Source organism: Ictidomys tridecemlineatus, chromosome 10 (genome assembly GCF_052094955.1).
Source record: "Ictidomys tridecemlineatus isolate mIctTri1 chromosome 10, mIctTri1.hap1, whole genome shotgun sequence".
Lineage (NCBI taxonomy): Eukaryota > Metazoa > Chordata > Mammalia > Rodentia > Sciuridae > Ictidomys > Ictidomys tridecemlineatus.
The window spans coordinates 133,449,441-133,575,305 of record NC_135486.1 but is presented as its reverse complement, the minus strand read 5'-3'; the positions used below and the strand labels follow the sequence as shown (position 1 = coordinate 133,575,305).

At 40.9% G+C, this 125,865-nt stretch overlaps 3 protein-coding genes and 2 long non-coding RNA genes across 16 annotated transcripts; 4 read left to right on the top strand and 1 right to left on the bottom strand.

Moving 5' to 3' along the window:
- The first annotated feature begins 9,034 nt into the window (after positions 1–9,034).
- Rrn3 (RNA polymerase I transcription factor RRN3) lies at positions 9,035–42,533 on the top strand. Of its 2 annotated transcripts, none has more exons than XM_078024323.1 (18): positions 9,035–9,212; positions 10,703–10,757; positions 12,376–12,432; positions 17,529–17,618; positions 17,710–17,839; positions 18,718–18,777; positions 19,240–19,303; positions 20,215–20,284; positions 24,203–24,301; positions 26,807–26,899; positions 27,822–27,963; positions 29,197–29,327; positions 30,891–31,021; positions 32,331–32,515; positions 35,372–35,480; positions 38,113–38,265; positions 39,304–39,391; positions 40,757–42,533. In XM_078024323.1, exons 1-18 carry the CDS (start codon positions 9,136–9,138, stop codon positions 40,937–40,939), a joined length of 1,917 nt encoding a protein of 638 aa, XP_077880449.1. In that variant the 5' UTR covers positions 9,035–9,135; the 3' UTR covers positions 40,940–42,533. The 2 variants fall into 2 exon arrangements, with proteins under 2 accessions (XP_077880449.1, XP_005323746.1); XM_005323689.5 differs by having other exon boundaries at positions 10,652–10,757.
- A 2,845-nt stretch (positions 42,534–45,378) lies between these two features.
- On the top strand, positions 45,379–61,476 carry Ntan1 (N-terminal asparagine amidase). 3 transcript variants are annotated; one of them, XM_078024325.1, is made up of 10 exons: positions 45,379–45,546; positions 53,187–53,289; positions 53,366–53,431; positions 53,737–53,845; positions 55,845–55,918; positions 57,165–57,218; positions 57,679–57,732; positions 58,589–58,686; positions 60,663–60,776; positions 61,112–61,476. In XM_078024325.1, the coding sequence occupies exons 1-10, from the start codon at positions 45,466–45,468 to the stop codon at positions 61,193–61,195; spliced, it is 837 nt and encodes a 278-aa protein (XP_077880451.1). In that variant the 5' UTR covers positions 45,379–45,465; the 3' UTR covers positions 61,196–61,476. The 3 variants fall into 3 exon arrangements, with proteins under 3 accessions (XP_077880451.1, XP_077880450.1, XP_077880452.1); XM_078024324.1 differs by having other exon boundaries at positions 45,382–45,546; positions 61,132–61,476; XM_078024326.1 differs by lacking the exons at positions 53,187–53,289; positions 53,366–53,431 and having other exon boundaries at positions 45,384–45,546; positions 61,132–61,476.
- On the bottom strand, positions 60,504–115,794 carry Pdxdc1 (pyridoxal dependent decarboxylase domain containing 1). Of its 9 annotated transcripts, none has more exons than XM_021725415.3 (24): positions 115,697–115,794; positions 98,366–98,439; positions 97,785–97,853; positions 95,278–95,358; positions 92,901–93,047; positions 91,750–91,939; positions 88,497–88,565; positions 87,511–87,589; positions 82,304–82,388; positions 81,374–81,422; positions 81,112–81,213; positions 79,902–80,027; positions 76,524–76,574; positions 73,160–73,223; positions 71,379–71,467; positions 70,319–70,424; positions 67,814–67,985; positions 67,073–67,191; positions 66,659–66,780; positions 65,740–65,832; positions 65,558–65,654; positions 64,552–64,656; positions 63,818–64,050; positions 60,504–60,830 (listed from the first exon to the last, which is right to left on the bottom strand). In XM_021725415.3, the coding sequence occupies exons 2-24, from the start codon at positions 98,413–98,415 to the stop codon at positions 60,771–60,773; spliced, it is 2,358 nt and encodes a 785-aa protein (XP_021581090.1). In that variant the 5' UTR covers positions 98,416–98,439; positions 115,697–115,794; the 3' UTR covers positions 60,504–60,770. The 9 variants fall into 9 exon arrangements, with proteins under 9 accessions (XP_021581090.1, XP_040134242.1, XP_021581089.1 ...); XM_040278308.2 differs by having other exon boundaries at positions 97,785–97,850; XM_021725414.3 differs by lacking the exon at positions 115,697–115,794 and adding an exon at positions 115,262–115,465.
- LOC120887591 (uncharacterized) lies at positions 67,187–93,746 on the top strand. The gene is made up of 3 exons (XR_005730906.2): positions 67,187–67,693; positions 82,622–82,698; positions 91,469–93,746. It is a non-coding gene; the product is annotated as an uncharacterized LOC120887591 (long non-coding RNA).
- Positions 115,496–118,878, top strand: LOC144367549 (uncharacterized). Its single transcript, XR_013427046.1, has 2 exons — positions 115,496–116,057; positions 116,410–118,878. It is a non-coding gene; the product is annotated as an uncharacterized LOC144367549 (long non-coding RNA).
- The last annotated feature ends 6,987 nt before the right edge of the window (positions 118,879–125,865 follow it).

Genomic DNA, 125,865 nt, shown 5'->3' with positions numbered 1-125,865 from the left:
ATAGCAACCTTACAAAAGGATGAAATTAGTGAGGTCCTCTTTAGTCTTTTGTCTCTTCTGTCATGATTGGGTGGATGGTGGGGGGGATAGACACGCATTCATCCCCTGGAATGCAGCAAGAAGGTGCCATCCTGGAAACAGCTGCTGGACCCTTGCCAGACACCAAACCTGCTAGTGCCTTGATCTGGGACGTCCCAGCCTCCAAACTGTAGGAAATATATTTCTATTGTTTATAAGTTATCCAGTCTCAGCGTGAAGGGACTAAGATAGTGTCTATTTCTCTTATCTGCCTCATAGATCAGTTTCCACATGACTGCAACTATATCAAGTATCCCAGTATATCTCATATTTACAGGAAAATAAATGTGCAAATACCACTGTGATTTCATAACAGTCCATTTTGTCCTCTATACCACAATATTCTCCATGGTTTGTACCTTATGTGCTCTAATCCACAAATAGCTCTAAAATAGCTCAAGAAATAAATTATCCCCATTTTATAGATAAGGATACTAAAATTCTGAGAACATAAAGCAGTTGCCCAAAGTAACAGAATAAATGACAAAGCAAAATTTATTTTGGTTTGAAATGAGGTCTTGCCATGTTGCCCAGTCTGGTCTCAACTCCTGGACCAAGGGATCCTCCTGCCTCGGATTCTGAGTAGCAGAGACTACGGGCATGCCAGAGCTGGGCGATGAATCCTGCTCCAAGTGACTCTTGAGTTCTAAAGGGTGAAATTCCATCAGTAAAACCAATGGGACAACTTGACCTTCCCCCCTTTTGTATAAAGAGTTAGACTTCATAGCATCAAATAAACATGGAAGGCTAACATTTTAGTCATCTGAACAAAAAAAGAAAACTCCATTTTGACAAGTATGAAATATCATACCAAACATCAGAAATCACATCATCAGAATAAGGAAGAAAAAATAAACATATAAAAAGAAATTAGAGAGCTAGGGTTGTGGCTCAGTGGTAGAGCGCTTGCCTCACAAGTGTGAATTCCTGGGTTCGTTTCCCAGCACCACATAAATAAATAAATTAAATAAAGGTATCGTGTCCATCTACAACTAAAAAAATGTTTAAAGAAAATTATAGTAATAAAAAGAAATTAGAAGCAAGGCATGGTGGCACACGCATGGAATCCCAGTGTCTTGGTAGAATGAGGCAGGAGGATTTCAAGTTTGAGGCCAGCCTCAGCAACTTACTCCTAAGCAATCTAGTGAGACCCTGTCTCAAAATAAAAAAAGTGCTGGGATGTAGCTCAGTGGTAAAGCACCCCTGTGTTTAATCCCCAGTACCTAAACCAAAAAATAAACCATAAAAAAATAAATTACATCATAGTGTAATTACAGAATTAACATAGCATGACTAAGACCCGGATCCTATGTCTACCAACACAGTGTGAATTTCCTATCATTTGAAGGTCTCCTGTAACTGAGCTTTCAGGACTAAAAGGACACAGACGCCATTACTTAAAGTGATACAGTACTGGGCTGGGGTTATAGCTCAGTGGTAGAGCACTTGCCTAGATGTGTGAGGCACTGGGTTTGATCCTCAGCACCACATATAAATAAGTAAAAATAAAGGTTCATTGACAACTAAAACATATTTTTAAAAAGTGATGCAGTACTTTTGGAAAAGTAGAAATGGACAATATTTAAGTGCAATATTCTGAAAGATTACAGGTTCTTGTTTCTGAGTTGAGCTAGAAAAATTGAACTGCTAGTAAAATCTGTGATGCTAAGTCAAAGCATACTGCTCTAGGACATGTGCTCTTTCTACCGTGACATTCTTGCTCATACTGTGCTTTACTATTATACAGTGTGTATTTAACATTATTTTAATAAATAGGGAAATGGATCGTAAAACTAACTATGGTTTTCTTTTTCCTTTATCACAAAAGTAAATTTTAAATTTCCTGTTTCTGTATCAACTTATACCATGGTTAATTGCTATTAATAAATACTGTAATATTTCCTCTAAAACTTAACAGCATTCACCTTAGATTTATGTGCCTTTGGACATGCTGGTACACCCCTGTAAACCCACCTACTAGGGAGCCTGAGGCAGGATGATCACAAATTGGAGGAAAGCCTAGGAAATTTAGTGATACTCTGCCTCAAAATTAAAAAATTAAAAAGGCTGAGAATGGGGCTGGGTTTGTGGCTCTGTGGTAGAGTGCTTGCCTAGCTCGTGTGAGGCACTAGGTTTGATCCTCAGCACCACATAAAAATACATAAAAAAGGGCTGGGGATGTGTCTCAAGCTGTATCGAGCCCGTCTGGCATGGTGCAGCCCGGGTTCGATCCTCAGCACCACATGCAAAGAAAGATGTTGTGTCTGCCGAAAACTAAGAAATAAAATATTAAAAAAAAAATACATAGAAAAAAAAAAAGCTGAGGATGTAGCTCAGTGGTAGAGCACTTCCTTACCCTTGTGTATGGATGTGGGTTCAATCACCAGCATTGAAAGAAAAATACAAAAAGATTTCTGTACCTTTGTGTCTCCCTTTCCCAAAAGACTAACAGAGAGTGATTCTAATGTACAGAAGGAAAGGAAATCAGTGTTTATATTACAAGAGGATTTCCAGGTTAATCTCAGGATTGTAATTTTACCTATTTTCTCTCAGCTACCACTATTCCTGCAAAAGACCGTTACCTTTGCCCCGCACTGTAAGACTATAAGACTAAAGGCCGTAGTATGACATTTTCTACTCTTGCTTTCAAAGCACTGCCCCCTCCCAGCTCCCTATGCCCCTGTCCCTTCTTGGTTCTCAGATCTCAGTTATTATTTTCTCAGAGAAGTCTTCCATGGCCTTTTTTTTTTTTTTTTGTACTGAGGATTTAATACAGGGATGCTTAACCACTGAGCTACACCCCAACCCCTTTTGTTTTTTATTTTGAGACAAGGTATCCCTAAATTGCTGAGGCTGGCCTTGAACTTGTGATCCTCCTGCATCAGCCTCCTGAGCTTCCTGGATTACCATGCCCAGTTTTTATGACCTTCTCAAAGAAGTAAATTCTGTCCACATAGTACCATGTTATCTCCTTAAAATGACTTATTTTGTACATTATGTTTGATCAATGTTTCAGTCATTAGATGGAAAGCTTCATGAAGACAAGGACCATTTTTTATTTGTGATATACCCCCAATGTCTAGTTCAGAGTCTGGTAATTAGATATTTAGTAAATATTTATGGAATGGATGACTATAGATGTGACAGGAGAGTTTGGAATAAACAAAGGACAGGAGAGTTTGAAGTAAACATGTTTTGATGAAGAAAGGTGCCTAAGCTAGAAAAATGTGTGAAATAGATAAGGATATAAGGTAAACATATTTTGATGTATTTTAGCACAAACAAAGGTGAGAGTCTAGATAAGCAAGATGTAAGCAAGATGTGATGCAATAGAGACACAATCTGTTAAGATAGGATAAGAAATAGAAAATATGAAATAAACATGTTTTTGGTTTGAAGTGTTGTAAACAACTATAGTATTTAAAGGCCAGGAAGGCTGAGCTCTTTGGCCGGTTCAGACCCGCTATGTCGGTGGGTCAACATCGAGCGAACTGAGTCCCGCCAGCCTCTGTTCCTGTGCCTCGTGTGATGTGGCGAACCTGGAGTGAATAAACCGAGCATTCGAAAAGACATCTCGTGTGGGGCGGCTTCTTTCTTCAAGACACGGATCGTCGGCCGGGAGAGGTTACCTGGGGCAGGGCCGATCTTGACTTCAGGACCACCCGGGAGCGATCGAGGGACCTCGCCGCAGTCTCCTACTCGTGTCAAGATGTTAATTACTATTAGACTGAAAGCCTGTAGACAAGATGAAGCTGAGGTTAGGCAGCCCCTGCCAACCAAAGACCATTTAGCAAGACAGATAAAGCTGCTTTCTGAAATTATGCCAATAAAATAATAGAAAATACATGATTGAGCCACAAGTTCATTCAGATACAGTTGCCTTTTAAGGAAGGTTTTTTTTTTTTTTTAGAGAGAGAGAGAGAGAGGAGAGAGAGGAGAGAGAGAATTTTTTTAATATTTATTTTTCAGTTTTCGGTGGACACAACATCTTTATTTATTTTTTTAAAATTTTTATGTGGTGCTGAGGATCGAACCCAGTGCCCCATGCATGCCAGGTGAGCACTCTACTGCCCAGCCACAACCCCAGCCCAGGAATTTTTTTAAAAAAATATTTATTTAGTTAGTTGTAGATGGACACAAAACCTTTATTTTATTTTTATGTGGTGCTGAGGATCGAACCTAGTGCCTCACATGTGCTAGGCGAGTGCTGTACCACTGGGTCACAACTCCAGTCCCTAAGGAATTTTTTGTGGTCAGGAAGACCATCCTTTTAGTAAATAGCTGAAAAACATTTCAAATTGAAATTAAACAGCATCCATCTTTTGTATAGTTTTACTATGGTTTTCCAGCAGAATGAAATGGTAAATGAATAACTGACTGTTCAGTTTGGCTTGAGGATGCCTCTGTACTTGAGTGCTTATGTAAGAAACTAAAACCTAACTGGTCCGTAAGCTAACTGAAAGCCTATCTTAGGAGTAAACTTTTGTAACATAGCTGAATCTGAGCCAATGGCAGCAGCCAAGCTTCAGTCAATCACAGATGGATGCTGATCAGACTATGTTCAAATAAGGCAAATGACCCGGAACTGCAAGCAATCCAGCTGTCTCTGGACATTATTTCTGGTTTTTGTCCATAAAAGGTGCCGGACCACACTGTAGGCTGGAGCTCTCTAAACCTGTTCTGGTTCTGAGGTCTACTCGATCAATGAATTGTTCTTTGCTCAATTAAACTCTTTTAAGTTCAATTTGTTTAAAGTTTTTTCTTTTAGTATTGTCTATGTACCCTAAGGATATTAAAGCAAAAATGGAAATTTTATGACTATTGCATTTTATATATTTTGTTTTACTTTCTTGTTCTCTTTCTTTCTTTTTTTTTTTGGTACCCAGGACTGAACTCAGGGGCCCTTCACCACTGAGCCACATCCCCACCCACAGGGTCTAGCTAAATTGCTTGCTGAGGCTGGCTTTGAACTTGCAATCCTCCTGTCTCAGGCTCTGCCACTGGGATTACAGTGCCAATTTTTTTCAAATATGTTTGTTTATACACATGGTTTTTGCCTGGAACAATTTTGCCCCTCAGGGGACATTTGACAATGTCTAGAGACTTTTTTCCTTGTCACAAGAGGGAGGAAGGGAGTGCTACCATATTCTAGAGGCCAGGGAGTGTGCTAAAAAGCTAGAATTCACAGGACAGCCCCCCTCCCCTTACAACAGAATTATTTGGCCCAAACTATCCATAGTGCCAACATTGAGAAGTGAAACCGCTTTATACTTCTCTGTAATGTGGAGGAAGGCTCTAAATTAATGTGTTGTTTTTATTGTCAGTACTAGGGATTAAATCCCAGCCTTGCAAATGCTAGGCAAGCAATCAATCACTGAGCTACATTTCCAGCCTTTTTTATTTTTTATTTTGTATCAAGGTCTCATTAAGTTGTGCAGTCCGGCCTTAAACTTGAGATCCTCATACCTCACCCTCCAGAGTAATTGGGAATACAAGTGTGTGCCATCACACCTAGCATTTTAGCCAGTGTTAACTGGATTATAGGAGGGCATTACACTAAAATTTGGTTCATGGAAAATTCTCTTTTGATGCTTTATGATTTTCTTGTATCCTTAGAACAATTCTCTTCTGCTTAAGCTAGTTAGTTTCTGTTGCTTGTAAGCCAAAGGCTTTAAATAAAAGAATTACTTTAGGGATTGTTGTAAAATTAATGTTTCAGAGCCAGGCATGATGGCGCTTGCCTATGATCCCCAGGAAGCAGGAGGCTGAGGCAGAAGGATCTAAAGTTTTAGGACAGCCTTGGCAACTTAGTAAGATTTGTCTTTAAAAAAAAAAAAAAAAGGTTGTGGGTGTAACTCAGTGGTAGAGCATCCCACATTATTCAGCCTCCAGTACTTGAGAGGGGGGGAAAAAAATCTTTAGCCCTCGGCTAGCTCAGGTTTCATAGGTGAAGGTTCGGCAACGTGAGAAATCCAAAGGGAGTTTGAGTTAAAGAGATGGACTTTAATTACCTTTATACCAGCTCCAGGATGGCTTCTCGTACCCCCAGTCCCAAGCTACCTATTAGAGTATCGAGGTATACTGAAGAGGTGAGAGAGAGAGAGAGAGAGAGAGAGAGAGAGAGAGAGAGAGAGAGAGAGAGAGAGAGAACATGCCAGGGAGTGGACTTTTATTGGGGAACAAAAAAATTCTGGGGAAAATCTCATCCAATGAAGATTAAGGGGGGCAGTGTCTCAAGCTCAGGTGAGACGATTAGGTCTTCAGGGGTTGTGGTCAGACAGGCTTCCACATGGACAAGCCCTTGGACCCCAGAAGGGTGGGGAAAGCTCTGGTCACAAAGATGTGCCTAAGCGCCTCTTGCCCAGCCAGGGAGGTAACTTGAATCACGTGGGAGGATGGTCTCCCACAAAAAATCCTTTCTTTTGTGAAAGACTGCTTTTTTAGAATGGTTTAATGGGTCTTCTAGGTACATGAAAGTAAGGCAAAATTTCATTCTGCAATGAAGAAGATCAGAACAATGACCAATGACTGTGGTGCACAGTGATGTAAAAAGACAGCTATACTATGGACAAGGCAGGTAGGATCTTAATGCTTGTGTGCTTTTTTGTTGTGTTGATTTTGGAGGGCAAGGTCTTTATTTTCTTTGATTAAGACTGACATCAAAGGAAGATGAGATTCTGGGGAAGGAAAAACTGGAAAAAGGAGGTTTTTATCTCAGCAAATTAGCTGGACCATGGATCAGGTTGATTGAATAGGATCCCTAAAGAAGGGATAAGTCTATAGAACTCTAATAGTAAATTATGCAATTTAGTTTTTTTTTTTAACTTTTTTGGTGGACACAATATCTTTATTTTATTTTAAAGAGAGAGAGAGGAAATTTTAATATTTATTTTTTAGTTTTTGGCGGACACAACATCTTTGTTTGTATGTGGTGCTGAGGATCGAACCCGGGCCGCACGCTTGCCAGGCGAGCGCGCTACCGCTTGAGCCACATCCCCAGCCCCGCAATTTAGTTTTTTTAAACACATTTTAAAAATATTTTAGTTGTAGTTAGACTTTTTATTTTTATTTTTATGTGGTGCTGAGGATCAAACCCAGTGTCTTGCACGTGCTAGATGAGTGTTCTACCGCCAAGCCACAACCAAGCCCTGCAATTTAGTTTTTTTTTTTTTTTTTAAAGACAGAGTGAGAGAGGAGAGAGAGAGAGAGAGAGAGAATTTTTAATATTTATTTATTTTAGTTCTCGGCGGACACAACATCCTTGTTGGTATGTGGTGCTGAGGATGGAACCCTGGCCGCACGCATGCCAGGAGAGCGCACTACTGCCTGAGCCACATCCCCAGCCCCCTGCAATTTAGTTTTAAGTGTGTCCCTCCCATTCTGTACCCCTGCCTCCCTGGATCAAATCCAGGGCCTGTGCTACCACTAATCTAACTCCTCAATCCTATTTTAATTTTCCCCAATGTTATGTTCAGGGATATATATATATATATATATACACACATATACACACATACACACACACAAACACACACACATAGCAGCCTAGTCTTATCTGTGTTTGGAAGAATAAGCATGTATGATGAAGCTTAAGGAGAGGATATTTCTGGGAGTGTACAGCCACTATGGAAAACTTTTTTTTGTATACTCAAGTAATGGAATGCATTATGACAAAATAAACCACAACTACATGCAACAGGGATGTGAATTTTAGAAGTATACTATTGAAAACATGTAGCAGCATGATATAGCATGGAAATAATTTTTAAAAATTTAAAGATAAGCAAAAATGAATAGTACATGGGTGGCTGGGTGTGTAGCTCAGGGGTAGAGACTGTGCATGCTCTAGGTCCTAGGTTCAATCCCCATCATCAAAACCAACAAAACAAAAACCATTGTTTAGGAATATATGGGGTATTAACATAAAAAAAACAAAATGATTTTAAAAAATCAGGATAGTGATTACCTTTGAGAGAAAAGCATGGAGAAAATTATATTTAGGAGAAGTTTCAATAGTGCAGATTAATCGATTCTTACATTGAATGGCACATTCACAGGTGTTCTTTTTAAAATAACATTCTTTTTCACACGTTCAACTTTTAAAACGAAATAATGGAATGAATTGCATGAGAGTTTAGTTCCACTTCTACTGACATGAATCGTGCCCATGAACTGTATTTATTTCGCTTTTGTTTTGGGGGTGGAGTGGAAGAGATTTTGGGAAAACAGCTCTCTTGAAGTGCCCTTGTGAGCTAAAGGGCAGTTATTGTCTCTGTTCTTGGGACAGAGACAATATTTTCTAATATTCTCCTGGAACTCCAAAGCATTGTCAACTGGAGACAGCAGAAAGTTAGTGATTTCACACTGCTGAAAACAGAACTAACTGGGCTTTATATTTAACAAGTTGCTGTAGCTGGTTTTATGCATTGATAGTTCTACACAGTTTCCCAAAGTCCTTCTTTCCCCCTCTTAGGTCCTGCGGGGAAGGGCAGTCCGCAGGCCTCGGCCTCTGCGGTTCCCTTTGCGTGGAAAAGCCTCTCCGGGCTCGGTGGGTCTGGATGACTGCGTTCCTCCTCTGGGCGCCCATAGGGACTCGCGGTAGGGTTCCAATCCCCTTCCTCTGCGGGGTCTGGGTTAATTACAGGGCCGCAGTTTCTTCTGTTTAATTGACGGAGGTTCTGACTCCGCAAAATTAATACTCAGGGGAGCTCAGCCACGGCTTAGCGCCCCTTTGGATGTCTCGGCACTTTTTCTGGGGTCCTCAGATCCCTGCAGAGGCGGCCCTCCGGGTTTCCTTTCTGCCCTGAGCTAAGAGGCCGGGAACACGCCCACAACGCTGGGGCAGAGAAAGTCCTCCGAGGAGAAGGAGGGGCCTCGGGCGGGGCGGCGGCGCTCTAGCTCGGCGGCAACACTATGCTTTCCCCACATAGGGGCTCTGATTGGTCGAAAGCCGCCGCTCGCCAGAGCGACTTCCGGGACGGAGGCTCAGCGGAGGAGAGGTGCCTGGAAAGAGCACGATTTCCGGGCGAAGCGCAGCAGTCGCGCAAGTTGCTGGTGATGGCGGCCCAGCTACTTCACACGCGGTTGCCGGGGGAGGGAGCCGCTTCAGCCTCAGCGGTCACGACACGGACTGGGTAAGATTCGGGCCGCTTGCGCCTGTGACTGTGGGACCAAAGCTCGGCACCTGGGTTGGGGGAGCAGATCCGAAAGGATCTGGGAAGAGGCTAATGGAGCGGGGTGGGAGCAGGGATATAGGATCATTTCAGGTCCGCGAAAAGTGAGCGCATTCCCGCCTCGTGGGTAATGGAGATGGGAGGGACAAACGAGTCCATTCTCTAGCCCGGTATCCCTCATTCATTCCTCTGGGCTCCCTCAGTGGGTCCCAGGCCTAGACACTGCCTTTGCTTCTGACCTCTTCCCTCAAGCGTTTTCTAGGTGATGGGTTTTCAGCTGAATGCTGTCACTGATGACAGATCCTAAAAATTGATTTGAAATGTTTCAACACACCTATGTATGTTAACATTTTTATTTTGCTAGACTTTATAAAAGTCCTTAACCCCTGTAAAACACCTGGGGTTTAACTTCAGAGTGAGTAGAATGCTGTGCCCCCCCCCCCGCTCTGTTTAAATAAGCAAACCTTGTAAAACATGTATCCTAATATTCATATTTATGTAATTATTTGTAGCACTGGTATTGAACCCAGGCGTGCTCTACTATTGAACTAAAACTTCAGCCCTTCTTATTTTTTGAGACAAGGTCTTGCTAAATTGCCCAGGCTGGGCGACAACTTGCCATCTTCCTTGGGTCCGCCTAGAGTATGGGATTACAACTGTGCACCACTGGCACCCTCTCACCATCATTTATTGAGTGCAGACTTAAACTGTGCTGACACTGGAAACAATGGATATCCAGAGACTAAAGTTCTTGCTCTCAATAGTGTTTACAGTGTGCCAGTGGGACAGTAAATAGGCCAGTAAATAAATGAGTGAGATGATTTCAGATGGTGATCAATGTTGTGAAGAAGTACAACGGGAATGGGAGGTATAAGGGAGAGGTAGGGTACATTAGAGTTCTGATGGGGAAGGCCTCCAGCATTTGAACTGCAGCTTGAATGACAAGTGTTTCTGATGTAGTGAATAGCAAGTGAAATGGAACCAGCTTGACAGGTTGGAAGAACAGAAAAGACGCTATGCCTACAGTAAAACAAGTGGTTGAAGATGAGGTCAGAGAGGTAGGCAGGGGCCAGATTGATATTTGATCTTGTAGGATTATTGTAGGAATTTGGATTCTTATTCCAAGTGCAGCAGGAAGACCATTTTCACTGAGTGAAGAATGGTTTTTTTGGGGAATAAAAGTGGAGATCATTTAAGAAACCTTAGCATAGTCTTGCAAGAAAAGGTTGTTGGCTCAGTAAATGATGGCTATTATTATTATTTTTTTAACAGTGCTGGGTATCTAACTCAGGGACTCATGTATGCTGGGCTACTGTTAAGTTGCATCTCTAGCTGTGCCTATTATAATTTTTATTTTTCTGTGTTATGAATTTAGTAGTTTGGTAATCTTGATTCTACAGGATTTCAGATATGCTTGCATTAGAGAATGATTTCTTCAATTCTCCTCCAAGAAAAACTGTTCGGTTTGGTGGAACGGTTTCAGAAGTGTTGCTGAAATACAAAAAGGTAAGAGGAGATGACATGTGAGGTTTGATTTTGTTGGTCACAAATAAAGCAATAGCTTTAAAACTAAAGACCAATGTAAGGATGGGGATGTAGCTCAGTATTAGAGCAAATGCTTAGCATGAACAATGCCCTGGGTTCAATCTCCAGTGCCAATAAAGGAAAAACCCTCTAGACATTTAAAAATGAATTTTAGGTACCAATATTGCAATCAAATATTTAATAATATGTATGATGCTTCTCAAAATTAGAGTAATAAAATCTTTGCTGAGGTTTTAAAGTTTCAAATGCTGTACTAGTATTTCTTGCAAACATTTGTAAAGGTTAGAACATTTTATTTCTTAAGAAATTAATTACCTCATCAATGCTATACTAGTATTTCTTGCAAACATTTATAAGTGTTAGAACATTTTATTTCTTAAGAAATTAATTACCTGGGCTGGGGATGTGGCTCAAGCAGTAGTGCGCTGGCCTAGCGAGTGTGCGGCCCGGGTTCGATCCTCAGCACCACATACAAATGAAGATGTTGTGTCCACCGAGAACTAAGAAAAAATAAATAAATGTTAAAATTCTCTCTCTCTCTCTGTCCCCCTCTCTTTCTCACTCTCTCTTTAAAAAAAGAAAAAAAAAAAAGAAATTAATTACCTAAGCACTATTTTGGAACAATAAACCAAATAGATAGTTTTGTTTTTGTGTTAACTTTTCTTTACCAGAATTATTTTTTAAATTAATTGTGTTTTTTTTTTTAAATATCATTTTTATTGTTGTTTATTTTTTACGTGGTGATGGGGATTGATCTCATCATCTCATGCGTGCTAGGCAGGTGCTTTACCAATGAGCTATCTCCCTAGCCCCTTTACCAGTATTAGAGTTTTAACCCAGGGCCTCGTGAATGCTGGGCAAGTGCTCTATCACTACGCTACATCCCCAGCCATTTCATTTTTTATTTTGAGACAGGGTCTAACTACATTGTCCTGGCTACCATCTTTCTATCCTCCTGCCTCAGTGTTATAAACAGTTGGTGTTTTTATGTTAGTTTACAGGTTATTCTACAAGGTCTCCACAGTAGAAACAAAACATAAATGACTGTAAATTTATATATAATATCCATACATTTGAATGTTTACTGTCTTAGTTCCCTTTGTGTTAGATCAGTGTAGTGCTTCTCCCCCCTTTATTTTGAGAATTCTCAAGAATATCAACCGTAATATTCAAATGTCAGTACAAAGTGTAGCTAAATAGGAATGGCTTCTGAATTGCTTGTCATTTGCTTTTTTCTGATCCCCCTTTCCCACTAACATGAGATTTTCCAAAAACAATTTTTTAAAATATTTTTGGTTGTAGATGGACATAATACCTTTATTTTGTTTATTTAGTTTTTTTCACATGGTGCTGGGGATTGAACTGAGTGCCTCACACTTGCTAGGCAAGTACTCTTCCACTGAGCCACAACCCCAGCCCCGAGTTTTCAAATTTTTGAAGTCGTGATTTTATAGTAACAAGGGATGTGAAAGTTATAAGGTCTATTTTTTTGCAGTCCATCTCATGTTAAGGTATAGGTAAAAGTTCTATTTTACAAGAAACCATGAGTATAATGAATTTTTTTCCCTTTCTCCTTTAGGGTGAAACAAATGACTTTGAGTTGTTGAAGAACCAGCTGTCAGATCCAAACATAAAGGTAACTTTTCTTTGGCCAATAGCAAAGTCATTGCCACTTTGACAGGCATTAATTTGTACTTTTGGTACTATTCTGTCCTCAAAACTTCTCTATAATCCCATCTTACTTTAACCCAGTAGTTCTCAACTAGGCTTGACAGTTTGACCACCCAAAGGACAATTTAGCAAAGATTGGAGACATTTGTGGTTGTCATAATTGGGAGAGAAGGGTGTTGTTGGCATCTAGCTGGTGGATGACAGATATACTGAAAAATCAGGATAATAATAGAGGTTTTTTTCAACATGGAGGTTTTAAAAGAGTATTCAATGAGTTAATATACAAGAAACACGTACAACAGCCTCAGACCCAAAGTACGGAATTTATAATATAATTGTTAGCTGTTGTTTGGTTCCTGTTGACAACCTGTGCTTCCTCGTTTCTCATTTACATTTCAATCCACTATTATCACTGGTGTAATTACCCTGACAGAGGTTACCAATGATTTCTTAACTGTGCTAATTTAAAGCCTCACACTAATTCTTCATAGAGTTGGCACTGTTGGGTGTCCACTTCTCAACAACTGACCTTCAGTACCTGTGTAGCTCCTCTATTCTGATCACTTAGCTCAATTCACTCTTTTTTTCATATATATATATGTGTGTGTGTGTGTGTGTGTATGTGTGTATATAGTTTGTAGTTGTAGTTGGACACAATACCTTTATTTATTATTTTTATGAGGATCAAATCCAGGCGAGTGCTATACCTCTGAGCCACAAACTCAGCCCTCAGGTCACTCTTTTGACAGCTTGTTAACTTTGGTGTTGATTGAATTTCCAAACTCCCTCCCTTTTCTCACTGCACACTCTTCCTGTTTGGTTGCCTTATGCCTCATGGCTTTGGAATCGGTGTCCTGGTAGCTCCCCAAAATTTGTTTCTGTAGCTCATAATGCTCTTTCAGGCTCCAGACTTGTTTCTTAACTATATGTTGCATATATTTACTCAGAATTGTTATAGGTACTCCAAATTAGCAAGTTAAACTCATCTCCCTCCCAAACCTGCTCTTCTGTAGCCACCCTCCCTCCCCACCCCCAGTACTGCAGGCAGGGGTGCTTACTGATGAACTTCATCACCCCAAAGCTATTTTATTTTTTCTTTTTCCTTGCCAGGGACCAAACTAAGGGCGTTATGCATGTTAGGCAAGTGCTCTGCTACTGAGCTAAATATTCAACTCCTCTTAATGCTTTTTTACATTTTGAGATAGGGTCTTGCTGGCCATGAATGTGTGGTCTTCCTGTCTCAGCTTCTGGATTCACTGAAGTTATAGGTGTCACCACCAAACTAACTGTTTTTTTTTTTTTTAAAAAAAAAACAGGGATTACATCTAAGGGTGCATCCTCAGCCCTTTATAAGTTTCTTATTTTGAGGCAGGGTCTTACTAAATGGCTTAGGGCCTTACTGAATTGCTGAGGCTGGCTTTGAACTTGGAATCCTCCTGCCTCAGCCTTTGGAGCTGCTGGGATTACAGGTGTATATCACCACACCGACTTTTTTAAAAAAATATTTTAGTTGTACATGGACACAATACCATCCATCCATCCATCCATTCATTCATTCATTCATTCATTCAGTGGTGCTGAGGATTCAACACATGGCCTCGAACGTGCTAAGTGAAAGCTCTAATGCCAAGCCATAATCCCAGCCCACCACGCTGACTGACTCTTAATGCTTTACTGTTTATTGCTTACCCAGTTCTTGAACTAGGAACTGTGGAGTCTTTCTGAACTTTCTCACCCCTCATATCAATAAAAAAAAAAAAATCAGATCTTCTATTTTGTTGGTATTCTTTCACCTGGATTTTTCCTGTTACCTTTTATAAGAATTTTTTTTTAAAATATTTATTTTTTAGTTCTCGGCGGACACAACATCTTTGTTGGTATGTGGTGCTGAGGATCGAACCCGTGCCGCACGCATGCCAGGCGAGCGCACTACCACTTGAGCCACATCCCCAGCCCCTTTCCTGTTACCTTTTAGTGGTCTCTAGGTCCTATTTCCTGTGTATCCCTCTTCCCCCTAGATTTATCCTTAGTAGTGAAGCCTGATTCTTCTCTCCAGAGCACATGTTTACGTTGTCATTCCCCTTTCTAAAGAACTTCAAGGCTATGGAAGAATAAAGGGCCAACTTCTTGGCACAGCCTCCAACATTTTTCTGTGTGCAGTTTCACGAGAAGCTTTATTCCCTGAGGTTGCTGCTTTAATTTTTGTACCTTTTCATGTGACTTTTCTGGAAGAGCTCCTCTCTATCTGCTTCATTTGAGCAGGCTCTGGCTTGCCTCACTTACTAGCTGTGTGATCAAGGGCAAGTTACTGCTCTTTGCTTCAGTGTCCTCATCCATAAAATGGGAATCAGAAGTAGTCCCTATTTCATGAGGTTGTTGTAATGAGTTAATTAAAGTCTTAGAACACTGCCTTGTACACAGTAAGTGCAGTATTAGTGTTTACTGTTGTTATCAACACCATTATTGTGATCTACAAAACTATTCACTCTGTCAGACAGACTCAGTTGAATTGTTGGCTTCCTGACTGGAGCTTTTTCTGATTCTCGGTTTATCTTTTGGCTTGCTCACCATGTTCTTTAGCCATACTGAAACACTTCAGTTTTTTGAAAACATGCTTTTCCCTTTGTAAGGAATATTACCCTCAAAAAGTGTTACCATTTAAAGACAACTGAAGCCTCACTTTCTCTTTTCAAACATACAGAGGGTCAACTTGTGTGTGTGTGTGTGTGTGTGTGTGTGTGTATTTTCCACTGTGCTTTATATCAGCAGATTCTTGATATACCCCTTGTGTGTCTGCTACTTCAGCAGAGTGTTCCAAGTTGTTTGCTTCTAAAGGTTTACTGTGAAAGCACTAAAGTCTGAATGATTTATTTTTTATTTTTTATTTTTACTTTTAATTTTTTTTTGCAGTGCCAGGGATTGAACTCAGGATCTCATGCATTCTAGGCAAGTGCTCTACCATTGAGCTATATCTCTAGTCCTTGTACCTTATTCCCCTCTAGTACTGAGGATTTCACTCAGGGGTACTTTACCATTCAGTTACACCTCCAAGCATTTTAACTTTTGACCCAAGTTCTCACTAAGTTGCCCAGGCTGGTCTCAGATTTGGAATCCTCCTTTCTCATCCTCCAGAGTTGCTGGGATTCAGGTGTGCGTCACGATGCCTAATCTTTGCACTTTTTTTGGTGGAAAGGAGTAGGATAGATATTTATGTATTTATTTATTTACCTTTTCATTGCTGGGTTGCAGTTGCTGTATATATGCTAGGCAAGTGCTCTACCACTGAGAGGTAGCCCCTCTGTTCAGTATTTGTGTTTATTTTTTTTGTGGTACTGTATGTTGAATTTATTCATCTTTGCACACATCCTGGCTTGTCTTCTCTATGTCTCTGGTCTCAGTGAGCTGCCATTAGTGTTATTCACAGTAGTTGTGTTATATTATAAAAATTATCACAATGTGAGTTGTGATTTACTTAATTTTCCTGCCAAGTTATTTGAGGAAATGAGGAAATTTTCTCATTTTGAGAAAATGCTCAAATGCTTGGTATCACATGTTCATAGCATAGAAAGCACTAAGTAATTGGATGAAAGTGGGGGGAAAGTGGCAGTACTTTTGATTGATGGAGAAAGGTACCATGGAAGTGTGGGCTGAGCTAGATTTGACCTCAGCAGGCAAGTTTGACCTGGTTTTTTATCGACTTCATGGTTGGGTAAGTTGCTTATCAATCTCTGTTAATCTCAGATTCCTCTACTGTAATATGGGACTAAATAATCATCTTGCTGAGTTTTTAGAATTAGAAAAAGATATATTTACAATGTCAAGCACCACGTCTGTTTCTCATTAGATGGTACTCCTATTTCTTCTATTGAGTCTTAATAAGTATTAATTATTTTCTTTAACAAATTGGGGCTTTACCTTATAATTTTTCCCTCTGCATGTTATATATGTATAAATATAAATAATGTCTTTCGGGAGCTGGGAGTGTGGCTCGATGGAAAACTGCATGCTTAATATGCACAAGTGTTCCAGCCGCAGCAGCAGCACCACCAACAAAAATAGTCCTATTTTCTATAATCTGATCATTTAGCTGTTAAACATGGGTGGGTGTTCTTTTTTTTTTTTTCCCTTGTTGCTAAAAATTATTTTGAACAGTAATTTTATTACCTGAAAAATGTTTTATTGGCAAAGTGGAATGGAACCTTTATTTGTACAAACACGTTCCAATGCATTTTTAAAGCCAGCCTAATGGATTTAGAAAAAGTTATTTGATGATGACTGTAGTAAATGAGCTCATCCCTACTATCCACATACTTTACAGTCAGCTTAGATAGAGGAATAGAGGTAGATATTGGTCCTTTGTGGTCTTCTAGCATTTAAATCTGATAAAATTCCACAATTTAAAAATGTCCCAGATGTCAGCATTTGAAGTGCTTTCACTGGTAAAGGGCAAACAATGTTCAAGGTGAAGTATTAAATTTAGTTCTCCTGTATTTTAGAGTTACTCTACTACCTTTTCTTTTTTTAAATATTTTTTTTAGTTGTTGATAGACCTTTATTTATTTATATGTGTTGCTGAGAATTAAACCCAGTGCCTCACACATGCCAGGCAAGTGTGCTACTGCTGAGACTGAGCCCCAGCCCTCTAATACCTTTTTTTAGAACAGTAAGGTTTATTGTGATTTTTTAAAATCTGTTTTGATATACAAATTTTGGCTTAATTGCAAATTTGTGACCTTTTTTCACCTAGTTTAAATATTATTTTTTTATATTTTACTATACTGGAATTAAATCCAATTCCTGTGCATACTAGGGCCTGAGCTACACCCCCAGCCTTTTAAAATTTGAGATAGGATCTCACTGAGTTGCCCATGCTAGCCTTGAACTTGCAATCCTCCTGTCTCAGCCTTCTGAGTCGATGGCAGTACAGGCATGCACCACCGTGCTCAGCTCTTCAGTCACTAATTGAAATGTTATCAACAACTGACCAATACAAAGTAGATACATTTTCTGTTACTTAGAAGATTTGTGATTTTGAAAATACTTTTCTTTGTTTCATTAAAGGATGACCAGATTATTAACTGGCTGCTGGAATTCCGCTCCTCTATCATGTATTTGACAAAAGACTTTGAGCAGCTTATCAACATTCTTTTGGTAAGTTTACCATTTATTTTATTTATTGATTCACTACTTTGAAAATAGTGAGTACCAGTGAACTGTTTTCATTATCTTCACCCAACACCAGAGATTGCCTTGGTTGAATAGAAGTCAGACGGTGGTGGAGGAGTATTTGGCTTTTCTTGGTCACCTTGTTTCAGCACAGACAGTCTTCCTCAGACCATGTCTCAGCATGATTGCTTCTCATTTTGTACCCCGTAAGTGGTTACTCTTTTCTTCTCTCTCCCTTCTTCCCTTCTTTCTTTCCTCTCTTTTTCTGTTTTGGCCCACAGTTCTGGCCCAAGGTCAAGGGGTTACATCTGCTGATGGCTGCCTTGCTGACAGTTCTGAGGTAGTATAGGATATCACCTGTAGGCAGTAAGCAGGCAGTGTGTGCACACGTTTGTGTGTGTGTGTGGGTTAAAAAAATAAAAACCCTGTTAATAAAAATATTTTATTCTCCTTTCATACTGACATTTTTTCACCATGGAAGATTCCAGGGTGTAAGTTAGCATTCTGATCATTTGTTCCCTGTGGAGGCATCTGGATTCACGTTGAGCTATGATTTTGTTGAATTGAAATTTGCTTTAGTGAATCACTGACAGTCTTAGAACTCGATTAGGAATTTGTAGCTGTTTAAAAATGATCCAGGGCTGGGGTTGTGGCTCAGCGGTAGAGTGCTCGCCTAGTACACTCGAGGCCTTGGGTTCGATCCTCAATACCACATAAAAATAAATAAATAAGGGTATTAAAAAATGATTAAGCTGGGTGAGGTGGCACATGCCTGTAAACCGAATGATTTTGGAGGCTGAGGCAGGAGGATCATAAGTTTGAGGCCAAACTAGGCAACTTAATGAGACCCTGTCTCAAGATAAAAAAGGTCTGGGGATATAGGTTATTGGTAGAGTGCTCCTGGGTTCAATTTCCAGTACTGCAAAAACAAAACAAAACTGTCAAGTTGCTTTACTTATTTTTTTTTTCCTTTTGGTTGTAAGTATAATCATTGTACTTAGTTTGGACTATAGAGAAACAGCTTTTTTTTGTTATAGCTGATTATTGTCTAAGTCTATGACATATTTTTTTTTTCTTTTAAAAGCCCGAGTGATCATTAAGGAAGGTGACATAGATGTTTCAGATTCTGATGATGAAGATGATAGTAAGTATAAAAAAAGGATTAAAGCAAAAAATGCCTTCTTAGAGAATATACCCTCAGTCATAGAATATGCTTGCACCTGTTCTATTAAGTAGATGGCAACAAATGATAACCTTTGGTAGAATCTTTTTGATACATTTAATACATTTAGCATTACTATGTAATTGGTTGGCATAAATTTATTGGGGATACAGTCTACTTAATCTTCATTGATAGTGAGTTGTAGAGAAAAATCTTGAAACAATTTATCTCATAAGATCTTCAGTTTGGGGGCTGGGTTGTAGCTCAGTGGTTGAGCGCTTACCTCGCAGGCATGAGGCACTGGGTTCGATCCTCAGTACCACATAAAAATAAATAAATAAATAATTTTTAAAAAAGATCTTCAGTTTTGCTTAGCAAGTGCTTTCATCTTCCTAGTTTTAAGTATTGGGTTGATGTTCATGCTCTTGACTTTTCTCCTTTTAGATCTTCCTGCAAATTTTGACACATGTCACAGAGCCTTGCAAATAATAGCAAGATATGTCCCATCGTGAGTATGTTTTTCAATAGTAGTGTTTAATACTTAAGAAATTATGGTTAGACCAGAGACGTAGTTCAATAACAGGGTGCTTGCCTAGCATGTGCAAGGCCCTTGGGCCAATCCGCAGTGCTGTAAAGAGAAAGAAAATTATAATCAATTAGTAGGAAATTACAAAATGCAAATTAGCACCAAAACTCAAGTGGTATGGTGTGGTTTTGCATTTTGTTGATGAAATCACATTTTTGCAAAAAATGATTTTTCTGTTTTCTATTCATTATCTAATTATTTTAAAAACTTCTATGCAGATTCTCCCCCAATTTTTGTATAGTGGTTGGAATTTTGCTTTTATCTTCAACAGATGTGCTATCCAAATATTTTCAATGAGAAACCTCTGTATTTGTGTCATGCCATTATGAATAAAAATTGCAGTTCTAAGAAAAGCTTTGCAGGTTTGTGGGTTTCTTTTGGAGGGGTGGACTTCTAGTTTCCTCTGTAGGTTTATTGTTTAACTTATATGCAAGTTGATGATTTATTTTCCCTTTTTGAAAAGTGTGTGTGTATATATATTATATATATACATATATATATATAAAATAGGTAGACATAGATATATGTGTATAAATATATAAAAATATCGTGGAATATTTTGGTTTTTAAACTGAAGCTCTGTTAAAACTTATAGAGGAAAAGCTTTCCCTTTGATTTGCTATCGATGTTAAAGTTAGTAAAGCTTATTTTTCCCCAAGTTAATTTAGATTTTCTCTGAAACTGTGCATTCATTTTAACTTTGAATTGTTTGAGGTATAGGGGTTCTTTTTTCCCTTGTGATCTATCTATATTTGCTCTTAGAGGAAAAATGTTCCTTTCTAGAAAATTTAGTTAACATGGATTGATTGAATTTTTTTTTTTTTTTTTAATAGGACACCATGGTTTCTTATGCCAATACTGGTGGAAAAATTTCCATTTGTTAGAAAATCAGAGAGAACATTGGTAAGAGATTTTTTTCATGGCAGAAATAATGGAAAGATTGTTTTATGTGGTGTTGTGTCTTTTTCTTAAAAATTGCTTTCTAAAGTTAATTCCTTTTCTCTTTTTTTTGGGGGGGGGGAGGGTACCAGGGATTGAACCCAACGCTGCTTAACCACTGAATCACATCCCCAGCCCTTTTTATATTTTATTTAGAGACAGGGTCTTGCTGAGTTGCTGATGCTGGCTTTGGAGTAAGAATTTCATTCAGATTTTTTTCTTAGCAAGTGTCTACTGAGGATTTCTCTTAAATGGTCAGAGTCCATTTGAGAAATATCTTTAGAGGCTTAATGTTTATATAGACAAGAATTACTAGAAGATAACAGTTTATATGTTACTAATTGTAAGCATGCCTAATTTGAATATGAAAGCAGAGCCTTGTGTAAATAAATTATGTGTAAGTAGATGGGCATGGTGGTGCCCATTTGTAATCACAGTGACTTAGGAGGCTAAGGTAAGAGGATCACAAGTTTAAGGCCAGCCTCAGCAATTTAATGAAGCCCTAAGCAACTTAGGGAGACCCTGTCTTTCTCTCTCTCTTTCTTTTTTTGGTACTGGGAATTGAACTCAGGGGCAATTAACCACTGAGCCACATTCCCCAGCCCTTTTTATATATTTATTTAGAGACAGGGTCTTGCTGAGTTGCTTAGGGCCTCACTAAATTGCTGATGCTGGCTTAGAAGGTGATCCTCCTGTCCCAGCCTCTTAAGCTGCTGAGATTACAGGTGTGCGCCACCGTGCTTGGCTGAGACCCTGTCTCAAAAAAAAAAAAGGGGTGGGGATGTGGCTCAGTGGTAAAGCATTTCTGAATTTGATTCCCAGTAACCCCCCCCCCTGCCCAAAATTTCTGCCTAAGTATTTGTGCAACTTTCTTTTTTCCTCCTGCAGTGCTGAGGATGGGACTGAGGGTCTTGCACATGCTAGGCGAGTGCCTTACTGTTGAGCTCTATTCCCACCCAGCCCTGTTCAATATTTGTATATTGGTGTAGGTTTTGATAAATGACAGTGGTTACCTTTTAAGTGTAGAGTTTTCCCTAAGTATTAACATGTTAAATAAGTAGTTAATAACTTTTGTTAATATTTGTGATAGTGTGCTTCAAGTGAAACATTGTAAACTACCATATTGTTTATGAAAATAGATGCAAAAATTCTCAAAAAATACTAGCAGACTGATTTTAGCAACTTAAGACAATTTATGTACCATAAGCAAATGAGGCTGATTTAATAAATTAACATACACTGTATCAGTAGAATAAAGAATAGAGGGGCTGGGATGGTGGATCAGCGCAGAGTGCTCGTCTAGCACATTCGAGGCCCTGGGTTCGATCATTAGCACCACATAAAAAATAAATAAAATAAAGGTATTGTTTCCAACTACTGCCAAAAAATGTTAAAAAAATAAAAATAAAACAATGGAAATCAGATGGTCCCCTCAGCAGATGCAGAAAAAGTATTTGACAAACACTCTCACCCTTTCAGGTCAAAAGCAGAAGGGAATTTTCTTAATCTGATAAAGGTCATCTATGAAAAACCCACAGATTATCATCAGACTCAATGGTGCGAGACCAGTTTTCCCTAACATGAGGAACAGAACAAGGATATCTGCTTTTGTTTCTGTTTCACAGTGGTGTCTCATTATGTTACCCAGACACAAGCCATCCTGCTACCTCAACTTCCTGAGAAGCTGTGACTATATACATGTACACCACGGGGTACCTATTTTTGCCACCTATCTAACCAGGGCATTTAGGCAAGAAAAGAATTGCAAAGAATCCAGAAGGAAAGCACAGGCTCAGCCTGTACATAGACAAGAATTACTGGAAGATAGCCACTTGGAAGACTGAGGCAGGAGGATCACAGGTTTGAGGCCAGCCTATACAACTTAGTTAAACCCACTCTTAAAATACAAAAAGGGATGGGTGTGTGGGCTGGGGCTGTAACTCTGTGGCAGAGCACTTGTCTAGCATGTGTGAGGCACTGGGTTAGATCCTTAGCACCACATTAAAAGAAAAAAAAAAGAAAATAAAGACATGTTGTGTATCTACAACTACAAAAAGATAATAATTAAAAAAAGGGATGGATGTGTAGCTCAGTGATAGGCCACCTCTATGTTCAATCCCCAGAACTGCCCCTCCCCCAAAAAAGGAAGGCCAAAAAGGGAAGAAATAAAACTTAAATATAACCTTTTTGTGGATTTTAAGGAATCCATTAAAAAAAACCTACTAGAGCTAATGTATTTGGATATTCGTAGGCAAAAGAATGAAATGTATGGATATCAGCATATAAAAAAATCTGAAGATGGATAAGAGCCCTAAAAATAACAAAACTGTTTGAAAGTTGGGTGGGTGGTGCAGGCCTCTAATCCCAGCTACTCTGGAATCTGAGTGAGGTAGGAGGATCCCTAGTTCGAGGTCAGCTTTAGCAACCCAGGGAGACCCTATCAAAATAAAGAGGCCTGGGGAGGTAGCTCAGTGGTAGAGCATCCCTGAGTTCAGTCCCTAGTTTTATAAAAAAACAAACATAAACAAAAGCAAGAAAACCAAAACCTAGTCAGAAAGGTCTTAGAAGAAAACATGTGTAAGTTTTCATGGCATTGAATCAGGCAACAGTTTCTGGATGTGATGTCTGAAGCATGAGCAACAAAGAAAAAATTCATCAATTAGACTTCCGAATTAATGGTTTGCTTCACAGGATGCTTTCACGAAAATAAGAAAACACTCCAGATAATGGGAGAAAATATTTGCAAATCAGGTATCTGATAAAGGATTTTTATCTATTAAAAAAAAAAAAAAAAAAGCAAACAAAACCCAAGTTACAACACAGTGAAAAGAAGCTCAGCGTCATTACCCATCAGGGAAATGTAGATCAGCACTGCTTCACGCCTGCTAGCATGGCCATGATAAGACCACCACAGAAATAAGCAACGGTAAGGATAGGTAGAACCTGGAACTCGTCCATTGCTAGAAAACTGAAATGGTGCAGTCCTGTGGAAAACAGTCTTGGTAATTTCTTCAGAAGGTTAAATATAGAATTACTATATGGCTTCATTGTTTCCACTGTGTACCCAAGATAAATGAAAATAAGTCTACCAAAAGTAAACTTATATGTGAATGTTCATAGCAACATTATATTCACAACAGCCTAAAAGTAGAAACAATTTTAATGTTTACAGATTCACAAAACATATTAGATCTGTTCAACAAAATATTCAGCAAATAAATACAGGCTATAATATGAGTGAACCTTAAAAACATTACAGATGACCACATGAATCCACTTATATGAAATATCTAGAATACACAAATTAATAGAAAGTAGCTGCTTAAGGATGGACTGCTAGGACATGGGGTTTCTGTTTAGGGTGATGTTTCAAAATTGAACATGGTGATGATCACACAGCTCTGAGTATATTAAAACTGTTTTACACTCTATTTTTCGCAGTATAGTGGGGTGTGAACTCAGGGTGCTTTACCACTGAGCTACATCCCCAGCCCTTTTTATTTTTTAGTTTGAGACAAGGTCTCACTAAATTGCTCAGTCTGACCTTGAACTTGTAATCTTCCTGTCTCAAACTCCTAAGTAGCTGGGTTCACAGGTGTGTGCCACCACACCTGGCCTGCTGTGTACAATAAATGTATAAATTACATGAGATGCATTATAAAAAGGATAGTTTTTTTAAAACACTGTAAAAGTATGTAAATTATAGATTCAGTTTACTTGGAATAATTGGAGTGATTAAATTATGCTGAATGTAATATAGAAACAGTAAAATTTTTGTATTATTAGATAATTTTGTGTTTAAACATATAAAGATATAATTTATGTTTTGCTTATATAATAAACATTCTGTTGAAATGTGTATTTTTTGTTTTATCCTTTTAGGAGTGTTATGTTCATAACTTACTAAGGATAAGTGTGTATTTTCCAACCTTGAGACATGAAATTCTGGAGCTTATTATTGAAAAGCTGCTTAAGTTGGATGTAAGTGTTGAATAATCTACTTTTTCTTGATTTTCTTATATTGGATATATTTTGTTTGTTGGCAGCAGTGGAAAAGAATCTACAAATTTCACCATCCTTTGCTGCATTGCTCTTAACATATGTGAACTCTGTGCTGGGAGTTCTGGACAGTGATGGAGGAAAGGCATTTACACAGTCACTCAAAGGGAAAAGTACATAGGAAGAAGCACACATGTTAGGAACTAGAGTACCTGATACGGAGGGGTGGCACCCAGCAGGGCCTTCCGAGGAAGCAATGTTGAAATGGGGTTCTATATACCTTTTTTTTCATTTGAAGTTTTTTTAAAAGAGGCAAATTGCAATGCTAAACAAGTAAAAGTACTGTGAGGAGACCTGTAATAAGAGGCAGAAAATGTGAACGGGAGAGGTGGATTCTAGTGGTATTGTGGAGGAAAGGTGAACTGGTCCTTGAGACCGAGTTGGAAGTGGGAAAGCAGAGGGTATGGGAAGGAAATCCTTCAGAGGACAGAATCTTGGTGTTACCATTAGTAACAGAAAGAAACATCACGAGGAGGAAGTTGGAGGATCTATGTTCCCTTTTGGACAGGTGGAGCTGAGTGTAGGGGTGCTGGTGGACCCCCTGTGGGTGATGCAGTTAGGACCAGGAGAGGAAGGCCATAGAAGGGGGGAATGGATACCTGGGGTATCTGGAAGAAGGAAGGGTCCAGTTGGCACCATGATAATGCTGACCTTTGAAGAAGACTGAACAAAGCAAGTGCTTGATTTGTGATAACAGGAGGTCTTTGCTGCCTTCTGGAGGGCCTCATCACTGAAGAGCGAGGACCGTTCCAGGAGAAAGTGGGTGGGCGGAAGCAAGGCAGTGAGAAACCTCTGTGAGTGGGGGGAAGACAGCTGCCTTGGTGAGACAGAACAAAGTGAGGCTTCAGTGGTATAGAAGAGAAGACAGACAGATCCAGCCATCTGTAGTCACCTGATCCTTGACAAAGTTGCCAAATACAGGGGGCTGGGGATGTGGCTCAAGCGGTAGCGTGCTCGCCTGGCATGCGTGCGGCCCGGGTTCGATCCTCAGCACCACATACCAACAAAGATGTTGTGTCCGCCGAGAACTAAAAAATAAATGTTGGAAATTCTCTCTCTCTCTCTCTCTCTCTCTCTCTCTCTCCTCTCTCCTCTCACTCTCTCTTTAAAAAAAAAAAAAGAAAAGTCGGGGGTTAGATCTCATGAAAATCAAAGGGAGATCAGTAGAGGAAAGGGACTAAAGGGTACAAGGATGAGAGGGAGGGGAGAAATGTTGGGAAGTGATGTTAGTCAAATTGTGTTGTTAACACTGCATGTGTGTATATTTAACAGCAAATCCATCATTATGTATAACTGTATTGTACCAATAGAAATAGTAGAAAAACAAAACCAAAGTAAGGTCTTGCAAGAGCTGGCAGTTGTGTGTGCTGGCAGCATTTCCCTGGGGTTACTTCACTGTTCAGGTGCATTTGGAATCTGTTGTCTTTTTTTTTTTTTAATTTTTTTAATATTTATTTTTTAGTTTTTGGCAGACACAACATCTTTGTTTGTATTTGGTGCTGAGGATGGAACCCGGGCCGCACGCATGCCAGGCGAGCGCGCTACCGCTTGAGCCACATCCCCAGCCCCAATCTGTTGTCTTTTTCTAGTGTATTCTGAAGGAACATTACGAAGATTGTCTATAGGTATCAGGCACAGATCATTGAAAAAGCATGATTTGGGTAGTATGCTGAACAGGATGTGTGAGGTATGAAGAATAATCATTCACTTGAGCTTGCAGCTTATCCTTTTTTGCTCAGGTGATTCACGACATGGTTCTGAAAGGAATATGTGTGTCCAGAGCATAGAAAGAGATGCGTATGTTGATTTTGTTGAGGCTGATAGAGTGCATGTGTCACATTGCAGTTCATGTTGATTTCATTCAAGTATGTAGTGAAAGAAGCTTGGATTATAATATTTAGTATTGGCATAATATTAGAGTATGACACTTAAATTCCTTCACAGTCCAGATCAGTTCATGGATCTATACCATAATTGTGGGTTTTTAAAAAATATTTTCAGTTGTAGCTGGACACAATACTTTTATTTTATTTATTTATTTTTATGTGGTGCTGAGGATCGAACCCAGGGCCTCGCATATGCTAGGCAAGCATTCTACCACTGAGCCACAACCCCAGCTCCATTATTATGTTTTAACAATTTATTGGGCTGGGCATGTGGCTCAAGTGGTAGCGCGCTCGCCTGGCATGCATGCGGCCCTGGTTCGATCCTCAGCACCACATACCAACAAAGATGTTGTGTCCGCTGAGAACTAAAAAATAAATATTAAAAGAAAAATTCTCTCTCTCTCTCTCTCTCTCCCCACCCCTAAAAAAAAAAACCAATTTATCATACAGATACTTCTAAAGTATATGTAGCAGAGGAACTTCCAGCCCTCAGATGTATTTTGAATGCTTTCATTTATTGTCTTTTGTTGTTATAATGTAGGTGAATGCATCCCGGCAGGATATCGAAGATGCTGAGGAAATAGCTGCTCAAACTGGTGGTGCCACAGATTCCACAGAAGGATTGTTTAATATGGTCAGCATTTCTGTTAATGAGAACTGACATGGGAAGTTCACTGTTTCAGAATGTGGGAAGAGACAGCTAGTAGTGTCTCACTTTTTCAAGGGTTTAGTTTAAAACAGTTAACATAATTTAGCAAAACTGAAACAGTTCCTTCATTGAGTAGTTTGTTACCACATGTTTACTGCCTGGGGTAATTGGTTTGTTTCCAAGGATTTGAATTTGGATTTGATGAAATAGGTTTCACATCCATCCATTAAAATTTTTTTCATTGTGTTATTGTGAACCACTCACTGTGAGGGAGTGATAAATAGAAGAGCAGGAATCTGGGGTGGTGTTGAGGTGGGTTCAGGTCCTCTTGGGAAGTGTCAGGAGCAGGACAGGGTGAGGATGGGGCTCCGTGAGGCCAGGCTCTCCCGGGAAGTGTCCGCAGCTCATCCTGCCAATTGATCTGAAGTAGGAATTGCTCCTGGAGTTTGGTCCCAGCTTGACACCAGATCTGACCCTTTCTGACCGCCTATCAGTCAGTCAATTATTGGTCCTCAGACATGGTCTTGGGCTACTTTTCTGCTGAAGAAGGGAAACAGCTGTTAGTTTGGTAGACAACACGTCTACCAGCATGAGGTGGATACCCTGATTTGGGAAATCGGACCCAGATATTAGCACCAGAAGTATGAGTTGGGGGAGTCAGATGTTTGCATGGCCAGTTCTTTGTGGTTGTTCCTGAGGCCTTGGGTTCCATCCCAACACCTAAATAAATAAGTGGGATATAATCAGCAGCTGCTGCTCTGGATCTGGTCTTTCTGTTTTTTGACTTGCATCCCTGACTGAGAGCCCATGCCTGGGAAGGTGTCTGCATTTTCTCTCACAGGAAATAGTCGCTGTGAAGGTTTTCTAAGTAAAACCTTAATTTTTTAATTCAATTTTTACTTCTAAGGATGAAGATGAAGAAACTCAACCTCAGACCAAGGCTGATCATCCAGAGCAGCTTGACCAGATGGTCCATCCTATAGCTGAACGCTTGGACATCCTGCTGTCCTTGCTGTTGTCCTACATCAAGGATGTCTGCTATGTGGACGGTAACCACTGTGATAATTTCCATAGCTAATGTACCTGGCTCTGTGCTGGTGTTTTCCATACATTTTTTGTAGAAATAAGAAAAATCTCTCAGGCTATCAGATAGGAAGGTTTTAGAGAGATCAGCTTACTTGCTGATGAATATAACATAGGGCTGCAGCTTGCCTAGCATATATGAGGCGCTGGTTCAATTGTCAGCACTACATATAAGTAAATAAAATAATGGTCTATTTGCAACTAAAAATATTTATAAAAAAAGTTACATTTGGGCTGAGGTTGTGGCTCAGCGGTAGAGTGCTTGCCTAGCATGTGTGAGGTGCTGTGTTCAATCCTTAGCACCACATAAAAATAAATAAAATAAATGTATTGTGTCCAATTACAACTAAAAAAATATTTAAACAAAAAACTTATCTTTGGAACCTGTGATCTTTTTACTAATGTATTAAAAGATGATATATGGAATTTGGTCAGTTTTAGTCAGAGGTCAGTCAGCACTCAAGTTGCTCAAGATGTGTGAGAATGGTGTAGTAGCTATCACAGTGTGGTGCTTACATTACATTCTGAGTTTAGAGGGTCTTTGCTTGGTACCATTATGCCAGGTTTTGCGACTGTACTGAACAAATCATCTTGCTGCTTGCCCTCGTGAAACAGCCTGGAGATTTTGCTAATAAAGAACAATTTTTGTCCCTATGTTTTGCTAACATTTAAGAATAAGCTTACTTAACTGTGCGTAATCAGACTTGAATCTAATTAACTCTGCTACTAGTTTATTGCTGTTACTTTTTGGTACTGGGTATTGAATTCACGAACACTCGACCACTGAGCCACATCTCCATCCCTATTTTGTATTTTATTTAGAGATAGGGTCTTACTGAGTTGCTTAGGGCCTTGCTTTTGCTGAGGCTAGTTTGAACTTGCGATACTCCTGCCTCAGCCTCCAGGACTGCTGGGATTACAGCTTTGCTCCACCATGCCTGGATACAATGCTATATTTCTTATTGGTATCTTTTTAAAAAAATATTTATTTATTTTTTAATTGTAGTTGGACTCAGTACCTTTATTTTTTATTAATTTTTATGTGGTACTGAGAATTGAACCCAGGGCCTCACATGCCAGGCGAATGCTCTATTGCTGAGCCACAACCCGCCTCCGTTCCCTTTTAATTTGACAAATGAAACTGGTAGCTTGAAAATAATTTTTATTCATGAAACTGAAATGCCAAATTTTCTTTGCAGGTAAGATTGATAACAACAAAACAAAGGATTTATATCGCGATCTTGTAACTATCTTTGACAAACTCCTCCTGCCTACTCATGCTTCCTGCCATGTACAGTTTTTCATGTTTTACCTCTGTAGCTTCAAATTGGTGAGTGAAAAAAGTCACTAACATTATTTTATTCTTGCCCACAGTTTTTCCCTTTAAAATTGCGTACAGAAAGACCATGAGGGATTTCTTTTCCTTGAGTGCAGTTTACTAGTACTTTTAAATAAAATTGCATTCCCCTTTCAGTATCTGGAAAGAAAAGGGAATTGGCTGCTGTCATCCTGAAGCTGTCATCCTTAGCTTGATCACTAGGTGGTGCCCTTCCCTTTAGTTCGTTCCATTTTATTAAAATCTCATATGGGATATTGAATAACTATTTCCTTTATTCCCTCTTATGATTGAGTCCTACCTATCTAGATCCAGCCAATTTTGTTTATGTGTGGGCGGAGGGGTGCTTGGGATTGACTCCAGGGGTGCTGTAATACTGCTCTCATAGCTACATGTATTGCTCATATAGCTACATAATATGCTCTAATAGCTGTATCTCCAGATTTTTTATATTTTTTTATTTTGAGACAGGGTCTTATTAAGTTGCCTAGACTAGTCTTGCACTTTTGATTCTCCTGCCTCAGCCTCCCCAGTTGCTGGGATTATAGGCATACACTACCACACCTGGTTCCAATCAGCCAACCAGCTTTTTAATCCAGAATTTTTTTGGCTTATTCGGAGGACAAAGGAAATGCAGGAGACTCTTGTAGCTGCTTACAAGAGTGTAAAATATGTAAAAACGTTAAAAACAGTCTGTCCAAATCCGCCCAAATCCGAGTGTTGCTAACTTTAGAAAAGAGCTATTTGCTATTTGGGAGAAGTTGGAGGTTGTGCTCTTTGTTAAGAAGCTTAGTCAGTCTTTTTGTTGTTGTTGTTGTTTATTTTATGTGGTGTTGAGGGTTGAACTCAGTGCCTCACACATGCAAGGCAAGCACTGTGCCACTGAGCTACAGTCCCAGCACTAGTCAGTCTTTTTTTCCAAAATTAGCATGATTAATCAAACACCAGCTGTACTTGAATCCTTACTTCTGTGTATGATTAAGTCAGTGTGGGCAGAGAGACAGGAAGGGTACTTTGCACGCTCAGGAGGAATTTCCATGGGGAATCCCAGGGAGTGTGGATTATCACTGGTTTCCAGGTCTGGCTGAGCATCTTAGATTCACTTGAAGAGTTTTCACAATGTGCAGATTCCAAAGCCCTGTCTCAAACCTACTGCATGTATACACACAGAATAGATTCCTTTTTCTTTCTTACTCGAGAGGTTGTTTGGCCTGGCCTTAATTACCTGGGTTCAAGTGATTTTCCTGCCTCTGCCTTCCAGGTAGCTGGGTTGATAGGCATGGTGCAACCAGCACATCAGACACTTCAGTGTTGATTTTGATGCTTAGCTAAGTGAGGGATCCATTGGATCAATAACACCAGGGTGCTCTTTAAGCTGTGTTAAATAGCATTAGCTTAAAACTTAGGAACCATGATCATTGTATTTATTATTTAGCAGTACAACTGAGATACCAGAACTTTCTTTCCACATTGGTGAAGTAAAAATCTGAGGATTCTGATAACCAAAGTATATTAAGCATTTAAAAAAGATAAGGTCAACACCTTTTCTTTTTATAGGGATTTGCAGAAGCATTTTTGGAACATCTTTGGAAAAAATTGCAGGATCCAAATAATCCTGCCATCATCAGGCAAGCTGCTGGAAATTATATTGGGAGCTTTTTGGCAAGAGCTAAATTTATTCCTCTTATGTAAGTAACCTAATTTTCCATGTGCTTTTTAATACCATGTTTTAAAAAAGATTATAGCATCGTCTTGAGTAAAAAAAAAGTCTTTTTTGGGGGGGGGTCTATATTTAAAATGAATAAAATCTGTTTTCCCCATTCTGTTCAAGTTGTTTATGTTTTCAAAAGGCAAATTTCAGAGTAAAGTGCCTCCTGTTTTAGATGGCAACCCCATATTGCAAGGCTTTTGTTACGGTTTTGTGTGTGGTTGCATTGGAATGCGGAAATCCATTTGTCTTCATGGGTAGCATAGTGCCATATACTATTTTCACTCTTGTAGGTTTGTCTTTTTTTTTTTTTTTTTTTAAGTACCGGGGAGTGAACCTAGGGGCACTGAGCCACATCCCCGACCCTTTCATTTTTTGTAAGACAGGGTGTTACTAAGTTGCTTAGGGCCCCAGTCAGCTGCTGAGGCTGGCTTTGAACTTGAGATCCTCCTACCTTAGCCTCCTGAGCTGCTAGAATTATAGCAGTGCGCCACGACACCGGTTTTTTGTTATTTTTCATTTGCACTTCAACTCAGATTGTATCTGTTGAAGCTGAAGAAGAACCCTTTAGAAAGGCAGTAGGAAGCGCTGGGAATGTAACTGAGCATGTGCTGAGCCTGTGAGACTCCCTGGGTTCAATCCCCAGCACCAAAAATAAAAGGCAGTTGGGTGGGGCGGGGAGGAAAGGTTATACAAATACCTAACTAGGAGGCCAGTTTCTTCAAATAATCCATGAAAACATCCTTAGGCAAGGATGCTGCTAAAAATCTTTCCCCAACAAATTAAGAGCAATCTGGCTTAAATTGTTGATCTTAGGACTTAATCAGAATCCCATGGGCACCAGATTGTCTTCCTCTTATGAGATGTTGGTGCTTGAGCCAATTCTTTGGCTATATCACCCCAGGGCCTGAGAGCACACCTAGAAGCCCTTCTTAGTTAAGTAGGAGAAACTCTCTTCCATCCCTTCAGACGTGTTTAGGGCCCTGTTTCTCCTGGAAGGCAGCTGCTGCTCTGCCTTGTGATTGGAGCGTTACCTTCCCACCCGTCCTTTATCGTCTGCTTCTCTCTGCACATGGGTGGTCTGTTTCCCCTGGTCCTGGGGATAGAACTGGGTTTTTTTTCATGCCAGGCAAGTGCTCTACCACTGACCTACATCCCTGACCTGTGGGAGATAATGTACAGGAGTTTGTGATGTTTCCATGGTTTGTGATGAATGGCTGTTGTGTGGTTTTTGTCAGTCTAGTTTTCTTCTGAAATAAGTAAAGTTGACTTGAACTTTTCTTCTCCAGTACTGTAAAGTCGTGCCTGGACCTTTTGGTTAACTGGCTGCACATATACCTAAATAACCAGGATTCAGGAACAAAGGCCTTTTGTGACGTTGCTCTCCATGGACCATTTTATTCAGCCTGCCAAGCTGTATTCTACACTTTTGTTTTTAGACACAAGCAGCTTTTAAGTGGAAACCTGAAGGAAGGTCAGTGATGTGGGATCCATGGTCTCAGACTGGATTTTCTTAGAAAACCAAATTTTGATTACTTAATTACTTAATCCCTCTTTAGGAAAACGATACTTTGCTTTTTGGAGATGTTGGTAAAAACTATGGGTTAGGAAAACTGCATGTGCACTCACATTGTTACAAATAATTTCAAGTTGCTCAAAGGACCCTAGAATCCCTTCAGTCTCCTTTTTTCTGTTAATGGACTTGAGGTTGAGACTCCTGCCTCGAAGACAGTGAAATGGGAAGTCATCTTCAGAATTGAGGCTGCTTGGGATGGGCCACTGCCCTGCACAAAACTTCTGACACCCCCTTTCCTTGTCCTTATAACAACCCAGTAAAGGGTGTGGCTTGCGAGTATGCATCATTGGCAGTAAATCAGTTTAGGCTGTTTTGTTTATTTTCATGAAAAAGTTAAATAGTTTTATAGCTATTTTCTTTAAACCAGGGCTTCTCAGTCTTGGCATAATCCTTCATTGCGGGGGTTGTCCTGTGCACTGTGTAGCAGCACCCCTTACCTCCACCTGCTGGGGTCAGTAGCAACTCCCTGCACATCCCCAGGATGACAGTTAAAACTACCTCTGGGCACTGCGCATGTCCTCTGGGCATAGTCTCCTTGGGTGGGAATCACCACTCGGCTGAAACTTGAATGTTGTTGTGTTTGTCATATGTCTACTTAGACCCTGCCTGTTTTTAAAAGGATGTAGGGGTTAAAATTAGTTGTGAACTAGTAGAAAGTTAGGGTTTATTACAAGGTAATCAAAATTTGGTTTTCTTTGTATAAATTTTTTTTTGTATAATTTGTATAATTTTTTTTCTTTGGCAGGAATCTTGATTTGAGAGGAAATATTTCTTAAAAGCCATGATGTTATATTTATGTAATTTTTTTTTTTTTTTGGTACTGTAGATTGAACTCAGGCACTTGACTGAGCCACATCCCCAGTCGTATTTTGTATTTTATTTGGAGACAGGGTCTCACCCAGTTGCTTAGTGCCTCACTGTTGCAAAGGCTGGCTTTGAACTCTTGATCCTGGTGCCTCAGCCCCCAAGCTGCTGGGATTACAGGCATGCACCACCATGCTTGGCTTGTAATTTTTTTTTTTTTTAACCAAAATATATGTTGAAAAAATTCTGTTAAGGACCGAGGCAAGATGATTACAAAATAAATAGTATTTACATATATTTTCTTAGGAGTTGATTATGGTTCAGATTTGGAATGTCCCACAAAGGCTCATGTGTTGAAGGCAGCAATGTTCTGATGTGGGGCTTTTAGGAAATGACTGGATCACAAGGGCTCTAATCTTGTCACTGGATTAAGTTGCCTCAGCAATTTAGACTCTCTCAAAGTAAAAAATAATAAGGACTGCAGTTATAGCTCAGTGATAAAGCACCCCAGATTCAATAGGGGTTTATTACAAGGTACTCAAAATTTGGTTTTCTTTGTATAAATAAATGCCAGGAATCTTGATTTGAGAGGGTGGGAACAAACCAAAACAGAACAAAAAATTGGGCATGGTTGTAAATGTCTGTAATCCCAGTTACTCAAGATGCTGAGACAGGAGGCTCACAGGTTTGAGGTTAGTCTGGACAACTTGGTGAGATGCCATCTCAAAGTATGAAAGAGACTGAGCTCAGTGGTAGTGCCTCTGGGTTCAATTCCTGGTACCATCAAAAGGTGAGGGGAGGCTCTTAGTCAGCTTTTCAGCTGAGAAAATACCTGAGAAAAACAAGGAAAGATTTATTTTAGGTCCTGGTTTCAGAGGTTTCAGTTCAAGGTTGGCTGGTTCCATTGCTTGGGGTTGAGGAGGTGGAACATCATGGTGGAAGGCATGGTGGAAGAAAGCAGCTTACTTCATGGAAGCCGAGGAGCAGAGAAACTGGGGACAATACATACCCTTCCAGGGCATGCCCCCAGTGACCTACTTCCACCAATTAGGCCCTACCATTCAAAGTTTCTACCACTTCCCAGTAGTCTGTACAGATTATGAATTCATCAGTGGATTAATCCAGTGACGAGATTAGAGCCCTTGTGATCCAGTCATTTCCTAAAACCCCCACATCAGAACATTGCTGCCTTCAACACATGAGCCTTTGTGGGACATTCCAGATCTGAACCATAATTAACTCCTAAGAAAATATATGTAAACACTAGTTTGTCTGCTTGCTTCTTAAATGCTACATGTGGAGTCTGAATTTTACTAAGCAGAAAGGTTTTTTGTTTTTCTTGAGATGAGGGTCTTGCTACGTGGTACTCCCACCTCTGCCTCCTGAGTAGCCGGGACTACAGGCATGTGCCACCACCTGTAATTATACTAATTCCAAGTAAAAAAAAATACCAACAACTAATGCATACTGAAAATGTTGTTCACCTTCACTGATAATTTAAGACACGCAATTGAAAATGAGGTTGCTGTTTTGTTTTGTTGCCCAACATGATTATAACTGCAGTCAGATCCCGAGGTCTTTTCCCTCCCTATGAACTCAGCACATGCTGAGCTTACAAATATAGGAAGTCCAGATTGCCCTGTTATCTCAGCCCACTAGGAGCAGGTGCTTAAAACTGCTGTTCAGAAAAGCGGCCTCAGGCACGAATGGATGCTATCAACCTGGTGTGTTCTTCTGAGCCACACATTGTGAGGCTGTCTACCTTTATTTCTGCAAATAACTTAACTTGTTGAGATTGTTTTTTCTTGAGTGCTGCAGATTGAACCCAGGGCCTTGTTCATGTGAAGAACATGCTCTACCACTGAGCATGTGTGATGATTTGAGCTGTTAAAGTTAGTTCAGTTTTTCTGTCATATTTGTATCTTAAATTTCTTTTTTTTTAAATCAAAGGTTTGAGGTACCTTCAAAGTCTCAATTTTGAACGTATAGTAATGAGTCAGCTAAACCCTCTGAAGATTTGCCTGCCATCAGTGGTTAACTTTTTTGCAGCCATCACAAAGTAAGTTAATTACACTCTCTTTTATGAAATTATTTAACAATAAATGTATGAGATTGACACAAGGTGTGAGAACCAAATTTATGTTCATATTAGTATTGTAAATTCTATTATATTTCTCAGAATTAGAAATAATAAAACATTCCAAAAACAACAACCCAGCTCTTGCAGGAAATATTGCATTGTAGCTATTGTTTTTCTATTTTGGTGCCATTGGTAGTTGCTACTACTTTTTATTCAGAGATAAACTCCACAGAAACATAGGCTTTTTTATTTTGTACTGGGGATTGCACTCAGGGGCACTCAGCCACTGAGCCCCATCCTCAGCCCTATTTTGTATTTTATTTAGAGACAGGGTCTCACTGAGTTGCTTAGCACCTCACTGTTGCTGAGGCTGGCTTTGAACTCGTGATCTTCTGCCTCAGCCTCCTGAGCCGCTGGGATCACAGGTGTGCGCCACTGCACCTAGCAGCATAGGCATTTTGAAGTAATTAATGAAACCAGTAAGCAGAGAGGTACAAACCAAAGATGTGTAGTAGAGTGACAGCTGGAATAGTAATAAAAATAAACTGAACACAAGGTAAGTGTCCAGAGAAAGGAGGCGACTGTGTGAGAAAAGCACCTGCTGTCTCAGGCCTAGTCACTCTGGCATCTCTGACTGTGTGCCAGACAGAGGTCCACGCACTTCACATAGGACTCATTTAGTCCTCCCATAACGCCCTGTGACTGTCTCACCAGCCCCCGTTTGTAACTGGAGAGATGGGGGCATGGGGTAAATTCCTTGCCTGAAGTCACGTATCTAGGTTGTGGAGCTGGGATGTCAGTGCAAGCTGTGGGGCTCAGTGGCAGAGTGCTTACCTAATGTGTGTAAAGCCCTGACTTCATTCCCAGGACCAAAAAGAAAGAAGAAAATAATATGTAGGAAGCCTGTCTCCTCTGTCCACTTACTAAGTGACTCTGCTTCTGGGAGGAAGTGATTCAGCCTTTTGGCATCTACTGGGGGTATTCAGGCAGGGTGGAAGCTGGAAGTCTTCAACAGTGAGGACTCTTCTCTTGTCATTCCTCAGCCTCGTTCAAGGTCTCTTCTCTCTCCTGAGATGGCAAACTGGTAGTGGGACTGGAATGTGGCTGGTGGCAGAGTGCTCCATCCCCAGCACCACGCACACACACAAACATAGTGAAGGTTTAGAAAAGGAATAAAAAAACCCAATTAGTAATAGCATTGAAAGGTTTCTGCACATTGCCGAAGGCAGGAAGCAGCTGGAAGGGTGTGGACTGAGGAAGTAAAGCAGAGGCAGCAGTCTCTGGAATGTTCTTGACGTGGGGGCAGAGGGCTGCAGCTGATGGTGCAGCTGGTCAGAAGCTCTGGGTTTGGGGTTGGCACATGCAGCAAGGGTCAGGGGCAAGTGAATAAGAGCCTGAGAGCAGGGGTTGAAATACAGGCCGTGTCTGGGAGTCTGCACTGGTCCACAGCTGTCAGAGATTTGAGCTGCTGTTCTGGTGATTGCTTTTTTATCAAGTTTTTGTAGAGATTTGTTAGTTTTTCAGTATTGGGAATGACATAGGAACATTGTTGCATGTGTGTCCTGGTGTATGTGCTCATAGTCCTTGTCACACACCCCAAAATGTGGTGGCTGGGTCCAGGAGGGACAGAAGTCACCAAGTAGGGAGTGGAAGGTTATCCGTGGATGACGGAATAGAAATAGGAGTGTGCTGCTTAAAGTCGCTGTGGCGCCTGGAACCTGGGGTTATCTGAGTGAGCGCTGCGGGCTGCAAGGTAGGAGTAGAGTGGCCACAGTGAGCTAAGCCCGCCTTGGAGGAATGGCACGGATGCTAAGTCACTTAGAGATAACTTCCAGAAAAACTGACAGCGTATGGGCTTGTTGTTTTTCTGTTACCAGGTGGTTCTGTCTGTCCTCACTGTGCCTGTGCCCCTCTTAGCAGTTTCTGAGACCATGATTCAATCCCATGGCCATCCTTCTTTCAGTCAAGCCAGCTCTGTCTCTCCATTGCCAACTACTATTCCTCAATGTACTGGAATCCCTCTTCAACAACCCCCTGATTTTTTTTGCCTTTTGGTACTAGGGATTGAACCTAGGGACACTTGACCTGTGAGCTATGCCCAGTACTTTTTATTTTAAAATTTGAGGTAGAATGTCACTTTGTTGCCATAGGTCTACCTGAATTGCTCAGACCAGCCTTGAACTTAGTGATCCTCCTGCCTCAGCCTCCCATCTGACTGGGTATTACAGATGTGCACCCCTTCACCCACAAATTTTCTTAGTTCTGTGCTACCAGGCCCAGCTTCAGTTCTTTCAAAATATAAAGGCATTTATCTAATGTAACTAATTATTTAAACTAATTATATGAACTGTTTGCTTGCCAAACCTAGTACTACCTGTTAATCTAAGCCCAACTAATCATTCTAAGTGATGTTTACTATAGTCTCTTCCTTAGCATATGTGTCAATAATAGGCCCGAGAGCTGTATTCTAAAAGTATTATTATTATTATTTTTTTTTTATTATACTTGTTCTGTTCTGCATCTTGCTCTGGTCATTTTAATGGTCACACTCGTCACGTCCATGCAAGAGTAATTCTAGCATGTCAGTGGTCTCTGGTTTTGTTGTTCACAGTAAATACCAGCTAGTTTTCTGCTACACTATCATTGAGAGGAATAATCGCCAGATGCTACCAATTATTAGAAGCACAGCTGGAGGGGACTCAGTGCAGACCTGCACAAACCCACTCGATACCTTCTTCCCCTTCGATCCTTGTGTGCTTAAGAGGTAAGTTCTCTCAAACAGAGACACTGGCAGTGGTGAATTTAAATGTTAGAGATGTTTGCTTTTCCCAAGGGTGGGATTTAGGGTTGCTTTGTCATTAGATGGCCCGATTTGGGTGCTAGGCTTCAGGGTCGCTTTACACATGTTCCACAGGCCCAAAGTAGAGAATGCCTGGAGTGTTGGAGGGTTTCACAGGCTCACCAGTGTCTGTAGCTCTTCATCTTGGTAGGGGCCCAGATGTAGACAGAGTCCAGGGGCTTTTTGTTTGTATTTTTTTTTTTAAATTGGTTAAGGGACTGGGGATCCCTTCCTGGATGAGATGCCAGGAAGGGAGGGGCTGCCTTTTCCTGGTTCATCTCTTCTGCTGACTGCTTCCTTCCTCCAGAGACCACAGCTCATACTGCTGCTCAGGACAGAAGCCAAGTGGTGTGTCTAGATGGGCTGTTCTGGAAATCCCAGTCAGCCTTCGCTTTGTGTTTGGATAAGGAAGCAAGACTTTTGCTTATTAAATAGTCCCAACTAGCAGCATAACCATCTGGAATTGTTTGGGCCCCCAAGTCTTGGTTGACTGCAATCAGATTAGTTGGTTTTCCTACTTGGTTTTCAGGTTACTATAGGAATCTAAAAAAGAATTTCAGAGTATTATAGTTTTGTTTTTATTTAGAGTTACTAAAACATAATTTTCTAGGACTGGGGTTGTGGCTCAAGTGCCAGAGTGCTCACCTAGCATGTGTGAGGCACTGGGTTCGATCCTCAGCACCATGTAAAAGTAAAATCAAGATATTATATCCACCTAAAACTAAAAAGTAGGTAATTATTAAAAAAAAAAATTGTCCATATGGTTTAGAAACAATTTCTCTTGAAATATAAAAGAAATAAGAGGTATAAAATTCCGTATGTATGGATGAAGTTTAATGTTATTTGAGCTATAATCTTTACTTCTTGGTTTTGGGGACTAGATCTTGTGAGAAAATGGCTGCATATCTTTTGACTTTTGCTAAAGTATTTAACTGGCCTTTGGTGTGTGATCCTTATTAACAGATCAAAGAAATTCATTGATCCTATTTATCAGATATGGGAAGACATTAGTGCTGAGGAGCTGCAGGAGCTTAAGAAACCCATTAGAAAGGTGAGTGTATGATACAGCACTCTTTCTGGGAATTTCCTTTGTGGTTATGGTCATAGTCACATGGTAAACAGCAGTTTACACTTTACAAACATTACATTTGTTTTCATTCTGCCTTTATAAAAGTTCCAGGCCCAGGTTATGGTTTTCTGTAAAGAGAGTTGGTTTCTTGACCAGATACTTCCGTACACTAACTTTGAGAAGTAGTTAATGAAAATTAGCTGAACTGATTTAAATCTTTACCACTCACTTAGCTATTACCAGTGAGTAAGAATTTGCAATTGCCGTGTTTTGAAATGATGCCAGAGGTTTATATTAATTGTGTGGACCTTGGTGAATGTGGGCTGACTGTGCTAATCTGGAGCACGTTCTCCAGTAACCATTAGGGGGAGCTGGTCAATTAATGCCAGACAAGAACATAGGTATTTAACAAGTAAAAAAATGACGTCACTGTCTTTGCAGCACATTTATTTCCATTAAAGACTGCTTTAATGTACCTCTCTCCCTTTGTAAAATTAATTATTTATTTTTGTCATGCTGGGGATTGAATCCAGGGCCTGCTGCGAGTTGGGCAGGCACTTGACCACTGAGCTATAACCCATTTTTAGCCCATTTTCTTTTTTTATGAGTAATCGTTGGAAAGCTTATTTTATTTATTTTTTCTTTATAGTTTGCAGTTGGGGGGTGGATCATTCATTCACATCGTGTTAGCTGCGTGGTGACACTGAGCAAGAATGTCATGTCCTATTCCCCTGTCCTCATTGAGTGTAAAAATGTTTGAAAGTCAACTTTAGACAAATAATTACAACATGTTCTGAGCACTTATGAGGGTAGTTTTTAATAAAGAAGTGTGCATCAGAGGAATCTTTTGGAATTATTTATCTTCATCCTTACAGAAATAGCACATTCCTGAGAAAGCAGTTTGTTCTCTCCCTCCCTCCCTCCCTCCCTCCTCCCTCCCTCCCTCCCTCTCTCCTCCTTCCCTCTCTCCTCTCTCCCTCCCTCCTTGACTCGGGGTCTTGCCATGTTGTCTAGGCTTGTCCTCTAATTCCTGACTCAAGCCCTCCTTCTGCCTCAGTCACCCAAGTAGCTGGGGCTACAGGTGCATGACACTGAATCTGGCAGGAAAGGAATTCTTTTTTTTTTTTTAAAGAGAGAGAGAATTTAATTTTTTTTTTTTTTTTTTTAGTTTTTGGCAGACACAACATCTTTGTTTGCTGTGGTGTATGTGGTTCTGATCGAACCCAGGCTGCACGCATGCCAGGCGAGCGCGCCACCACTTGAGCCACATCCCAAGCCTGGAAAGGAATTCTTGAAAGCTTGTCAGGGCTCATTGGTGATCTTACTGATGGTGTGTTTTTCACACAGGAGATGGAGGAAGATGAAGATGATGATTTTTTGAAAGGCGAAGTGCCCCAGAATGATGCTGTGATTGGGATCACACCGAGCTCCTTTGATGCCCATTTCCGAAGTCCTTCTAGTAGCGTGGGCTCCCCTCCTGTGCTGTACATGCCAGGCCAGTCCCCTGTCACCTCAAGGATTTGTGATTGAGCTGCACTGCTTTCCCATGGTGTCCTCTGTGCCCAGGCTTGTCGCAGGGGGTCACCTTGGCTGGAGCACACGCTGCAGGATGGCACTTTGATTCCAGACTTCATTCATCATCTGAACAGAGGTGGCAGGTTCTGTTCACTGTCTTCACAGATGAAAGGAAAAGAATATCATGTGCAATATTTTACAGAGGGGTTAATGATAAACGGTGGAGACTGCTCGTTAGTGTAATGTGTACATTTTTGGGGTACTGCAGCTTTTTGATGTAATTTTGTGTAATTTTGTATTGGTCACAACCTGTTTTAACCAATAATTTCTTCACTTAAGTTTTTCTGAGGACTGCAGCCACGGGACTTTACTGGCTGCGCTGTTCACTTCCTTGTCATTGTGTTGTTGAGTGGGGTCAGAGGAGACAGACAAAAAATGAGTGGTGCCAGAGTTGGGCTGGAATACTGAGTTGAGCTGCCACCATAGATCTCCAGGGACATCAGAGACCCATAATGGCTAGGAGTGGGTTTAGAAAAACAGAATAAGACATCATACCTGTGCAGTGCAGAAATGGATTTGAGAGGAAAATGGAGGTTCAGGTAAGTATACAGTTCATGTTGACTGAAAGTGGCTTTGCTTTTTGTGAAGCACAGCATGGTATTTTACCCTTTGACTCCCTTCTGCAGCAGTTACACTGAGCTAGTTGTGACCAGCATCAGTCAGTTATTTTAGAGCTTTTTTTTTTGGTCCAAATAGGAAAAAGATTTTTCAGTGATTTTTTTTTTTTTTTTTTTTTTTTGGAGTGGTTTGCTAGCTAGACTGAGTAGTAGTTGGAAGTTACTCCTGCAGAACCCACTGCAGCTGCACTTACCCTGTGTTCAGCCTTGGGGAAGCCCTTTCCTTAGCAAACTTCTTTTTATATTTTTATAACTAAACCCTGAGAGGGAGTCTAAGACAGCCTTTCCTTGTGACAAACTTGTGCAAGCACCGCCAGGGTTATGCGAAGCTCAAGTGTATTTTCCCATTGTTCCTTATATGTATATTTCTTTGTGTAATTGTGAAGATGGTCATTTTTAAGCATATTTATTTTTCTGCTACTTCTATTTATTTAAAGGCCAACAATATTTTCTTGATTACAAATATTTTGTAATGAAATACTTCCTTTTTTCTAGGGCTTTCTATGCTCTTGTATAATTACATTGATGGCAATGTAGAGTTTGAATTTCTGTCTGTAAATATATTTTTAGAGAAGATTTTTATTGCTTTAAAAAGTTTTGGATATTGGTGATTTTCTTTTGGTGACTTGGTGGAAAATCATTTGAGAACCTTAAGGTTCTCTTTTTTTAAACTGCTGACAAGAAGGTAGATTTTTGTATACTGGATAAAATGAGTAAAATTGTATTCACAGAAATTTATGGGAATTGGGGTCCTAGTGGTTTGGGAAGTAGTTATAATCTAGTAGGATATATTTACAAATATAAATCTTGCTAAATGTCAAAGGGGTTTGAGAAGTCCATTGTGAAAATAAAACAATTACATGGTTAATTTTGAACTTTCATTCTTATGTCAATAGAGGGGAGGGTACCTTAATAAAAAGACTGCTCACATATGTTTTGATGCCTGTGTACATTTGTTTATAATAACTGATGTGTTAAAACATCTTTTTTTTTTTTTTGCACTGAAAAATTGCTCCTGAGACCTCACTTTTTTTTTTTCTTTCTTTTTTCTTCTACTGGGGATTGAATCTAGAGGTGCAGCCACATCCCCAGCCCTGCTGTTACTTGTTTGTTTGTTTTTTGAGACAGGGTCTAAGATGCTTAGGGCTTTGCTTAGTTGCTGAGGTTGGAACTGAACTTGCAGTCCTCTTGCCGCAGCCTCCCAAGCCACTGGGATTAAAGGTGTGCACCACTGTGCCCAGCAAGACCTCATATTAAAGAGAAAAATAATTGCCATTATGATTGGGAGAATTCAGAAATAAATTGCATGTCCTAGTGAGGTTGGCTTCCAGGTGCATAAGAATCAATGGCTCTCTTGGGCTGGCACAGCTGAGAGTGGCAGGCTTGAGCAGGTCCAATGAAGCACTTTGACATGTTACATGTAGCTGGTGTGAATGGACTATTGACTATTATAAACTGTCATGTTGACCTGACTTCCCTTTCTAACCAGCCATTTGGCTTTAGCAAGTTACCTAGCCTATCTCCAAGCTTCATGTTTAATAGGCTGTAAAGTAGGAATAGCTCAAGCCTGGCATGGTGGCTAGTGCCTGTCTTCCTAGCACTTGTGTGTCTGAGATGGGAGGATGAACTCAAGAGCAAATGTCCAGACCAGCCTGGACAACAGAGCAAGATCCTCTAAAAACAGGAAGGGACTAACTGATTTTATGGTTGATGCATGTGAAAGTTAATCATAGGTGTTGTGGCTGTCTCATGAGAAAGTACTTAAGTATGAGGCTCTTAACGGAAAAGTCTTTTCAGGGCAAAGATGACTTCCATTTCTTCATGTCACTTCTGTGGTACCAACTTAAAAAAGATCTGAATGGGAGAAGATGGGCCAGAGTCTCCCTCTGTGAGGCATGCTTATAATGGTGGTTCTTAACTCTGCTTAGGCCCTAGTTTCTCTTGGGAGCTTTGAAAAACTATTAGATTCAGGCAAATCCCACAAAGCGTTGTCTGCAATTCCAAAATGCCTCACCTCCCCTGTCCTGGCAATGGAACTCAGGATGTCACATATGCTAGGCAAATGCTCTACCACTAAGCTATATTCTGCAGACACGTATCTCATTTTTTAAGATAGTGTCTGAAGTTGCCCAGGCTGCCCTTGAACTTGTGATCCTCCTCCCTGCACCTCCCAACTAGCTGAAATTATAGGTCTGCCACTGGCCTGGCCCAAATGTTTCACTTTTCTTGTCTTCACTTTCCAATTCTGTAGTAAGTTATCACCAAGTTTTAAATTATTTTTTATCTGTATGGTGTTTTTTAATTGGTGCATTATACATTATACTTAAACATAATGGTGGGATTCGTTACATATTTGTATATGCACATGATATAACAATTTGGCCAATATCACTCCCTTGTATTTCCCCTTTCCCTATACTTTGCAATTCGGATAGTTATTTTCATTGTTTTTATTTTTATTTTATTTTTTCACTTGACCCCAGAGGTACTAGTCTCCAGTCCTTTTTATGTTTTATTTTGAAACAGGGTCTAAGTTGTTTTGAGCTTTGCCAAATTGCTGAAGTTGGCCTCGAACTTGCAATTCTCCTGCCTCAGCCTCTTGGGATTACAGGGGCGCTACCACACCTGGCTTCTTTATTTACTGCATGCTAGGTAACACTTTATGATTCCTATCCTACAGATGAAGAAGCTAGTTGAAAGAAGTATCTTGCTCAAAGTTACGCTGCTGCTATTTGGTTACATTAGATTCAGATCTTCATTTTAGCCCAAAGCTTTCCCCTTGGGGGTTTAATTTTACCTGCATTACAACAATTGCAGCAAGCCCCACTATTTAGGACTATATTAAGATGATAGAACTGGCTTTGAAATCACGCAAAGCCGCCTTTAACCTTAGCTCAACCACTTACTATTTGTATGACTTAGGGCTAATGCTATCTGTCAGAGGCAGGTGTTGATGGTAAATGAGAAATACAGGTGATTCACAGAGAAGTGCTTGTCCGAAAGGGAGAATCGGTTCTGGGTAAGAAGTTGGGTAAGCTGGGGATGGGGCCGTCTCCTACCCGCATTTCTAGTTTTAGGATCTTCGTTGAAGGGGCTTGGAAACTGAGTGGGAGGTGCTTGAAAGAAAGGGATGCAAAACACAGCTGGTGAAATTCTAATGAAGTTCCCCTCTGCGTGAGGCGATTCTGCCCAACACCTTTCGGAAAGTTACCCCCCGTTAGTGTAGTTGGATCTCACTGAGTAATGCTCCCAGGTGTTGGAAGAGAGCCCCGCGGAGACGCCGCCCCGCAAGGCTGTTCCTGCCCGGGCTCCAAACAGCAAGTGTTGCCCACGGTTTCTAGGCGTGGGGGACCAGTACAGTTCGGGAATTTTTCTCGGTAAATCGTGCCTTGAATACAGCCCCCAGGAGCTGCACAGCAGGAACCCAAGCTTGCGAAGGTCGCACACCTGAGGAGGGTGGGGCAGGGGAACGAAGCCGAAGCCGGCGGGCTCCAGCAGCGGTCCCCACCCACTAGGAGCCCAGTGTCTGCGCCGCGCAGCCGCTGCCCTCGCCCCGCCCCCGCGGCCTGGCCCCGCCCCCGGCTCCCACGCTCTCAGGACTTCACTTCCCGGCGCCCCTTGTGGAGGAGGCCGCCGCGCTCGGACTACATTTCCCGTGAGGCCCTGCGGCCCCCTCCCTGGCTCTCTCCGGCTCTCCCTGGTTTCTGCAGGCGACGCCGCGCCCGTCCGGACTCCACCTCCCGGCAGCACCCGCGGCGGGGCAGGGTGGGCGGGTCGCGGCGGTCCGAGGGGCGGGGGCGGCGGCGGCGCCAGGGCTGGGGAGGCCGCCGCCTCCCTGGGCCTGCCCGGGCGGCCGCCTCCGCGATGCCGCTGCTGGTCGACGGGCGGCGAGTGCGGCTGCCGCAGTCCGCCGGGGAGCTGGTCCGAGCCCACCCGTCTCTGGAGGTAAGCGGCGCCCGGCGCGGGGGCTTCGGGGCGGGCCGAGGGGAGCCGCCGGGCCAGGCTGCCCGGCGGGAGGAGCCCTCCTCCGCCCGCCGCCGCCACCGCCACCGCCGTCCCTCTCCTGACACGGAGTTGAAAGTTGGCGCTGCCGGCGCGTTCGGAGCCCGGCCGCCAACGCGGTTTCCTCTTGGGACTCCGCGGAGCTCTTCCTTCTTCAGACCTCAGAGGGCACTGCCCAGGCCCCTCTGTTACAAGGAAGGGACGGGCCCAGAGAGGTTAGGTGACTGGACCCGGGTCGCACAGCGCCGGGCTTGAGGACACCCCGGGACCCCCGGATCCCAGCAGGGCGTTGCCTCCCCCCAGTGCGGACTTGCGGCTTTTAGGCAAATCTGGGCGCCCGCCCTGGCTCACTGGCTCTCGCAGGGGGTCCCCGCCCTGCGGGGAAGCATGCTGCGTCCTGGTGCCCTCGGAAGCAAGGCTGTTGCAGGGTGGGCCGCCGACAGCGCCTGGGCAGCCGTGTCCCGGCGGGTTCCTTCTCCTTTCTCCCCGGACCCTCCTGCCCCGGATGTGGGGCGCCTGGTTATTTTTAGCCCGAGGAGAGGACCACGCCCTGATGCAAGGGTTTTTTGTCTTTGTTTTTCCTGCTTCTGTCCCCGAGTACTTCTCTGAAGCCTCAGTCCGCGCGCGTGCAGGGACGTTGGGCAGAGGGCACGGTGTCAACTCGGCGGGGACTCGGATCCCGCTAAGGGGGCGTCACCCTGCCGGGAGGTGCGGGCCACCTCGGGGCGCCTCCGGGCGAGCGGGGAAGAAACGGCTCCAAGATCGCGGCGTCCAGGGCCGCGACGAGAAACGGGCGGACGTCGCTCTGGGACGGGAAGCCGAGGACCCCAGGCTCCCCCGCGGGACAGTCTGTGGCGTTGGGTTGGCTAACTTGGTCCCCGGGTCTGTCCCCGCGATGTAAGCTTCCCAAGGTGGAGAGCGAGTGTCTTCACCTTTGTACCGCGGAGCCCAGCCCCGGTCCTAGACTTTGTGCTCAGTAAATATTCGTGTCACCGATGAATGAACACATTGACCCTGAAAACCGTGTGCAGGTGCCAGAGCGAGCGACGGGGACCAGGCGGGCAGCTCCGTGTGCCTCTCAACTTGAATTTCAAGTCGCGATGTTACCAAATTCGTGCTGGGCTAAGCATTGTGCTCTGTCACTTCCTTGTGGGATGTGTGACATCTGGAGTAGTACTCACCTCACGGAGGGAAGGAAATTTCAGCCAGCTAAAAAGTTTAGGTGACACTCTACTTTCATGTCTGTTTGAAAATGTCTATGACGGAAAGTGAGGTTGGTGTCCAGGGCAGCTCAGCGTTGGAGGCATGTGGTGACCTGCCGGGCTGCGCCCCTCTCAAGGAAGGTTTTGGCCTATTTAGGGAGACTTGGCCCAGGGAGGCTGCATGGTGGGGACCATGCCTGTTATAGGAGCACAGAGGAGGATGCCACTGGTGGGCAGCAGGGTACGGGCTGTGGGAGCAGACTGGGATGTCTCCCTGGTCCTGGAGACTGAGTTGGAGCACCCAGGAAATACACCTGGAGAGGCGGGTTGCACCTAGATGACTGAGCTGCTGTGGATCTGTCACCTAGTTAGCAATGGGGAGATATGAAAGGTTTGATTAATTTTTTCCATAATGAGCAGTATATGCTCTTCATAGGAAATAGAATGTATAAATATTAAAAAGAAAAAATAATTGGATCACAGCCATTCTTCATGTTTTGGTGAATATCTTAAGATTTTCCTTTTTTTTTTTGCACTGAGGATTGAACCCAGGGCACTTTATTACTGAATTAAATCTCCAGCCCTTTAAATTTTTTAAATTTTGAGACAGGGTCTCACCAAGTTGCTTAGAGCCTCACTAAATTTCTGAGGCTGGCCTCAAACTTGCCATCCTTCTGCCAAGTCAGTGGGATTCTGGGAGTGTACCACCACATCTGGCATGTGAAGTGCTTTTCAAAATGATAGCATGGCTGAATGCAGTGGTGCATGCCTATAATCCCAAGCTCCGGAGGCTGAGGCAGGAGGATTGCAAGTTTGAGACCAGTGTCTGTCTCAAAATAAGTAAAAAGAGCCAGGGACACGAGTCAGTGGTTAAGTGCCACCTTGGGTTCAATCCCTGGTAGCAGGGAGAAGAAAAACAAAAGCAAACTCTGGGTCTTTTTGGTGTGATGGCTAAGTTGTAAGCATGCAGTACCAGCATTTATAGCCTGTGACAAGCACACAGGGTGTCCACCCTCATCTGCGGTTTTGCATCCTGTAGTTTATTACCTGGGTCAACCAGTCTGAAAATATTAAATGGAGAATTACAGAAATAAATAATCCTTAAGTTTTAAATAACTTTTATTGAAGTATATTGTTTGTATTGTTTGCTTTTTGTTCTTATAGTTATTAATCTCTTTCCTTTTTTTTGGTATGGGAGATTGAATCCAGGGCACTTAACCACTGAGCCACATCCCCAGGCTGTTTTACTTTTTGAGACAAGGTCTCAAGAAGTTGCTTAGGGCCTCACTACATTGACTGGCCTTGAGTTTGTGGGCCTCCTGCCTCGGCCTTCCTTTTGACTTGCTGGGATTACAGGTGTGGCCAGCATGCCTGGCCTAGCTGTTGTTAATATTATTGTGCCAAATTTATAAATTAAAGTCATCATGTGTGTGTATGTATAGGTAAAAATATCTGTAGGGTCAGTACCCTCCGTGGTTCAGGCAGCCATGGGGGATCTGAAACATGCCCCCGAGGGTAAGGGAGGGCTGCTATAACAGCCCACTGTAGTTGCACCAGGGAACTTGCCACACGCTGCCACTGCCCTGTGAAATAAGTGTAGTTACTATTCTTATTTTACAGATGAGGACCGAGGATCAGGAAAGTTGAGTGACCTGTGCAAGGTCCCAGATCCTCCAAGTGCTGAAGCCGGGCTGGAACCCTGGCAGTCTGCCCTTGTCTTTGGTGCTGAGTAATTCAATACAGTAGCCATTAGCTGCATGGCTATTTACATTAAAATTAAGATAAATAAAATCTAAATATCATTTCCTCAGTCACACTAGTCGCGTTTCAAGTGCTCAACAGCCACAGGTGGCTGCTATATGAGACAGTGCAGATCCAAATCATTCCCACCCGTCTGAAAGTCCCTTTGTGCAATGCTTGAACTCAGCAGTTTTCTTCCACTAAGTTACAACCCTTGAAACCTTCACCCATTAAGAAAAAATTTAAAGCAGGGTCTTACTATGTCACCCAGGCTGGCGTTGAACTTGTGATCTTTTTACTTGAGCCTCCTGAGAAGCTGGGATTATGGGTGTGCACCACCATGCTGGGCCAGCTTTCACTTTTTTTTGCACAGGGGATTGAACCCAGGGTCACTTTAACTCTGAGTCACATTCTCATCCCTTTTTTATTTTTAATTTTGAGACAGAGTCTCACTAAGTTGCTTAAGGCCTGCCTAAATTGCTGAGGTTAGCCTCAAACTTGTGATCCTCCTGCCTCAGCCTCCTGAGTGGCTGGGTTGGCAGGAGTGCACCTTAGTACCTGGCTCCGCTTACTCTTAATCATTCACTTGGGTTCAGTAACCATCCTGGAATGTCTTGTTTAATGGTTCTATAATATGAATGCACCATAACTTAATTTCTGCCTTTCTTTACTTATTTTGGTGGCTTTTATGTATTTATTATCTTTTTTACAAAATCCAAATGTGAATGGAACCCAGGGCCTCATGAATTCGAGGCAAGTACTTTACCATACCCCGAGCCTGTTTCTGCTCTTAATTTTTAAAAATTTTTTAAAAATTTTATTTAGGGCTGGGGATGTGGCTCAAGCGGTAGCGCGCTCACCTGGCATGCCTGCGGCCCGGGTTCGATCCTCAGCACCACATACAAACAAAGATGTTGTGTCTGCCGAAAACTAAAAAAAATAAATAAATATTAAAAAAAATTTATTTATTTTGTGGGGCTAGGGATTGAACCAGGGGTGCTCTACCACTGTGCTCCACCCAAGCCCTTTTTATTTTTATTTTGAGAAGCTAAGTTGCTGAGGGTGGCCTTGAACTTGCAATCCTTCTGTCTCAGTCCCCAAGCCAAGTCATTGGGATTATGGTGTGCACCACTGCACCTGAGTCTACTTTTAAACATGGAGGTGTTTGTGAGATTTCACCAAAATGAACATTCTCAGAGCTACATCTTTATGAACAGGCTTAGATTTTGAGTAGAATTGATGTTACAGAATCAGTGTTTAGAAGCAGTGAGGCTGGCAGCCCCCTTAGATAGGATTGGCAGGGCAAGGGAGGAGACCTTGGGGCTGGGGGACAGAGGTGGGAAAGGGTGACAGCCACCCACTGGTGAGCTCTCGTAGGGGCCAATACAGTGCAAGCCCAAAGCATGTCACCTCTTAGTGGATCCTCACCAACTAACAAGGTGGATGTCATCCTGCCATTTATCAGAGGGGGAAACGGGTACCGGGTATGGGCTTGCCTGGGATCTGCTGCTCATAGGGTGTGCTGCAGTAAGGTCTTCATGGTGGTCCCAGGGAGGAACCCCGGGTGGCATGTGAGGCAAGTGCTCCGCCCATGGAGCTGCACCCCCTGGCTTTAGTCATTTGGATGGGAGACAAGGAAAGGGTGAAGGCGTAGTTATGGGAAAGGAGGCTTGATTTTGAGAACCACGTCTGTTGACAGTGCCGCTGCCTCTGTGCCTCACGGCTCGCACGCTCAGGCCTGTGCAGGAAGTGCGGCGCCAGCTAAGGGAAGCAGGCTCGCCCCCCATGCAGCTGGGTGAGGGCTCGGCCAGCTACTCTGCACACAGCCTGTGGGTCAGGAAGGGCTTTACATTTTTAAATAGTCGAAAAAATCAAAAGAATAATATTTTGTGATGGGAACTTAGCTGAAATTCAAATTTTGGTGTTTCCTATAAATAAAGTTTTGCTGGAACACAGCCACGTCCCCTGGTCTGGTGTCTGTGGCTGCTTTGATGCTACAGCGACAGAGACTTGTGGCCTGCAAAGCCTCAAAGGTCCTCTTAGGAAGAGTGGCCAACCCCTGGGTTGTAGTGGAGTTGGTGTCCAGGGAATGTCACAACTTGAGAGAACGGGGGCTTTGATTTCAGAATGTGACGAAGTCGAAGTCGGGCTGGGGTGTCCCCAAGAGAAGTTTGGCTGAAACGTCTCATTTCCCAGAGTGGAGGTCGAACCCACTCGCGCTCTCATGGGGCAGTGTCTTCCTGTCCCTCTGGCTTGTTCCTTTGAGAAACAAGAGTCGTGTTGAAGAGAGGACTGGGGTCTTTGGGACAGTGGTTTGCTTTTGTGGGTGACCTTGCCGGCACAGGCGCCCCTGGAACACCTGCCACATTTATTTCCCGCCAACGCTGCAGCAGTTGCCTTGCCAGCCTCCCTTCCCACCCTGCCTCGCTGATGCCCCCTGCAGTGCTGGGTGGTAAAGCCAGAGCCTTACAGTTCATTTCTTGAATTGAAGGCTTGTTTCTCTTCTTTTCTTTCTTTTTTTTTTTTTGTTACCAGGGGTTGAACTCAGGGGCACTCGACCACTGAGCCACATCCCCAGCCCTATTTTGTATTTTATTTATTGACACGGTCTCACTGAGTTGCTTAGTGCTTCGCAGCTGCTAAGGTTGGCTTTGAACTCATGATCCTCCTGTCTCAGCTTCCCAAATTGCTGGAATTACAGAGGTACAGCACTCAGCCTCCCCCATCCCTCTTGTTTCTTTCTTTTTTTTTTTAGAGAGAGAGAGAAAAAAAAATTAATATTTATTTTTTAGTTTTCGGCAGACATAACATCTTTGTTTGCATGTGGTGCTGAGGATCGAACCCGGGCCGCATGCATGCCAGGCGAGCGCGCTACCGCTTGAGCCACATCCCCAGCCCCCAACTTGTTTCTTTTAAATTATTGTTTTGCTTCCAGTTAGTGGAAATTCCTTAACTGAAGAAAACGATGAACAACTAGTCAAACTTGTCATTTACTACATCTTTTATTGATTCACCCCAAAACCTAAGTTAGCAGAAGGTATCAGAATGGCAAAAAGCTTATACAAGTCTGTAAAACAGCCAGGTGCTGTGACGCACACCTGAAATCTTAGCAACCCAGGAGGCTGAGGCAGGAGGATTGCAAGTTCTAGGCCAGCCTCAGCAACTTATCGAGGTCATAAGCAACTTAGTGAGACCCAATCTCCAAATTAAAAAAAAAAATAGGTCTGGGGATATAACTCAGTTGGTGGAGCACTTGCCTTGAATACACAAGGCCCTGGGTTCAATCCCCAGCACAATCAATCAATCAATCAATCAATCAATAAATAAATAAATAAATAAAAAAATTAAATTAAAAAAAAAAAGAGGGCTGAGGATGTGGCTCAGTGGTTAAGTGCTCCTGGGTTCAATATACTCTTACACATTTTAGTAAGTGTTTTCATTGAGGTATTTATTTGTAAATAAAGAAGGAAATAATGCAGGTTAGTGTTTTATCAGTTTGACATTTAAAAATGTTTAATTCAGCTTTCATTAAAGAATTTAACACCTAAATTCTTTTTCAAAATTCTCTATCCTCAGGTTGGAAACTGGGGCCTCGTGCATGGTAGGTAGGCAAGTGCTCTAGCATAGATGACACCCTCAGCTCCTAAAGTCTCTTTTTTAAAAATAGATTTTCAGCATAAGAATTTATACAAATACCCAACTAGACAAATCTTTTGACATCTAATGTTAATATGTCCTTCATAAATTCTCATTTCTTTTTGTTTTTCTACTTTAATGACATCATAGCTGGGCATGGTGGTGCATGCCTGTAATCCCAGTGGCTCAGGAGGCTGAGGCAGGAGGATGCAGGTTCAAAGTCAGGCTCAGCAATTTAGGGAGGCTGTAAGCAATCTAGGGAGATCCTGTCTCAAAAAATAAAAAGGGCTGGGGATGTGGTTCAGTGGTTAAGTGTCCCTGGATTCAGTCTCCAATACAAAAAAAAAAAAAAGACACCATAGAAGACAACAGCCGCAGTAAAGTCCTTTGTGGTGGCACAGCCCAACTGTGGTTTTGTTGGTGACTTTTTCTCGTGTGAATAAGCGTTTTACCCTTGTTGATGAATAGTGTATTTATAGCTCTTTAAAAAACTGTCCAGTTTTGCCTTTCACTTAATACTCAAAACTCCTCCCATGTCCTTCCTAATTCCTGACTGCAGTTAGTGGGTGAGCTCGTCCCACGTAACTGACGAGGCCTCCTGCTGTCCGCGGCTCTCTGCTGCTCTAAATAACCCAGCCATGGCCCTCAGTACAGAGTTCTGGAAGTGGGGTGAGTAGATGAGGGGACAGGGAAGTCCTAGCCTGCTCTTAGAGGAAGAGAAGGAGGGCCATGGCCTTGGAGCCACTACTGTTAACACAGTCAGGAGTCACTCCCTCTTGAGTGAAGAACTGTGATCGAGGATCTTGACTCTTATAGGTAAAATGGCTTATCTCCTGGGCATATTCCAGATGAATGCTACGCTGCTTCTCATCTCAGCCTGTCACATGACATTCCAGATACGCCAGCGTGCTTCCCACGCAGAGCACACTTTGGCTCTCTCCACCTATTTAGTTATTTCAATCCTCACTAATTCACATCACTATTTTATTTTTTTTAATTAAACAGGAAAGAGCCAGACTTCTCAGAGGTCAGTCTGTTCAACAAGTGGGACCCCAGGGCCTTCTGTATGTTCAGCAAAGAGAGCTTGCAGTGACCTCCCCAAAGGATGGTAGGTTAGGAAGCAGTGAATTGGGCGTTATCCCAAAAGGCTACTGGATATTTTATTTTATTTCTTTTTCAAACAGGCTCCATCTCCATTCTGGGTTCTGATGATGCCACTACTTGTCACATTGTGGTCCTGAGGCACACAGGTATGATGAGAGAGGTGGAGGACACCATTGCTTAAACCGGCCCAGCAGTGTGGGACCATTTCCCTTCTCACCTTGAGCTTCCTGGTACCTGTTTGAAAGCTGACTTGGCTTACCTTCTCTCTCGTCTGCATGGTACCTCCCTGTCGCCCTGGTCAGAATGGGTTGGCTGGGCAGCACGGCCTTTTCTATTTTTTTTTTAAACAGGACATTCAAAGATGAGGCAGCTGAGTGGACAGGAGTAGTCCTGGCTTGCTTCCTGAATTCCCCTGGGGAATAACCTGAGTCATTTCACCCTTGTTCTTCAGGTAATGGGGCTACCTGCCTGACGCATTGTGATGGAACTGACACCAAAGCCGAGGTCCCCTTGATCATGAACTCCATAAAATCCTTTTCTGACCACGCTCAAAGTGGAAGGTGAGCTCCATGCTACTCTTTCGTGAATTGGGAACTTCGTGGCATCGTGACACTACCATGCCTTGCTTGCTCCCCTGAGAACGCAGCCCGCCTTGGCACTGCTGCAGCAGTGAGTGAGTGAGTACACAGGTCCCAGGTGCAGGCAGGTAGTCAGTGCTGGGTTCTCCACAGGTGGGACCCCGAACCTGTCGTTCCACTTTTAGAGATGTGCTGTTAGGGCTGGGCCCATCACATGCTGCTGGTACTGCAGCTGTGGCCTCTCTCGCTCAGCAACTGCTTGTTGAAATGCTTCCTCTGAGCAGCAGCCGGCCACAGAGCCAAGCACGTGCCGCCCCATGGTGCTCTCTCAGGGGAGGAGCGGGCCCAGGAAACCACAGGGGTGTCTGGTGTGTGTGTGGGGGGACAAGGCAGGGAAGCAGCGTGTGGAGGCTGGAGCGAGGGGCAGTTTGACATCCCAGTCCAGTGGTGGCCTGGGTGTGGATTGCTGGGTAGAACTGGCCCCAGACCTGGCAGTCCCCCAAGACCATGTGTTCCTCTCAGCCCCCGTGCTCCCTCCATTTGACAGGCGCACAGAGGAAGTATACTGGAGTCACACGGCTAGAGGCTAGATCAGTGCTGGGCCTCTCACTCAGGCCACCATCACACCTCTGCTCACACCTGTGCCCCTCCTTCCTGTCACTGCACAGGCTTGACTCATTCTGTTGGTGGGCATTGAGTGAGCTAGTCCAGTGATATGCAAGTGCTTAGAATCCCAGGGAAGCTCCATCAGTTTTACTCATGAACTCAAAGCAATGGAAACATTTTTTCTTTTTCCTTTGGTCCCCAGGACTGAACCCAGGGCCTCCTCACACACGCCAAGTGTGTGCTGAGCTGACAGCCCCAGCCCCCAATTTTAAATGTAATTCTCTTCTGGCTGGGTCAGCCACAGGCTGGCAGGCCTCATTGCTGTGACCTGCGCAGTTGCGAAACAGCAGGTTCATTTTGTACTGGCTCCAGCAGGTTATGTCCTAGACCTGACGCTGGGCCTGGACTCTGTGGTTCTCAGAACATGGTCATCAGCTATTCCTGGTCTGTTCCTAGGGGAACTGATTTGGTTACTGTGGAAGCCCGGAGCCTAGTCTGGTAGTCCAGTGGTCACAAAGCCAGTGATCACAGCCCTTCTTACTATTTAACATCTCTTATGAGGCCACTTGATGCCACACCCTGTACAGGGTACATAGTGGTTCTGGTTCATTCCTTAGGAAGGTCGTGTGTCTTGGTGGACATCAGTGCAGTATGGCAGCACCTCTCCCCTCCCCCAGCACGAGTCTCCCAGGTTGTTACAGGCTATGGAGAAGGTCAAGTATGAGAAATGGGGTCAGACAGTTAGTTTGGGTGCTGTAGTTGTATCACTTGTCAGAGCTTTACTGTACTCTGGTGCATGGGGACTCCGAGGGAGAGGTCACAAAAGGCACGGTTTCTCAAACTACCCCTTGTTCCCGTCTCATGGGGCCGTGTTTGTGCTCACACTGTGGGAAGGTCTGGTGTCCTGGGTCCTAGGTTTGTGCTTTGGAAATGCTGATGAGAACCCCTCAGAGGAGGCAGCACCCACCTAGTGTCTACGTGCCAGGGAGCCCTCTCTTACATCTCACCCAGCTCCTTCTGGGTGAGGACCTCAAGAAATTTTAAAAGTGTCTCACTTGGGTGGGTGGATGACGAAGCAGTTGTGTTCCTCTAGAGCAGTTTCTCACCTCTGCACAGGTGGCACTGCATTTGTGTTCAGATGGCCATCCCCTCCGTCATCAGGGAAGCTGGGCAGGGTCCTCAGAAGACTGCCAGTGGCCTTGGCAGCGCCACCCACATTCCCAGTTTGCCCCAAATTTGTGTGTTGTGAATGAAAAAGGCCAGAAGCATCCTGGAGCAGGGGTTCGTGGAAGCTCAGAACTAAAAATCAAAGCAGAACCAGCGTGCCCCGCCGCGTGCTGTCCTGGCTCTGACCACCGTGCCGTCTCTTTGCCAGGCTGGAAGTGCACCTCGTGGGAGGCTTCAGTGATGACAGGCAGTTGTCACAAAAACTTACTCACCAACTTCTTAGTAAGTTCATTGTTTCTGTCTCTAGTTGGATAAAGATTTCCACCTATTTTTTGCTTTTTTTTTTTTCCACCTATTTTTTGTTAAAAATCCCAACTAGAATGAAGCCTAAGAGGGCAGACTTGGAGTAGATGAAGAAATGGTCCTGCTCAGCTGGAACTGAACTCAGAGGTAGAACAGCATGGAGCGAAATTTGGAGGGGCCAACAGAATGGAGTCAAGATTTTCAACTGGCACATTCTAGTATAGTAAATGATCCAAATTATATAAAGAACAGAACCATTCTGGTGGGCATGTCCATTTTAACCTGCAGAATCTAAAACACTGATACTTAAATCCTATTAGCAAAAAAACCCAACAACAAAACACTGTCCTGTCTTAAAGCACAGCAGTGAGGCTGGCACACACACAGGCCAGAATACACATGGGGCAGCCATCAGAAGATGATGTGACTTGGCATCATGGCTTAAGTTTTTAAAAGGTTTGACCCATCATTCTCCTTTTGGGAATCTTAAGCAAGTAATCTGAAACGCACACAGATTTATGCCCAGAGATGAGCAATAGAACATTATTTACAAGAAACAATAATCTGATAACTATCAGTAAGTTATGCAGTCACTAAAAGTTACTGAAAGAACTTTGAATTACAAGCTCTTAAGCTTGTACATGTGTATTTTCCCATGTGTATGAGAGGATATAAAATTGTCTACATGGTGTGAGTGGGTATGAAATTGACTCTATGCTTGGGCTCAACTGTCCACAGAAAAAGAGGGAAGGAGAGAGACTGAGTATTGACACAGCTAGGATAGTTACTTCATTATGCCCCCTTGTATTTTCCACGATGACCATACTTTCTTGTATACATGTGTGCAGTGCTGGACATGGAACCCAGGGGATGCTGGGCAAGCGCTCTGCAACTGAGCTTCACCACCAGCCTCACCAGATTTTTTATGACCCTGATAATCAAGGGGATAAAAGGTGATAAGAAGAGGAGTTATTAAAGTCTACTCTTAGGGGTCTGTGTGTCCCCCAAAAGCTCTGAGAAGGAAGATAAAGATGGAAAGGCTTAGTCGTCTCTCCTTTGGGCTTGAGGCTAAGCGTGTGTCTGGCCTCAGCCCAAGTGGTGGCTGTGAGGAGGGCGAGGCAAGTGCTCAGCTGGCTTCCGCCTCTGCCCCTGTCTTGACTTGCTCAGCAGTGTGTTCTGCCCAGAGGAACTTGTTTGACGTCCAATTTTAAAATTCTAATTATAGGTGAATTTGACAAACAAGAAGATGACATTCACTTGGTGACATTATGTGTGACAGGTAAGTTTTGCCAAAACAAGCTGCAGGGTTCAGGTACATTTTGCCCAAAACTTTCCTGCAGGACTAGCACCAGGACCCAAGTCGGAAAAGACACACAGAGGTTGTCCCAGCTTTGTTGGCCGTCTCTAGCCACCACCGCCCACCCCGCCCATGTCAGACCCTAGTGCAGGTTCTGGACTCTTCTCTCCACATGGACTGCATCTCCCTCCTCAGGACTGTCAGAGCCTGCCTCTCCTCTCTGGGAGAGGAGGTCCTGATCAGAGGAACTGACCCCTGCTTGGCAGATGCCTGGGAAGCACCAGGGTCCTCTACTCAGCAGGGAAACTGCCACCGTCTGGTTTTCTGATGTCTGCCCCTTGTGCAGTGAGGGCTCCTCCTCTGTTATTACACACAGTGAATAACAATTGTTTACAGCTTCTTAACGATTATATCTTAAACCTTTTTTTTCTTAATTTCTTAGAATTAAATGACCGAGAAGAAAATGAAAACCACTTTCCAATAATTTATGGCATTGGTAAGTAGTGTGTTTACTTATGGGTTGGAGGATTGGGTTCTTGTTGAAAAGGCGGACTCAGATCAGAATCTGACGGAGGATCCCTACTGCCGTCACTGCACGGCAGGCTGGACTCCTCTTTTTACTGTGAGACCCTGGGCATGCAACTTGACCTCTCTAACCTTTAACTGTGGAACTGCCACAACGTCCGTAACCTGAGACTCTGGGGAGCAAAAGACAGCAATGCACAGTATACACTGCCCACCTGCACAGGACCCAATAGGGCCATACAGGCCTGTGTGTGAGCCTGTGGGGAGGGAGTGGGGCATCTGGATCTGTGCGTACTTTGGGAACAAGGTAAGGTCTTTATTGAGAAAAAAGTGTACACTTCTCAGGCTATCCAGAACCTTTCTCCTTCCTGTGACAGTGCCTAGGATTCTCGGGGATGTGGTCTGTGATGGTCTGTATTTGCAAAGGGGTTCTGCTGTACCCTTGTATTTATTTAGCTGGATGGTGAATATGCAGGTGCTCATCATCTTACTCTGTAACTATGTGTCTAAAACTCTTAAAAGTTCAAGTTAAGAACACTATGATAGCATGTGGACATAGGGCTGACCAGATGGCTTTGCCATGTGCTTGCTGAGTATCTGCCAGGCACGGCTGGGGCAGGACATGTCGCACCTGGCCCAGCTCAGGCCTCGGCTATTTTCAAGGCACAGAGACTGTGCTGTCCCTTTCCAGAGGGGGGAGGCTACAGACACCAGTCACTATTTAGTTCCCAATCTTTTCTCTCAACTTCTGGCTCTTACATGATGGTAGAAATGTAAGACTGTGTAAGTCTTTTGTCAATTCAAACTCATCCTGTTGTCCCTCACAGCTGTCAACATTAAAACAGCGGAGATATACAGAGCTACATTTCAAGATCGAGGCCCCGAGGAGGAGCTTCGAGCTGCCCGAGCTTTAGCTGGAGGCCCCGTGAGTGGGAACGCGTTGTTGTGTTAGGGGGGTGAGGAGGGAAAATGAATGAAACACCAAAGGCTCGAGTTTTAAAGAACTTAGAAAAGCTCATGTCTGCCTCTTTAAAGCTCAAGATTGATTTTGGGTTATAACCCAGATCCCAGGTTCTCTGCCTTTTTAGGTGCAGGAGGATGTAAGTATGAATCCACAATGTCTAGATCCAAAGAGAATGAACCTCTTTTCATTTTAACAACTTTCCATGTATCTTTCCTACAAAGGCAGAGGGGAGCTCCTCTCCTCTGCACTTGGGATCATGCATTCTTTTGGACCAAGTCACTGAAAAGCAGTGTCCTGGAATGATTTAATTAACCCCCAAAATGATCAGATCAATTTGAAACATTAATTTCCTTTAGGGTACTCCCCCATCCCCCATTTTGGTAGTGTTGGGAATGAGCCCCAGAGCCTGGTGCACGCTAGGCAGATGCTCTACAACTAATTTACATTCCCCAGCCCCTAGGATGCATTAAAAAAAAAAAAAAAAAAAAAAGTGGTGCTTAGGATGCTTTTTAATTCTTTCAAATTATTTTCTAATTAAAAAAATTAGAAAATAACTGGGCATGGTGGTGTACACCTCTAATCCCAGACAAGTGAGAGACAAGTTTAAAGACAGGGTCTCACTCAGTTGCCCAAGCTGTCTCTAAAAGGGATGGGGATATATCTCAGTAGTAGAGCACCCAGCATTCTACTCCAAGTACTGTTAAAAAAAAATACAAACTCAAGACTTACACATCTCATTTGAGGGATGGCTTGAACAAGTCTTTAAAAGTACTCAAAAAAAAAATCAGAAGTTTGCTTGTTTGTGAAATGCTGACATTTTCATAGGAAAATATGTTTGGAGTCAGGGTGATTTGTTTGGCCAATCTTGTTTAGGATTCATTTTTATTCAAGGTAGCATAATAATCCTAATTTGGTTAATATCCAGAACACATTTCAGTTTTAGTAACCAAAACTGACTCTTGTTGATTAAGCTGAAAATTATCTTTTTTTTTTTACACCAAGGATTGAACTCAGAGCACTCAGCCACTGAGCCCTATTTTGTATTTTATTTAGAGACGGGGTCTTGCTGAGTTGCTTAGTGCCTCCCTTTTACTGAAGCTGGGTTTGAACTCATGATCCTTCTGTCTCAGCCTCCTGAGTTGGTGGGATTACAGGCATGTACCACCACATCTGGCTCTGAAAATTATCATTGACAGATTTTGGGAATTCAGGGCTGGGGATATGGCTCAAGCGGTAGTGCGCTCGCCTGGCATGCGTGCGGCCTGGGTTCGATCCTCAGCACCACAAACAAAGATGTTGTGTCCACCGAAAACTAAAAATTTTTGGGGGGAATTCAGGGGATAGATCTCTTGATAAATCAGCTTTTATAAGCTGATGTTTCCTTTCTTTTGATGGGGCATCAAGCATTGTGAACTTCCTTTTTTTTTTGGTGATGCTGGGGATTGAACCAAGGGCCTTGTGCATGTGAGGCAAGCACTCTACCAACTGAGCTATATCCCCAGCCTGTATTGTGAGCTTTTTAAGTTGCAAGGTGATCAGTTGCTTGGGATATGAATGATAAGACAAAGTTTTGTGCAGCCCTGGGAGTATAGGTGTGTCAGTCAGACACACCTGGTTGTGAGGCCCAGCTCTGATGCTCACTGGACAGGTGACTTGCCACCTGAGTCTCCAGTTTTCATCCAAAGTGGGAAGACTGCCATCTCCTTGCAGGACTACTCTCAGAAGTAAACACAGCTAAAAACATTTCCCCACAAAGTGCAGCACCAAACACACTTCAGTAGGTGGCAACTTTGTTATTATGTGAAACACAATTTTTAAGCAGCTTATCATCTGGAAGGGTGCCTTTGAACTAGACTACACTGGGAGCTCAAATAACCATAGGGTTTGAGAAGTGGGTAACATTCCTGATGTCCTATCCTTGAACTGTTCCCTTTTAGATGATTAGCATTTATGATGCAAAGACTGAGCAACTTCGGATAGGCCCGTATTCCTGGATGCCATTTCCACATGTGGATTTCTGGTTGCAGCAAGATGATAAGCAAATACTAGAGGTGAGAATTTACAGGTTGGGTAAATCTTAGATCTCTGGACCCTGGTTTTCTCATCTGTAAGAAAAAAAACGATTTAGACTAGATAATAGCTGCTTTTCCTTCAGCGGTAATATTTACTTTCTTGAAGTCATTGGAAGACCCATTGGGGATAAGTAATGTCCCGGGTAACTATATAGGTGAAGCAATAAGGAATCTACTGTATTTACTGTACAAGATATGTACATAGAGAACTAGCTATCAATATGAGAATGTCCTGATTAATGATTATAGAACACAAAGATATTCTGACATCTTTATCAAAACAAGGCATAGAGCCACCTTCCTCTTCTCTCAAGCCCACAATCTTGTTTTTCAGAACCTTTCCACTTCCCCTTTGGCTGAGCCCCCCCACTTTGTTCAACATATCAGATCTACCTTGATGTTTTTAAAGAAATACCCCTCTCCAATGAATATGCTGTTTCCTGGAAATAAAGCTCTCCTCTACAAGAAAAACAAAGATGGCTTATGGGAAAAGATCTCTCCTCCAGGAAGCTAAATGTAGGAATTACCAAAGAAATCTACATTTTGGCATGACAAAGACCATCGGTGGGGTTTGGAAAGAAGATAAATTTGGAATATACACCATTGAGTCTTAGGTTTCCTTCCTTCCTCAGTGTCTCTCAAATGACTTTCAAAATAAAATCTTATTTTGGCAAAGGCATTTGTTTAGATTTACTTTTTGCTTTACTAAAAAGGTCCATGCCCAACCTTTTTTTTTTTTTTTTTTTTTTGCCAGTAATAAGGGACACAGGAAAAATTACCTATCCCACTGGTGTATAAATGGCTATTTCAGACACTTGCATACGTCTTCCTAATTCTGCTGCATTAGTGAATCAAGTAAAATCAATAATTTTGTCTGAAAAACAGTATTTAAATGCAGCAAAATTCATTGTAGATTTATATATAGTTAAGAGTTTTCTAACCTAAGATTATTTTAGAAGCTTCATATCCAAAATTGCTCTACTAGAAAAAAAGTTTCAGGGCTGGGGATGTGGCTCAAGCGCTAGCGCACTCGCCTGGCATGCATGCGGCCCAGGTTTGATCCTCAGCACCACATACAAACAAAGATGTTGTGTCCGCCGATAACTAAAAATTAAATATTAAAAATTCTCTTTCTCTCCCTCTCTCTCTCTCTCTCTTTAAAAAAAAATAGAAAAAAGTTTCATCTTCTTGTTCTCCAATATAACAACCTCTAAAATAGTCTCCTATCAGACTAAATTTGATCGGAGAATTATACCAAATCACTGTTCTTTAAGTATAAGGTCGTTAAAATAAATGCCCAAACTTTGGTTATTATACAATTTATATTTTTAGAAACCTTTCATGTTTCTAAAGTTACCATCCAAAAGGAAGTCACCGTGCCTACTTAGTGGTAAGATTTATAAACTTGAGTTCAGTGGTAACAATTTCAAGAACCTTTATTGAAATCAACATTCAAATAGTATCTCGAGGATGAAATTCTGTTTCAGCAAAACCAATTTAACAATTCCAAATATATATATAAAAACATTTAAAAATTAATCTTGTTAAAGGTGATAATTTACCCCTCCCCCTGGTTATCTGCTATACTTCATTGCACCAAATAAACAGGGAAGACTGTGTTTGATCATCTGCACCCCTCCCCGCAAAAAAAAAAAAAAAAAAAAAAAGGAAAATTGCATTTTAACAAGTGCCAAATGTCAAAAATCACATCAAATCAGTATAATTATAGGCTTAATGTGGCATAACTAAGGCTCCAACACTGTAATCCACAGATCCATTGTGAATTCCTCCCCATCTATGCTCTCCCATTGCTTGACTTTGTGAGGCTAAAAAAAAGGCACAGGGGCCCGATTGGAAGGAATGCGGTGCTTTGGGATAGTAGAAATGGGCAGGAATGAGGAGCTTAATTCAGTAATTGCAGCAGTCTGGCCTGGTCAGACTGGGAGAGATGACTTCTCTGGCTCTCCTTTCTGAGCTGGGCCCAGGATGAGCTACAAGTGGAAGAGAAGCTGGAGGTGCTCCAGAGTGACAGGTCAAAGGTACTTACTTGAGAATTCCACCTAAGGAGCACTGCACAGCATACTTAGTGTCGGGCTCTTCAGAGCAGCCTCTTTCGGGCTTTCAGATATTAAACAGAAACGAGCTCAGTCTGATTTAAAAGCTTTACCAGTATTTAAAAATATACATATATATGTATATGTTTGTGTATACACACACACACACATATATATATATATATATATACACACACACACACACACACACATGGTCAGAAAGAGATGTTAGAGTTACTCTTAATAGATGAGTCCTTAAATTTGTTTATAAAGAGTATATAAAGGGAGAAAAGGAATTGTGGCAGAGGACAGTTCCAGACAGAAGCCTTGCCACAGTTTGGTGGACACAGTCCTTACTCAATCTCCAGGAAAAGCAGCAGTTGGAGACAGCAGGAGGCAGCTTCTTATACTCTCACTGTCCCGCTGAGACCTGTTCTCCTTGAAGCCAACCAATCCAACTCGATCACACTAGAGACCCTTGAACCAGATGGACGAATGCTGTGGTCTCCCTCTACGGAAGCCCAGCAGAGAACCTGCAGAGTCCTAATGAAGGCTGCTTTGCCACAAAGTCACTATGTGCAACCTAACAACTTATGCTTATATTCAGAAAGATGAAAGTGTTTCAAATGGCAGGCACCCGAAATTTTAAATATTCTTTCTGAATAAAAAGTGTTTATGATAACTTGGGGGGAAATGGGATTACTATAGTTGGGTGTGCCAGAAACAGTAGTACTTGGCTGTTTTACATACATATAAAATCATCGATTGCCCTCCTAGAAAGCCTGGCTTTTAGGTATGTGTTTGTGCAAAAAAAAAAAAAAAATTATTGTTTAGCACAAATAAGTCACTCCTGTCGTGTGAGCATGTGGCACAGTTCGCATTTTCAACACAACTCCCCTCCCGGGACAGCAGTCACTCCGCCCTCCACCCAGCTGCGTTTTATCTTAAGCTCTCCAGCTCTTCTACCTGTGCGTGGTCATCTTCAGGGTGCTGGGCCCTGTTCTGGAGGGCCTCGGGATGGCTAGCTGGAGGGACAGAATCCCCAGGGGGTTGTTCAGGGCCATGGGCCATCTCTTGGGTATTTTGCTCGGGTCCAGTGGATAGGTGCTCCATCCTTTCCAAGTCTTCAATGTGACTGACAGAGCTGGTCTCACTCACAGCATCTGAACCTCTCAGGGACCTTTTGAAAGGCTTTTGGCCTAGAGAAAGATGGGGTGGGCGGTGCTGAGCGAAGACGCCTGCCCGTGGCGTTCTGCAGCCAGCATAGCTTTACCTCACAGTAACTGCTTCATCAGGAACCCTGCAGTTTCTGCCTCTGAACCACCTTAAGAGGTAAACCCAGAATTGCTACTATGACATTAACATACTTCCCAAGCTGCAACCTTTTGAGGTTCTCTTAATAAAAGCTCAGAAGAGTAAGCACCGTGGTGAAAATACTGCCAGCTCCCCAGACCTTATGTGTCCCTTGGAATGCCACTGAGGAATTCTTTAAGGTTAAATCTCAAGACTACTTAATGGTTAGTGACAGGGATAGTTGGTCTTAAGAGAAATAGGACTTTGGATTCAAGAACCAGGAAACCACAGGAATGCAGCAAACAGGGAAAAACTATTATACGTGATGCCCAGGTCTATTTTCCCAAGAGAAATACAACCAATTTTATTCCTTGTTAATGAACTCAAAACATGGAGATGTGAGGTACCTGGAAGTCTCTGTTTGATTCGAGTGCCTGAGGGGGTTGGAGGTGGTGTCACTCCTGTACCTTGTGCTTTGTAGACATATGTGTGTTCTGTGGACTCCAGAGAGCCTGCCAGGAAAAAAAAGGACAGGAGTGGGTGGAAGCTCCTGGCAGAGGCTGTCCTGGGAGATGCCACCTGCCCTTAATTGGCCTGGTGCCTTAATAAGCTGTGACTAGCCATTCAGCTTCCCAGACTAGTGGAGACACTGTATTCCTGAAATGTGCTGAGAACTAGGAAAAGCTGTGCTGCAGCTGGCTCACTTGGCCACCCTGCTGAGTGTTGTATCCTCTCCTGTCTCCTGAGTCCCTGGGAACGTGTGGCCAGTGGTGTGCACAAGCACCCCTGGGGAGCTAGGCCCAGCTGCAGAATGCACTTTAGCAAGAAGAAACAGACACCTCTTTGCTAAAGGCCGAGGCTTGGCAGATTAGAAATCAGATTATCTTTTGCTGTTATGACAATGCAGTCATCGTTTCCTGGGGAAGGAACAAAGGAGGGACCTAGGGGTTGGGAATATTATTTCCTTCACAGAGCAGGAAAGAAAGTCATAGGCTTTACTATCTTCCCCAAATTCCAGTGACTGGTAACACTGCTGGCTGCCTGCCTGGGTTAAACAAGATGTCCTAGCGCTGCGTGCTGTGGACTTGGCTGCCCACTTTTTAGAGTAGCTTCTGCTGGGAACTACAAGGAACAGTAACCCTGAGCTCAGGTGTCCAACCCCGTTGCCTTAAGGTTCTGAACAAACATGTCTCCACTGCTTCAAGGCACCGAGCCTGCCTTGTAGGGCTGTGTCAGCTGTCTGGGGAGAAGGAAGGTGATAACAGTAGGGGCAGACATGCTTCACCTCCTCAGGTGCCTGGCAGAGGACCCAGGGATAGAGAATGGGAATGGAAGAGACTTCTTAGCAGAAGGGGAGCTGGAAACTCAAGGTGTTTGGTTAAAACTCTCAGGTAAGTGAGAGCAGAGTCCTACCTGCTGTTAAGTTAAAAGTTCTTCCCTTTTGTGAAGCTTGCACTGGAGAAAACCAATTCAGCACGGATCCTACTACAGGTATCTGCCGCAGCACTCCCTGTAAAACATAACCATTGCTCAGAATGGCCTTGCTGAGCCCCCTCCCAGCCCATGGCAGCTGGGAGTCCTTGTGGTGGCCTCACCTCTTCCAGAAGTCGCTCCTCATTCGCCTTCTGCAGCTGGACCTGAGCTTCCTGAATTCCTTTCCGAACAACTTCCGTCATGTTTTCCAGAAGCTGTGTAAGACCAAGAAAGGCATTATTTGCCTAAGTCTCTTGCCTACAGCCTAGAAGAACTATGAGCACAACATTTGGGACATTTTTCAAAAATATATCAGTAGATTCTGCATTAAAACACTGGTAAAAATGAAAGTAAAAAATCAGAGTATAAAATGCTCATGGAGGCCCAGACACACACATCTTGGCGACTGCCTACATTTGCCAGGCAACAGAGAAATAACTACTTAAAACCTGAATGTTGCATCAATGGAAAACATGCTGTTCAACATTTGTGGAGAAAGAGTCAGAAGTAATGTAGAAGCCCACCCCACAGGGAATGCAGCTGGTATCTAGCCTTATTTTAAACTTCCTTCTCTTCCCACACTACCCAAAGGAATTACATAACACATGTCTGCTTCTCTCAGACATGCCTGGTTTGGACAGTGTGTCCTCATCCTTGTACCCTCAACCTCCATGCCAAGTGGCCAACAGGGGCAGGTCTGTTTCTGGTGGGAAGTCTCCGTTATCAGAAACACCTGCCTCATCCACTCAAGCCATGCTAGCTCCTTTCTGAGAGTGCTCAGTCACTACCATCCATAGTCTGCACCGCACCACGCTTCTTGGCTGAATGTGCCTCTCCCCACTGCCTGGTGAGCTCACCAGGGCAGGGACTATGTCACACCCACTTGGCATTCCTGATGCCTGGCACCACGCCTAGCAACAATGACAAGCTTTTTGGGAAAGAACTCAGACATTTTTGAGGGTAGCCTTTTCCTTCAGGACCCCAACTAGCTGGCCAACCAAGACCTAGAAAAGGTATTAAACACTGACTGGTCTTACGGACCCTGGAGTTCTCCTCGATCTCCCGGGCTGTGACTGCAATGGTCTCCACTAGTTCGGAAACATCTGTGTCGTCACTTGCCATGCCAATGTAGATACAGCTCTTCATACTTTTGTATTCAGGGCCTGTGGAAACAACAGACAAGCTTGGCTCCCAAGTCCTCTGATGAGGGTGAGCCCTGGGCCACTTTCCTTTATAATAACCAGGACCATGCAGAAGGAGCCTCCTTCACAGAGTGAGGAAGACACTGCTCAACAGGGAAAGGTGCGGAAGGCTATTGAGGAGGAGGACTCGCCCTAAGAGCCGCACTTCCATCTGCACTGAGCCAAAGCTTCCTCCCAAGAGGAAACCTGTTTTCTTCTAACCATTATAGAAAATGTCCCTCCAAAGATCTTCACTTATAAAAGCAGTAATTACCCATTTTAAATGTAAGATCAGATTCCAGTTCATTTAACTTTTTCAGGAGTGCAGCATGGATATTTTCCCCCTCTGGGTCTGATTTCAAACTGTTCTTATCATCATTAGCATGTTCATACCTAAAAACAATATCAAACAACAGCACTTCAATCTAAGAGAACAAATGTCTCTTCAGACACAGGATTGTAAGTGGAATATGAGCTACTAAAGATTAACATGGATGTGGAGTGAGACAGGGAAAAGGAGTAACTGTCGTGTCTTAAGATCAAAAACTTACAAGAATATTCTAAGTTTTTGGTCCATGAAAAATCAGGAGGAAACAAGGTCTGGAGGTCTCTTACATGCCTTGAAAAACAGGAGATGGGCCTCCTTAGAGGAAAGCAGCCACAGAAAGACTGTAGAGGCCTCATGTAGAGGCCAGTGGAGAGCTCTCTTCCTTAGACCTGGGTTCTTTTGCTTATTGATTTGCAGTTCTTATATACCCAGGAGGGTAACCATCTCAGGGTCTCCCCCTGGAACTTGCACATTGGCACATGTGCAGAGCTCACGTGGCTGCCTGCTTCACAGAACGCAATGGGGACCAAACCACCTGTGTGTGCTGGGCATGTCCAGAATGCCTAGGTGAGTTTTCAATAGATAACTATGCTATGACTTATATTCATCTTGGATTTCTAAGCTGGTTCACAAAATGTGCTTGACACAGCCAGGTCATCTTCATCCCGTGGCCAGCCAGACCTTTACCTGACAACCCCGATTCCAGGCCAGTTGGGGTCATCAACATATAGGAGACCTGCCATCCCTTCCACTTCCTGCTTGAACTCTTCACGCAGCTGTAGGGTACAGGTCAGGACTGGCAGTTTGCTTTCAATACAGGCTACTAGTTGATCCACATCCTCTCCTCGAGTTCCTAAAACTGAAAACATTCACAGGATGTATAAGAAATGCTTAAGGAATGGTTAACAGTGAGAAGAAGGGCTCCCCTTCTACTCTTAGCAAGGTCAAAGGCTCTAGGTACATCCAGCTGGCTGCAGCTGAGGAGTTTTTTTTTTTTTTAAAAAAGCCACTCAGCTAGATATGAAAGAATCACATTAAAAATTAACATAGCCAGCTGTTTCAGGTGTAAATATGCTCTCCCCCCATACAAGATTATTTATTTATTTATTTTTGGTACCAGGGATTGAGCCCAGGGCTACTTAACCCCTGAGCCACATCCCCAGCCCTTTTTATGTTGAGACCGGGTCTCATGAAGTTGCTTAGGATCTTGCTAAATTTATGAGTCTGGTTTTAAATTTGCAATCCTCCTTCCTCAACCTCCCAAGCCACTAGGATTACAGGTATGTGCCACTGTGCCCAGCTCATAGGTAATTTTAATACACAATCAAATTCTCTAATGTAGAAACCAGATTCTTCTCACAGAAAGACTGCTTTGATCGGGTCATAAATATCCTTTCACAGGTTAAACACAAAAAGGAACCACAGGTCCTCTCTCCACATTACTACAAATGGAGTGAAAGTAAAGTGTTTTGGTAGATTTGTTTGATATACCAGGAAGGGCAGGGGATGGTGACAATACCATCATTTCAACCAAGTGCTAAGAGGTGTTAGGGCTTTGGGTGTAAGTGTCTTGGGATACTACTCCCCCATCCTTCCCTCCATTCAGCCACGAATCCCAGCAAGCTCAGGATGTCCTCAGCTGGCTTCTCCAGCCTCAGAGACTCAGCCTCCAAGGCTGGTGGTGAGGCCATCAGCAATCTCCATAATAATGGATTTTTCTTTTTTTAAGTATTTTTTTAGTTGTAGATAGACACAATCCTTTATTTATTTTTTATGTGGTGCTGAGGATTGAACCCAGTGCCTTATATATGCTAGGCAAGCACTCTACCACTGAGCCACAACCCCAGCCCCAATGGCCTCTTTTTTGCAGGACAAATGCCTGCATTTTCTTGCTTTCATGGCGTTGAGAAAATATCATCCCCCAAAAGTTGAACCCATCTCATGAAAAACCACCAAACATTTTCTGAAAATATTTAGATCATCTCTCACAGTACCACCATATTTTTACTTTCTTCCAGATGATTTTTAAAAAACTGACACATAAAAATTGTACATATTCATAGGGTACCAGGTGATATTTTGATACATGTACACACTGTAGTGTACAAATCAGGGTAAGCATCTCTATCTTCTCACACACTTATCACTCACATGTGGGAAAGCATTCAAAGACCTTCTACTAGTTATGAAATGTATAGAACATTATTGTCATCAGAGGTCACCCTACTGTGCAACAGCACACCACAGTTATTTCTCCTGTTGTTTAGTCTTCATTTTGCTACTGTGAGGTAATGGGGAACGTCTGGAGAGCAAGAATCTTGCTCAAGGTCCCACAGGCATTTAGTGGCTGAGAAGGAAGATACATGTCCCCAGGGCTTTGTCATGAAACACATTTTGAACTACACTGCTTTCTGAAAAGTCTAAAAAGGTGGCTCTCAACCTTCACTGGCCTACTGGAATCTGTGGGGAATCTTCTGGATAGTGGGACACATGGAAGCTCTTGGAAGATGGTGCGTAAGGAGAGGGCATGGGAGCTCTGTGCCCTTTCTTTATACCTTGCCTTGTATTAGGTCTTCACCTCTGAGTACCAAAACATACTGTTGTATACCTTAAATACATATAGCAACAACAAAATGCAATTGAAAAAAAAATACTGATGTCCAGGCTTCACTCCTGGACCTAAGAAATCAGATTCTCTGTTGATGGCCCAGCTGCCTGGTAGTTGTTAAGTCCTGCAGGTGATTCAAACATGCAGTTGGGAGTAAGAATCATTAAAACAGAAAAACCAGGGTCACAGAATATCAGAGCATAGGAATTTGTGATTTCAGAAGTCTCATTCTATTTTTGAGATGTTACACTAGAATGTTAATCTACCTAAATGTAGTCCAAAAGAAAAGTTAAAGCCCTTCCAAAAAGAATGTTGGAGCTGGGTGTGGTGGTGCACCACTGTAATACCAGTGACTAAGATAGGAGGATCCCAAGTTCAAGGCCAGCCTCAGCAACTTAGGGAGAGCAAAGCACTCCTGGATTCGATTCCCAGTTACCATCTCCATCTCCAAGAAAGACAGACTGATAGAAACCACAGAACCAAATGTCAAAAAAAGTTAATCAATCAGCAGCAGCGTGGACTTTAATGGACATGGAACCACTCCCTCTGGAATAAAAATGAGGGAAATCCACGAGACTGTTTACCTGCAGCTGTCATTAAAGGGCTGAATCGTATACACGTGCCCTCGACTTCCAGGTCCATGACGGTGAGGCCACTCGCAGGTACCAGCTGTTTCAGTTGCTCTCCCAGCTGTGGGACAAGGACAGCACATCAGCTCCTACCACATAGGACTCGAGTGTCCCCCACCTCCCCTCACCCACTCAGCCCAGATCACAGGCTTATAGAGCTGGTGTCCTTTCATATTCAGACTGTCTCTAAATACTTATGAGTTAGTTGTTTTTAAAAATGGCACATTTTACATTTTTTTCTTATTAATACAAGTTAACTGTAGAAAAAAATGTGAGATGCAGGTAACCCAACACCACAAAGTAAAAATTACCCATAACACACCACTCAAAAACACCAACTGTTGATATTTGGATCTTTTCTGAGTGGAGTGTTTGTCATAAAACATGATATTCTACACACACTTGAGTAACCTGAAGTTTTCATTTAATTTCATTCATTTTTCATTCTAATTTAATTCATTTCCATCTGCTTTAACCAGGGTTTATAATAGCTGTTATGACCTGCTTTGCAAAGATGCACCGTAACTTACCAAACCCTGGCAGTGCTGTGGACAGCAGCCACATGCTGTCTAGAACATGACTGAGACTGTGATCCTAGTAGTATTGCAGTATCCAAAAAGCGGCTGAGCATGTAGCTTTGGACTGGCACTGTCAGCCTGGCACTGTCAGCCTACCACAGGCACACATGGACTTGGCCAGGTGCTTCTGATATGGCTTGGACCTCACCCCACACCCAAGCAGCAGCATTGCAGCCCATATCTGCTGTTTTACAGGCGCAGACAGCAACAGTGGTCATGTGAGTAAAGTAAGGAAAGGAGGCCCAAGACTTGCCAGAGGTCAGCATGGGAGGTGGGGATCCGATTCAGAGCAGAGCCCAGAACAAGCCAAGTGCCTTCCTAGGAGACTCCCTGCCTGTGAGTCAGATTTCTCATGCGTGACCTTGTGCTGTCTCAGCTAGGAGGCCAGGTGGTGATGCTCTGGGATGTACAAGGGAGCAGACCGGCGCTTTCCTTACCCAACGATTCAGCGCATCGCAGGAGTGCCTCTCTCGGTTGACTGCTGAAGGTGCCATGTTGGGTGCTGGGACAGCTTTAAGCACTGAATCTGAGGCCAAAACACAGGAGGATTCACTCTTAGAAACATGGCTAGCTAAAAGAAACATCATAGTGAAACCCCACTCCACTTAGATCCCAATATGAAAACAGTCTCATATTATTGAAATCAAATGTGTCTGACAGAAGATTTAATGTTCCACACCTTTTTCCCCTCATGTAACAGCTGAATACAGTCACAGAAACTGAATTATTTCATTTTTAAAAATGGCTGTTTTCAAGAAATTTTGAAAGGCAATCCAAAAAAGCAAAACAAAACAACAACAAAAAAAATTGAAGGTTAACAACCAGTCTAACCAGCATCATGCAAGGTCAGAATTCCCAACAGCATCCACATTGGGTTTCACAAAAATTACCCTTCAGCTCTTAAATGGTTTGGGAACTTATTCATGACTAAGAATGTGCCAGACATCTTGAATGTGCACATTCATCTTGGAGCTTACATTCTCGTTGAGGAAATGGACCATAAAGAAAACGAAAACCACGAGCTGGGGTTGTAGCTCAGAGGTAGAGAGCTTGCCTAGCATGCGTGAGGCACTGGGTTCAATCCTCAGCACATTAAAAAAAAGTAAAATAAAGGTATGGTGTCCACCTATAACTAAAAACAAATGAATAAATATTAAAAAAAAGACCAACCACTATGTCATTGCTAGTGCCATGAAAGAAGGCAGGGACTCTAATACGATGGAGTCATTTCAGACAGGACAGACGGAGGAGGTGGGCAGCTAGTGGAGACCTAAATGGTAAGGAACCAGTCCCTAGAAGAGCAAGAGGAAATGTGTTTGAAGTAGAGGGAAGAGCAAGTGCCATGGCCACATGCTAGCAAAGAGCATTGTAGGAATGTGGAGAAGACCAGTCTGTCTGAGGCACAATGACAAGAGGTGTCAGAGGAAGTCGGGGAAGAACATGACATGGCATGGGACAGAGCCTGGACTTCATTCAGCTGACACATACTGATGGCTCTGGAGGGAACATATGCTGTGATTTCCACTTACAACGCTCACTCACTGCCCCGTGGAGCATGGTCTGGAAGGGGCTATGTAGAAAGGAGGAAGTCAGAGATCAGCTAGATGGGGACTGTGGCCACCGAGGTAAAAAACAGTGATGCCCTGGACTAAGTTGGTGGCAGTTGGGATTTCTTTTTTTTTGGTTCTGGGGATTGAACCCAAGGGCGCTTAACAATGGAGCCACATTCCCAGCCCTTTTAAATATTTTATTTAGAGACAGGCTATTGCTGAGTTGCTTAGGGCCTTGCTAAGTTGCTGAGGCTGGCTTTGAACTTGTTATCCTCCTGAACCACTGGGATTGTAGACACGTATTACCATGCCCAGCTGGGACTTATTTAAAAATAGAAATTCCTAGGTCTAAACTACCAAATCAAAATATCTAGGATATAGAACCCAAGAATCTTTATTTTCAAGTGACTCTTCTTAGCCATTCTAGGACTGGTCCAGAAACTGGCATTTAGTAACCACTGGTTTAATCATAACAAACTATAATTTTTTAAAAATTGTATTAGTTTTTTAGTGGTACTGAGGATTAGACCAGTACTAAGCAAGTGCTCTATCACTGAACTATATCCCCAGCCCTCAAAAATATTTTTGACTATTTAACTTGAAATAGTATCAAATTTAAAGCCCTTAAATACATAAATGAAAATAACCCTCTATTAAAAATGACCTACCTGAGTCTGGTAATTCCTGGAAAAATCTGAATACCACTACTGGAGAACTGAGCTCATCTTCTACCTGCAAAAACAGAAGTCTGGGATTACCAAGTGATGGCAAATTCCAAACACCCACAGAATGAAACACTGAGTTTGGAAAATAGGCTAGAGATCTCCATTTTGTACACAAAAGCAAAAACTTGATAAAATTTTTAGGTGTACCTATGAACCAGGCTGACAGTACTCTGTGGATTCTAGGGTTAGCCTCTGACAATGTACACTGACATTAAATCAGGAAGAATTCTGAATATTAATAGATAAATATAGTTCTACCATTAAAGATCCAAAAAGTATGGGAAAAGTAGAGCTAGAATCATCCTACAAATGCTTTCAAGAATTCCAGAAATTATTCAGGATTTATTAAAACTTTTTATACCCTCAGTGGCAGGGAGAACAAGTACTTTCTCTGCACCTTGTAAAATTTCCAGAGCAGAATGCAAGACCTGCAGGCAATATAGACACCCACAATCTAGAACTGTATATGTATTTTCTAAATATATTTACTTATATTTAGTACTCAGAATCACTACTTATACAAAACAGGCATCAACTGACCACATTAATGGATTTCATAATAGATGAAAACATTCACTGGATTATGAAAATTCGGCAGAAGTTCCTTGCTCTCCACTGAACAAACAAGTGGTCAGCCATCAGCTTCGCCATGGGGTCAGGGTACGGTGAGCAGCAATGTCCTTGGCAGCCTCTGTGGGTGACTGAGGGTGGGGGGGCGGTGCATCTCTGGGGGAGAAGTTCTCTGAGCATTCAACAATAGCAGCACTATAACTCTAGTCATGAAACTCATGCTCCAAGGCAGAGTATGATGACTCACACGTAGGGCCACAACAGGAAATGCTAACTTGAAGAGACAGGAAGTAGCTGACCCCAAAACTTTTCATAAGGCCTTGTGAATATAATTCTGATTAAGATTTATATTCAAATCTGCCAATTATTTAATGAGCTAGTTCCTATGCTAATATGCTCTCAGATTCTGTTACCTCCTTTAACTTTTACATAAATAAAATTGTTAATACTTTTAAAGAAACGGGGGCTCAATATTTAAATAGATCAGTGTGATAAGCCTAATAAACAAGTAGGAACAAAAAAGGTGTTCCCAATCTTCAGTTAAGGAAGAATAATTTGAGTGCTATGACTTCTATGTATATTACGACTGACTGCTTTCCTTGAACTCCAGTCTCAAGTGTTGATAAGCCTAAGGAAGACGGCACAAGGCTATAAATATAAACTTCTAGTTCTAGAAACATGGCAGACTGGGCTAACGCTGAAGTTATCAATTCTTAAATATCTGAATACTGGATTAAATATAACTACAATGATAAAAAGTTTAAACTACTGCTGGGCTCACAACAAAGGTTAATTCAGAAAGAAAATTGTAAGCTGAGCTGCAGGGAAGAAGGAGCATGGATGGCACACATGAGGGATAGTAGTGAGTTTGCATAAAGTGTTCAAGAGCTTCTGCAGGAAAAAAGTCAATGAACAGATACATGATTTCAGAGAGTAATAAGTACACCCTAGAAGGAAAAAAACCTAGGGATAGAATGATAGATGGCAGTGGGAGGTTATCTTAGGGTGGTCAGGAAAAGCCTTTCTGAAAAGATGATATTTGAAGTAAGATATGAAAGCTAAGAAAGCAGTCACGAGAAAAACTGGGAGCAATGAATGTTTCTAGGCAGAGGGAGGCCGCTGCAACGGTAAACTGGTGGTGCAGGCAGGTACTCAGGAAGCATATCCCAAGGAGCAACTGCGATGGTGATAATGAGGACGACTGACAGGACCACAGTGCTTTGTGATGTTTGCCAATTATTGTATCCTCTATGAAAAAAACAGCTGCTGGAAGAAGGGATGGAGCAGGGTTACCTCTGGGCTATGTGTGGCCTTATAAAGATGCTCCAAAAGAACTGGTCATTGGTTAGTTGCAGGGGCACACACCTGTAATCCCAGCTACTTAGGAGGCTGATGCAAGAGGATGACAAATTCTAGGCCAGACTGGGCAACTTAGAGAGACCCTATCTCAAAATTTTTAAAAAAGGGGGCAGTGCTGGGGATGTAGCTCAGTGGCAGAGTGCTTACCTAGCATGTACAAGGCCCTGAGTTTAATCTCCAATCCCCCCTGACCCCCCAAACAAAAAACCCCCAAAACCAAACCAAGAAACTGGTGATTAATTAATACCATTAAACTCCTCTTACTCAGAGGAGAGAGGACTTGAGGAAATACTGGAGTGGGTTTGTAAAGCAGAACCAGAGAAGAATCCAGGCTCTGCATTGCCTTGATTCCCAACAGCTTGCTCAGTCTGATCCATACTTTGGGTCTTTCTCTTTGCAGTCAGTAGAATCTAACATACTTTGATTTAACAGCTGAGATCACAGGCTCAAAAGATTAAGAAAATGACTCAGTGTCATAGGGCTACCCAATGGCACTACTGAGAGCAGAACTTAAAAGTCTCCTGACTTGGAATCATCCCTGTTCCTTCTCCAGTGTGATATTTGAAGTAAGGTTCCCCCATCTAGAATTCAGGTCAAGTGGATCCACGCAGAGTCTCCCCACCCAGCCTTGTTCTAAAGAATAAATGCACTATACCAAGTTGAGCCTCAAATAAATTCAAATATATAATCCCAGCAACTTAGGAGTTTTAAATTGAACTGTACTCTGAAGAATTATCAAAGAAACAGTAAGTCTATTTTTAATAAAAATCTAAAATACAATGAAATTCTAAAATATAAAATAAAACATGAAAACATGCCCACCTGAACTGATACACATTCTTGGTTTTTAGGACTGCAAAATTTCTCATTTCCTTGTCTCAGGATAGAGGGAGCAATCTCTGAGAGATTCATTGTAGGAAGACACGAGGAGAAGAGCAGGTCCCCTTGCTTTTCTCCTCATTCTCCTTCATGCAAATGAAAACTCTGGTGTCAGAAGGCTTCAGAAAAAGTAGCCCAAAGTATTCTGAGACACAGAAGGCTTTCTCATTTCAGAAGATGGGTGTTCTAGTGTTCTTGGATAGGTGAAGACATTGGTGCTTGTAAGACCTTTGTGCAATTCTAAATCATAACAGGATAATGGATGACATGAAAGCACTATAGGAATTTAAAAATTGTATGGTATACATTTCTCCTCTTGAGCTATCTGTATAATGAGGTTATTAACTCACACATGTATCTCTCCAAAGATTCTGGTTTTATTTACTTGGAGCTGTTATAACTCAACTGATATATATTACATCTGTAGAAAATCATTCTATTACTGAAGTTAAAAAAAAAAGTTACTTATTTCAGAAACAGAGGCAATTATATACTATACCAAGATTTTGATGTGGTTCACTTTCTTCAAACTTTCCTGTAACCGTTGGCTCTGCAAATGACAAACAACAATTTGTGTAATTTCATTAGATTGATACAACATATTAGCAAATTTTCATGAGGGTCATTGAGGGTCTGCTAATAAAAATCTCAGGCAGACAAAGGAATCTGTAATTTGGTGATTTCTAAATTCTGACTGCCAATTTTTGCAATTCAAAATCTGCAAACATTCTTCAATCTTTCAGTTAAAATTTACACGCCCAGATTTAAGAAAAGCTCTTTCAAACGAGTCATGTGAATCTGTCCTATTAGCAATGTAAGTAATTTATTTTAAAAAACTATAAAGTTTAGCTATATGTGGTGGTGCACACCTATAATCCCAGCTACTTGGGAGGCTGATGCAGGAAAATAACAAGTTTGAGGCAGCTTGGAGAACTCAACAGACCCTGTCTCAAAATAAAAAATAAGGGCTCAGGGTGTAGCTCAATGGCAGGCTGTTTGTGTAGCGTGCACAAGGCCCTGAGTTGGATTCCCAGTTCCAGGGGAAAAGACAAAACAAAGCAAAAGCCACTTGAGTACAAACATGAGCAAGGCAAGGCACTGACTGTTGGTGGAGGAGACAAGGACAACCAAGGGAACACATCATGCTTGTGTACTAGTTGGGGCATGGCTCCATCACTTGCCATCTGAGGACCAGGATAAGTCACCCAGCCTGGTACTTACTAGCTATGACCTTGGATACATTATTTAAGCCTCTGTGCTCCAGTTCCTTCAACTTTAAGATGGCATCTTACTGGATTGTGAAAATCAAATGTGCACCAATATGCATTATGTGCTCAGGAACAATGTCTAGAACACAGCGTGCACTACGGAAATGATGACCGCCATCATCACCACTGCAGAATGTCTCAACTCCAGTTCCCTTGTCACCAGGCTGGGATAACAGCAGTATGGATGCCTTAGTTCAACAGGTATTCATTGAGCATTGACTCTGGACAGCCCCTCATGAAACCTAATTTGGGGTGGGGGGGCTCTGAGAATTGAATCCAGGGGCATCCTACCAATGAGCTATAACCCCAGTCCTTTCTTTTATTTTTTGAGACAGGGTCTTGCTAAGTTGCCCAGATGGGGCTCAAACATGCCATCCTCCTGCCTCAGTCTCATGGGGTTACAGGCACATACCACCATGCTCAGCCTAATACCCAATTTTTAATATGCTGTTATCAATGGAACTTACACCCTAGTGTAGTTTTGGGGGGGGGGGTCAAATGAGTGGATGCATGTGAAGTGCTTCACCAGTGCTTGGCACTGAATAAACATTCCGGAACTGCTACCCATGAAGATGTTGCTGCTGCTGTTAAGGAGGTGGGGGAGAAGATTGCTTTCTGCCCCCAGGGAAAGTATGAGAAAAATGGACTGTAAAGCATGAAATGACACAGAAGACGATACTGCTGAAGTCCATGCAGTTTAATGTGTGCACTTGGAACAGTGAGTCAGCAGCAGGGGATCAGTGAAATCCTCATGAGTATCTGAGATCAGCCACAGGTTTTGCTTTCAGGAACATGCCAGAGCTATAGTGACCTCAAGGGTTGGGTAGTTAGTGTCATCATTATTTTCCTGCACCCCACAGGCCAAAGGGAATTAAAAAACTCTCCTGAGAGCCCAAGCCTTTTCCCTAAATTGACTAAGTTACTAGGGCAATAAAGGCTCCTTTTTCATAAAAACCAAACCGAGACATGAGCTAATAGCACAAGAATACTATTTTAAAAATATGCTGCTTTTATAAACATAAATCTTAAAATTATTTTTTAGGGAACTATCCTATAGAATCAAAGGGCCACTGTCAGAGAAATAAGAAAATGCTAGTTTTTCTTAAAATATAAAAATAACACTTGAGGAAGTACCGATTCCCTAAGAATGAATACACACATATGTGCATGCATGCATGCATACACACACACACACACACACACACACACACACATATAATATTCAAGAGGCAGCTGCTTGCAAGGATGCTCAATATTACATATGTAATATATACACACAAGTACATATATCTTTAAGTGCTGTGAAGCAATCCTTTGTGCAAGCTATATATATATGTGTGTTCTACCAATGAGCTCTATTGCCAATCCAAGAAAATATTTAAAACAATGATTTAAACATATATTTATAACTTGCTGTGTGATCAGGCACTTTCATACATTAATTCATTAGGTCCTCATATAATAATCTTTAGTAAAATTATATCCCTATCTCACAGGAGAGGAAAATGGAGGTGTTGAAGGTGACACCATGCTTCTGAATTTGAGTAGAGTTCAATTTTCATACCGTACAAATGCTACTTGTTTGCTTTCTAAAAGTTATAGCCTGAATGTTTGTATCACCCACAATTCCTATATTGAACTAAAACCCCAATATAACGGTATTAAAAGGTAGGGTCTTCTTCTGGAATCTCATGAATGGAATTAGTGAAGGTATATATAAAAGGGACTGGAGTCTGTTCTCCCCTTTTGCCATGTGAAGACAGACAGAGGCACCATATATAATGAAGAGGCCCTCATCAGACACTCAATCTCTTGGTATCAGAGACTTCTCTGCCTCTAGAACTGTAAGAAATAAATTTATGGTGTTAAGTTACCTAGCTTAAGATATTTTGGTATAGCAACCAAATGGACTGGATACTCAACTACAGCATTAATTATATAAACTTTTCAAAATTAGAACACTTCAAATGCAAGGAGAATTAGAACTGACCCCAGAACCCTGCAATTTGGGAACCGATGCCAGGGTGTTAAAAATATGCATGTCATCCATATTCTACCTTTAACCTTCACATTCTGTTACCCTGAAGGATCAACCAAAGGGAGTGTTTATTCTTCTGCATCCTCTCTCTCCCTGGAAGTTATTCTGTGACTTCTTTTCTCATTCTAAGCTGACAGTGGTTTTCCTTTTAATCTTTTTTTTTTTTCCCCCTCATACTGGGAATTAAACCCAGGGGTGCTCTACCACTAAGCTACACATCCAGCCCTTTCTTTTGAGGCAGGGTCTCTGAAAAGTTGTCCACCCTTGCCTTTAACTAGTGATCTTCCTGCCTCAATCCACTAAGTGGCTGGGGTTACAGGTGTGTGCCAGCAGGCCTATCTTCTTTTAATCTGATTTTATCCAGCCCAAAATTCTGAGTCAATGCCAGCAGCTGCTCCCAGATCTTCCAACAAGAAACATATACATACAGGGCAGGAAGTCTGATAGTTTATGAGATGGTAAATTCAGATGATGAGGTCCTGGATGGCAGGTACACAAATGCATAATTTTTCTGTCTCTGCTTTTGTTAAGGAGATTTTGTGATTCATTTAAACTTCAGGTTTCTACTCACCAGTTGACAGGCATGTTTTATCCTCTCCACAATCCCATCAAGTCCCAAGTATTGTAAAGATAACCACAGAGGCAGGGCACGGAGTTTGTCTGCTGGCTTATTTGATGTAAGACCAGCAACTAATGTCTGAAAAAGCCAATATGGGTGCATTAATCCAAGACACTGGATCCTCAGAACTATACAGTTACCATTTACACACACTTACTATGTGACAGATGCTACTGCATGCTTTGTTTTCTTTATCCATTTGACCTCCCCACAACTCCACAAGGAATTCATTCCAGGTAGTTTAGTTCAGAGTCCTGGCTTTATCCATAGGTTTAGAGGTGAGTGGTGGCAAAGCCAGGAAGAGAATCCAGATGGGTCATATGCCTGAGCCAGAGCTCTCAGCCATTCAAGAGGCAGCTACTTGCAAGGGTGCTCTGAGCATCCTTGAATACCCGGTCAAAATCAAATGAGCAAGACATCAACTATTTTAGCAATAATCACTTAACATGTAGTTTGTATATGCCTGCCATTAACTTACTATCAGAAACAACTTCTGATTTTTTAAAAAATACCATGTTCCATCCTACTAGACAATGGGGATCAGAGACCTTAAAATATTTACAACTCAGTAATTCTACTTCTGGGAACCTATTCTAAGGAACAATTTGAAATACAGAAAGATGTTCATTGTCTCATTATTTCAGTCACAAAAACCTGAAAACATCCAACAAATTCACAAGATATATCATGATAAAAAAAACTGACACTTAAGTGGCTGATTATTATGCAGTCATAAAATGTCATAAAAAATTCTTCCTATACATAGGGAAGAATGAGGTGCATAATAGAAAAATCTGTATGATATGGATCACCTGTGTGGAAAAAAAAAAGTAAAATCAAGAAAACTTTCACTCTTTTATTCTATATTTTGTCCCTAGTCAGGCACTATGGAACATGCCTCTAATCCCAGCGATTTAGGAGGCTGAGGCAGGAGGAGCATAAGTCTGATGCTAGCCGGTTTGGGAATGTATCTCAGCGGTAGCGTGCCCCTGGAATCAATCCCCAGTATTAAAAAGAAACAACCACCATCACCACCACCACCAACAACAAAAAAACAAGCAGACCAGAGAGAGCCACTTATCTGGATTTTTAGCCTCCAAAATTGTCCCTAAAGCCAATAATGAGTATCAGCCACTCCCCACTCCAGAGAGGACAAGCTCACCAAGGCAGGATCATCATGCTTGTAGAGAGTCACTGCAGGAACAGCCGGCAAACCCAGCCACGGACCAGGAGTCAGTGTCATGCTATCACATTTGGTTGTAGCCTACCAAGAAGAGGAGGAATTTTCATTAGATTATCAGAACACACTAAACCCAACTCCCTCTTCCATTTAAAAACACTTTGAAAAAAAAAAAAGCCACCAAGAATTGAAAGATTTTAATTCCGTCTTAAAAACATTAATATTTAGTAAATCAAGAACATACCAGCACTGACGAGGAGACATAACCTAGAGCCAATGTTGCCAGATTCACACTAGAAGAAAAAACACCAATCTAAGAACTAATCACGTAATATTACTGATTCATTAAATATGCACTTTCCAAAAAAGTGAAGGCTTTTTTGCAGGGTGACATGTAAATGTCTTTCAGTTGCTGTTAGCTTATATGACAGCAAAGGAACAGGTAGATGATATAAATTCCAAGAAAAACTTGAAAATACCTCAGAGCATATCCCTGTTTACTGAGTCAGGCATAACCATTCTGCATCTTTCACAGCTACTCTTTCTCAGACATTGTTCTTTTGGAGATGAAAAAGAAACCTACCATGGATGATGTGGTGGGCACGATCACCACTCTGGTTGCCCTGCATCGGCTTCCCACCTTTCCCTTAAAGACACTCCAATGGCCTTCTGAGATACACCCCAATTTCCTCTACCAGAACATGAGCTTTAGCTGGAGACATCGCCTGCTCCTGAAGTGGGCATGTAGCCTAGACTGTGCGAGCACTCCACTTCATGAGGTCTCTGCCCTGCTGGAAGGAAGGCTGCAGTCTGTGCAGTTATCATGCACTATCGTAGGAAAGTCCCTTCACTCAGCCCATACCCAGGACACCGAGCCAAGGGACTGTGACTGGGGAAACACAGGTGGGAGGAAGACACTGAATTCTGGTTGACAGTATATCTGAAGTCAATCCTAGTACTGGTCTTTTAAATTAAATCTCTTTTGCTTTAGTCAATTTGGGTTATTTTGTTATCTGTAACCAAAAGAACCCTTAATGATGTCACTACAGAGAGGCCTGGATGTCCATGCTGCTTCTTCTTCTTGTTTGTGGTGTTAGGGACGCCCTGGAGGTCTGTGTTCATGAAGACTATGTATAGGCCCAACAAAGAGCCACACAACCTCCTATCCACCTACCCCTCCACGTGAAGCCATATGCCATACTGCTCACAGAGCTCTTTCAAACGTCCAATCTTGTCTGTGTGTCCTACTGCTGCAGTTCCTAGAATAAAAGAAATAAACAGGGATATTAGAACAAATATCTCCTGAGTGTTCAAAGCTAGGAGCTTTTACATACAGTATCTCCTTAAGAGGGAAGAAACTTATTACATCCCTATTTTATTAAGATTTTCTTTGTAGACTGACTTAAAATCAACTTCTACAAGTTGATTTGTAAGCTTATGTGTACTCTCCATTATATGTATCTAACTATATTATTGATTTTCTATCCACTAGACCTAATGATTTATGAGAAATAAGTCAAGTCTCCCATGAAGACAGCTATGGGTTTGTCAACAGCTCAACTGTAATGTGTAAGTTTTTTCTTTATATATTTCAAATTTCTATCTATAAGCATTCAGGACTGATCTTTTAGTAAATTATGATGTCTTTCAGGCATCTGAAGTCTATTTTACCCCACTCTAATGCTGCTATAGTACTTTTGTCAGCATTTGCCTAAAATATTCCTTCTCATCCTATTGTCATGTTCTGGGTTATTTTGACTCAGGTGTATCCTTTTTTTTCTTTTCTTTTTTTTAAAACAGCTATATTCATGATTTGTTCTCATTAGTTATACAAGACAGCAGAATGTATTTTGACATGTTATACATACATGATGTACATGATGTAGAATTACATTGGTCATTATATTCATATGTGCACATAGGAGAGTAATGTCTGATTCATTCTCTTTCCTATTCCCATTTCAGGTGTATCCTTTAGAAACAAATACACACACACACACACACACACACACACACACACACACACACACACGAACTTGGGCTTTTTTCCCCCACCCAGGTTCTTTGTTAATATAGAACATACAATCTGACGCCTATTTAAACATTAAACACTTTGAGCCACTCCCTTGGTGATATGATTGCCCTACAGATTTTGTTGGACAGGTTCTTTTTCAGATGGACTTTAAATAAGACACAGAGCCATGTATTTTCCCAGCTGTCCCAAATTTCCAGTTAGTAGAGTTCCAACTAGTAAGATTTCATGCCCCTACCAATGCCAAACAAATCCTACTAAAGAAATGGCTTCCCCCTCAAAGTCTATGCCAGGAAAAGGGGTAAAACCTTTTTCTTTTTCTCATACAAATCTCAAAATTTTAAAAATATCTCAACTGACACACTTAATTTGGTTGAACCAAGGTCACACGCCAACACATGACTCTTCTATCACAGTGCAGGGTTAGTGACTGGACCACATTCAGACTCCTTTTCACTTTTTATGGTTAGTTGTCTATTGACTAACCCCTGGGATGTGTCTTCTGGTGTCTACAATAAGGTCTCAGTGGAAAATCACTCAGTCAGGTGCCAGTGGCAGTCCTTTCAGTCTAACAACTGATTGAATATGGGCAGATCTGTGTTTGTCTTTATATAATAAGTCAGACAGGAAGTGGTGGTTTCTTTCCACAATATTTTTTCTTTTTAAAAAAACAATGACTGTAGCATAATTCACAGGCAATAAAACCCAATCATTTATGTTTTATTCTTGTTTTTGGCTAAGTTGCTTGGGGATTGACCCAGGTCACCCTACCACCCAGCTCATCCCCAGCCCTTTTTTATTTTTTGTTTTGAGATAGAGCCTAAGTTGCCGAGACTGATCTCAAACTTGTGATCCTCCTGCCTTAGCTCCCTGAGTCACTGGCATAGGCTTGTGCCACATGTCTGACATGTTCAATGAGTGTTTTTTTTCAAGGTTTTATATTTTTCAGTTGTCAATGGATCTTTTATTTATTTATATGTGGTGCTGAGGATTGACACAGGGCCTCCCACATGCCAGGCAAGCACTCTACCACTGAGTGACGACTCCAGCCCAACGTTCAATGAATTTTGGCCAATGTATCTATAGTGCGTAACCAACATGATCAAGATACAGAACATTTCCATCACCTCTGAAACTCCGTTTCCCACTTCACTTGCTCTTCTCCCTAACTCCTCACTGACCCCAGACAACCCTGATCTGATTCTGTCACTGTAATTTTGTCTTTTCTAGAATTTCATATCAGTGGAATCATACACTGTGTACCTTTTTGTGTCTGGCTTTTTATACTTAGCATACTTTTGAAGTTGCTCTGCTTTGTTAGGATATCTAGGTTGTTTTGTTTATGAATATCTGCATACAAGTCTGTGTGGAGGTATTTCTTTATTTCTCTGAAAGTACATGGAAGTGAGACTGATGGTTTACGTGGTAATGTTATGTTTTGCTCTTGAGGCACTGCCATACTCTTTTCCAGATGGCTACAACATTTTGAACCCCTACCAGCAACATATGAGAGCTCTAGTTACTCTGCTCACAAGCATTTGCCACTGTATTTTTAAATTCCCTCCACTCTATCAGAAATAGTAATATCTCATCTTGGGGTATTTTTTGTGGTGCTAAGGATAGAACCCAGGGCCTCACACATCCTAGGCAAGCATAAAACCACACAGCTACACCCTCAGCCCTATGATTTAAAAATTGCACTTTTCTAGTGTAATAATGTTAACCATCTTTTCAAGTGCAAGTATTTTCTTTGGTAAGTGTCTATCTATTCAAATCTTTTCGTCCTAGGTGGTTTCCTCCCTGCTCCCCTCTCCGCAGTGCAGGGGATAGAACCCAGGGACCAGTGCATGCCAGGCTCTCTATCACTGAGCTATATCCTCAATCTTCTTTTGTTGGTTGTAAAAACTGTACTGGCTTCTTACTGTTGAGTTGCAGGAATTCTTTACATATTTTGGATACAAGATATATTTCTCTGAAAAACATTTTATAAATATTTCTCCCATCTATAATTTGCTTTCATTTTCTTAGTAGGATCTTTTGAAGAGTAAAAGCTTTTAATTTTCTTGCCTTCTTTTTGGTGCTGGGATTGAACAAAAGACCTGGTAGATGCTAAGCATGCACTTTGCCACTGAGTTACACCCTAGCCAAGGTCTTAATTTTCAATAAAGTATAATTCATGGTTCTTATTTTTTATGCCTTAATGAAATTTTTTTTTTTTTTTAGACATTCCCAAGGATACCCCTGAATTTGTGGTCCTCCTTCCTCAGTCCCCTGTGTGGCTGGAATTAAAGGCATGAAGCATCATGCCAAGTTCTAAGAAATCTTTGCCTAATCCAAGGTCACAAGACCCTTCCTGTATTTTCTTCTAGAAGCTTTTTTTTTAGTTAGCTTAGCTTTTATATTTATGTCATTTTTATTTATTTGTTTTATTTTTTAATATTTATTTTTTAGTTTTTGGCGGACACAACATCTTTGTATGTGGTGCTGAGGATCGAACCCATGCTACACGCATGCCAGGCGAGCGTGCTACCGCTTGAGCCACATCCCCAGCCCTTAGCTCTTATATTTAGACCTATGAACCATTTATAATTAATTTTTATGTACAAAGTGAGGTGAAGGTTTGAGGTTCAGTTTTTTCCAAATGAAAATCCAATTTTTCCAAGACCACTGGTAGAAAACACCTTTCTCCTTTGAATTATCTTGGGTCTTTGTTAAAAATGGAGTGACCATGAGTATATTTCTGAACTCTCCATTCTCTTCAATTAATCTCACATTCTTAATCTCTTATTTGTAGCTGTCTCTCTCTGTGTGTGTGTGTGTGTGTGTGTGTGTGTGTGTGTGAGAGAGAGAGAGAGAGAGAGAGAGAGAGAGAGAGAGAGAGAGAGAGAGAGATAGACAGATAGATATGGGAATTGAACCAAGGACCTCAGACATGCTCAGTGTGTCCTCTACCACTGAGCTTCACTCCCAGCCCTTATCTGTAGCTTTATAGGAAGTCTTGAAGTCAGATAGGGTAAATCTTCAAATTGTGTTCTTTTTCAAAATTATTTTGGCTATTCTCAGGTGCTTTACATTTCCATATACACTTTTAGAATCAGCTAATGTATATCTAACTAGGAAACTGAAAAGAGAAGGAGAGATTTTATTATTATTTTTTAGTACTGGAGATTGAACGCAGGAATGCTTTACCACTGAACTATATCCCCAGTCCTTTTTTAAAATTTTTATTTTGAAGCAGGGTTTTGCTTAGTTGCTGAGGCTGGCCTTGAACTTGTGATCCCTACACCAGCCTCCTCGGTTGCTGGGATTATAATTAGGTGCCACTGCACCTAATAAGAAGCCAAGATTTTAATAGGAATTGAACTGAATCTATAGATTAGTTTGGAAAGAAGGGACTTAACAATATTGAGTCTTCCAATCTATGTGCATGGCATATCAGTTCACTTATTTAGGTCTCTTGAATTTCTTTCAGCAATATTCTGTATTTCTTGGTGCTCTGTATATGCTTAGTTAAATTTATCCATAAAGTTTTCATGTTTTCTGATGCTATTACAAATGACTTTTTAAATTTCACTTTCTAGTTGTGCACTGCTAGGAGGCAGAAATCAAAAAACTTTGCTAGGTTCACTAATTAGTACCAGTAGCTTTAATTTAGTTTCCTTTGGACTTTCTATCAATATAATCATGCCATCTACAAATAAAGACCGTTTTACTTCTTCCCTTCTAAATCCATATTTTTAAAAATATTTTTCTTGCCTTACTTCACTATCTAGGACTTGAGGCACAATGTTGAATTCAATACAATAAGTGAAGCAGAAAATGGTAGTTGACCTGTTACCTCTGAGATGGATATTCAAGTGTGATGTTTAAAAACTTAATTTAGAGAAAGGAAGCACATGAAGGAAATGAAGAAGTGTTGACAATCTAAATGAAAAAAGCATGGGCGTGCACATGCGTGTGAAACACACACATTCCCAAAACAGACCGACAACTGAAAATTCAAAAAACAAATAATTTTTTTTAATTGTTAATGGACACAATACCATTTTTAAATTTATTTTTATGTGGTGCTGAGGCTCGAACCCAGTGCCTCACATATGCCCTCTGCCACTGAACCACAACCCCAACAACTGAAAATCTAAGAGCTAACATTAATATTATAGTTCTCACTGTCATGTGGATACAGATTGTATTATGTAATGGATCTATATTATGTAATGTATTATTAACATATTACATTACAATTATGTAATATAATGTATATTAAACATTTCTTAAGACTTTTCAGGAACGCATTTAAGGTCCTTCTTGCATATTCATAACTGAAGATGCAGGTTTATGATACCTACCAGCATTTGCAACAAGCAGCAGGGGCAGTCTTCCTCGTTCTATGTCGTCTTTAATCATTTTTTCCAGGAAGGCAACATCCTGGGACCAAATAACAAACCATGAAACAGGATACAATGAGCATAAAAACTATATAGTGAAAAATTATGACTTCCAAAAGCAGCAGATGACTCTCAAAGTTAATCACTCAAATCTATTTACTCTTGACATTTCTATTTTTCTTAATCAGATATGAAAACCAAAATTTTTCTTGAAGACTAATAGAAAAATCAGCTAAATGAGATAAAAGGTAAAAACTGTACATATGCAGAATATTTTTCTAGTTTTAAACACTTCAGGAAAATGTTCTCTCAACCTTCCCCAAAGAATCAACAAAATACCTATACTAATACTAAAATTAGTATAAAATTTAAAAAATGAAACTATCTTAAAAAAAGGAATGCAGAACCCTATAATCTGTCGTTTTTCCTCTGGCTTCAGTACAGAGAGGTTTATCATTTGCATGTCTAAAAGTAAGCAGAAATCAACCCCAAGATTACAATAAAGAACCTCATTTTCAAAATCTGCCTATTCATAAATCCAGGCAACAGTGGTAATTCGTTAAAAGAATGAGTATCAGAAGGAATTTCTGGTACTTATTTTGGTTGTTGTATTTCAATTTAAAGTGATAGGGCTGAGTAGAGTTCATGCTTAGCACGCATAGGCCCTGGATTTAATGCCCAATATCCCCCCAAAATAGGGGAAAAAAACGGACAGCAGCAACAGGTGATATAGTGATTAATGATTGTAAGATTCCTTAAGAGCTAGATGCTCCTGACCTATATACCGGCCGAACTTCATGCACATATAAACAGAAGCACGTATTATAGAAATATCAAAACAATAAACAAATAAGCTAATAATTATCTGCGGGTCAGCAAACAACTTCAGGTGAAAGAAAGACAAAACTTAACTCCATATTATTTAATAAACCAAAACCAGGACTTACCATCTGATGCTGGGATCCAAACATAGTGTTACAGGGCACACGACACAAGCAGGGGAAGGGCAGGCCAAGCTACAAGAAGAGATGTATGACTTTAGAACAAAGTTCTCTGTCACTATTCATTTATGATTGTGAAAGATGGAAGGTTGATTTTTCTTTAGAAAAATCTTCCCCTTTAGGAACTCTTAATATGTAAGTAGATATTAAAGTATCTACTGGGAAAGTCAAGCCAAACCCCCAAACAAAACAGTGAATTGCCAGATGTTGTTTAAGAGGATATAATGTAAAATTTTCTAAATGAATAACTGTCTTAGTACATTCTACCATATATCAAAAAACAAACACTTTTCCAAACAAAAGAAATAGTGGGCATTCTGAATGGTAATTTAGGATTCTTTCTCCAAGTATTACTGGTAAATAACATCAGCTAAAGGCATTCAAAGAACAATATCTTATTTGTGGGTCCACCCACACTTATACAGTAATAAATATGGATCAACAGATCTTTATTTCTTTCTTTCCTTCCTTCTCCCCAAATTTCTTTTCCTTCTCTCTGTTTCTTTCTACCAAGGATTGACACTTAACCGCTGAGCCACATCCCAAGCCCTTTTTATTTTGAGACAGGGTCTTCTCACTAAGTTGCTTAGGGTTTCACTAAGTTGCTAAGGCAGACTTTGAATTTGTAATCCTCCTGCTTCAGCCTCCTGAATTGCTGGGATTACAGGCATGTACCACTGCTCCTGGCCAAACCTACATTTCTTAAGTGAAGTCAGTGTTAAGAATGGAGACAGGAGGGGGGTGGGCCTGGGGTTCAGTGGTAGACCACTTGCCTAGTGTGGGCAGGACCCAGAAGCGATCCTCAGCACCACATAAAAATAAAGGCATTGTGTTGTGTCCATCTATACCTAAAAAATAAATATTAAAAAAAATGGAGACAATCTCATCAGTTTTTAAAAAAATATTTTTAGTTGTAGATGGACACAATACCTTTATTCTATTTATTTATCTTTATGCAGTGCTAAGGATTGAACCTAGTGCTAGGCAAGCACTCTACCACTGAGCTACAGCCCTAATCAAATTAATTTTATACTCAATTTTTAGTTTCCAAATCCTCAAGTGTTTATAGTTTTAGGAATTGTAAATAGTTGCAGCATATTATTCTGTGTAATTAAGACTTGGCTTCATTAAAGATAAAAAATTTAATGAGTACTTTATTCACATTTTCCTCCTTAATGGATTTTTTAAAGAAATTAAAAAGTGAACCAGATGGGTTGGCACACTCCTGTGATCCCAGTAACTCAGGAGGCTGAGGCAGAAGGATCATAAGCTCAAGGCCAGCCTCAGCAGTTTAGCAAGGCCCTAATGCAAGTTAGTGAGACCTGTCTCAATATCTCAAAAAATAAAAAGGGCTGGGGATATGGCTTAGTGGCAAAGAACCCCTGGCTTCAATACCTGGTACCAAAAGAAAAAAATAATTACAAAAGTGATGCCCAAGTAAAACAAAACATCAAAAGAGTACAAGCGAAAAAACTCCCCCCAAAGCCACCAATCCACCACTGTTTTTAGCATATAACTTTCCAGACATTTTCTGGGGGATGTGTGTCTGTATTTAGACATATCTATTTTTCTAGGTATAAAACTACCTATATGAGCATGTGCATGTTTTTAAAAGCATGAGCATGGCCATTTCATATACACTCTTCTGCCACTTGCTTGTGTCTCTTAATAGAACACTCTCATAAATCTCATACTTTTAGAGAGTGGATTATTACTAATCCACAAGAACCTGGCTTGCAGTAGGTTCTCAAGTGATTTGTCTCATTTGTCTAGAGGAAGACAGAAACACCCTAAAGAAGAGGACATAATTTCTTGCCATCAGCCATCACAGTTCAGAATCAGCTCTAGTCCCCGAGTTGCCTCTACACATCTCTCAGGGCCCCTTCCCTCATCAACTCTCCAACCCTCTGGGTTTTTCATTAAACATTCTTGGCTAAGAGGGTTTACAATCTTTTGATCTCAAGGTAGTCCTCCTGATTGGGCTTTAAAAATAGTAATGCTCTTTGAGTAATTCTAGATTGATTCTGAAAACCTATGAGAGGAATATAACACTAAAGTTAGAGCTTTTTTTTTTTAAGAGAGAGTGAGAGAGGAGAGAGAGAGAGAGAGAGAGAGAGAGAGAGAGAGAGAGAGAGAGAGAGAGAGAGAGTGTTTTTAATATTTATTTTTTAGTTCTCGGCGGACATAACATCTTTGTTGGTATGTGGTGCTGAGGATCGAACCTGGGCTGCACGCATGCGAGCGCGCTACCGCTTGAGCCACATCCCCAGCCCCAAGAGCTTTTTTTTTAATATATATTTTTTTAGTTGGATACAATATCTTTTATTTATTTTTATGTGGTGCTGAGGATCCAACCCAGGGCCTCTCATGTGCTAGTCCAGAGCTCTACCGCTGAGCCACAATCCCAGCCCCGAGACAAAGTTTTTAAAAACTATTTATTTTTTAGTTGTAGTTGGACACAATACCTTTATTTTATCTATTTTTAAGTGGTGCTGAGGATCAAACCCAGCGCCTCGCACATGCTAGGCGAGTGCTCTACTGCTGAGCCACACCCCAGCCCCTTAGACAAAGCTTTATATATAAATATGTGCAAAAGATATATAAATATCTACAAAAAGAGTGCTACCTGAAATCGGTCATAAAAAGAGAATGGAAATGTTCTTATTGTCCAAAGGGGAAATAGTCAATTAAATTTATGTACATTCACTTGAAGAACTGCCAAGATATTAAGCATGTATGACATACTTCTATTAGAACAGTAAATGAAAAAAGCAAAATACATACGTGTACCATTTGATTAGAGTATGGGAAGAAATAACTTTTGACTACAGTTGATTGAGCAATTAAAAATACACAAATGTATCCATCACACATAATTTCTAAATTCAATAATATATGCTTTGTTTTTTCATTATTAGGAAACAAACACATAAGATCATCTTTCTTTCAACTTGAACACAGCAGCTAATGAAATGAGCCTTCACAATTTAAAAGCTTCAGGACAAACTTTGTGTGGCCGTTCACACTGGGTAGTCCCAAGTTTTAGGATGCAAAGGCAAGAGGATCGCTTGAGCCTAGAAGTCGGGGGCCAGCCTGGGCAATACAGCGAATGAAACCGTTTTTTTTTTTTTTTTTTTTTAAAGCTTCATGACAAAACATGGCACTGTTTCTTCAAAAGAGCTGCCTTATACCACATTACCTGATTACAAAGGTACTGGCCCAGGCCAGGTCTAGCAGCAGCACTGAGATAGACAACAGGTTTTTTGTTATACAACACGTTGAATCCATCCACCACAAAGTCTTCATATCGGGAATGAATGGCAAGCCTACAGATCTTTGCAAGTCCTTCTCTTTCCTCTTCATGGAAATAAGCACAACCATTTTCATACCTGTTAAGAGACACCCGTATATTAATGTACTTCTATTTCTGATTAATTCTGACTATATATGTTAATCTTATAATCATGGAAGCAATTATTTTCTGAAGTCAGATAATGTCATCTAGGTCAGGCAGAGAGGATAAGAATGTGAAACACTATAATCTTAGTTGACAACTCACTGTAGCTGAAGGATATATAGGAGAGCAGTAACAAACCTTCATCTGTACTTAAGTCCAGAGAGAGGAGAAACTATGGAAAACAAATAGAAATTTGGAGTTTCCCAGATAGAAAAAGCCTAAAGAGGGGCTGGGGCTGTAGCTCAGTGGTAGAGCACTTGTCTTCCACTTGTGAGGATATATATACATGTGTGTATATATATATATATATATATATACACACACACACACACACACACACACACACACACATGTATACACACACACACACACACACCCCCTGATAAACATGGTTCTGGCTTATTCTACAAAGTGGCCAGCTGGTTGTTAGCACAGATTTAGCCCTAAAACATCCAGAATAAATAAAACTGCCAAAAATGTTGATTAGGCTAACTTTTTCTTTTATTATAATCTGCTTGAGGCTTTTCATTTTCAATATTCTAGAGAAGGAAGAAAATGTGAATAAAAATATTTCATTCAGATCATTGCTCTTCTATCACTAGGTACAAACTAGGAAAATAAATAACTAGAAGTAAATAATTGTTGACACTATCAAACATTTATGTGCTTATGTTCTCAGTTCTTTACATATATTAATCCATTAGCTCATCCTCACAATAATTCCATGACAGCTATTAATGTTATCCACACTTAGCAGACAATGAAGCTGAGGCATGGAGAGAGGAAGCAACCTTTCCAAGAGAGGCCCAGGGTAGAGCTCCAGAAGAAAGCTCATTCACATATGACTCAGAAATAACTTTACAGAAACTAAAAACTCTTAATAATGTCTTTACCTGAAAATTCTGCATAGCCACAAGGTAGTATCTGAAAGTATCCTAGTTGTAAGTTTTCTCAGCTTCTCTTTGTCTAGAGTTGAAATAAAAGCTCCCAGACTATGCCCCAACAAAGCCATGTGACCTTGTTCTCCTATATTCTGGATTCTGTCAATAAAATTAGATTAAACAAGTATTAGAGTCAAAGCACAAAAACAAAATTAGAATTTAGAGAAATCTGTTAGACTTGAAATCCAAATAATGTCCTAGAAGGCAGAAGTTCAGAAAAGTCAATGCATGTATGGTACTGCAAGTTTGGAGGGAAAAATATTTTAAAAATGAGTTCTAAGAAATAAATATCCCTCTTTTTATTGAGCAGGTAAAAACTGTTTTTGAGTAATTTACTTTTATAGTATTTTAAAAATTAAATATCAACCTTAAGAACTACAGGAGGGGCTAGGGATGTAGCTAAATAATAGAGCTTTTGTCTATTAAGCACAAGGCCCTGGATTCCAACCCCCCAAAATTGGGGAAAAGAAGAACTACAGAGGATAGAACTTGGAGGTTCCCGTTAGCCGGACGCCGCAAGAACCAAGATAAAATGAATGGAAAACATTTTAAAAAGAATTGTTAAAGAACAATTTCTTGCATTAAACAGCATTGAAAATAGTACAGTAAATCCAAGGGGAACTAGGTTTGTTTTGTTTTACATGTAACTAAAATAGATGGGTTAATTTCCTTTATAAAGAATAAACTAGGGGGTTGTGGTTGTGGCTCAGTGGTAGAGCGCTTGCCTGGCATGTGTGAGGCACTGGGTTTGATCCCCAGCACCACATAAACAAACTTAAAATAAACAAAATAAAGGTACTGTGTCTGGGGCTTGGAATGTGGCTCAGTGGTAGAGCGCTTGCCTCGCACAGGTGGGACCCGGGTTCGATCCTCAGCACCACATAAAAATAAAGGCATTGTGTTGTGTCCATCTACACCTAAAAATTAAATATTAAAAAAAAAAAAAGGTATTGAGTCCAACTAAAAAGAAAAAGAACAACTAGGGCTGGGGACATAGCTCAGTTGGTATAGTGCTTGCCTCGCATGCACAACTATAATTGTTAACTGTAGGGACTGGGGTCGTGGCTCAGCGGTAGAATGCTTGTTTAGTACAAGTGAGGCCTTGGGTTTGATCTCAGCACCACATAAAAATAAAATAAAGTTATTGTGTCCAACTACAACTAAATTAAAATATTTTAAAAAACCCTGTTAACTGTAAACATAAGAAAAAGATAAAGAACCAAATAGGATCATGGACAAAGGGAAATAAAATATGTGTTAAAACAAAAAGATATTTAACCTGGTTCCTTAAAAAAAGTAAATTTAAATTATGCTGAAATATCTCACATCAGATTTCTCTTGTCAAAAACATCACTTAACAAAAGATCTTTAAATGTGACAATATACTTGTAGGCAGAGGTGTGAGAAAAGAAGTATTTTCATACATTGCAGGTAGGACAATGAACTGGCTCAACTCTAAGAAAAAAAAAACTTTGGCACTATCTATTACAGTTCCTAAAGCACATCTGACCTAGCAGTCCCATTTCTCAGACCCCTCCAAACACTTTAGCCTCTAGAACAAATGACAAATATCCAAAGTTATTGGCTGCAACATTTGTTCCAGTAAAACATGAGGAGGAGACTAGTTAAAGAAAACACTTCATCCAAACTAAAGAGCTCTTAACAAAAAGAAACCTCCTTAATTATGACACTAGAAGACAAAGCAGAAAAGAGCAAGGTACAGAACAAGTACATGGTCTTTATGTACCAGAAAGGGTGGGCAGGGCCACTCTATAACATAGCTATGGAAGAAAATGTAAGAAACCAGTAATGGTCTCTCTCTAGGGAAGACAACAGGTAGGGAGGCAGAAATATGAAGGAAAACTGTCTTGGCACACTCATTTTTACCTTCTGATTTTTGAACAAGGAGAATGTATTACTTATTACAAAAAAATTTAAGAAGTGAAAGACAAAGTGAAGCTAAACAGATGAATAAATAAAACAAATGGGCAATATCCAGACAATGTAGACCAATATTTTCAGCTGCAGTAACTCTTAGGAAGAAGAGAGATAAAAGCACACAGCATTTATTCTTGAGTCCTACTGGTCCCTTTTGTAAGGCCCCAAACCATAAAAACTACAGTATCTAATTTTATTAAATGCCTCCTTTTTACAAAATATATTACCCAAAAGTTTTTTATTTTAAAAGAGAAAATGAACATTATTTGAATGTTACATGTAACTCAATGAAAAATAATTTCTTATTTGAGCCACTTGTCAGACTGTGATCACTACAGAAATCAAGAACACACAGACTTTCAAAGGGAAGCTGCCAATCATTCTCCATTACCGGGTACTCTGGGGCTCCTCATCTTCATCTCCGTGCATCAGATTCTGAACTAACTGGAGGATGCTCACCATATCTTGTCCACTGCAGAATAAAAAGAGCTGATGGGCTGGTGGGAAGAGTGCACGCACGCACACACACACACACACACACACACACACACACACTCTCTCCCAACTCTTTCTCTCATTCACACCAGCTTTGATCATTTTTTTTCCTTATTGGGAAGCTATAGGAGAAATAATATGCTTTGATATGCAGTTCATACTTTCTAAAAAATAAACCTCAGGTTATAAACTGATTTCCAATTATTACCTTACTTGTGATTAACTCTTTATTTAAATATGAGTTTAATTTTTAAGAATTTGATCAGTCTTGCTCTGGCAATACTGACTGGTTCATTTGAATCCTGGAGTAGAGATAGAAAAGTTAATGAACATGTTAGAAGAGCCAAAAGTCCTTCTAAGATGCTAGGAGGTCACAAAAGCAGCAAGAACACACTAACAAAAAGACCCTTGGATTACCAAGCCACAAAGACCATTGGATTACCTAGTTTTCTTTCATGTAGCAGGCTAGTCCACTTGGATTGGCAGCCTTAAATATGTAATGCACACATCATTTACCACTACCTCTTCCCCAAGTTGGGAAACTTGAGATCTGCTTCGAGTGAGAATAGATTTACTGCCATCTAAGCAATGACAGCAACTGTTCATTACATGAGGGGTGGAAACAATACAAATAGCTGAAGTCATAAGCAATGGCAAGGCAATGTGTGATGCACAGACATAAAAGTACTATTTCTATTAATTAGAATATGACTGATAAAATTTTTCTCTTTCAAAAAAGCAGCACTGTCAAAACAATGCTTAAAACTCCACCCTCCCCCCAGGGTGCTCACCCTCTAGTCCTCTGATGGGGAAGGAAACTTGAGGCCCTCGGAGGTTAGCCTTGTGACCTTGAGTAACCTATCCCCACTGGACAAGCCCTTTCATTACAGAATAGTGAGGACACAGTCGACAGTGCTGGTAAAGCACATGACACTATGTCTGCCATCTTGCTTGTCTCAAAGACGATGTCATTGTTACCAAGTGTGAATACTCCTGACTCATGGTGTTAATGTGCTGTCATTCTGAGAATTACAGATGTCCTTGGGAGTATCTCCTCTAAGGAAACCTCTGTGGAATCAGGAGAACAGACAAAACTTAAACCTTTTTATTCCCTTTAGGCCTGGAACAAAGAGACTCACTGGATTTGCTTCCTATTCTCCTTCCCGAGTTGTAGAAAGCACTTCATGCCTAGAGATTTTAAAAATCTGCACAATCTAAGCTACGGTAGGAGTGCCTATTTTAAAATATTAGCATCCGGGTATGTTAGATACGGCATTTACTGGCACAGTGTGAGCCTTCCTCTATGCTTTTCTTTTGCAATCTTTTGTACAATTTACATTCAGGTTAAGGAACAATTTAAGGGAGTTGTACTGTTGACCTACCTGGAGTTTCCTGGTTATAAAAAAAAAATAAATTTGTCTCAGGGAAGTTGGGCTGGGACTTTTAATTCTAGACTAACTAGCACCTTTTGAAAACTGAAGTCAGCTACTTATTTTTCTGATTTTTTTCCACCACTAGTTCAAGCCACAAAGACTTGTAGAGTTACTTCAGTTGTGAAGAACTAAATCACTCTGCTAATCACTGATTAAAGTTGACCTTTTCCTTTCATTTAGGATATTATAAGAATGACAAATCTTAGCAAATTAAAATATCTCTAAAAATAAAATTCAGTCCACTGAATAGATCAGTTTTTAAGAATGAACTAAGTATGATACTTCAGTTATAATTACAAATTCATGAATGGCTCTGAGTCATGAGGTTGTATTAAGATCTGAAAGAAGTTTGGTAAGCTCAGCATTATATCTAACCATCCAATGGCATTTCAGTTTTTTAATGTTATACTGCATATAAATCCCTTTAAATTCTAAGCTGGGCACAATACACCTGTAATCCCAGCAGCTCGGGAGGCTGAGGCAAGATGATCACAAGTTCAAAGCCAGCCTCAGTAACTTAGCCTTAAGCAACTCAGCCTTAAGACCCTATCGGTGAGATCCTATCTTCAAATAAAATACAAAAAAGGGCTGGAGATATGGCTCAGTGGTTAAGTGCCCTGGGTTCAACTCTGACACCAAAAAAATCAAACTAACAAGTAAGTAAAATTTTAAAAGGGCTGGAGATGTAGCTCGGTGGTAGAGCACACCTGGGCTCAATCTCTAGTACTGCAGGACATTTTTTTTTTCCCCTTTGGGCTCAAACTAAAATTATAGGACTAATGATTTAGCCCAATGGTAGAGCACTTAGCTAGTATGCACAAGGCCTGGAGTTCAATCCCCAGCACCATGAAGGGAAAAGAAAAAAACCTAGACACAAACTAAAATTGTCAAACTGTAATTAAACAATGGAAAGTTTGGGTAAGAAACATTTACATCCTATCTAAAAGTACTAAACTTTATTGCCACCTACCTTCCCTGGAGTGGCCCTGGAATATCCTCTGACATGAGCTTCTTCCCATTTTCATCTTCTACTCTTCTACTTTAAAGGAAAGAAAAAAATGTTTTATCGTACCAAATTTTTAACATTTGAACATGCAGAATGGCCATTTAACCAGAATCTCTTCATAAATGATGTAGGATTTGAAACACAATTATCACATCTTTCTAGGTCCCAGTTTGGAGTACAGTTTGAGTTTCAGGAAAAGAACATGACCCTCCCACCACCATCAGCAACAAAACATTTCAGAACCCATTTCCTTGTAGTGATGCCCTCTCTGACCTGAATCTACAGTAAGAAGTATTTAGAGACTCAAATCAATGTATCATCACCCTAAAACTCTTAACAGACAAAACTGAAAATTATGCCTTCTCCCGAAAAGTCCTTTAATTAGAAAGCAACTTCAACCCAAGACAAATATCAATTTTAAAGTCAGCAGAAGCTATGTGTGGCATTCTGGAGTTAAGAGGTATTTTTAACATAAGGAAACCAAAGCCACCAGAAAACAGGTTGGACACGCTAAGCAGGGTGGCCTCTGTCCTGCACACACTCACCTCTGACTCTCCTCCAGCATCTTCATGGCCTCCTTCAAGTTCCTCCCCATTTCAGCTAATGTAGGGTCTGCTATCTGGGAAACAAACCAAGAAGATTAGAGATTAACATTCCTCTATCAGTTCTGTCATAATTCACCCAGAAAAATCAAATGCAAGTCCACTTTCTTCTGGCTTTCTTGTAAAACTTGTAAATCTATTATACTGTACATGTAAACTTCTAATAATACTTATATGGTTCCATGTCAGTATGCTCACTTCATTCTTCTTAGTGGTTATACCTGATTCCATGCTCTGGATGTACCATGGTTGATTTAACTAGTTCCAAATTAATGGACTCCAAGGTTATTCCAGTTTTTCACTAAGTCCATAAGAAGTATGTATGGTGTGCTACTTGTTTTATTGCTATAATAGGCTGAAAATGCTTACCTCCCCTGACTTCCCTAAGAGCCTAACCCCTGGGACCTGTAATGTTATTTTATACGGCAGTCTTTGTAGATGTTATTAATAAGGATCTTGAGATGGTGCCCTAAATAAATACAGTCACACGTATCCCTCTAAAGGAGCAGGCAGAGGGAGACTATTCACAAACAGGGTCATATGAAGACATGAGAAATCTGAAGATGTTGGCTTTGAAAATTGGAATGATATGGCCATGAGCTGAGGAATACCAGCAAATGTCATAAGCTGGACAGGCAAAGGAAGACCTCTCCCTCTGCATGCAGCCTGCCCAGTCATGATCACAGCCCAGGGATAAGAATTGCAAACTCTTCTTTCTCTTTTGAGATGTGTTCTTGCTATGTTACCCCTGGCTGACCTCAAACTCCTGTACTCAAGTAATTTTCCTGCTTCTGCCTTCAGGGTAGCTGGGAAACAGTCAAGCACCACCATGCCTGGCTTCATTTCAGTTGTTTTAAACCACAGTTTGTAATAAGTTGTTAGAGCAGCCGTAGGAAACTAATACACCCATAAGTCTAGTCTGCAAGAGCTTCCTTAACAGAGCATGTTTCTGGAGGAAGCTGCAGCAGTGATGGTATCCAGAGGGTGAATCAAGTTCTCTCTTTTTCCTTTCTTCTCAATCTCCACAGCCTAGTGCCTTGGATCACTATGTAATGTGAATTATGTTATAAAAAATTGCAGAAACTCTCTTTTCCTTTCTCACCAAGTGTCTGCTTGAAGAAGGATCTAGATTTCTGCTTCTATTCACATTGTTTATTGTACCTGGTAATATCTTCTACAGCCCAGGTGTGCAGTAAAGTGTGTGCTCCATTTAGTTTTATATTACCTCTTCATACTTGTTCAAGAAATTCTAATAAGTTTATCAATATAAGAATCAGAAAATGTCAAATTCTGGAAGGGACTTTAGGGGGGATCTTGGGGAGAATGGGTTGGACAAAAAGTTGGGGCTTCCACAGGAGGCATCACAATACTAGACTTTAAATTATACCACAGAACTAGAAAAACAAAAATGGCACGGTATTGGCACCAAAACAGACATGAAGACCAATGGTAGAGAATAGAGACAAACCCACTTAAATGTAGTTATCTCATACTAGACAACAGCACCAATAAACACATGGAAGAAAAGATAGCTTCTTCAACAAATTGAGCTGGGAAAACTGGAAATCCACACGTACTAAAATGAAATCAGATCCCTATTTCTCACCCTGCACAAAACTCAACTCTAAGTGGATTAAGACCGGAGAATCTGCACCTATTAGAAGAAAAAGCAGGCTCAAATCTCCACCATGTTGGCTTAAGAACTGAATTCCTCAACAAAACTTTTAAAGTGCAAGAAGTAAAATCAAGAATCAATTTTCAAACTAAAAACTTCTTCACAGCAAAGGAAACAATCAAGAACATGAAGAGAGAGAAAATCTCTGGACAGGCAAAGGAAGACCTCTGACATGAATGGGAGAAAATCTCTGCCACCTGCACCTCAGATAGAGGATTAACCTCCAGGATATATAAAGAACTCAAGAAACAAAAAGACAAATAGAAATTCAAGAAACAAATAGAAACTCAACAAACCGAAACTTAAAAAGACAAATAACCCAATGAATAAATGGGCAAAGGAACTGAACAGAGATATTGCACAGAAAAAGAAATATGAATGGTCAACAAATGTAGGAAAAAATGTTTAACATCAATAGCAATTTGAGAAATGTGAATTAAAACTACAATGAGATTTCATCCCACTCCAGTCAGAATGGCAATTATCAAAAATATAAGTGCGGCGGTACAGCACTTGCGTAGCACATTCGAGGCCCTGGGTTTGATTCTCAGCACCACATAAAAATAAATAAATAAAGATATCGTGTCCAACTAAAAAAATAAATATTTTTTAAAAAAATACAGCTCAGTTGGTAGAGTGCTTGCCTTGCATGCACAAGGCCCTGGGCTCAATCCCCAGCACTACAAAGAGAAAGAAAAAATACAAGTAACAATAAATGTTAAGTGAGGACATGGGGAAAAAGGTGGGGAAACACACATACATTGCTGCCGGACTGGAAAGCAGTACTGAGAGTCCTTAGAAAACTGGGAATGGAACCACTATTTTACCCAGATATCCTACTCCTTGGCACATATTCAAAGGACTTAAAATCAGTGTACTAGAGTGACATCAATGTTCACAGCAACTCGGTTCACAATGGAACCAATCTTAGGTGCCCTTCAATAGAGGAATGGATAAAGAAAATGTGGTACATATACACAATGGAATATTACTCAGGCATAAAGAATGAAATTGTGGCCTTTGCTTGTAAATAGATGGAAATGGAGACTGTCATGTTAAGTGAAATAAGCCAGTTTCCAAAAAAAAAAAAAACCCAAAGACGGAATGAATGTTCTGATATGTGGATGCTGACTCTCAAAAGTTGGGGGGGAGGGGGAGGAGTGGAGGTTCACTAGGTTGGACAGGTGGGAATGGGGGAAGGGATGGGAATGGGAAAGACAGTAGAATGAATTGGAAATAACTTTCCTCTGTTCAAATATAAATACATGACCAGTGTAACTCCACGTCAAGAACCACGAGAATGGAAAGTATGTATGTACGATATAAATACATTCTATTGGCATGTATAACTGAAAACAACAACAAAAGTTGGAGCTTCCAGCTCTCTTAACAACCATTAATCTAATCAGCTTTGTTTTATATATAGGGTTCTGAATAAAGTTTCATTTCTAAAAACTCTTATTAAGAAGAAAAATGTATAACATAAAAATCTCTGATTCTGGCCTAACATTTTAGAGGTTAGAAATTAATAGAGTGGTGAAGTGATTTATCAGAGGTCATAGAGCTAATAAATGACAGCACAGTGCTAGAGCCCTGAGTCCCTCGGTCCTGACTCCTATTCCCAGCCTCTATTACATCACACTGACTCCACAAGGGCTTACAAAATAATCACAGAGCCACATCTATTCTGATTTTTAAACAAATCAGAAAAATCATTTTCAAATAGATTTTTAATAAAATCCACAACTTAAATGTAACCATGAGACAGGTTGGAAAGCAATCAAAAGTATCTCAGTGCTCCGATTACGAAGAGGAGGAACAGACAATGGTCAAGAGAACACATCTTAACTCCTAAGTCTACTGTTATGTTCTCCATTATCCTTCTCTCTTGTGACTCCAATCTTGTGTCCCCTACCTTCTGGCCCAATGAAAAGATGAACAGTTTTGCTTGGCTGATTGTTCAGACCTCCATACCTCAAGCTTCTAACACTTGCCTCAGCTGAACATCCCTGGGCCTTTTATCTTCCTCTAGCTACCTATTCAATCACAATCCAGTACTGTACTTCCAAGAAACCCCCTGTGGGTAGAAGCACTCACTCTTTAACATCCCCTCTAATGATACTGATGAAGTTTTTCTTTAAATCAAATGTGAAACCTCTTTTCCTGACAAAAATGATTATAGTAACAATGGAACAGAACCCTTGAAATTAGGGCATTCTGATATGCAACTGCCATTTATTCTCATGATTCCTTATATCCCTTTACTGTGAATTGTTTTAGGGATGTTCTTTCCAGCACAGATACATTCCCCAAGTAGACCCCGAGGGCTTTTCTTTTTCTCTTTTTCTCTCTCAGTGCTGGGAACTGAACCCAGGGCCTGTGTATGCTAGGCAAGTGCTCCACCACTGAGCTATAGCCCCAGCCCTTTTAATTTAATTTATTATCATTATTATTTTTTTTTTTGTGGTGCTGAGGATTGAACCCAGGGCCTTGTGCATATGAGGCAAGCACTCTACCAACTGAGCTACATCCCTAGTCCTTAATTTTATTTTTGAGACAAGGTCTTGCTGAGTTGCCTAGGTTGGCTTCAAACTTGCAATCCTCTTGTCTCAGATTCCTGAGCTGCTGGGATTACAGGCATGTGCCTGTACCATACCAGTTTAGATCAAGAGCTTCTTCTTCTTTTTTTTTTTTTTTTTTTTTTTAGAGAGAGAGAGAGAGAGAGAGAGAGAGAGAGAGAGAGAGAGAGAGAGAGAGAGAGAGAGAGAGGGGAGGGAGGGAGGGAGGGAGGGAGGGAGGGAGGGAGGAAGAGAGAGAGAGAGAATTTTTTAATATTTATTTTTTCAGTTTTTGGTGGTCACAACAACCCCATTTTTATGTGGTGCTGAGGATCGAACCCAGCGCTTCTTGAAAACAAGGATTCATACTCCCACAAATTCTGACTTCTTTTATAGGACCAAAGGTCCAAAGTTTGCTCTACTCTCAGCACTGGATAGCAACATACTATCTCTTTAACCCAGCTAAATTTTCCTATAGAATTTGAACAAATTTTGCAGTGAAGAACAGAAAAAAGATGACATTTAAAAGCCACTGTATATAAACATTTGAATCTATAAACGTTAGAATCACAGGCAATGACAAGATGTTCACACTGAGAAAGGCAAAAGGATCACCTCGCTTCTGAGCCCCCCTCATTAGCACACATTCAAACTTCTCCCTCCTACTTTCTTTAGTGGGGTGAGCCAAGGGTGGGAATGGATGGATAGGGAAAGCAGTGTTTATAATTATAATGGAGTAAATTAAATATAAATACAACTCCAAAGCTGTATTCATATTTAATTTACGTGCTTGTTGCATTAACTGGATAACCCAAGATAACAAAATGTTATCAGTTGGATCATGGTTCTAAGCCAAGAAATGCTCAAAGAAAAGTTGTATATTTATTAATGGATCCCTGAAAACTAAAAACCATGCCTACATAAGCTTCTACAAAGAGCATTCACTACTTTTTGTTCACATTTTGTATGTTCTGTATCTGTTACAGTGCCAGATAAGGTAGCCATGGGATAAATGTTACTATACAACATGAGGGCAATAGCCAGACACAAACCTAAACGAATAAAGAATTAAACCGCATATAGATGCCAATTTTCAGCACATAGAAAGAGAGAAATTTATGATATTGAGAGGCAAAATAGTTCTACGTCAGGTTCTTAGGAAGAATGCCATATTTCCTTATCTTTCAATACCAAGCACAGAGTCTGCCATTGAATTTAAGTATTCATTTATTTTCCTTAATAATCACTAACATTTATTGGGTTGCTTACTATTATTCAGGCATGATGCTAATTAACCCCTTTACATACACTATACTTCCTAATTAACACAAAATCAGAGTATGTTTTAGAGCCAGAGTTTAAGTCTTTATTACTCTAAACCAGTACTCTTAACCACTAACCAGTACTGCTTCTTTATCTTCTGACCTAAGTAAACAAAGCGACTCTCACTCTGTAAAAGTTCTTGTACTCAAAAATCATTATAACTAAGGCATAATTTAAAAAATGACCTTTGCTTGATTACCATTTCACTTAGGAAAAAAACAATGATTCTCTGTACAGGGAAAATTTCTATTCCATAACAGTCTGTACTATAAGGCTATAAACTTGTCATTCAAACTGGGGCATTTTCAAGAGTGAAAGGGGATACTATTAATAATTAAACCAGGACTAAAGGTATAAACTGGGATGGTCCTGGGCAAACCAGGATGTGTAGTTACCCTACCCTTAACTAAATGTTTACTTCAGATCTTACACCATTATTCAGCAAAGCCCAGGGAAGTTTATGTGATGGTGGCCGTTTATATGATGGTGGCCGTTTATATGATGGTGGCCATTTATGAGTTGGTTGAAAGGTTAAAAAAAGGGTGGGTGTGGTGGTGCACACCTATAATCTCAGAGGCTTGGGAGGCTGAGGCAGGAGGACCTCAAATTCAAGACCAGCCTCAGCAACTTAGTGAGGCCCTGTCTCAAAATACAAAATAAAAAGGTGAGGTGTGATATGGTTCAGTGGTTAAGTGCACCTGGATTCAAAAAAGAAAAGAAGATAAAAGACAACATGAAACTGAACAGTGGCATACCTGCAGGGCAGGGGCTGCCAGTGACATCAGTATCTAGGACCTTACTGCTCCTATGGACGACTTTTCCTACCTATGAACATGTTTGAATACATTTTCCCTTGAGGAAACTCACATGACTAAAAATCTGGATTCTAATAGAAACAATTTCAGAAAAAAGGTGCCTTTAAAAACAGACAAGGCAGTCAAGTCTGCTTCCCACCAACCTCAAGCAAGCCCACCGTGAATGTGCCATTTTAGAGGCTTTTCCAGAAAAGAGCACTGTAAGCCACAGGCAGATTCCTTGCATCTCCTGTGACCCTGGGTCCTTAAGCCTTAAAGAGGCTTGTGTCAATTGCACCATTAGAAAAAACTAAAAAGCATGCAACAGAGCACTTACAAAGTGTGACCACCCACACACAAATTAATCACAACACTGATGGGTGGCATTGCTGAGAATTCAGAAAGTTACACTTCTCATCTGGCTGCAAGTTTACAAATTATATTTCAGCTATGGGTGATTCTGCTGTGTAACTAAGTGAATTCAGTATTCCTACTACAACAGATGCATAGAGGGACTTAATTGAATTTTAGTACTCCCAAGGGGAAACCATTCAATTGTATGCTATCATAGAACTAAGACTTTATAAACGACTTAGGTGAAACAAGCCCTCCTCTGCATGTGATCCTTTATGAGCCTCTTTAAAAATCACTTTCATACTAAATGATTTTCATCACTTTCAGTCAGCACAGGATATTAAGATACCTCGCCACTAGCAGAAGAAATATTACACATTTAATGTTAAATTTTGAAAGTTCTCACAATTTAAATTTTTTTTTGGGAGTTTGTCAAGGGTCAAATGTAAGGTAAAATAATAAAAGTAGTTAGGGAATAATTTTCAATTATCCAAAAAAAACTAGAAGAAAATTATAAATTTGGAATATGGCTGCAGATTAATGATGACACATTTGCTTTTAGCTAGAATTATATCAACTCAGTAAGGCATAACACTGGGCAACTGTTTTCATTATTCTGAATACATCTTATTTTCTATTTTGTTCTGTTCCATCATTTGAAAACCGCTAGTCATAAATTGCCAAAGTAATTTAGCACCCTGTATACAGGATGCAACCTACAATTTGGAAAAAAACACCACTTCGATGGACGTTTGCAATTACTAATAGTGGGATGAACATCTCTTTTTTAAAATATTGTTTTAGTTTTCAGTGAACCTTTATTTATTTGTACTTGGTGCAGGGAATTGAAGCCAGTGCCTCACACATGCTAGGCAAATAAGTGCTCTGCTACTGAGCCACAACCCCAGCCTCTAAACATCACTTTTTCCTAAATATTTTTTAATTTTAGGTGAAATATTTCTATTTTTACATTTATGTGGTGCTGAGGATCAAATCCAATGCCTTGTGCATGCTAGGCAAGCACTCTACCAGTGAACCACAACCCCAGCCCCTAAACATCATTTTTAAATAAATAAAGTTTACTGGGCCAGGATTGCGGCTCAGTGCTAGAGTGCTGGCCTGGCATGTGTGAGGCACTGGTTCAACCCTCAGAACCACATAAAAATAAATAAGTAACATAAAGGTATTGTTTCCATCTACAACTAAAAAAAAATAAGAAGTTTATTAACTAAGAAGATGCTTATCATAACCTTTCAAAATTGGAAACTACAGTAAAAAATTATAAAGGGAGGTCTCTAGGACTTAAAATTTGGAAATTATTGCATACTGTCACTTTAAAAATTTCTTAGTTTTTAAGTTTGATTAGTTAAACTCTTATATATACTTTCTTCACTTAACCGGTTTGCCAAAGTGTGACTTTAAAAAAGTACACATTTACTTTTGCATATATTGGAAAGAAGATAATACTTTGAATCCCTGATTCAGAGACATTAGTGTTTAGCCCAAACCTAAGTTAACAACAACAAAAAGGTGAGGGTGTGTAGGTGGAGAGGGTTAACCTAGAATGACAGAAAGCAGGACAGGGAAATTGCAAAGGGATGCAAGGGAAATTTTTTTAAGGAGATAGAAATGCTCAACATCTCTGTGTTGGTGGTAGTGTGGTGCTGGGGCTGGAACCCAGGAACTTGTGTGAGCTAGGCAAAAAATCTACCACTGGGCTATACCCCCAGTCCACTCCATATCTTGATCATGCTGGTGGTTATATGACTCTAAACAATTTTCAAAACCAATTTCATCATATGTAAATGCCCTTCAATTTAAACAAACAAAAAAAAAGGTGAACGGTTTAAAGTCAAAAGAAAATTTTCAGCCAATTATGGTACAAGTGTCAAAATTTATTAAGATGGTATGTGAAAATCTGTTCCTTGAGAAACAGAGTATGGACTGGGGTAGAGTATTTGCCTAGTATGTACAAGGCCCTAGATTTGATTCTTAGCACTGAAATTTAAAAAAAAAAAGAAAGAAAGAAAGAAAGAAAGAGTGAAAAGGGGTGGAAAGGAAAGTCCAAATTTTAATTTTAAAAATATACAAAAATCTTAAAATTCATCATTCATAGAAGTCTAGAGGCTGGGCGTATAACTGAGTGGTAGCACACCCGCTGTGCATGCAGAAGGACTCAAATTCCAAAGTAGTATATAATACTGTAGGTTCAATAAACTGTTCTGACGAGTAGAGAAATGTTCACTTGTGGGGGCTCCAGAGCCACTGAGAGAAAAATATATAAAAAAAGAGAAACCTGCTGTTCGTATCAGACAGACTTTGTTGTTATCAAAGGCAAATTTACACCAAAGCATTAGACGTATAAAAATCACTTTCTTTCTTCAACTAATCAAAGCAATGAGATAAGTCTCCAGATTGCTTTTTCTAACATTTCTAACATTCTATTCCTGTCTTCCATCACTTTCCAAACAAGGCCAGTCCTGAATAGTGATAATCATTCAACCTTCATGTCTCCAAAAATCATGTATTTTCTTTCCAAGTGGAAACAAACATTGTCTGCCATCTAGCATTAGTTGAAGAATTACTTTGAATACCACCTGTCTACTACATCTGAAAAGCCCTAAGAACACAACTGTTCCTTATGGGTCATCCAGGGGAAAAAAGGAGGGGAATTCTCCAAGTTGATATAGTGACTTGTAAATTTACCTTGTTGGAGTCTCAATTTCTATATTTTCAAAAGCATTTTTGCCTGATTTCAATAGTACAGTAGGAATCAAGCACTCCTACCTCCAACTTCTAAGAATTGGGTGCCCTCTGAAGACATTTTTAACTATCATTCACTCTATGCCTGAGCGTGTCTGTGAGGATAGGAAGACATACTGTAATTATTGGTTCATTAAGCATCATAATGTTCCTAGTTGAAAAGGGATGTGCCAGTGCTGTTAAAGTGTGCCTAGTAGTATTTAATCTTGCCAATTCCTTAAGAAGAGAAGCCGAAAAAAGGTGGGGTAAAAATACACAACAGAGTGGTAAAAAATCTGGTAGAGTTAAGAGGCAACAAAATTAAAACATCAGACATCAAACCCCAGTCTCAGAGAGCAGTATATGGAGGCAGAAGGAAAGGAATTCAAGTCACTTGTCTTAGATTCATACTGAGAATGCCAGAGATCCACGTTTAAGTTTAAAAAAAAAAAAAAAAAAAAGCCTTAAGAAAAACCACTGCTTCTGAACAGTCAGTTCACTTAGAAATAACATATCCTGAGTAAACGCTTCCAAATAACTACACAAGGGAAAAACACTACATTACAGGCCTTTACTTCTAAAATCTTTCTAGTTTATCTGGAATCACACATTGATTTTGGGGCAAAAAAGAAAATCACTACATAGTAACTATTGTAACTCTTCATCAAGAACACTTTGCAGAAGACTAGGATTTGTCAACAGGTGATCAAATCTGAAAGATAAAGGTCACCTGTTATCCTTGGGCTGGGGGCACAACCTAGTGGTAAAGCACTTACCTAGCTTGTCTGGGTTTCATCCCCAACACCAAAAATAAGAAAAAAAAGTTACCCTTATTACTATCATGACTTCCAAAATGGAACTGGAATTATGTAGGATTAATGATAGTTATCTTAAAAATACTAGGATAAATTCTGATACATGCCTTCAGACTTTTAAGGCTGAACTATGTAAAGTTGCCAATATTCAAGAGTTTCCAGTGTACATACAAAACCAGCAACTTCCTAGTGAAGGCATTATTTTGCTGTTTTTGCTCTTCTGCAACAACAACAACAAAAAAAAGTTACAGGAAAAGTTGACTCTGTCATTTAAAAAAAAACTTTAGTTGTCAATGGACTTTTTAAAAAAATAATTCTTTAGTTGTGGATGGACTTTATTTTATTCATTTATTTATATGTGGTGCTGAGAATTGAACCCAGTGCCTCACACATGCTAGGCAAGTGCTCTGCTACTGAGCCACAACCCCAGCCCCTCTCAGTCATTTTTAACTCAGAATGCATTTTCCACAAAAATTAAAAGTAAATGGGGCCCAAGTCTGGATTCCAGAGACTATCTAACCTTCAGGCAGCTTGATACATATCATTTGCAGCAATACAAAACAAACAAAAAACCTATTGTACATCAATGTTTATAGCAGCACAATTCATAACAGCCAAACTATTGGAACCAACCTACATGTACATCAATAGATGAATGGATAAAGAAAATGTGGCACATGTATACAACCAAGTATTACTCAGCCATAAAGAATGAAATTATGACATTTGCAGGTAAATGGACCGGAGACCATCAGCTACATGAAATAAGCTAGACTCAGAAAGTCAAAGGTTGAATGTTTTCTCTGATGTAGAAGCTAGACCAAAATAAGTGGGGAAGGACTACGGGGGATTCCACGAAAACAAGAGAGAGAGATCAATGGAGTAGAGGGAAGGAAACAGGGAGGGAGAAAGAAGAAGGGAAGGAGAAGTACTGGGAACTGAATTAGAGCAAATTATATTCCATGCTTGTATAATTATGTCAAAATGAACCCTAATATAATGCATAACTAAAATGAACTAAAAAAAAAACCTACCGCAATGCTACTAGCAAATAAACTGAAAGTCCGGAATATTTTATGGCCCTTGAAAACTGCTTGAAGAAGATGGATTTAATTTTAGTTCAGTAAATCAAATTTCAGAAAGAAATTTCTGGAAATTTTCAATTGTCTAAAGGTGGCGGTTCTTTTTTTTACAGTTGATTTAACTTCCAAAAGATGAAATGGGCTGGTCATGGAGGCACATGCCTGTAATCCCAGTGACTGGGGAGGCTAAAGCAGAGGATCTCAAGTTTAAGGCCAGTTTCAACAACTGAGAGAGACCCTCAGCAACTTATCAAGACCTTGTCTCAAAAGAATAAAAAGGGGTGTGGATGTGGCTCAATGGTAAAGTGCCCCTGGGTTCAATACTGGAATTAAAAGAGAGAGAGATGACCCAGTTATCTCACTCCTCAGCATATACCCAAAGGACTTAAAATCTGCATACCATAGTGATGTGGCCACATCAATGTTCAGAGCAGCTCACTTCACAATAGCTAAGCTACAGAACCAACCTAGGTGCCCTTTAATAGATGAATGGATAAAGAAAATGTGGTACATATACACAATGGAATATTACTCAGCCATAAATAAGATGAAATTATATTTTTGCTGGTAAATGGATGGAAAAGGAGGCTATCATGCTAAGTGAAATAAGCCAATCCCAAAAAATCAAAGACCGAATGTTCTGATATATGGATACTGACTCTCAATAGGCAGGGAGTTGGAGGGGGGTCAGAAATAACTTTCCTCTGTTCAAATATGAATACATGACCAGTGAAACGTCACATCATGTACAATTGCAAGAATGGGAAGTTAAATTCCATGTATGTGTATGTCAAAATACATTCTACTGTCATATATAACTAAAAAGAATAAAAAGCTTGGAAAAAAAAGAACTGAAATGGCTTTTCTGACTCAATTCATATTTTGCCAACAATAATATGAGGACAGTTATATCATAAGGTAAAAATGTACGCATTTACAATTAAAGCAAACTCTAGGAAAAGTGTAACTCCAAACTAAATATTCTACTTAAACAATCTCTTCCACAAAAATCTCCATGCACTCCTGCTTGTTTCTTAAGTCATGCTAGTTTTACCCCTCCTTGCTATTCAAGAATTTCTCTTAAAATGTGTATACTCCTTACAAACATTGCTTCCTGGAGGCATCATGTCTTAATCATCTGGAGTCTCAGTGCCTAGCACTGGGGTTTTGACCACAGCTGACCTTCAGCTAATAAAAATGTGTGAATTAAAACAGCTTTCTGCTTTTGGTGAAGTCCGACACAACTAAGGTCAATCAACTCCTACCTATAATTAGAACTCAAAATCTTGGATATAATAGAGCACACATGGGACTGGGAACCAGCTCTGTAATCCTGAATAAATCAAGAATCACCAAGGTTTTAAGTTTTGAGGAGGAGGAACTTTGTATCACAGTAAAGTCCTATCAGTTTGCTCCAATGCCTAGCCATTAGGTAATCATTACTGACACAGCCACCCTGCACCTATATGCAAAACTCTCACTTCATAATGATGCAGAGATCCACTTTAAACAAAAGTCAAAATCAGAGTTTGTCAGGTCCGCCTACAACATCTCCCATTCTACACAGAGAAGTGGACTCTGCAAAGGCACACCAGGAAACTGATCTTTGTAAGCTTGCCTAATAGGGGCTCTTCTCTCCTACTTTTAAGAGCAGGGATAGGAATTCTGGCAGGCCTTATCAGCAAGTAAAGATTGGGAATGTTCCATTCATGCTGCTCCTTCAAAATTTCTAGCATAACAGCAAGGTGATAAAAGGTTTTCCAAAATCAGACCCAAAGGAAGAGGGGTAAAAAAAACCCAAACAACTTAGTTTATGATGAAAACAAGAAACAAAAATGGGTTGAGTTGTAATTATTATTATTATGGTACCAGGGATTGAACTCATGGGTACTTAACCACTGAGACATATCCCAGCGCTTTTTTTTTTTTTTTTTAATATTTATTTAGAGACAGGGTCTCACTGAGTTGCTTAGGACCTTGCTAAGTTGCTGAGACTGGCTTTGAACTCATGATCCTCCTGCCTCAGCTTCCCAAGCCTCTGGGATTACAGGTGTAAACTGTAATTATGTAAGTAAAAAACAGTTCAAGTTTCCTCTTGAGACAAGAATTAAATATAACAAATTGTCCAGCTCGATAGTGCTATTCAGTAGATTTTTCTTTGGTGGCACACAACACCTGTGCTACCTGGTAAGGCAGCCACAAGAAACGTGGCTCTTGAGCATTTGGAACGTGGTCAATATAAGTGAGAAAATGAATTTAAAACTTTATTAAAATTTAATTAATCCAGAATCAAGTTGGTCACAGGGCCTACTGGCTCTGCAAAGCACAGCTCAGCTCTAGATTCTCTCAATGATTTTCAACCAGAGGCAATTCTTTCCATCCATAGTGGACAACGGCCTCCACCAGAAACCATTTTTAGTTGCCACAACTCTGGGGAGAGAGTACTACTAGCATCTGGACAGTGGGAAGTCAAGGATGCTGCTAAACATGTTGCAATACACTGGACAGGCCCCACAACAAGGAATCATCTAGCCCAAAAGGTCAGGATTGCTGAAGTTGGCAAACTTTGTCCAATGTTTGCTCAAGGATGGAATTAAAGTAAATTCAAGGGTCAGGTGTGGTAGCACGTCTGTACTCTCAGCTACTTAGAGAGGCTGAGGAAGGAGTATCACAAGTTCAAGGCTAGTCTTGGCCATTAGTGAGATATAGATCTTGTCTCAAAATAGAAAATAAAAAAGGTAAAGATGTAGCTCAGAGGTAAAATGCCCTGGATTCAAATCCCCAGTATTGCAAAAAATAAAGTAAACCCAAGGCAAACTGCAGTACACTTTGTTTAAACACAATACCCAGGAAGAGATTTTTCAAGTAATAGGAAAAAGTATAAAGTTGCAGACCTTACTAAAAAGTGTACTATGTGTTATGTGGTGAATAATTTATTAAGATTGTCAACCATTAGTAATTACTTCCTGTGGCATTTTTTCACTTGAATATTAACATAAGTAAACACTGAGATTATTCTACAGGGCCCTGTTTTAAGTTGGACATAGAGTACTGAAGGCTCAAGAGCCCAGCCCTACTCCTGCTCTCCTGCTTGAATCCCTCTCAATCAAGCTACATGGTTTCTTAAAACATCCCTCATTTCAGATACAAGAAAGCTGATACTCTTATGAAAGAAAAACATATCAATATAAGAAAGTGGTTCTGTCATGGCAGGACTGCACGTTTACATACTACCCCAAGAAAGAGCAAGGGTACAGAATTATATTTGAACCAAAGGAAATGTAAGGAGTGATTCTACTAAATGATGACAGCATACCCCCTCTCTGATTATAGTACTTGAAACTTTAGATGATGAGTATGAAATAACACTGTGGTTTCTACAGCCATATAAATTATGCATAGATTAGTTTAAATAGGATCATTCAGAACTGTTGAGATAGCTCTCAAATTTATGTTAGCAGTGCAGAAATTAACCCAGAATAGTCTATTCCTCAAAGAAACGGGAATAATGGACACAATTCAAAGTTTCACTTTGATTCAAATTATTTTTCAGAACACAAGGCATCAGAATTCATAATATGGCAATACCTTTTCTTTTCTACCCACTGAGCATTAACAGAAATTGTTCATTATAAGTTAAATTTCCTATTATTTCATTAAAAAAAAAGAAACACAATCCTAGCTCTAAAAAACTTACATTCAGAATTTTCACACTGGCCTAAGGCAAAAACTTCCAGTCTACATATTCTGAATTCCTAAGTTTTGTGCAATTTTGTGACAACCCCACCTTTAACCATGCTGGAGTTCCAGTACCTCTTCAGGTCTTCATTTGGAGAGTTTAAGATCTTTTATCATCAATTAACATTTAGGGAGTATCCACCATAATCTACTAATCAAATGTCAGAAAAGTAATATTTAAAGCAGGATTCCAACCCACTCTGTTTTGCAGATTTGCTTATGAAGCGCTATTTTTAGAGGAAAAAAAAATCACCCATTTCTTTCAGGTTTCTAACTGAAAGACACAAAGCCCACCTCACCTTCTTATGAAATTGGAAGCAACACAGAAGAGACATTTTTAGCATCATTTTATATTCAACTACTATGTTACACACATGATCTTGACCAGGGTTTCTCGGGCTCAGTGCTACTGACATCTTGAGTCAGATAATTCTCTGGTGTGGGTGGTTGTTCTGCGCAGTGGAGAAGTTTAGCATCATCCCACCCCCACCTTGTGACCATCTAAAATATCTTCATTTGTTGCCACTGACCCTCAGGGAACAAAATTGCTCATGGTTGAGAACCACTGATCTTGAATGAAATTCGAAGTTCTAACAGGTAGGCATTGTGCTAATCAGAATACTTACTTAAGAAAAAGATACTATCTTTTCCTTTTCTTGTCTTCCATCCAATTTATGTTAAACAACCAAGGAATAGGCTATACCACTGTGTGCCTGTGAAGCTATCTGGCTCAACTTCTACAAATTTCTGCCTTCAATTCTCAGTGACAAATGAACAAATCTATGGCAGCTGCTGCTTTGAAAACAAAGTATGTTATTTCTGGTCCATTCAACATTAAAAGGAAGCAATCTTTAAACACCAGAATTGCTCCTGAATTCCACATGTAAGAAAAACTTGTCTGCATCAAACTGGACAAACAGAATCCCAAGCTGGAAAGAATAGGGCTCTGAGGAAAGACAATGTCAGGCACCGAAGGCAGGACTCCATTAAGAAACCCAAGCACCTGTTCTCATTTACAAGCCCTAGATCTGGACAATTAGAGACCATTTCAACCGCCAGAGCAATCAGCCTGGTACATCACGCTGCTGTTCTCTCCAAGGGAAATCAGGGTAAAGAGCTGGTGGATGAGGGGTTGACGCCAAGGTCTCTTCTGGACGGCAGAAGGGAGGAGCCAAGAAGTTGTGGAGCAGCTGCAATCCCCGAAAGTAAATTCAGTCTATGAAATACCCACCCCTTTTTGGACCCCCGAGGTCCCTTCCCGGGGTTAAAAAATCAGAATCACGTGGGGGAACTTGTTAACCATGCAAATACGAGTCCAACCCCCCCAGAGGTTCACACCCTAGGGCTGAAATTTTGTGTTTTTACTAAGGGCCCTGTGCACGCTGAAGTTGCAAGGCCACTGCCCTTAACAATTTTCTTCCGAACTTGGAAACCATAGAAAACCTTGCAATTGGCTTCGAAACCACTGGGGCTTCTTTCCTGGCGCTCGCGGGATCCAAACTGGTAGCCGCCGTCACCCGAAGGGGCCTGCCCAGGCTCAGGCCGGCCCCTCGCGGAACCTCGGCAGGCCCTGAGGTCGGCCGCAGCAGAACCCGGCCGTGACGTGGCCAGGCCCGGCCGCACGCCCTCGCGGCCAGACCTCCTCGGCGGCCGGTTAGCCCCCGGCCCCTCCCCGGGTCACAGTGGCAGCTCGCGGGGAAACAGTAGCCCCGGAGGCGGGGGCCTGGGCCACAGCGCCGTCCTACCCGCCCGACGGACCTTCTCTAGGGACGCGTCCATGGCTCAGGCGGCCGGCGGAGTCCGGTGGGTGGCCCGGCAGTCCCGGGCGCTACTTCCGCCTCCCGCGCCCGGCGGTGGTTTCCACGCTGGCAGCGCTGACGTCCCCCGCGCCCGCGGCCGGCGGGGCGGAGACGAGGAGGAGCTGCCGGGCGGCGCTGCCGGGTGGGGAACCTGCCGGGTGCGGGAGGCGAGGCGGGGCAGGGCCCCGTCGGGGTGGGCGTGGCCCTCTAGGCTTCCGTACCTGGCCGTCACGCCAACCAGCCCTAACGCTCCCAGGTGAGAGGGGGAGACTATTTGGTGGAACCGTAACAAATTCACTTTGTTCAGAAGTCTGTCGCAATCACTGAGGTTGAAGTAAAATAATCACAAATTGTCATTCGTGTAGTTAAGGTCTGTAAATAACTAGTGACGCACCTGCAGTTTCCGGTTCAGGCTTCCAAGTCTTTCCCACCCTCAGCATCCCTCAGGAATGGGATAGGCCATTCACCTCAGGAGGGTGGGGCGGGCGAGCATCCTCGCGCATGCGCAGGATCGACGGCGACCAGCGAGCTCTAGGATGTTTTTTAACGAATTCTGTTCCCAGAGGGCGCTGGTCAGAGCCCGAGTGATTGTCTCAGATCTTCCCACAGTACTCTAGACCGAGGAGATTTTGAGGCAGCTGGTCCAGCTTCCTCCTTCATGTCACAATTAAGACTGTCGGGTGAGGGGTAATAAATCTGCTGTTATATCACAACAGCCCCCAGATGTAGGAAGCCTCGGGAACCTCGTCTCGCAGGTCAGTTGTGGCCAGGGTTCTTCCCAGTCTCCCTCACCCGGTGATGCCCCCGTGGTCGCTCCGCTCAGCCGCAGGAGCGGCCGGTTTCTGACGAGTGCGCGGCGTGATCTGCGAGCACCGGTGTCTCCAGTGAGGGAGGCCGAGGTTCTCAGCCCTCGTGCAGCTGCAGGCGGTCGCCCTGGCCCGCTCGGAGACGACGACGGTGCAGCCACAAAACCATTCCTTTTCTCTCCTGTTCATACCCTTCTCTTCCGAAATCTGTGTAAATGGCCGCTTTTTCCACGTAACAATCACATATTTTGAGCTATCTTGTATTTTAGTTAATTGCTCCATTGATTACATTATTTTCTAGCAAAGGAAACCTGCGTGCTCGTTTGCAGTGTACAATAGAAAATGTGTGACTCTCCAAAGAGCTCTGCAAACGAAAGCAATGATCAAGTTTATACCCTCCAAGAGCTGAAAATTGTGCCTACGTTTGAGTAAGGCAAGTCACTTTCCCTGTGAAATTATGAAAATTTTCAAATACTGAGAAAAGGTCAAAAGAATTGTACAACGAACAACCCACGTTTCCACTACCTCGAATCTGCGGTTAACCCCTCCGGTCAGAACTAGTGGTGAAGGGATTGAACCCAGTGCCTTGTCCATGGTAGGCCACATCCCCAACCATACAATTAACACTTTTTTTTTTTTTTTTTAAAGAGAGAGAGTGAGAGAGAGAGAATTTTAATATTTATTTTTTAGTATTTGACGGACACAACATCTCTGTTTGTATGTGGTGCTGAGGATCAAACCCAGGCCACACGCATGCCAGGTGAGCACTCTACCGCTTGAACCACATCCCCAGTCCTAACACTTTTCTTTTATCTGCCTTATCACTTATAGTATCCATATACTCATCCATCCACACATGTTTTGGAACATTTAATCTTTGATCACCCAGGTGTAATTAAAGACTAATGTTATATGGCCAGTGGCACAGGCCCTTAATCTCAGCTACTCAGAGGCTGAGGCTGGAGAATCCTATCACCAGTATGGGCATCCTAGCAAGACCCTGTCTCAAAATAAACTTTGAAAAAAAGGACTGGGGACATGTTTCAGTGGTAGAATATTCCTGGGTTCAATCTGTAGTACCAAACAAGAAAAAAACCTGGTAACTTTAAAAGCCACTTCCAATTATCTTTGGATTCCTTTACAAAGTAGATTCTACAAATCATGCTGTAGAGATAAAAGTTTATTGTTTTAAAAGTAGCCTTTGAAACCCCAACAGGAAAAATGGGAAAATTTGGTTCATTTAAAATTTAGCCAAATATTGATAGCCAAACAGGACAGTTAGGTGTTAGAAATGTATACTAAACAAGATCCCTGCCCTTAAGGGAAACTATTTTGGGCAGAGGTCTTTTAATCTTGGGCCAGATGGTCTGTGAGACTATACCCAAAATGTTGTGTGTAAGTACATTTTTTCTGGGGAATGTAAAATGTCCATAGCTTTAATACTCTCCCTCTTCCACTCCAGCTGATAAACTATAATGCAGCATTCTTTGGGGCATTAAAGAGTTATGAATACAATATTATGGGAATCCAGAACAGTAAACCACTAATTGTGGGCAAATTTAATCTCCATTGATATATGTCTTATATGTGTTGTTAACAGACCTTTCTTGATTAATGGGTAAAAAGGAAACCAAGAATTACGTGACTGTTTTTCCATTTGGATCCATTCACATGATTTTATTGTGACCTAGGTAATAATTTCAACCATATTGTAGGTGAATATTTTAGACTTTAAGTTTTAAAATCGACCAGCTGATACATATGAATGATTTAATTATTAATTCACCATTGCAGTGCAAAAATTTTAAATTACCAAAGAATGGCAAGTGAGTAATGGGGTAAGTGGAATCACCGATGTCTTCAACTTCATCCCAGGGAGTAAGTAGATATTTCTAGAAAGGCTAAATGAAGACACAGAGCTTTAAATACAATATTTGGACATAAAGAAAACCTCTAGAGGAAATAAAATTAACAGAAATCAGGCATTGCAGCTGGTAAGAGAAATAATGTAAATGGCAATAAATTTCTTATTTTGACAGTATGGAGTCAGTAGGTTCTAAAGAAACTTACAAGGTTTTGTTTTTTACATAAGTGGAAGTGTTTATAGCATGGGGTTAGGGGATGAAGATGTGGAAAAAGAAATGGCAATGTTAAATTTTATATTATTCTGCACTGTTTGGATTTACATTATCTGTATGCTTTTCTCTTTTGGATTAGAATTTTTTTTTTTTTTTAAGTAAATAGCTTGGAAGAAGAAGCCAATTTCAATCATTTTTGAATCACCTGAGCTACTTCAGAAAAGTCTACAATTCCTAACAGCAACTCAAGGTGGCAGCCTTGAGATGGATTGTCTTTTCTCCTGTCATTAGTGAGAGTTGTTGCTATAAAGAATATACATGGTAAAAAAAAAAAAAAGAATATATATGGTTGTTTATATTTCAGTTTCATGTTTTATTTATATTTTTATTAATTTTTAATAAATTTTTAAAATTAATTTGGCCAATATCACTTCCCAACATTTACCCCCTCCCTCCTCTCCTTCCTCCGGCTGGTGCCTTTCCTCTTCTACTGATCTCATTTTGATGTTCATGAGATGCCCCCCTCTTGCCTTTCTTTTCCCTTTTCTTCTATAGCTTCCACATATGAGAGAAAACATATCTTTGACCTTCTGACTTTGGCTTATTTCACTTAATATAATGTTCTCAAGTTTTCCTGTAAATGACATAATTTTATTTTTCTTTATGGCTGAATAAAACTCCATTGGTGTATATGTACCGCATTTTCTTTATTCATTTATCTATTGATGGATACCTAGACTGGTTCCATAGCTGTTATAAACATGGGTATTTGTGTATCACTATTGTATGCTGACTTTAATTTTTCAGGATAAATATAAAGGAGTAGTATAGCTGGGTCATATGGTGGTCCCATGCCTGATCTTTTTTTTTTTTAAAGACAGAAGATTTTAATATTTATTTATTTATTTATTTTTTAGTTTTCAGCGGACACAACATCTTTGTTTGTATGTGGTGCTGAGGATCAAACCCAGGCTGCACACATGCCAGGCAAGCGCGCTACCGCTTGAGCCACATCCCCAGCCCATCCATGCCTGATCTTTTGAGGAACCTCCATACTGATTTCCATAGTGGTTGTACTAATTTACACTCCCATCAACAGTGTAGAAGTTCCTTTTTTCTCCACATCCTCTCTAGCATTAGTGTTTGTATTTTTTTTCCTGGTATTTTGATGTAGATTACATTGAATCTTACATTGTTTTTGGTAGTATGAACATTTTAACAATATTAACTCTGCCTGTCCATGAACATGGACAGTATTTCCTTCTTCTGAGGTCTTCCTCAATTTCTTTCTTCACTGTTCTATAGTTTTCATTGTAGAAGTCTTTTCACCTCCTTGGTTAGATTTATTCTAAGGTATTTAATTTTTCTGAGGCTATTGTGAATGGGATTGTTTTTCTTATTTCTTTCTCAATGAATTCATCATTGGTGTATAGGAAAGATACTGTCTTTTGTATGTTGATTTTATATCCTGTCACTAAGATAGTGTTAAGGGAAAAATTTTTATTCAGATATGCATAAAAGATCTGGGCTGTTGATGCATGCCTGTAATCCCAGCTATTTGAGAAGCTGAGGCAGGAGGATCACAAGTTTGATATCAGTCTGGGAAACTTAGCAAGACCCTGTCTTAAAATTTAATAAATTTAAAATGGGTGGGTAATGTAGCTCAGTGGTAGAGCAGACCTGGAAGTGATCCCCAGTTCTGCAAAAATAAATGAATGAAAGAAATTAGTTATCATTGACTGACCTATAACCTGCCCCCATGAAAGGAAACCACTAAAAAACCCTATAAACCTAATAGAGTCCCCTCCCAAGTCCAGGTCCCTTCACCCTAGAAAGAATATTAACCACTAACTTGATAGCACTCCTTCCTATGTTTCCTGTGTAGTTTTTTACCTAAACAAGCTTCCCTAAACACTAGCTTTGCTTTTTCAAAAAGATAGCTTTTCCATACCTTTTAACTCTAGGTTTTCCCTACCCCCTCTCTTTTTCTCCCTTGCAATGGATTTATTGAAGATTCCAGATTATTGTTCTAGAATTTCCCTTGGTCAGGATATTTCTGTGGTCTCTGTATTTTCTGCAACTTGGTAGTTTGATCTAGGCTTAATTGGACTCAGGTTTGAAGTTTTAGGGAAATATTCAGGGATATCACTATGTTGTTGATCAAGAGGTTTATAGTATCTGCTTATTTATTTGGGTTGCTAGCATCCATGAATCTTTTTATTTATTTTGCAGTGCTGGGGATAAAACTTAGGCCTTTGTGCATACCAGGCAAACACTCTACCACTGAGCTACATACCCATTCCACTAATTTTTTATATACTTTTTTGGTTCTGGGGATTGAACTCAGGGACACTTTATTGAGTTATGTTCCCAGCCCTTTTTATTTATATAATTTTGAGACAGGGTCTCACAAAGTTGCTGAGGGTCTTGCTAAGTTGCTGTCTCACATAGAATTTATAATCTTTTGCCTCAGCTTCCTGAGTTGCTGGGATTATAGGCCTGCGCCATGGCACCCAGCTCCCACTAATCTTTTTAAGTTTATACCATTTCCAGCCTTAATGAGACGAGTTGTGACTTTTCTTATGATACGTACATTTTTGATACCCAAGAGAGGTTTCTGAGAGCATAAGATTTCAGAATATTATTTTATTTCTCCCTACTTTCATTTAAAAAAAAATTTTGTAGTTGTAGATGGACAGAATGCCTTTATTTTATTTGTTTATGTGGTGCTCAGAATCAAACCCAGTGCCTCACGCATGCTAGGCAAACACTCTGTCACTAAGCTATAGCCCCAGCCCCTTACTTTCATTTTTATTTTGACGTAATTTCAGAGTTGCAGAAAAGTTGCAAGAAAAGAATTTTCTTAAACTTTTCACCCAGATTCCCCAAATGCTGACATTTTGTCATATTTCTTTATTGTTCTCCACAAGCATACATACACACAAAATAATAATCTGAATCACTTCAATTGGTTGCATGATGCCCATTCATCCCTAAATGACTTAATGTGTTATTTTCCCCCCAATAAGAACACTGTCCTCCACAGCCACAGTACAACCAGTAAAACCAGGTTAATTTCCTTAATACAACACTGTTTTCGAATCAGTAGACTCAATTTAGATTTTGACAGTTGTTCTAGCAAAGCCTTTTATAGGAATAAAATAATTTCGAAGAGTGTATGCTAGAATGGTTCTTTGGTCTTTGTGTTTTACCACTTTAGACCTTTAAATCAAAGACATAAAAACTATATTATGCTTTTTCCTGGTTGATATTGTAGCCTACTGATAGGGACTCAGATTGCAGCTCCAGGTGGAGCTGGGCTTGTTAGTTTTTCCCCTTCTAAAGACTACTTGGGCAAATTACTTAACCTCTTGGTGTTTTAGTTTCCTCATCTGTAAAAATTTTGGTAATGCTTACTTGCTTTTTTTGTCATTTTGTTTTCGTCCAACATTTAATTGTCAAGTTTCCTCACCATTCAGTCCTTTAATACAAGCCCTTTCCTTATTCTACGTGTTCCCATCCTCTATTACTACAGTTAATGTCCTTACCATTTTTTAAAAACTGAGAGTCACCTCATTAAGGGGTTGTAAAATCAATTTAGTAGGTTATGACTAGCAATAGTTAAAAAACAAAACAAGGATCGAAACATGAGGGCACATCAAATGGAATAAGGTTTACTAGGAAACAACCCAAATGTCAAACCCAAATTTGAAAAAGCAAACTGGAGTCTATTCCTATAATAAAATAGAATATTATAAAGAAATAAAAGGAACAAACTACTGAACTATGTAGATTAGGATTTGGCAGACTTTTTAGTTTTTTTTTTTTTGGTAAAGTATGTAAATGTTTTAGGCTCTGTAGATTATCTCCACCTTAGACACCTTCAGCTGTTTATAGAGTAATGGGCACATCCTTTACATGGCCCTCAGGTATGATTTGGCCCCTATCTACCTCTTGATCTCGACTGTTAACAAAAGCCTTCACCACAAGTTGTTTCCTTTAATGGGACTGTTCTTCTTTTCTTTCCTTTTTGGCTTCTATAATTTCTAAATCCTTTCGTAGGAGTTTTAATATCACTTTCTCAGGGGAATGTCATAAGTGCTTAGAGGCACCTAGACTTCTTCAGTGTGCTTAGCAAAACTGCAAATAATTTAGGATGGTTTTTTGTTTGCTTGGTACTGGGGATTGAACCCAAGGGCACTTAACCATTGAACCACAGCCTTAGCCCTTTATTTATTTACTTATTTATTTTTTGGTGGTGCTGAGGATTGAACCCAGGGCCTTGTGCATGCAAGGCAAGCACTCTACCATCTGAGCTATATCCTCAGCCCACCCTCAGCCCTTTTTTTGTATTTCGTGTTGAGACAGGGTTTTGATAAGTTGCTTAGGGCCTTGCTAAGTTGCTGAGGCTGCTTTTGAACTTGTGATCCTCCTGCCTCAGCCTCCTGAGCTGTTGGAATTACAGGTGTGCAACACTGGTGCCTGGCAAAAGTAATTAGTTGCTTAATGTCTGTCTTCTTTGGTGTAAATGCCATTTCTGCAGGCAGAGAGGAGGTTGTGTTTAATATTATTTTAATTGTCTTTAATATTATTTAATATTATTCTATTCCCAATGACTAGCAAATAGGTGAGTCAAAAAATTAATCATTGAATGTATGAATAAAGAATATATACTGGCACAATGAGTAAATTTCATTTTCCAAATATTTCCATTGTTTTCAGTCTGGGTATCATGAGTATCGTATTTTATTTTTTTTTGATATGTTTTTTTTTAAAGAGAGAGTGAGAGAGGAGAGAGAGAGAGAATTTTTAATATTTATTTTTTAGTTCTTGGCGGACACAACATCTTTGTTGGTATGTGGTGCTGAGGATCGAACCCGGGTCGCACGCATACCAGGCAAGCGCGCTACCGCTTGAGCCACATCCCCAGCCCGAGTATCGTATTTTAAAGACACTCTATGGGCAGAGAGGCAATTTACCTCCCCAGTGTAGCTAGCCCACTGTGTGGCATGCAATTATGGTTCCATGAATAATTATTGAATACATTGGTTAGACAAATGTTTTCTGAGGGTCCATTTTAGTCCAAGGAGTACTGTAGAAATTAGGGATTCAATGGTGATTAAAAGAGGTTAAATCTTTGCCTTTTTTGATTCTTAGATTCTATTGAAATAGATAACAAATAGCAATATAATATGTTAATTACTTGTAAATTTAAGGAAAATAAAGTAGGATAAAAGAATAATAAATTATGAATGAATCCATCCCTCAGCTATCAAGTTAAAATCTTATGTTCTAAATACTGAAAATGTTTGTTCAGTGATAATCTGCTAGACATAGAAGAAAAGTAAGCAAAACTAACCACTGCCATCAAGAAGTAGTGATTTATTAATATTAAAGACTGTGGAAAACATTCCCATAGATACTTTTCTGGTACTCAAAGGACTTTTTTTTAATATTAGAAAGTTTTCCGCCATCATCTAGTTATCACAGAAGCAGAGTTGGGTATTAAGTTTTGGAAAATCTGAAGCAGATACATTAGGATTGATGTGGTCATGTGAAATCAAGAATTTAAAAAGTTTTTTTCAAAACTACAATTTAATTTTAATTTGTTCAGTTTTATTTACATTTTGTGAAAGTACCCAGATTTTTCTAAAATGGTATGCCCAAAAGGTAAATGAGCAATGACAATATAAGAAGGAAAAACATGTGCAAATAGCCAATAAACATGAATAAAAGTTCACCATTACTTGTCATAGAAGAAATGCAAGCCTGGCCAATGGCCCTTGCCTGTAATCCTATAGGCAGTAGGATTGCAAATTTGAGATCAGTTTGGACAATTTAGTGAGACCCTGTCTCAAAATAAAAAAGAAGACTAGGGATGTAGCTCCGTGGTAGAGTGCCCCTGGGTCCAATCCTTAGTACTGGGGGAAAAAAAAGTTTGCTGTAAGAATGTCTATAGTAGCATTGTTTATAATGGTGTAAAATCGAAAATAGGGGCTAGGGTTGTGGCTCAGTGATAGAGCACCTAGCCCGTGTGGAGTGCTGGGTTTGATCCTCAGCACCACATAAAAATAAAATAAAGGTATTCTGTCCAACTACAAACTAAAAAAAAAACCAAAATATTGGGGCTGGGGATGTGGCTCAAGCAGTATCGCGCTTGCCTGGCATGCGTGTGGCCCGGGTTCGATCCTCAGCACCACATACCAACAAAGATGTTGTGTCCGCCAAGAACTAAAATAAATAAATAAATAAATAAATTCTCTCTCTCTGTCTCTCCCCTTCTCCTCTCTCTTAAAAAAACAAAAAACAAAAAACAAAATATTTTTAAAAATAGAAAACAACCATCAAATAATGTAATACAAAGTAATGGCCACACTGGGAACAAAAACCTTGTGCTTGCAGGACACACCTCCAAATTAAAGCAGCCTTCCTACCATTCAGGTCAAGAAATTCTAGAGCCAACATGAAGAATGTTCTGGAATACACAATTTTCCTCTGCTTTCACACCACAATCCACACAGATGACTTCTGTGACCTCAGAAGGTGTGGCGGTTTCTTCTCCTCAAAAGCACACCATTCTGCAGCAGACACCAGTGTGGGTGTCCTCTAGTTGAATTCAATTCTGACATCATCTACTTGGAGATAGCATTAGATCCCACGGGTTGACATTTCAGTCCCCAAGACTGCCCTCACATCAAAGCCAGTCTTAAGTCTGGGCCTCAGGAACTACTGATCAAGGGGCTATAAACTGGGGTTCCCACACCTCCTGCTCAGGTTCATTTAATTTTCTAGAGCAGCTCACAGAACTCAGGGTGGAGTGTTGGCCTCTGAGATCGAAGGTCACCCACTGGACACTTGCATAGGCCTAAATGAAGAGTCAGTTGTTTCAATAGGCTCCAGGTCACAAAAGCAGCCATTAAGTTTCTGAACAAGAACTCAGGCTGCCATTACCATTGAGACCCAGAGGCGTCATCCCCAGTGAAGCTCATGGGAGCATATTGCTGAACTAGGTGACCTCTCAACTTGTTGATAAAAGCAAGTAACTGAAATCAACTGAAGCAAGAGGACTTATTCAGGTTTTCCCTCAGTTCCACTACCTTTCCTGGAAGGGTGGACCATTGGTCTTAAAGCTTTTAGGCATAGAAGTCTTTCAGTTGTCAGAAACTTCAGGGTTGGAAGAAAAAGAGTTTAGACATTGTGGGCCAAATCGGTGGTTCTTATTAAGCCCCAATTTATTTTTACAAAATGAAATAATAGCAGCTACAATAAGCATCATTGTCATCGTGTGCGTGTATTTTCAATATGATCCTCAATTGTAAATTGAAGCTCAGTCCCCCACTTATTCCCTGCTGAAACAGCTCCTAACAGAACTCTCCTTTTACATTTTAATACAGTGCTCTGTTCCCCAGTCCTCCCCCACTGTTCAGGGATCTTAATACCACATGAATGTGTTATCTCATTATTGCTGGAGGGCTCTGAATCACAGCTTCCACAGATGACAAAGCATCACTGTAATTAATTAATGAATCTGAGAACATCTTTTGTTTGAAGGCTATGCTAGTCTTAGCATTTGCTTGATTAATAGGTTTTCTGTAGTTACTGAATTTTTAAAAATCGCTTTTAAGAAGAGACAAGTATACAGCAATGCATGTAAAACCATCCAAGCCTTCTAAACATTC

What these genes read in the sequence shown, in the direction of transcription:
- Rrn3 (XM_005323689.5), top strand. Translation starts at nt 9,136, where the DNA reads ATGGCGGCCCAGCTACTTCACACGCGGTTGCCGGGGGAGGGAGCCGCT. An exon ending in ATAGCAAGATATGTCCCATC is followed by an intron (nt 19,304 to 20,214) that starts GTGAGTATGTTT and finishes TTTTTTTAATAG; the next exon opens with GACACCATGGTTTCTTATGC. An exon ending in GCTAAATTTATTCCTCTTAT is followed by an intron (nt 31,022 to 32,330) that starts GTAAGTAACCTA and finishes TTTCTTCTCCAG; the next exon opens with TACTGTAAAGTCGTGCCTGG.
- Pdxdc1 (XM_021725414.3), bottom strand. Translation starts at nt 115,282, where the DNA reads ATGGACGCGTCCCTAGAGAAG. An exon ending in CCAGGGCCACTCCAGGGAAG is followed by an intron (nt 95,359 to 97,784) that starts GTAGGTGGCAAT and finishes TTTATTCTGCAG; the next exon opens with TGGACAAGATATGGTGAGCA. An exon ending in CCAGGAATTACCAGACTCAG is followed by an intron (nt 71,468 to 73,159) that starts GTAGGTCATTTT and finishes TTTTGGCCTCAG; the next exon opens with ATTCAGTGCTTAAAGCTGTC.
- Ntan1 (XM_078024324.1), top strand. Translation starts at nt 45,466, where the DNA reads ATGCCGCTGCTGGTCGACGGGCGGCGAGTGCGGCTGCCGCAGTCCGCC. An exon ending in TGTGGTCCTGAGGCACACAG is followed by an intron (nt 53,432 to 53,736) that starts GTATGATGAGAG and finishes CTTGTTCTTCAG; the next exon opens with GTAATGGGGCTACCTGCCTG. An exon ending in ACTTACTCACCAACTTCTTA is followed by an intron (nt 55,919 to 57,164) that starts GTAAGTTCATTG and finishes TTCTAATTATAG; the next exon opens with GTGAATTTGACAAACAAGAA.